The sequence below is a fragment of the Mya arenaria genome, chromosome 10 (genome assembly GCF_026914265.1).
Source record: "Mya arenaria isolate MELC-2E11 chromosome 10, ASM2691426v1".
NCBI lineage: Eukaryota > Metazoa > Mollusca > Bivalvia > Myida > Myidae > Mya > Mya arenaria.
Genome location: NC_069131.1, coordinates 4,918,685 through 5,035,000, shown reverse-complemented (window position 1 = coordinate 5,035,000; position 116,316 = coordinate 4,918,685). Strand labels below are relative to the sequence as shown.

Here is a 116,316-nt window from a genome sequence, read left to right as displayed (position 1 = left end):
GCATTCACCAATCATTTAATATTTTTGCGCTTTATGTTATCAAACTCGCGGTTAAAATCTTGTAATCAGTAATTAATAGTTTCCATCAATGCATAATTGAGTAAGAAGTTAAAGTTTTATAAGACAAGATTGATCTTGTTTATGTATTGATTTTGAATAAGCGCGTCACTTTAACTATATAGTTCATTTATCAGTGCTATAATGATTTAATAATGTTTACAATTAACGTAAATAATAGTTCGATTAACATCATGCTAAACGTTTTAATACAATACGTATTGAAAAAGAAAAGGTATAGGGGTTAGAGTATTTGATACTGCACAAAAAAGAAGTCGGTAAGGTACCCTTTTCTTGATATCAGGCGTTTTGTAATAAAACATTGAATACATGTATTTAAAAAAAATCAAAAATTAAACGAGCAGTTTTTTCAAGAATTAAAGAAAGGTGCACTTTTTTCATCGAAACACGACGCCGTTTTTCCCGCGAAAAATGACTTTTTAGACGAATTTAGACGAAATAAAAATATATGTGCGTGAACGCTTTCACAAGACGCACTTGAGGTTGATATTTCATAGCGGTAAACGAAGAATTGATGAAAATATCGGTTATTGTAGCTGGAACGCAAAAATATGACAGACGTCTCAAAATTGACATCAGTGGTATATTTTGAAGAGTCGTAGTTTCAAAACTCTTCCGAGTATATGCTCTTCTATTCGTATACCAATTTTCAGACAGTAACTAGAAAATTCGTTCATAGTTGCGTTCCACCTTAAGTTTTTCTATGACATTAATGAAAGTATACGTTTAAATATGATTGTAGCATTGGTTTTCGTTGCAGAATGAAGGTGGCAAGAGTACATTGCGACACTTTGAGTTTACAGACTGGAACCAGAATGGAAATGTTCCATGCAGCCCTGTTAAATATGTTGCATTTCTGAAAGATGTCAAAATGGCATCGTCCAACGGGCCTGTTCTTGTCCACTGCAGGTAGTACAAAAACGAGCTACGAAATACATGCGTTATCGTTGGATTTTATTCCCGAACTCATTTTACATCTCTGGATTGCGAAAATAATGAATTTTATAAATACTCTTATTTTTAAAATTTAATCATTTGTCTTGTTTTAGTTTATCTGGTATAAGGGGATTTGGGACCAAGTATGTTTTTGTTAACTTACATTCATTTTAACCAATCTCATATACTATATCTTATAGGGATGGGGGTAGTAAGAGCGGGATGTTCTGTGTTATGGCATTCCTCGTGGAAAAGATGGTAGTAGAGCACGAGGTCAGTGTGGTAAATGCCGTCAGGAAGGTCAAGGCCAGGAGACCCAACGCCGTTCCCAATCAGGTACGCTAACCATTCTAATTGGTTTCGATTCTGAAATCCCAAATATATGTGCTTAATTCAATTGGGCATTTAGCCTATAAACGAAATATTCAAAATAAATAAATCCAATATATGTTTAATTTATAACGGTAATGGCTTATACGCAAAATATGTATGCGTAATACGGGATAAAATAATGTTTGGTTTTTCTTTGAAACCTTTTTTTCTCTTTTGTAAATAATAAGCGTAATTTAAGCTAAGTATTTGCAGGGAATAAGGATGACAACCCCAATATTTCCAAGTAGTGTGCGAAATAATATCTTCAACTTAATATCCTCTAGAAATAATGGAAATAACTGTGAATCATAACTTGAAGTAATGCGTGTAACCTAAGTGTCTTGATATTCTCTATTTGTAGGCACAGTTCGACTTCTGCCATGATTGTGTTCTGGAGTTTGTCCGTTCGTTCAAAACATACTCCAATATCGGCGGAAATATATAATGTGCATTTGAAATAACTACCTTGACTCCTATGATTTAAAATAGTTTACATAGGTAATCAATAAGACTATTAGCGAATATATGTCGCTTTTAATTTTAACAATGTTTTCTTCATTTTTTCCCAGTTTTAGAACAATGATGCTTTTTATTATAAAACTCTATGATCACACAGTTTTAAACCTTTTAATTTCTAAAGCAGACTGTGTGTGATGCTCATAGTTTCAAACAATGTCTGCATCGTAGTTTGAAAAACAATGCATTAGGTACTCTGAATTGTATTCCTCGGTTTCAGAAAGAGTTGGGATCTCTAAACATTGAAGTACTTGGGGTTTACCGATTAGTTAATTATTATTTGTTTAATTATTAAATTTCCTCAAGTAAAGGCATATTTTGATAAGATTTACCTTTTCCGTTCTTTTTCTTTATTCAGAATTGGTGGGATATGAGTGAGGTATGTGCACGTAAACTGGATTAAGCCCCCAGTAAATTTATATTTTACTGACCTTACCAATGCGGTGCATAACAATCCTTGATATACACCCCTAGTGTTTTTAAATATATATATATATATATATATATATATATATATATATATATATATATATATATATATATATATATATATATATATATATATGCACTGTGATGTTTGTGGAGTTTTGTGCTGTTGATCCATGATTCTTATTTGTGCTTTTTTTGTTTTTGTGTTCTATGTCTTTGGCGTTTATCATGTGCCATTAAACGGGGGTTATGTTTAATCTTTTGTCTACTGAGCTTGTTTCTGTGGTTAGTCCTATTCATTTCGTCACTTTGATATATATATTTGTTTATCTGATATTGCATACCATTATGTTAAGTAGTTGGCACTTCAAGTTAAGCGGTTCCCACGACAACATATTACCTAAAGTTCAATCAGTCAACACACTTATTAGGGCGTTCTTTAGAATATACAATTACAACAGTTATTTGGGGCTACCAATCTCAGCTGCCACTTATTCCCGAACTCAAATAATTTTAATCAACTCTGTACAAACGGGGACAGCTGAAATAGTATCTACACCAAATACTTATGTGAACAGACGTTTTGCATATCTAGTTATATCTACACGTATATAACTATGATGTATTTATGTAAAATCAAACAAATTGCTTCGTTTGTATATTATATTACTGTTTCGTATTTGGATTTTGTTAAGTTGTAGTTATGCTTCTACCAGTACAATTTATATGTTACTTCTTCCACAGATGAGATATATTCATAAAAACTTTCCTGCATTCATCAGCCTTATGCTAATTCTATAAAACTGATCGTGTTTTCTTTATGTGTAAACTTAATAGAATGTTTAAGGACTACTGCAACGTGTTTATAGGTTTATTCGTATATTGGAATAACATATTCATATCTACCCATGACGTACACAGTTTCGACTACGTCAAAGACTGGTTCCGCACATGGGAATAATAATAAGTAATGTAAAATCTGAATGTCCATAAACTGCTGTTTTTTTTTTCTCTTTTTCCTAAAAATAACATGTGCGTTTGTGGTAAAAATTCTTTGAATGAGTGTTGTATTAAATGGAAAGCTGAATATGTGTCGTTATATTTTTAAATACATCATCATGCGGACACTTGTGATGGAGTGTATGAAACCTAAAAGGAGTTATAAAATGAGTCGGTCAAACCGACCAACATAATATTTCCTTTATATTGGAAGTTTATAACAGGCGAAATATATAGGTAATAACTCGGCACCAAACGTCAACAATTTAAACACTTTCATCAGATGAATAATAAGATGATATAAGCAACTATGATTTATAACAAATACATTTTATTGCTTGTTAAAACAGTGTTTGCGGTAAGGAATGTTATAAGTAATACCCTTTGTAATGCTAAAGGAATAACATTTCGATCGTATTAGTGCGCCATTCTAACATGCAAATGAGTCGTGTCCCTTTCACGATATAGGGCTTTAAGACATACACTTGTTTTTCTTGTTTTAACAATTATTTCAATTTCGTAATATTTTGGAAAGACCTCTAAAATTATGATGATACCAAACAAGAATTCACAAGATATTTAAACAACCAAAGAACATTACTTTGACATTGTAATTATGATTAACTGAATAAACGTATTCAGTTTTGTTTACCTATGTCCAAAAATAATACTCTAAAGGAATAGTTTAAGTAATAATTGTTTATGCAATGATATCAATTATGAAGACCGCTTTAAATTATCTGATTATCACCATATACCAGTAGCAATACCATTAAAAGCACCGCAGTATTTTAAAATTTGCATGTGTTTAATATAGTGGTCAATAAACATATCTATGTACACATGTAATAGAACAATGGCTCTTATGTCAATTATTTAAATAAGAATATTTGAATTATTAAACAGTTTTAAATGTATATAAACGTTTTTACCTTACCTTTACACTGTAAACACTAATGCTACTTTTGAAAAGAAACCATTGACCAATTAATGCAATTACAAATGTATATCCAAAAAAGTACAATTCGTTGCTAATTGAGCATTGCAATAATCGTTATATGATAAATTGATCATTGCAATAATCGTTATATGATAAATTGAGCATTGCAATAATCGTTATATGATAAATTGATCATTGCAATAATCCTTATATGATAAATTAATCATTGCAATAATCGTTATATGATAATTTGAGCATTGCAATAAGCCTTATATGATAAATTGATCATGGCAATAATCGTTATATGATAATTTGAGCATTGCAATAAGCCTTATATGATAAATTGATCATGGCAATAATCGTTATATGATAATTTGAGCATTGCAATAAGCCTTATATGATAAATTGATCATGGCAATAATCGTTATATGATACATTGACCATTGCAATAACCGTTATATGATACATTGAGCATTGCAATACTCGTTATAATGATAAATTGAGCATTGCAATAATCGTTATATGATACATTGAGCAGTGCAATACTCGTTATATGATATATTGAGCATTGCAATACTCGTTATATAATACATTAAGCATTGCAATAATCTTTATATGATAAATTGAGCATTGCAATACTCGTTATAATGATAAATTTTGCATTGCAATAATCTATATATGATAAATTGAGCATTGCAATAATCGTTATATGATACATTGAGCATTGCAATAATCTTTATATGATAAATTGAGCATTGCAATACTCGTTATAATGATAAATTTTGCATTGCAATAATCGTTATATGATAAATTGAGCATTGCAATAATCGTTTTATGATATATTGAGCATATGCAATAATCGTTATGTGATTCATTGACCATTTATTTCTTCAAGCGCAAAACATACTCGATTACGGAGTCGATAGCGCCACCACTACTCGACAGCGCCACCACTTTTATAAATATGTGCATTTTTCCTTTTTAAGAAGTGCTTATCAGCTTTGTTGTGTTCCGGCATAGGTATTCTACATAACAGTTATGTTTGCATGCGTTAGAATGTCCTTACGGGGTGTGAAAGCACCGAAATGCACTTGCTATGCAGTCAGATCTCATCATATGCACAAGTCCGATTCGGGAGAAAAGTCTATTCAATACTTTAAATAATGAGACAGTAAAAACCCATAACAGCCCTTTCGGTCAAATAAAAAGCTGCAAATATTTGAACAACCATTATGTTCTTATGAATTAAATCAATTAAGCTTACTGTTATGCATAAATTTGTCAACTTTGTCCTTTTCTAGACTTTCATATATACATATATAACATTTGCTGTTAATGTCACAAGTTTGAATAATTTACACACAATCAAACATCGCAGAGGTGACTAACATCTTTATTTTCTTGAAATATGGAATTCAGGGCTGCATCTCCCGACTTCAGATTGCTCGATCTATGGCAGCTTTTTGGCACACCAGAATCTGCAAATAACATCAAAGCAATGTTTAACACATACTTAAAATACACACCCCTACTTTGAAAGTATGCAAAATGCCTGTAAACAATCATTTGAGGCATACACAACTCTATAGCTATGTAGTAATACATTTGATGAATAGTGCAGAATAAAAAGTTTTGAAGATTCAAGTTAATGAAATAAATTATTTGTTGGATATTTTACGATGAGTTTTTAACAACAAAAATTAAACTGCACTAATTGTCTACAAAGAAGAAGTTTGGTGCGTCCAAACCACATATGCTTATAATCTCCTCTAACGTACGGATCATGTTCCTTTCTCCTGAGGTATGATATTCCGGACAGGACTATTCTTTGACCAGCACAGCTTTTTGTCCTTAAAAGGTTCTCTTGAACCCAGTCAACCAGACTGGCTATAGAAAAATAAACAATACATTTGTATTTTTTACAGGAATTTGAGTGAACTTAGGTGTATGGAGGGAAAAAGCAATACGGTTGATGTTACCGAAATACTATCCCCATTTTCCTCGAGAAACCCTTAGTAATTCGATGGAATACACTGAATGTATGAAGTATTGAAATGAAAGGTATTTTCTCTTCCAAAAAGGACTATTAATGGGGGTGTTTTGCTAAAATTTACTTAAAGATCCAAACTCACATTTAAAAAGTACAGTTTTGATAAAATTTCAAAATGTGAATATGATATAATGCAATATTACCACATGATTGGGTTGGCTGGTCCGTCATCATTACCCCCGGCCTGTTCAAAACAAAAACAAAGTATATTTAGAAATTGGATAATAAATATCATCAATAATAATTAGCACAAAATACAATCATTAGAATCCTGATATACAATACGTAAGTCGCTTACACGAGTTAGTAAGTTGGTTTAACATGAAACGTAAGTCGTTTATTATTATTTGTTTTATTGATAAGTTTCCTCAAGTTAATGCATACTTCGATAAGATTTACCTTTTGCGTTTTATCTTTATTAACGATTGTTTGGATAAGAGCGAGGTTTGTGCACATAAACTGGTTTAAACCCCCAGTAAATTTACATTTTTCTGACCGTTCCAAGGTGGTACCTAACAATTCCTGATAAAGATACCTATTTTTTATATATAGTATGTATGCACTGTGCTGTTTGTGGAGTTTTGTGCTGTTCTTCTATGTTTCTTGTTTGTGATTTTATGTTCTATGTCTTTGGTGTTTACCCAGTGCCACTAAATTGGGTCTATGTTTATTTTTTTCCTACTGAGCTTGTTTCTGTAGCTTTTTGCATAAATATTGACAAGAAACGTTAGTCGTTTTCAAAGCGATGCAAAATATAAGACATACCAGCGTCAAAAAACGTCATGAAACAAATCATGAATAAATAAAACTAACATGATGAATTTACTTAAAGAACCAAAATTTCACACATTAATACAGTTTTGAAACATTTCCAAAATGTGAATGTTAAATACTTAAATATGACCACATGATGTTGTACACCAACTTCTGTTGGACAGGCTGGTTCATTATCATTTACCCCGGGCAGATAAAACAAAAACAAAGTATTTAGGAATTGGAAATAAATAAATGAACAATAATTACCACACAATACAGTCATTACAATACAAACTACATTTTCAGACAAGGAAAAGCCAGAAATGCAATAATTTAGTTCTAGGCGTAATCATTAAGAATTTTACGGGTGCTTATCATGTCCACCTAATGCCACTCAACCGATACACTATTCCAGTGTTACAGTTTACATTGACAATGTGTAAGCCAATGAGGGAGTATTCCAAGACTGTTGTATCATATGTAAAATAGAGCAAAACGTGATGGTGATATTTAAGCGGAAATTGCCTATAGAATAATAAATTTATTGGTCATGCGTTATTGTTTTTTGTAAGAAACTTGTAACTGCAAATGATAAGTTAATATTTAGTTTTCTAGACTGGTGGTTATAACAATAATGTTGATACAATAAATGTGTATCATTTTCAGAAGCAATCAATGAATTCGTGCCATGAAACGTAACTGAAACGTCTCACAAGTAAAGTCAATAATTAATTGATCGTGCGGTTTTAGAAGCTCATAACCAACTGACTGAATGGGCAAAAGAAGAAACGGGAACTGGTTCTGGGATCATTGAAGTGGTTGGTGGTGTGCTTAGTGTCTGTGGTGATATATAAATGTACCGAAAGATGATGTAAATGCAATAAGAATCGATAAATATTGTATTTTAGCAACACAGTGTACTTTTGGAGCTTATTAAAGCTTGGTCGTATTATCTTTCTGTTTAAAGCCTATACTAAACATTTTATTTACTAAAAATGATAAGGTAAGACTTTTAAGAATTAAACTACTTATATGATGAAAAAGGCAGATAGGATATAAGACAAATCGTCGATATTTTTCCCTTGGGTCTGAAATCAATACCTGTATCGACTACGCTACTGGCGACATTTTCCTCGAGAAAATTACAAGTATTAGATTATGTACTATTTTGGTAAATCATTTGATACAGTGAAGATAGCGTCATTGTAAACTTATAGCGTGTTTTATTTTTCTTCAACATTTTCAGATCGGACATTGGGAATAAATATAAAATATAACTTTTTGATTTAAATAAGCCACTGCGGAAACTGAAACAGAAGGCAGAGTCTTGCGGAAGGAGTCACATACCGGAAGAAGGAGCTGGCATGCCACGTGGCCATAGAGAGCAAGGTAGGCCCTCGGCGCACAAAGAAGATGCACAATGACACTCTTTAAAAAACATTGTAGTAATAAATGTACGTAGGATAAACTGACCATTCCTTGTTTTTAGAACACTTGAACACATGAAACATTCAATTCTGGAAAAGAAAGAAATATCTTCTCTTTGCCAAGCTGTTATTGATGGCGAGAACTTGGACACGGCCAAAGCAAAAGCTAAAGAATCAATACAGAAAATAAATTATAGAAACAAACTTGTGCGTCTAGCAGCTTCTTCTACCAGGGGCTTGGCCACTGTCAATGAGTACGAATCTCCAGACATAGGCTCAACAGCGATGATGACAAGAACATTCTCAAGACCGTGTCCTAGGCAATCAAAAACTAAAATATTATAATTCAAACACCGCCTACGGTCACCGTTACGTCAGAGACTTCTGGCCAAGGGCTACTTATCCAGTCCCACGTTCTCCAATCGAGTGACATTCATGGTCATGGGTGGGGAAAGACAACAGCTTGTTCGCCCCTACCACACTTACCAAGCCAGGTCCAACGCCATCGCAACGCCATCCGCTTCGGTTGCGGACGCAAATTGCACTTCCAGGGTGATTGCGAGTTGGTCGGCATTGATATGCATTGTTTAGACACGTACTATTCAGTTTCAGGCATACGTGTTAATGAGAATTTAATGTCACATGTCTCATTTTGTAAAACTATTGGCGCAAATCTTGTGTTTCAGACACTATAGAAATGGGTATAATTTTCCCTTTTTTGAAAAGTCCTGATGAATCATTTTCAAACAATAATCAACCGGCATTGTCTAATAAAGATTTTGTTGAGGAAACTATATGTGACATGCTCAAAAATGGCTTTATTACTAAAAGTATATCAATTCCACACGTGGTGAGTCCAAAGTGTCAATTAATTAAGTTGGAAAGAGAAGATTAACTTTAGATCTTAGAATTGTAAACAATGTACTTGGAAACAAATGACATTTGAAGATTGGAAAACAGGAATAGAATATTTTGATAAAGATTGCTTTTGTTTTAAGTTTGATTTGTCTAAACGATACTGACAATTTTCCAGAGCAACATACCTTTTTAGGCTTAAGTTTAAAGGAAATATACTATTGTTATTCAGTCGTGTCTTTTGAATTGAGCTGTGCCCTTTTTTGTTTTGCTTAAACATTACGTGAAATTGTCAAATATTGGAGATACAACGCAATTAAGGTGGCCATGTTTCTCGACTATGGATGGGGTACTAACAAGAATTTTGAATGTTTTGTGCTGTTCTATTTTTCTTATTGGTTATTTTGTATTCTATGTCTTTGGCGTTTGCCCATTGCCACTAAACCGGGTTTATGTTTAAACATTTTGCTACTGAGCATGTTTCTGTAGTTTTTTGCATAAATATTGTGGTAAATGAAGATGAGTCAGTTTGGTATCGATAACAAAGACTTGAATGGATAGGTTTACTCTGGGTCAGGGCACTTTTTTATATTTGTATTTCTGATAGGAGAATTGCAGATTTAAATGCTTGTTCCAACATGTATACATATACGAAAGTCAAATAATATGATTGTACTACCTTTGATAATTGCAATAACACTTCTTTTTCAGTTCATCCTTTATATGTCAATTATATGAATAGCTCACTGCATAGTTTAGTTGTAATGTTGATATATTTATATGTAAATCTAACACAAAAACTATAGGGTTAACGTGACTGAACTAAAATATGTTCTGTTCTGGTAAAATATTCAGTTCATTTTTGTACATTCAATAATATACTTATTACATATTTTTTTAACGTTTGGTTACGGAAATATCCGTAGTTTTTCTTTCATTTTTAGGAAGTGTCAACACCCGTTATCGTACAATTCAAATTATGTCAAAATATAGTATTTATCAGATAAGATCATTTCTGACGAATAGAACATGTTTTACTTCCATCGAGCCTGTACTCGCTTAAATTATTCACGATGCGATGTTTATTGTAACATAGACACTACCTTACCAATACCGTACTTAATGTTACATTCTAACTTCCTGGTTAACCTCGTTTGAAGTTTAAAAGACATTCGAGTTACCTTAAGCAAGGAACATATTCTGCTTTTTTCAAGATGAATCGATTCGCGATGGTTTTTATTTTTATATAATTCCTGACTTCGGATATATGCAAATCTACTGGTAAGAGTTAACGTTTTTTTACATAAAAATGCTAAATTAATTCGCTATTAAAATAATTTATTATCGTTTAATAAAATTGTCAATAATTGACTCAATAAAATTGACAGTAATTTGTTTGCCTCCCAATTCGCTACCATTCAACTACATGTGTGTATTGATTTATACTCAGTTAACCAATCTAATGTAAGAACAGTTTAATATCATTGGCAAGTTTTCAATGAATATTTGCGCTCTCCGATTTTGTCAATATATAGAGTCTTCAATATTGCAAGCTTACGTTTGATGTTATTAACAAGTATAAATTAGATTATTATTTATATAGATCTAATCGTTTAAGTGAAAAAAACGATGAAATAGTCCTCTCAAATTGATTTTTTCCAAAATCATTTGTTTATATTATATAAAAGAAGGCGGATATTACAATAATCTTTTATAAAAGAAAAATAGGGCCCCGCAAAAAATAGGTGCCGTAAAGTTGTAAACCTGTTCGTTTGTCTTGCTGTACATATGTCGGTCTGTCCACATCAGTATGTGTTTTTAAGAACTTGAAAACCGTTTAACATCGCACCCAAAACTTCACACATTTGATAACAATAACAATACAACCTTTTATAAGAAGTACCAATTGTTTTTCATAGCAACTAGAAAATGTTTGTAAGGAATTGAATAATACTTTGAGCATCAATCGATTGCTGAATTGTGTGTTATATAAGAGCCATAACTTTTGGATTAATTGTTACAAAAACGCTTCCCTTGTTATAAAAAAACAAAATGTTCATGCTCTATACGTATAGTGAAAGAAGCGAATGGAAATTTGATCAGCAATAATATTAATAAGTTAAAATTATGCACATTTTTCAACAATTACAGGGCGCAATTCCCCCAAATTGCCTCCCTTGGGATCGAAAGTTTTAGCAAATAAATTTACATCAAACTGATGAATGACATGATACACATTTTGAGAACAATAAGACTAGTTTTAACTGTGATCTATTGTTCCCTAAACTTCTCCCTTCGCGAACAAAAATGTTTGAGGTATTTTAGGCAAGTATGCAAATTTGAAATTGCTTCATGACAATATATATGTTTGAAGTCAATAGTCGAGCTAATAGTTAAAACTGTAATAGTTTTACAACGCTTGCCTCTGTTAAACATGCTTTTACCTAATATATCGTGCCATCGATAGGGATTAATATAATGATGTCATTACTTGTTTCACAATCGTTGTAAAATAAATCTGTTTAGTCCGAACATACTTTCATTCGGGTACCTTATAATTATGTGATGGCTCTTGATGGTTTCTCTTAAATGTTTAGTTTGGTAATTTATTCTTAATATTATATCATTACGTTGATCATGGTAGCAATGTTAGGAAATGCCAATGGTGGCAGGTCTGAAGAGTGTTAAACGTTATTGAAAACTGTCTGTTACACATTAATCTTTAAGAAAACTGAGAACTCATTTAAAAAGGCACAAATGGTTGCTGTATTTTCCATTCCTAATCGTGTATTAATCCGGAACGGACGTTTGGTATAATCGTAGATAAAAGTATTGTCCAGCGATTGTAAAAATATTTGAAAATATTAAGCACGCACTAATTCTGTACACATGAAATTTCGAGTAATAGAACTAAATAAAAAAAAAGACACACCAGCATTTCCCCTCTTTCGACAAGTTTTTAAACATACTTAATTGTTTTCGAGAAATCAATGGGGGTTTTTTCTTCTATTTTGATCGTTTTATTTAATGAATAGCAGGTCATTAGCTCCAGCCATGATGACAACCTCATTTTTGTCTAAAACGAAACAGATAATATTATATGTTATTAATCAAATTTTAAATATGCATTGATGCTGGTTGTTACAACTGCAAAAAAATGGAATAATTATTGGGCCAGGGTTAAGCCCGAATAGTTTAACAGTGGTTTTCTTCTGTGTATCCCCTATTTTTTGGCTACTAGGAAATGGCGGAATGTGAAGCTTGTGTAAATTGTGTAGGATATCGATCATAATGGTTTATTAGGTTAATACAGATCGGTGGCAAGCTGCTTGGTGTTATTTCCAGCAGAGGAACATTATGATAAAAACGTCTCCACATTATATTCTTTATGTAATTTTCTTTTATCTCCGTTTTACTATATTTGATTGAGCCTTCGAAAATGCAATCTTTATCGTCGAAATGTGCCATGCTATGTTATACACTTCCATTTCAAACATAAAGTTATATGTTATTTATCTCAAACTAAAGAGCAAGACGGATTATATGTGTTCTTTATTCCTGTGCTATCGTTTCCATATACCAAAAAAATCATGAAACAACTTCATCAATCAAAACGCACACAGTGAGTTCAATAGCTAATATATTGATGAATGATTATACATACCCACGAAACACGAAGGCAAACGCGCAAAGTCATACATAAAGGGTATTGGATAAATTTTGGTGTATGATCCAATTTTATTTCACCAAGAGTTCACAGAAATCTGTTTATTGAAATAGTGGCTGCATCACTCGGAAAATAAATTGTGATTTTATATAGAAATTCATTTATTTTTTTCAGAAAAATAATTAATGATAAACACAATATCATAACGTTTTTTTGTGACGTCATTAAAACATTTCACCAAGGCACGGTGAACGCCAAATTACTTTTGTTAAGCAATGCAAGAATCAAAACTTATTACATCGGTAAAGGTAACAAAACTGATCACTGCAATTGCAATAAAAGCAAGTAAAACATGATAGCTCACATAAATGTATGAATGAAAATGTATTATATTCACCATAACTTAAACAATACTCGTATTAAGTTCGCTTATTAAGAAAATTGCAGGTATTGGCTTTGGAAACAAACTAGATTATGCTTATTATTATCAATTAATATTTCACAAAAAGTTGCCCAGTGTCCTAACTATTGCCAATCGTGTACTGAGGTCGATAAAAAACCCTTATGCAACTGTGGGTCGGGAAAGTATTACTTCAAAGAAAACTGTTTGGCATGTAATACTGTGTGGGTTAACTGTATACGATGTAGCAGTGAGTCTCAGTGTGACGAATGCATACCTGGAAAATGGGATTCACGGTGTAACAAAGACTGTGAATTCAGTTATAAAGATGGAAAATGTCATATCAAGGACGGGTCGTGTACATGCATTCATGGATTTTATGGATTTGACTGCAAAAGTCAATGTTCACTCAATTTCCTGGGTAACACTTGCTTGGACAATGGTCACTGCAATTGTACACCAGGATCTTACTTACCAACGTGTACAGAAAATTGTTTCTCCGCTTGTGCAGAATGCACTAACGGCAGTTCCTGCTCCTTATGCCCGTCTGGAAAAATACGGACAGTTTGATGACCAGGAATGCCAATGCAACGGAAATGGCTGCGATATACTTAATGGTGATTGTACAGTGAAGATTTGTCCTAAAACTTGCACATCGTGTGATGACAATGAATGCTGCAATGAGTGCACTGGTGGTTGATTCGGATTAAAATGTGACTACGCGTGTCCCGATAACTGTTACGGCGGGTGTGTCCAGGCGTCTGGCGTTTGTTATGTATGTGCAGAAGGATTTACGGATTAAATTGTGACATTGGATGTATTTATTGTGATGAAAGTGGTTGTACACAAAATGGAGAATGTAACAAGTGCTACCAAGGATACTTTGGTACATATTGTAATTTAACATGTCCTTCTACATGTTCTACAAAATGTAATCAAGCAGACGGATCCTGTACAGTTGATTGTCCTGAAAACTGCTTAACCTGTTCAGATAGTAATTCATGCACTAAATGCAAAGACCATTACTACGGATATCTATGTGGTTCATTGTATAGCCCTACATGTAAAAAAGGACCCTGCGACATGCAGACAGGGCATTGTGTGGAATGCAATTCGTCATCCTACTACGGTGACTTTTGCAACACCATCTGTAGCTCCGCATGTTCAATAAATGGATGCGAAATGCAAACGGGTAGTTGTATTGGGTGCATAAATGAGAAAACGTATGGAACTCTTTGTAATGTGTCATGCAAGGCCAATTGCATGGATCAAATGTGTTCACAAATAAATGGTCACTGCACAAATGGATGTATACCTAACTATTTTGTGTCAACGTGTGAAAATGTCTGCTCTGAGTATTGTGTCAGTTCTACAATTAAATTGAAATGCGACTCAAAAGTAAAGTGCATCAGCGGATGTATTCACGGATTCATTTGCGATACGTGTACAACGGGTATGTACCTAAATTGCATTTGTGTATTAACTTGTGTGAGTCATCTATGTCTGTCAGATTTCCATTATATTCTCTATAAATACCCCATAGTAAATTAGCAGGACCCATATTCACATGATATATATAAGGAACTCCATTTTCTACCAACGAAATCAATTTTATTGATAAACTTGAAATGTTTAGTTTAAACATATTTATTATGCAAAAAAAACAACAATACAGCATTTGCTACAAACATATAAAATAAAGGATTGGAACGGTAGAATTAACTAATAAAGTTCCTTTCCTTGAATGGTTATTTGCAATAGTATTAAATACAGGTTTTACTAAATAAAGGATTAATATGATAGCTCTCAGAGTAGTAAGATGATTTTAGATAGAACGGTGGTAAAATTTCAAATTTAAAGGAATTTAATATCAGATAATGAAAAAAAAGCAAAAGAAGATAATGATAAGCTATGTTGAGATAGGAGAAGGAAAGAAGAAAGGCAGAGTAATAGTCATAGGATGGATTTAAACTGGAGACGATTAATCAAATCTTTTTGTTAAGTGAATATATTGGTGGACTGCATCAAACAGTTTGAAATTCTGTTCTTCAGTCAGAGTGTCAGCACCATACAATAGTGAACGAAGAGTTACTTCAGTCAGTGCTTCCACTGAGTCGATCAGAGAAAGTCTATGATCGGAGTAGAGAGGACATAAAAGAAGAAAATGATATGTTGTTTCTTGGCGTCCGCAAATACAGAGTGGAGAAGATACGATGTTTTTCGAATAAAGGTGATGGTTTAATGAGCTACATTCCGTTCGTAAACGAGTATGTAGGACTTGAAGCTTACGCTTCCCATAATAGAATAACTTGCTAGATTTAGAACTAACTTACTTGAGATACTCTTTGAAACCAGACACGGTATCTAAAGAAGATGCCTCAGCTGGAAGACTATTCCAGGAAGAGATAGCAGAAGGAAGGAAAGAGTTCATATACAATGATGTGCGAGTTCTAAGAATGGAAATTTTAGATGAATTTCTGAGAGATCTTGTTGATACTTGCCCTACTATTGGGGGGACCAAGTTTGAAAGATAATCAGGAGTGAACCCATTTTTCATTTTAAAGAAAAGGAGAAGTTTGTGCTTTTCACGCCTAGTTTGTAAACTTTCCCAGCCAGTTTCAACTTCGAGAAGACGTAAGGAAACCAAACGTGTACAACCAGTTACAATTCTGGCACACTCGGTCTGGATTTTATCTAATTCATTCTTTTCATGTTGGGTGCAATTACTCCAAATAACGTCTGCATATTCAAGGATTGGTCTGACAAAAGATAAATAAATAACTTCTAAAGATCGCCTGTCTAATTGAAATCTTAGCCGTTTCATCACGTTGATCCGGGCCCAAGCTTTATCTTTAATATAATCAATATGAACATGCCAACTACAATCTTCAGATATATGTATTCCGAGATGTTTATGGGATTCAACAGAGGGTATCACTGTATCAAACATTTGCAAAGGAGGATGAAGGGGCTTTAATCTTTTTTTGGTTAGTCATAGATTCGGATTTAGATGGATTAAATTTCACAAGCCACTTGTCAGCCCAATAAGACAACTTGTTGATATCGGACTGTAGTTGCTCAGCTGCAACTTGGGGTGTTTCGACTATGACAAATAGGCAAGTATCATCAGCAAATAAATTGATGTTAGAATTGACATCATTTACAATATCATTAATGTATATAAGAAACAAAAGGGGGCCTAAAATAGAGCCTTGGGGTACACCAGCCTTAATCTCAGAAAATGATGAAGAGGCTCCTGGAATAACCACTCTTTGTCGACGGTATTCCAAGTAATTTGAAAACCAAGAAAGAAGTGAACCACATATGCTTGCATGTTCGAGTTTGTACAAAAGGCCACGGTGCCAACCCTTGTCAAAAGCTTTACTTATATCAAAGAAAACAACTCTTATTTCAAGACCTTCGTCAAGGGCATGGCAGAACTTATTATAGATATATGTTAGTTGATTAACGGTAGAGTCACCGGGCATGAAACCGGATTGAAAACATGTAAAGAAGTGAGTATCACGGAGAAAGTTAAAGACATGTTTAAATATAATCCGATCAAAGACCTTTTTCATAGTATTTAAGAGTGATATTGGACGATAATTTGATGGGTCTGAAGGATCACCCTTTTTGAAAATTGCACAAACATTTGAACACTTCCAACTTGACGGCATAATAGAAGTATTTAATGAATCATTAAACAGATCACACAAAGGCTGACTGAGTTGAGCAGAGGCTTCGAGAAGAATGCGATTGCTTACTCCGTCAGGACCAGATGCTTTACCCACAACCAGGCAACTTATCGCATCTTTTACTTCAGATGGCGTAATGTGGATGTTATTAAGAATATCATGAGTAGGATTTGAATCAAGCAGAGGCAAAGTTTGACTGGAGTCGTCAATGTATGTTTGACGAACAAAAAATCGTTCAGAATATCGGCCTTATCTTGTTCGTCTGTCTCTAGTTCTCCATCAGCTGGGTTAAGGAGTGGAGGAATAGCTTTGCATGTATCCGGACTAATGAAGGATTTAAGAGTTTTCCACCAATCTTTCGAACTAATTTCGCTGGATTTGAGTTTGGAAGCAAGATTATCAAAATACAAGGATTTGGACCGACGAATCAGAGCAACAACTTCATTTCTAAGACCACGGAACTTTAACCAGTGTACTGGATTATTACTGGACCTAGCCTTTCTGAACGCCCTTTTGCGTTTTCGAATTTTTAATTTAATATCAGCATTCATCCATGGGGGATCTTTATGATTAACATTAACAACCTTGCTTGGAATACAACAGCTAGCAATATCAGTGATGGTTTTAGTAAGATTTGAAGTAAAGTCATTAACATTATTACACTTCACAGTTGACCAATCAACATCCGATAGTTTCTGTCGTAATGATTCATAATCACCATTGTCGTATTTCCATATAAGACGTCGAATTATTTTTTTAACTGGTTTATGATATCTGAATATTCCAAATATAGGACAATGAAAACGAATGTTATGGTCGATTAATGGATCACTGACACCACTATGAACTAGAGAGTTTTGATTGGATACAAATAAAAGGTCGATAATCGACGATGAATGTTCGGTAAAATGCGTTGGCTCCGAAATGACTTGCTGAAGTCCAAATTGTTGAGACAATGATTGTATTTTACGACGAGAAACATCATGAAGTGTGTTGAGATTGAAGTCGCCAGTTATAATAATATCATCGATCCCGCTTTCTCTCGCAAGCCCGATTGAATCCTCAATGAGTTTATACTAGTTGTTATTAGAATTGGGAGGGCGATAGAAAACGCCAACAAGTAAACTTTTTGTTCTACTGATCTTGACTTCTAACCAGAGACATTCAACATCAAATAACTCAAGATCATTTCTTCGGACATAACTAATACCATCTTTAATATAAGCGACAATACCACCGTACGAACCTCCATGCCGATCTCTACGAACTGGTCTAGAAAAACCATTTATGATGATGTCATCATCAGAGATGACGTCAGAAAGCCAAGTTTCAGAAAATGTAAGTATATCGAAAGAGCAAAGTTCACTGGACAGTAAGTCCAATTTCGGTACTAGACTTTGAACATTGTAATGCAAGACAGAAAAATAGCTAGGACTACTTAAAAACTTCGATAGGTTACAAGAGTTGTCCCCGACCGAACTGTCAGAAGAAGTGGTGTTTATTGAGCTTGGGCCAGGATTCGGGTGAATGTCACCGGATAATAGTAGAAGATATCCTAACCAACTAAGTGCAACAAACAGAAGTATGCTACAGGTACACTGATATGAAAATCTTGCGTTTCTACAATATGTTTCGCCTACAATATACGTCGAAGTTCCAAAAGAGATGAGGAGATGGGCATTATAGGAACTATGCAAGTTTGATTTCAATGAAAGTATACTACAGTTGTTATTAAGTATTGGTAATGCGAAGAACAGCATTAATAACAAAGGGAATCGAGTAGAAATACAGAAATGAGGCATGACAACCTCTTTTTGGCCAACACTTAATTTCGTGAAATCGTGAGTTAAAAAATACGAAACAGTATTCAGTTGACCTTTTAACTTAGAAACTTTGCGAATCGATAAATTGACAAAAAAGAAATGGATTGACTCAGTCCACCCTATGAAACTAAAATGCGAGGATGAAATAGAAGTGAGGAGAAAAGAGCATAATAATCGAAGTGAGACAAAGGAACACATGAAAATGAAATGGAGAATTAATGCTCTAAAATAGAAAGCTATCAAGTTATGAAGTATAGCATGATGCGAAAAGGTTGATATTGGTGGACACATTCTACAAAAGGGTAGGTGAGATATTTAATTTAAGGGGTGTTTTTAATTATCGAAAGCTCTGGTATATCATATAATAGAAATTGTATACATTACCATAAAGAGAGCTTAATATAGGAGCATAGACCTACGATCATTACTAGTTGATAAATACTCGCTTTAAGTAAGACTGAATGTGAGTATAAGTCTAATATATAAAAACACCAGGAACGTTAAATTTTTGGTGGTGTATGGTAAATCTAAACAAACGTAGAACAATATACAAAGATACAAACATTATGTTAGTGATTTTACAAAGCTCAAACATATGTTAATAGAGTAAAACTACATGTATAAATTGGATTTACAAAATACAATGCCATATCAACTGCATGATAATAGTTAGGTAACATAACGTATTTGTGTCATTATCCTATTTCTAAGGTCAGAGTAATGAAACTGAATATAATGCATATTCGCCCATACGAAAGAGCGCACCGCGCTTGAAAGGCATGTCAATTGGCCACATTGCCGATCTGAAAACCTTATGACATTATTAGATAGTTTCATAATAATGCAGGCTTTACCTTAAGCTAATGTAAATTTAGAATTAAACGACAAATTGAAGTATCGTAGTTATCAATATATGAAAATATTCAAGTAAGCATTGTACGTCATACATACTAAACAACTTTGGAAATACATTTGTGAAAATTGCGAATAAATTAAAACGAAAATAGGGTTTATACAACGTAGCTAGAATAATCAATACGGCGTAACAATGTCATAAGAACAGGTAAAGGTGACCGATTCGATAGACCAGTATAAACATGACTGGATTACCAGTGCACACTACACTGCCGAACAAAAGTTAGCCACGGATTCCCTCTTCTTGTTTGAAAGATGTGAAGTCTTTAGTGTTAGTTCTTGCTTGTTTCATGAATACCTTTAATGGGGAGTACTCTTATAACTATTTATCTTGGACGGATAAACAATTAGCAATAATAAGATATGAGTAATACGTTAGTCCCATATTCAAGATTAATTAGTGCAAATGAACATGCAATAAATATAGTTTGGTCATTCAACACGCATTTAGGCAATGTATAGAATATTAAAATGTTCAGAAAGAGATGAAGTCGAAATATGAATAAGGAACAATTTTTTATTTTTTATTTTAAAAAGTCGCAAAATTTAAATCTAAGACTAACAAACATTTATCATGTATAACAGCTATTCATTTTTTTGTCAAGTAGAGTCAAAGACAATAAAAAATAAGGTGTTAGGAACTTGTTCATTCTGTTAACACATGCATTTATTATGTTAATTAATATATGTATATCGATCAGAGGAAATAAAGAGCATATGACTGTAAGGTTGAAACAATAATTATGGCTCCTTTGCAGCAGCCGTCGATCACATTGTTCCCGGAAACGTTAATACCTCGTCTCATAATTCTAGATAAATAATTATTTCATCATGGATTTTAGAAGGCCGTTACCAACAAACTGAAGAAACTAACTCAGGTTCTGTGATCGGTGGAGCGGTTGGTGGTGTGCTTGGCGTGTGTATTGTCGTAGCGCTGGTGGTTGTTGTGCTGGTATTGAAGAAAAAAGGGATTGTTCGGTACAGTTGTCTTTTGAAACGTACTAAAGCTTAGTTAAGGTAAATGCGATATAGAATGACCATTAGTTTGTTTCTCGTAATACTGAACTTCACCGCTGTGTTTTTTTATCAATTTCATTTAACAATTGTTATTATAACATTCTTTTTTTAATTTTTAACTGTTAAGGTAAGACAGTTAAGAATCAATCAATTTTATGACAAAGACAAATAGAAAAGAAAATAATTCATTGAAATCGGGATGTCTGGTTTTGGAGTCTATAAATTGATCGACTACACTACTTGGGTCTACGAAGTGGATATTAGATTATAAACACATTCCTTATTGGCGGTGGAATTTGTCAACAATATTTTGTTTTTAGCCAAATTGAATTTCCAGTTCTTTAGGAAAAGGTTATAATGTTGCCGACGTCTTCGTTATAAGCTGTTTGGTTATAAAATGTGTTGAACAGGTCTAATTCACCCTTCTCGTTTTTAAATATAATCAAATGAGAGCGAATAAGCTCGAATGCCCCTTCAAATGATAGTTCAACGTCTTCCTGTTCATTTTCCATACAGGAAGGAGAACAAGAAGACCTATGAGGATATATCTCCAGGAAGAAGCCAAGATGAACCCTACACAACATTGGCAGTTGCAACAATGAGTATACACATTTTGTTCCTTGTAGTTTTGTTATATTGTCAGTGTACAGTTAATACATCATAGTAAGAATTTTAGCGACAACATGTTATTTCTTATTATTTGAACTTTTATCAAAAGCAATGCTAACTGTGACTACAGTTTCCTGGTACATATCAAAGCCTTGCCTTCAAATATCACAGGTAACATACTTTTTATATACATTTTTCAGATACATTAATGATTTGAAGGTGCTCATTTTGGCGCCTGCATTTTTCAGTTTGAAATCGTACAGAGAGTATTTAAAAATGTTTTGGACAACAATGTAATGATTATATGCAAAGTTATAGTTCCTTATAAACATAGTTATATAAACATGTTATCAAAAAACATGGTAGTACAAACTGATAAAAATAAATATTAAACAAATTCAGAGAACTATTTGTGCTGACAAAACATGTATGAGATCGCAAGTATTGTTGAACTTGCATCCTTCCACACTAAATTGTATTAGATTTTTAGTTAATAAACATAGTCATTTCCATTACAGCCGAGTATGAAATATCCGATTCGGAGCCAAGGTCCGAGACGACCATCGAAGGTGAAGACAACCGGGTGTATTACAATGATGAGAGGGCCTACTACAAAAATATCGGGGGAAATATTCATAAAACATGAGAAAGTACACAGACGGATTGAGCATATTAAGTGTTTGTAGGATGTTTCCAGGAGTGTATATTTATACAAACGCTTACCTTTTATATCAGCGCTATATTTGTTTAAGTTTTAACTACATTATGAGGGTTTACATTTTTATTGGATGCAAAAATAGTCTCAATCCTATGTATGGAGCAGAGTTATGGGAACTGAAGTTTATACAAAGAATTGAAGCTGTAAATATTCATGTTTGAAAAAGATATTTGGTGGTTTCTCATAGTGGTTGAAATGATGCAGTGTTAGCTGACTTAGAGCGATACCCTATTAATGTATTGTCTGCTAAGCGTTAAATGAAATATTGGATCAGAATATTGATTACAAAATTAGATATTTTAAAAACGTTAAGTTATTTTTCTATGATATTATTGCTTTTCAATCGTGGTGGCCAAACATGAAAAATAATTTGTATATTAATGGGTTTTGATATTTATGGGAACGGCAAAAAGTTGGTAATCAAAAACTGTTTGCATATCAATATGTTAAACGGCTTCAAGAGGAGTTTAAACAGACCTGGTTTAAAATGTTTCATAAATAGCAAATTGTTTCATTATAAAAATTATAGATATTACCAAATTTAGAACTTGTTTTGCCAAATGTAGAAGTTCCTGTCATGACCTAGTTATTTAAAGGGGAAGGCATTATATACTCGAGCGAGAATATGGTTATTGTCAACATTGTGAATTTATTGTTGAAGACGAATTCAATGTTTTACCTGTGTGTCAATTTAATACCAGCGTAATGGTTAAATACATATATTCCAAGCTTGTAATATGAATATCCAACTTTTCGAACAACAATTTGTTGTCATGTCAGAACTAATTGGTTTGAAAACACAGCTTTATTTGTATGTTATACATTTAACTTTATCGAAATGATTATATATCTGACTAATACTCTCTTATATAAGAATTCCATATGAACATGTACTAGAAAAATTAATCAAGGTAACAATATTATACAATTGCATTATGTGTATGTATTGTATGCTGTCATACATAATTTTGAAATTGTCGAACCTGTTATACCTGTTATACCTGTTACAATTATATAAATGATTCAGCTGGAGGAAATATATATTTTAATAATAAATACTTGTTTACATGAATAAAAGACAATGTATATACCATACCAACAATGAGCAATACATAAACAGACGAAATAGACCAAACACATATAGACACGAAACAAACGAAACGGACACTGAACGAACGGAACAGACACTGATCAAACAAAACAGACACTGAACAAACGAAGCAGACACTAAACAAACGAAACAGGTAGTGAATAAACGAAACAGACACGGAACAAAACAAATGGACACTGAACAAACAAATTAGGCACTGATCAAACAAAACAGACACTGAATAAACGAAACAGACACGAAACAAAACAAACGGACATTGAACAAATGAAATAGACACTAAACAAACGAAACAGGTAGTGAATAAACGAAATAGACACGGAACAAAACAAACGGACACTGAACAAATTAACATACACTGATCAAACAAAACAGACACTGAGTAAACGAAGCAGACACGGAACAAAACAAACGAAAACTGAAAAAAACTTAACAGACACTGATCAAACAAAACGGACACTGATCAAACGAAACAGACGCGGAACAAAACCATAGGACACTGAACAAACGAAGCAGGCAGTGAAAAAAAACACCGACCAAACGAAATAGACACTGAACAAACCAAACGTACACTGAAAATAACAAACAGACACTAAAAACACAAAACAGACACTGAAAAAAACAAACGGAGCAAAATAAAGAGACACTGAACAAAAGAACCAGACACGGACCAAACGAACAGACACTGACCAAACCAAACATAAACTGAACAAATGAAACAGACACTAAACAAACGAAACAAACACTGGTCAAATGAGACAGACATTGAACAAAGCAAATGAACATTAAACAAACGAAACATATATTGAACAAAGCAAACATACACTAAATCAACCAATCAGACACAAAACAAATACAACAGACAACGAATTAACCAATTAAACAATGAACAAACAAAGCTGGAACTGAACAATCACTACAGTAACTGATCAAATCATTAAAAAATGTAAAAACAAAAACAAGCAAACACTCAACAAACCAAACAAACACTGAACCAGCCAATCAAACTGAGTCGCTGATCAAACGGAGCATAAACTGAATAAACCAAATATACAGTATACAATAATATGAACTAAGGCGCTGCCTCTACGGGCTTGATGTGTTATTGCCGGAATCGTAGTTCTTTTTATGAAACACATGTTGTACAATACATCGCGGCCGGCATTTTTGGCCTCTCGGGCCATCAAAAACAACTAGCTGTTTTATATAAACAAGTCGCAAACTTTTCAGTACATGTTCTTTCAAGTTAAGCACAGAGCCTTAATTTATGAATATTCATATGGCAAGGACGAAGAGGCTTTTTTGAATGTGCTTTTCAGCTGTATAATTATTTTTATATCGGGTCTACAGTCCAGTACAGTCCATACTTTCAGTGTGTGTATACCACGTGATAAAATGCGTCATAAATGCTACGTCGGAAGGCAATATTTTGATTTGAAAAAAATCTTTAAACAAAGATAACTTTGCTATTTCTTCATTATTGTAAATGAAACATAGCGCAGCCCACGCCGATTACGGAGCCCTTCCTTCGTTCTTTAACCAAATTTTGATTGCGAGTTTTGTTTCTTAAAACACTTTGACAAACCTTTCAGCTGTCTGACGAAGCACTGTCAAAACATTATTTTTTACCTCATCAAATTTGGAAATAAAACAAATGCGGGGCGCTTTAAGCGGCATAGACTGCCCTTTGTTTCATTTTAAATGGTGTTGTAAATGAAAAGTTATCTTTGATTTAAGTCTTCATTTTAAGCAATTTTGCCTTCCGACGAAGCATAAAATATAACGTAATTTATAACGTGGTATATACTAGTGATAGGCCAATGATCGCCGATAATCAATTATATCGGCAGACATTCGTAATTTGGCGATCGGCGACTTCATCGTTTCATAATCGAATAATCGAAAAAAAAGTTTGCTTGAATCCAGTAAATTTCCAACTTTATATAGCGCAGTAACTTACAGCTAAAGGAAGTAACCGACACTTTGAGTTTTAACAGTACTTTCATTTGGTTTTTCTTTGCGTTTAAATAGCTTTATGATGGCGGACGGCCAGGGGGACATCGATCTAAAAACATTTGATTACCCTGGATATCGGTCGTCCAGGTGCTGGACAAGTGCAAATTATTCCAGCGAAATCGTTAGGGTCATTCAAGCCCAGATTCTTATGAAACTAGGCTTGATCGACCCCAGCTGTGCTCACATATTGAAATGAACGTCAAGATCAATGTAAAAACTGTTTGAAGAATGGAAATGTTTGCCGTCCAACTCCGAGAATACGTGAGAAAAGTTTTGCTTATTTAATTTCAAATTACTTGTTATTTTTAATAGCATACCATCCAAAACCAATGTGTAATGTCTCATCATTTTTTCAATTTAATTTTCAAAACTGGTTTAATTAATGCACCAGTCAATTGTTACCAAGCCCCCCCCCCCCCCCATTATTTAATATGCCAGAAATAATACCTGTTTTCTGACTGAAGCATAAGAAATGAAATACACATGAAAACTAAGGTCCTTATTGATATAAACATCAGAAAATGATGCTTTTGTGATACTGTCCGATTACAGCCGTTCAATCGGATAATCGATCAATCAGGGTCTCCGATTATTCGATTATGAAAATCCAAGCCGATTGCCCATCACTAGTATTACACACTGTTTTTTGCATGGTCTCTTAGTATTTTGATTAGTAATGCACCAGTCAATTGTAACCACGGCTCCCCCAGGTCCGGGGAATAGCGGGGACGTTGAATTTTGGTCCAGTCAACCCCGGCTAAAACCCCCTTCCTGCGGCCTGCGGGTACGAACAGATGGTAAAATCCCCGCCAAATGCCCCCGTAACCCAGGGACCCTAGGTAAGGCCCATTCCCCGCTATATTTAAATGAAGACAAAACCACCGCATTCAACCGGCAATCCGAGGCCACCCGAAAGGTAAAAACACGGCCCATTTCCCTGGCTATCTCCGGTATACACCCGGACCTGGGGGGCGTGGTTACAATTGACTGGTGCATAATTAAGACTAAAGTATCCATTTCATAAAATATGTCGATTTAACTGCAATATTAGTAAAACATTCCTTTGAACAAATACACCCGAAAGGTAAAAACATGGCCAATTTCCCCGGTTATCCCCGGTATACCCCCGGACCTGGGGGGGGGCGTGGTTACAATTGACTTGTGCATAATTAAGACCATAGTGAAAGATATCGGCTAAGTAGTGTGAAGGAAATGGTTCCTATTATCAGATGTAAATCCTTATAAGTATTGGTCTTTCACACCTTTTCATAAAGCAAGCACTAAATATTTCACAGTTTATTTATGAATCCTTAATTTACATAGATACACTATCTACATACATTTATATACTAAAGCTATAAAATATAAGATAAATATGCACATGGCCATTGTAAATGAGTAATGTGAAATGCATACAGTTATTTTGCAGTAGACAAATTATCAATTATTATAAACAAAAACTAGGTAGCATATAATTATAATGAGGATAAAACATGAGCATTCAGCTGATACTGAAGACATTTTAAAAAAAGAGTAAAAGATGGGTTTATATTCTTGTAACAAAAACATTCAATACTCATATTTGAAGATTTAACTTCAACACTATCCATTTCATAAAATATGTTGATTTAACTGCAGCATCAGTAAAACATTCCTTTGACCAAATGCATGAGTATAATCCCTGATTAACAGTAAATAAAACAATTATTTTTAATATCACATGTCAAAAGCATTATCACATTTGAAAAAAACACTATATTGTTTACACAGAAAAAAATACAAATAAAATAAAAGTTAAGGAAGTTTTTTATAAAAAATATGAATGCAATAAATTGCCCATTGAGGGAAGGGTCAAACATAAGCACATTTCTCAACTTCATTTTTTCAAACCAAACGATTTAAGGGGTTTACTTCCATTTTCAAAAACTAGTAACTAGTATATTTTTTAAAGCACATTATAATATCTGCAATATATTTCCATCACATAAGTGTTTCGTTTATACTATAATTGTAGAATAAGTCTGTAATAATTGTAGAATAAGTCTGTAATAAGAAAATAAATATATAAAAAAGTAACAGAAAAAATGCATGAATTTTTTTTAATTGAAAATGAAAACAAAAGTGAGCCTTACAAGTTTCAAATGTTTTATCATTTGAGTGTGGAGGGCAACATAAGTGAATGAATAAGTTAATGTTAAAATATATTTAAGGCTTATACTAAGAATAACTGATAATCTATTGAAAAAGAATGGATTGAAAGTTGCTACTACATGGTCTTAATTAAGCAGTGTAATATACATGATTGTCAAGTTTAGAAGTTGTTAATAACTTTCCTGCTTGTGCATGAACTAAAGCAAGTATTTTTTGCTTTTGATTGTTTTCCTTTAAAGCATTGATATAAAATAAAGAAAAATCCACTTATTCGAGGTTGTCATTTCTGCACACATTTGATTATGGAGGAAAATATCAAAATGCAGTAAAAGTTTTGCTGTTACCTAAAGCTGCGCTCTCACAGATTTACTGTTTTGACAACTTTTTTTTAAATTTTTGTTTGGAATTAGATTTTTTGTGTATAAATATCTGCTTACCAGTGATGAAAGACTGCTGAGAAAAGATCATATTGCAGATTTTCATATTTCCATTCCAAATTTAATGTTTTATGGCTTAAAACGTTACTAACGGTTGAATAAAAATGCATAAAATATCGTTTTTGGGAAGGAAAAATCAAAAGCTGTGATCTGATCTTTTGTCAGAAGTCTTTTATCATTGGTTTGCAGATATTTACGCAAAAACTTGTTCGTTCGAAGACAAAAAATAAAAAAAGTTGTCAAAACGTTCAATCTGTGAGAGTGCAGCTTTAACATCAGAAATCACAATAAATGAAAAAAAATAGGTATCACACATGTCAGAAAACAAATTACATAAAAAGCTGTTTAATTTCTGATAAAAATAGGATAGAAACTCTATCCCTAAACTATGACAAAATATGTGTATACTTTGATATAAAGTCTTCTTAAGCATATATGTACAATGTTTTTGTCCTGAGTAATATCCCAAAATATGTCATTATATAAATATTTACCTGAATGTTGACAATATGTACTGTCACACTGGAAGCCATGCAATATTTATTTTATTATACCTAACACAGTTTCATTTATATGCATATATATAAGATTTTTACCATAATACAACTTTTAAGTTTAATCAATTTATTCTGTAATTATTGTTTGTTCACATTTAATAGCTGTCATTTTGTTGCAAATGTCGTTTAGAAATAAGGCAAACACCGGTTGTAACCAGATTCACAATACATTTTAATAAGCGATTACCAGACTTGGGAAAACCAAAAAAAAGCCCATTTTTAGAAGCGCATGCTATGTGGTGTGAGACCACAGTTATTTTTAATATATTTTTCATTTAGACACTAACCTGGCTTCTTACTTTAAAACAGTCCCAATTGACAAACAAGTAACTGGCTGCTGTAGAACAATCCAAGACACAAATTTAATAACAAGAAAACATAGGGTGGACTATTGCGTTTTCTCACAAAATTGAGTAGTAAGACATGACCCTGAGGTCAAGACGGAATAAGGCTACAACAACCAATTTACAAAGTTCCACAGGCAATGATTTTTCCAATTTTTACACTGAAAGTTTTTGCCATACAGTGTCAAATTATGTTAAGCTCTATGCAAAAAGGCCACCTGTTTCTTCTCTTTCATTCAACTTTAATAAAATATTGATACTTGAACACAAGCACTCTTTTTTCTATATTCACATCCGAATCTTGGTCAACAGGGGGCAGATAACTGTGGTCTTGAGCCTATTTAAGCAACATTTTTTCAGAAACAGACTTCAAAACTCCTATAGTTCAACTTAAGGCTATATGCAACACATACTGAAAGTTTAACAATGATATATTAAACACTAAATGAATGAGACAAGTATTAGCACCTGTGGTATTTTCATAAAAAAGCAGAAACAGCCATTTCCCTCAAATGGTAAGCTGCAAACCTTTGAAGAGCCATTATTTCCTTATGCATTGGAATAATTCGACAAAGTAAAGTGTTCCTTGTAGATTAAAATAGTGTCTATAGAACAGACCACAAAATGGCCTGCTTACTATTTTAAGATTTTTTACTAAGCAAAATAAGGTTTTTCCACTTCATCGGCTTAGTGTTTTATATAAAAAATGACATAGAGCCAAACTGAAATGCTTCAACTTGTCAAAAAAAATCTTTTCTGGTCCACTTATATAAAAGGTAACAGAACTGTTCAGTTTAACAAAAGAAATTTAGTGATCATGTGTTTATAGACAGTCTAAACACCACTATATGCAAAATTGTTTGCTTTTGGGACAAATGGCGCAACAAAGAAAATGGCAAAAAAAAAAAAAAACTGAAAGATTCATAACAACTGCTAGTGTTTTCATGTATGAAGTTGCTACATGATGTAGAAAATGCAGAGATAGCATTATTATGCCCATTTAAAAAAAAAATACTTTAAGTATCTGTTTTGAAGGCTAGATTTGGCATGATTAATTCAGAGTACAGCACTTCACCATTGTCTGTAAGTTGCTTATTTACATCTGATTTGCTATAAATCTCACTCTTTGGAATCATTTACACACAAACAAGTACTACAGAAATGACTAACATCTTCATTCTTCTGAAATATTAGATTCAGAGCTGCATCTCCTGGATTCAGATTGCAGGACTACAGCCGGGGGGGGGGGGAGCCACAGCTAACTGGAGCTTATTGGCACATCATGATCTGCAAGCAAGACACAAAAGAAATGTTTTAAACTAATAAAACTATCTGCAACTACTGCTAAAGTTTGAAAAAGGCCTGTAAATACTCATTTGAGGCATACACAATGTTTTATGAATCATAAATGTGATAAATATGCAGAAAAGTTCATGAATTCAAGGATTTTCAGAACAATTTAATGAAATATATAGTCTTTTGGACATTTTGCAATCAGTTTTTAACAACTCAAAGTTTAATCTCATCTTATTGAGTACCCAGATGCATTTTGAAAGCATTAAAACCAGACATGCTTAGAATTTCTTCTTACTTGGAGACGGTATTCCTTTCTCGTAAATCCTTGCCGAGAGCCTGTATGGAAAACCAAACGAGACAACATTTTGACCAGCACTGGTTCTTGTCCTTGAAAATTCCTCTGTGGCTACAGCAACCAGGCTGGCTATTGAAATAAGCAATACATTAGGGGTTTTAAGACATTTATAATGTATTAAGGTTGTTTTTTAATGCATGAAGGGAAAAGGCTCTAATCTTTATGAAAGCGGCTCACTTTTTTATTTCTTTTGCCTTGAGAAATGTCAAGTTTTTCAATGTATCAACTGAATAAATGAATGAATTAATGAATATATATGAATGATTGATAGAATTGATTAATGAATTAATGAAAGGTGGCATTATTTCTTTAAAATAGGGATCTCATTTTGTTGCTGTGATTGTTGAAGTAGATGTTTTCTTGTCCATAAGCTGAAAATCATATGCACACTAATGCTTCAATCAATTGTACTCACGCCCCCCCCCCCGGTCCCGGGGTTTTCCGCGGAAAAGGTCCGTGTTTTAACTTTCCAGGTGGCCCCGCAGGGCCAGGTGACATCGGTGGTTTTGCTTTAGCGCCAAATTTAGCGGAGGTGCGGGGGCATTTGGCCGGGGTTAAACCATCAGTTCGTCCCCGCAGGGCGGGGATTTTACCCCGCGTTGGCAGGACTGAAAGTCAAAGTCCCGGCTATTCCCCGGACCTGGGGGGGGGGGGGGGCGTAGTTACAATTGACTGGTGTAAAAATAAAACATCATTCTGCATCAAATGTGTAGTAAGTTTTGATTAATTGCTTATAGAATTTGCAATTATGTAATGTTTGCTTAAAAGAGCAAACAAAATGTGCGAATAGATGCACAATACAGACCAAAGATTACTACAAGTCAGCAGCTTCATTAGAAAATAATATTATTTTCAAAGCCGCACAAGAAATGATTGACAAACAACATGAAAGAAATTCATTTAGAAATGGAACAAACAGTATAAATGGGCTTATATGACCAAACTTACTCACTTTATACTTCAGTTTGGATACAATTTTCCATTATATGATCTTGAAGTGCTAAAAATTTTTAGCATGTCGGCATGTTGGCATACACCAAGTACAGCTCGGCGGGGTGGCAGGCGGGCTGTCTGGCTGGTTCATCATCATTTCCTCCCGGGTCTGTTTAAAATAAGAATGAAAATAACACAACACCTACCCAAACATACAATCATTGACACCCTTCTAGTATATACAACATACTCAATTAACACATCTCTGGCAAACCAGTTTAAATTGATGGGAATCAATATTTATTTGAGAGCTGGCTGAAATTTCAAACAGTAAAAAATATCTCAATATGTTTGAAACAGTGAAAGATTGTTTTTTATTGTTTATAAATGTCTATAAATCACCACAAAGCATATATAATAAAAATGTTTTGAATTTTTCTATGCCTGTGCTTTACTATATTAGAGCTGGCATTGTATCCTTTTTTAAGTAATTCATATAGACTGTATTTTAAGAACAAATTGAGAAGAAAATATTTCTCGGCCATATTCTATCTCAAGTCGAAACAGCTGTTAGGAAGAGTAAATTGCACACTGCATGAAGAAAAATCACTGATCTACAAGCAATTGTTAAAAACTTCTGAAAAATATTGCAAAAAATGCCACTGTTTTTGAGCTGAACTGATGATCCCGCATTTTCTTATTATATGCAGGAGAAAAAAGGTATTATTAACATTGCTTGTCGGGAGGGGTTTTGTCGGGAGGGGAAAGCCCTCCCGAACCCACCCCATTTAAAATATTAATTACTTAAATGTCATTGTTTACTTTGTAGGAAAGTGTTTGTCCAAAAACTGTCTTGCATGCTTAAACATGCCTTCAGCTGATTAATTTTGAAAAGAGGTTAACTTGAAGAAATTCTGTGCGGAAATATGTGCCAGTTTAAGCGAGACATGTCAATACATTTCATCCAGCCTAAAGGTATCCTTCTGAAAACCTTGTTAAAAAAATCACCGGTAAGACGCCGTAAGCTCTAGCGTTATCATGTTATTCTGCCAAAAAGAAACACTGCCTTTTATGCTTAAACCTCCCCAGGGTTCATAATCTATAATACTCACATTATAATGCTTGTTGAAACCAGGTCAAACATGCCAAATTTGATGGTTGTCGGGAGGGGTATCCCTCCTGAACCCTCCCCTGTCAATCACATTATGAATTACTAAACACTTGATTTCATTGTTTGTGTTGAAGTGGGTTTTCTGTAATTTCATTCATACATCCTTATCGCTTAAAGAATTCGCGAGTTATCTGCCCCACTCCGCCATGAAAAAAATATTAATTCAATACTGTAAACATTTTTTAATTTTTAAACTGGGCATAATCACACTCAGGTTACCCACAATCGTGGCAGCAGTATAAGAGCAGGAGTGCCAACATGTCAGCCTAAATGGTTAATGGGACTGCGTCACAGATCGATGCCAAATTTATGATATTTTTCGACAATTTTCTTTTCTTTTCGCTATTTTATCATCTGTGAGACAGCCCCTTTAATGGACTGACGAGTCTAGTCTGTGTGAATTGAAACCAGCTGCCCATTTAACTCAGTTGTCAAGAGCGCTGTGCTAGTGTTCCTGCGGTCGTGAGTCTGAGCCCCACACCAGGCTCACTTTTCTTCTCATGTTTACCATAAGCATGCACAATGATTTTTAATGGAAAAGGAATTGGGTTTTTTTAAGATTTAGTTTTCACTACTTAAGTTTTAACATTTTTATTCAATACTTTAATTTTACAATACAATACAACGAAGTACAATAACAAGTATAATTCTTAGTACAACACACCGTGAAAGGAACGTTAAATCCGTGTTATTGCATCATGATGAAAGTTTCAATATAATAGACACATTGAAGGAATACCTGCGCACCTGCAATGTGCCTATATGCAAATCATTGTTTACATCAGCTGTCGTAAAATACGCATAAATACATTTAACTTAATTATTTAGATATACAGTTCAAACGGTATTTTTAAGATGTGGGGTAAAAAAACCCACAATTGTTATGACAAACCCTGTTCGTTTTGTATTATTATTGCAGGGTTATGAAATATAATTTCCGGTCCAAAAAAGTACTCTTTAGACGTGTATTCATTATATGTGTTCTCCACTCCTTTTATGCAAGTGCCGAAGGTGGATTGTACATGCACCTCGGGTATTTCCGTATTGATTTTCATTGGTTAACGGAGGTCAAACCCCGCCCTAAACATGTACAATGTTCTTGCCGGCATGCACGCGCTTTATATGAACAATGTATGACGAGCTTTTCTTGTTCTCATTTTCACGGTTCAGTGGTGCCCACATTTTTTAATGCCTATCACTCCGGCAAAAAAGAAGTAGTCCCTTGCATACACGTACAAACCGTATGAGGGCTTGTACAGACAAACGCTTCGCGTTTGTCTTCAGGCCCGTATAAACGTAAAACAGTGACAGTGTATAAAACAATCAAACTCTGCACAAACAAAACTGGTATTGAACGAAAACTCTATAGTAACTGAACAAACCATACATACATTGAACAAAACAAAGAGACACTCAAGCAGAAAAAAACACACAGACACTCAATAGACGAAAATTGATACTGTACAAACAACATTCAGACACTAAACAAATGGACAATTTAGACAACAATTTGGACAACAGTGTATTTATTATTATTATAATTAAATAACTAATACGTATTTGACGCGATACGGGGACAATCCAATCGTAGTACTAATACTAGACAATTGACGACAATATATGCCAAAACTCGCAAAATATCGACAAAAGTCGGCCAATATGAGCTTCCGCCGCTTTGATTGGCTACAAAACTCTCCACATACAGCATAAGAGAAATGGACAATTTTTATGAGCTGTCGATTCTCGCCCTAATATGAGAAATACCGACTGTTTTGAAAAAATGAGTGCCTCGTTTAAAACATATTGAGAATTACTATCCTTTTAAAATCTTCAACTACTTTATTGTATTTAACCTGTTGGTTGATATTATGATAATTATATTTTTGAAAACCGACAAGATGGCGGTGTAAATGTGAAATATTTGAACTTTTGGTAAACGATTCACGAAAGAAAGACAAAAAACAGGCTTCCTTAGACAGTACAGTGCTTTATTCATAAGTATGTGCAATGTCACTAAAAGTATGCATGTCAAAATCAGCAAAGTCACATCTAGAAAAGTAGACACAATGGATGAATAAGAGAAATCACCTAATTAATAACATTATATTCTTTATTGTTAACCTATAATCTTACGGTGTAAAATTATAAACATATATTTTTATATTAACTCCATATTAAATTAAACAGTTTTACAATTTAGAATAAAAAGAGGAAACGTCTACCAGACATTACCAACTTTGGAGGTTATCAGGGTAACGACGGTCTCTATCGAGTTCTCCTCTCAGTGCAATAGTTGCGTTAAGATATGCTAGTTTAGCACTTATTTATCAACTGGACGCAGTGTAAGATTTAGGCAGATAATAAATACAGAATTTATGAGGGTCATAAAGTTGAACCGTTTTTTTATTATAAGTTGCGATAGAAAATTACAGTTTTGGAGGATTTTAGATTTAGCCATTTTCAGGTGGGGTTGTTCTAAAGGGGAAACGTTAGTTGATTTAGTACTGAAGTATCAAATAATCTTACTTCTTTTACATATTTTATTCCGTGTCTTTTTGTTAAAGTCTATAATTGATCGTTTATCAAGACATTTAATTGGAGCCATTTCCACACCTTTATTTTTACAGTTTGTTAATTTTTCTAACAGTGTAACACAAAATTGGGTGTGAAATATCGGAAAGGAACAGCTAAAATGAAATTTTAACTGCAGTTGCTATCATTTAGGACCAGTCTTTACTGATACAAGTTAAAATGTCATTAATGTTGTATTGACAATAAGACAGGCATACCCTTTTATACCATAATAACACGTTGATTTATTGGCATTTTGACACATTATGAAAACCTAGTGAACTCGTTACTAAAAATATGCTGACAAAAATCCATGTTACACATTTTTTTCCTAATCAAAAATAATTATATTTATCCTTAATTTATAAACATGTTTGGTTGAGTGCAAATGGTAGACCAAAATGTTTACGATTAAGAATTAGAACTTAAGCAATTATTATGAACATGTTGACTCGATGTAGATATATAAATTATTATCTTTGAATACCCTTAATTATTATGTTTCATGGCCCGTATGCATTTTCAAAAGTGCCAATGAAACTTGAAACATTTATATTTTATAAGAAAAAAGTTACGTTTTAACTGTCTGTAATAGTGATTACAGTTAAAAACGGGAATTTTTTTTTGCTATATATATTACTTTTTATTTTTACACAAAAATATGACATTTCTTTACTATAGATTAATAATCGAGTGTCATATATTATTTAAATAACATGATAATAATAAAAGAAAAAAATCCCAAATAGTTATGGAATAATTTTAGTGCTATAAATGACAAACTTCGTTGCACATGTCATACCCAGTGTCATAACCTTGCCGATGGATTATTTCTATCCTGCTTTGAATACGCCGCGGGGTGGGCCATAAACCCATTACCGTACAGTTGAATACACAATTTTCAGGCATCGATTTTCTACAAATTTTACATAAATGTTCAAAAAGGACCAAAAGATATTTAAAAATCCATTATTTCGAAAAGTGCATTTAAAAGAGAAAAACATTCTGCATCCTAATCCGTTGGAAGCTAAGCGATCGGATGTCTATAATAACTGTAAATAGCAAAACAATTTTAGCTCCTTCTTATTTCAATGTAACTTTTAATGACCAACAAAACCCTTAAAAAGGACCAAACTGAAAAATCATACAATTAATACAAAATCATCATCTTCAAGGGCAAGAATTATCCTAACATATATGTAGGAAGTAAATTGATATGTTGTAAGAATAAGTGGTGAAAACTGTTTAACCATATTTTCCCTATATAACTCTATAGGCACTTTCGCTTCAGCGGATATCTCCAAAGTTGGCAATGATATTTACTCACATCAGTAGTCAAGTACAATGTAAACGAAACAACCGCCATTATATGAATAAAATGCATCTATTAAAATACAGCTTGAACACTATTGATGATCAATAAGAAGCCCAGGAAGTTAGGCAGTTACAGGTGAAAAAGAGTATATGCTACAGTCAACTGCACATCTCTTAGCTTAAAAAGAACACTTCGGATACTTGTATTGCATTCATGTGTTAATTGTTTAACAGATATAGTTTTTCATCTGATAAATAATATATCTTAAGGTATGTTGAGCTATAAAACATGGGGTTGCCATTTGTAACCATTTCCTTAGTATAAACGCAAATTTAAATTGTCCAAACCTTTGTTTAAGCGAGACATTCATGTCGAAGAGTCTTAAAGCCTTCACTCCGAAACTCTGCTTTTGAAAAACTAGCTTTCTGTTAAATGCCTTTAATCAAGCAATGTTTATTTTATATTACAGCTTCGTAATGTGCGAATGCATATATTGGTTATATATTTCACACTAAATCAATACTATTATATTTTGATATCTTTTGAAAGACTCGATCCCGGTAAACGATTTATAACTATCGGAGCATTGGTAACCTCCGTGTGAAATACAAAATCTTGAGTTAATATAATACATTTCCCTTTATGATCAAATGTCGTATTTTATATCTTCAATATTTTACAAACTAATTATTTAAAGACATATTCTGAGTTTATCAAGGCCGTATTTTCATTATTTACCAGCGCAACCTCGAAAACATTTACTTTCTATTTCACATGCTAATACTTAAATAGTTCGGCATCCTTGAGAACATTCCCGACCACATATTGTTCAAAAGTAACCATCTCTGCACCATGTTTAAGAAAACGCCACTCTTTCGTTTACATTCGTTACCAAATCAGTACGGATGACATGTTCGATTACAAAACATTGCAAACACTGAGTTATTTTCACAGCTACTGCAGGCAAATAACAATCATGATTGCATGTTTAATTGCCCTTATCGTCCGTAATACCCACGATTACATAAATAACATGCCTGTGAAATATCATCACATGTACAATTGCAGTTTATTGGACAAATTGCATTCAAACATTTGCCATGAGGTTGATCGCATTCGAATTTACAATTACAATTGACATTAACATTGGTGACCATTATACCCTGACATACACGACTGACAATGGCCTTGAATGTCACAAACATACAGACATACAGATTGTTCCACAAGCGCGACACACTCCTGTTACTTTATTACATTCTACATTGCCACTCCATTGACAATCAAATCCACACGCACTACCGAATTCTCCTGTTTCATGCAATGAGTATGATGTGTTATTAGTACAACCGGAACAATGATTGCCATATTTGAAACCCCAAAAGAGCCTTGTTTGCGTACACATTGACTGATAACACGAAGTCGGAGATTCACAAGCGCCTTTTCCATCAACACACCCATCTGCTTATCTTGCACTACAGATATCACCGTAAAACCCATCTGCTCAGGCATGTGTCACAATGTGACGGATTAGACCATGTTTGGCACATTCTATATATTGTATACAATGAAATTCGCTTGAATAGAAGCCGCCATCGCACTGACGGCATGATCATAACGCCGCGCTGATGTCATGGTCAAGGCACTTGGATCCACATTGGGTACATTATGATAGTTCAACATATCAGTATAACATGCACTATTCACAAACTATCACAACGATACCACCCTTTAACAAACGCCTTCACTTAAGTAAAAATAAAAAATAAAACATACAGTTCAATTGGAAAATTGAAATCGTTGTACATTTGTGCCACGCCACACCGTTCTGACGGGGTGGTGGTAGGCTACATTGGGGCGTTGCTGATATGTTGATAATATTCGTATACATCTTATAATATACCGCGGTGGAAACATGGGCTGTGCGAATAGTGGTGGGATATCAACTGACAGCGGCAGGACGGGTAGTCAGTATTAGTTGACAAGAGCGGTAATAGCGACGATTACAAGGGTAACAACACTGGAGTACAAACAACAGCGACGGGGACATAAATCAAAACTGGCGAAGTGAGCAAATGACGCCGACTGGGGATGTTGGCGTCGACGGCAGTTGATAAGAAATAACTTAGGGAGCAGAAATTTCGGCCACCAAAACGTACACAGAGATTTGCATATATCTGGTAATTATACATATAATGAAAACAGTGTATGTAGAAATAACATTTTGCTTTAATAACAACACTTAAAAATAAAGTACATACATCCAACTTTCGCTCTTATATGAAAACCTTGTATCGTTTTGACCAAAACAATGTTATCGATATTAAAAATTCATGGTCAGATATATTATTCAGCAGTTCGATACGGTTGAAATAAGTGGATGCAAGTGGATTATGCCATCAAGTTGAAGCCTAGTGATGACAAAGACAAAAATGTTTGTTTTGCTTTTTGACAACCATCGTTTATAGTGCATATATTTAATCTTGTATCTTACATTAGATTTTTCCCTGATGTTAAGTGGCTACTAAAGAAATGTGTCCCAATATTAACTACCAACTGGCGGTACTTTTTGTTTTTTCTTATATCATAACAGTCAATTTCTTTAACCATAACTGTCAATTTCCCACTCAGTGCAGAAGTGATACACTATTTAAACCATGTATTACAAGGTGCAAGGGAGAAAATGATACAAGTAAAATATCATCTACAAATGAGGTAACTCCCATGGTTAAAAAGACCGAGTAGCATAGGTTGCTATGGTCCAGTTAACAGACGGCAATATACAGTTGACAAAATTCCTCCTTGTATGACGGATTTAAAGATTGCGATTGTTTCTAATAAATCAATGATGCATAGTCTCATGCATGTTCAATGCAGCAGTGGCACACCTTGATTTAATCTGAAAGCCCTGTTATTGGCTTAAACCAAGCAATGCTGATTAAAGGTTATATAGACCATTTCAATTATTTAACTAAAATAGCACCAAAGAGACAGGTATATCGATACGCGGTTGGGTTTTAAATTTCGTCTTGACTGTAAAGCGGGATTATTAAATTGGCTTACCAATTAGCAGGATAATTCTCCTGTGCCAGAATGAAATTAAGTAGAGCAGATAACATACCCTCGCCGCCATGCATTACATCTTTATTTAAAATGTGTTCTATTCCTGAGCTTTTTACCCACTTTAAATTAATTATTGATCGCGCACTGTACCTGCTCAATGTAGTAGTCCAGTCATAGCTATTCATTTTTTTATCACAATTATTTAAATATCTGTCTAGCTTTTCCAGTGCAGTTAAATCATAATTCGGCACAAACGCTATCATAAAATAGCGTTGACAAACTTTGATGAGGTTTTCATTCGATTTTAATATCTTTTTAACTAACATCTCATTGCAAATGTCGTCATTTTACTTCTTTTGTTTCCCTGCAGCTTCCCGAATAAGTTGTAATCAAGCTCAGCCACAGAATGTAACGCGTTACCAACTTTTGTTTTATAATAATATAATAATTATTTGGTATCCAATTTACATAATATTTTTGCTTATATTTTATTTTATTATATTATGTTTGTAAGTTTAGATACGTGACATGTTTATATGTATAACTATATGTATTAGGACGATGTACACATGTATAAGTCGAATAAACTGTCTGTTCTGTTCTGTTCTGTTTATAATATCTTCGCTTTTTTACCTGTGTCTGTCAACAGTCACGCTTGGAGGCTTTGAATGATCTATGCTGCTTAATTCATGGGCGCGCTTCATCAATCCACTGTTTTTGCCTGAATCGAGCCTTGCTGTTGTTGTCGATTACATCACGGGGGCAGTTGGGTTGAGCCTAAATATTGAATTTGATATGCGGTTAGTGACATGATGAATTTTGAGAGTTTTAGTTAATACGTTGCTGAGAACGTCAGGGGATCCAATATTGGTATATGTGCTGCTAAGGCCCCGTTTACTGCTTCCGTATAACATATGTTCTAACACGCTACATTGCTGTTTTTGGATGGAACTGGCCGATATATTACTTTCCCGCAATATAAAACCGGGAGTATTTAGATGTTTAACCCTCAAATGACAGTACAAATCAATTTGCAACGCATCATGTCGAACATAAGGACTTGTCGGTGTAATTTTGCAAGACAAGACCAAATAGTTGCTGCAAAAACTTTAAATCGTTTTTTTATTGTAAATATCACTAAAGCGTATCGTTTACCAAACCAGTAATTATGATCAATCAATTTCCACTCGCATCATAAATGATATACTACGCTACTACTACGCTGTAGCGAACTTCCTGGTTTGAATTTAACAGTGTGGATTTATGAATTACACAAAATTTGTTGAGTTTAAAGGTTGAAACAAAAAGAATGCAGATAAAGGCTCGACACGTTCTTTTGAAAACAATATTATTCGTTTTATTTGGACTTTATATGTGCGGTGGTAAGCTGAATATTATATTGTACTTTCAAAATTACTACGAGTTTAACACCAGTTCTGTACTTAAGAGATACGTAAATACTATAATAGTATGTTGAAATTCAAGTAATCTTTATAACAAGATATATATAGTACAGAAAGTCGTCTCTCCGATTTAATTTGAAGAAGTGTAAACGAGTACCAGTAAAACAATAACGTATTTTTATTAATCGCGCTGCAGAAAATATATAGTTGCCCATTATGTACTTCAAAGTGTTATGACATGTTTTTGCATTAACTTAAGCGGCAGGTACTTCTTTTTTGTTTACATATATTCCCTAACAAGAGATATTCGACGATAAGTTTGCATATTTCTATGACTCTTTATGGATTAATATTTGAACTAATAGTACATGATAGCTCTTCAAAAATACGAATTCGCATGCAGAAAACGGTGATTATATCTCGTGTTTTTATAATATATCGACGTTAAAAGTGAAACACATGAGTTACCAATATTTTTATCCTTTCGCGATACATCACATCCATAAACACCCCGATCTTCTTGGTTGGGGTAAAATATTATACTCCGTCATTATCTCTTATCTGTTTGACTGTATATAATTAGTTTCAGTAAGGTATTGTATATAATAATCTTAATGTAAAGCATAAGCTTCTAATTATGGTATGTGTTTCGTGATGAAATTATGGATAACTAAACACAACGTTAAGGTTATGTCATGAGTAATCAGCGTAACGTACGGCGTAAGTGATGTGTTTCAAATCACTTTTATTTACATGTCGATATATTCAATTATTCGTCCACGTAAACATGTACAATTTTGAAATCTCGTTAACCTTGTTTCAAGTAAACCAATTTTGTTACGTTCGGATTTATTGTAGGACTAAGACTCTCCCTTAAACATTCTATCTGACCAGTACACATTCATAGACCAAACAGCACATTCATACTGTCGTAAAGACATAAGAAAGCATGAACCGTACTTTTTATAATGGGTCTCCTCGAAAAGTACGGTTTACTTGTATATCATTGGAAAAGCACTTTGACTCAAACTCAAGCTGTATCTTCCGCGTATGTATTACGTTTCTTTCTGCTCCGTTATTAAGCACATTTAACAACTTTGTATCATTCCCCTTGTATTGATTAGCTACAAATCGGTAAATGAAAATTAAGAAGCAATTTGTAAAACGATAACTCATTTTACCTTATTTGACCTTTACGTTTATTTACTTAAGTATATGATTTTGATATCGTTGAGTCAACTGAGCAGCCGTAATGAAGTGATGATTTGTTTCGACTTTTGAAGGTCATACCAATATATTATATGATTCAAAGGTTCCCGATGTGATTCCAACTGCACTGACTGTGACAACAGTGCGTTTTCTGGATCGTGCCTTGCGTGCAAGGACGGCTATTATCCAAACCAGTTAAATTGTCAACAGTGTACTTATCCAAATTGCAAAACATGTTTTAAAGCGTCAAACTGTGACTCCTGCAAAGACGGTTTTTGGGGTGAAAAATGTGATGCAAAATGTGCAGAAGGGTGTGTTGATAGAAAATGCAATACTACTAACGGTTTTTGTTCTTGTCTTACGAACTTTTACGGAAATAAATGCGATGGACAATGTTCCGACAATTGCGTTCCTTCCACTTGCTTTGGTGATAGTGGTAATTGTGTATGTAAACAAGGTTATTTTGGGGTAGCGTGTCGCTCACAATGTGGTATGAATTGCACTGATTGTACAAATAACACGTCATGCTCATTGTGTGAAACAGGAAAGTTCGGTGATAAGTGTCAATCCTATTGTCAATGCCATGGCAATGCAGAATGTGATATTATAACAGGAGAGTGTCTCCCTTGTGGAAAGGATCTAGACTGTTTGTCTTGCAATAATAACGTGTGCACTACATGTGTTACAGGAAAATATGGAATTCGATGCGAGAACACCTGCTCGTCTACTTGCTATGATGTGTGTGACAATCAAGGGAATTGTCAGTCGTGTATGTCAGGGTATCATGGTCATCAATGTGAATTTGAATGCAATTGCGAGTTCGGGTGTGATCAACTTCAAGGCCACTGTTTGAATGAAGCTTGCCCAATAAACTGTAATGGTACCTGTGATGTTTCTTCACAGACATGCTATTCATGTAATCGTGGTTATCACGGACCAAATTGCAACTTTAATTGCCCTGATAAATGTGCTGATTCACGTTGTTATTCAAATGGTAGCTGTTTGTCCTGTGAAACGGGATATTACGGTAACAGTTGCAACACGGAATGCAAACAGAGCTGTAAGAGTAATAAATGTCGTCAAAATGATGGATTATGCGAGGTCTGCCCTGCGAACTGTGTATCATGTGAGTCCAACACCGCTTGTACCCGTTGCAAAGAATCTAAGTATGGAGAAATCTGCCATTTATCTTGCAATGACGAGTGTACAGATAAATTGTGCAATATCAAAGGAGTATGTTATAATTGTTCTTCGGTATCTGCTTTTGGTAGTTACTGCAATTTAACATGCAATCATGAGTGTTATTTGTCTTCATGTGATAGATACACAGGTGCCTGTAAAAGCTGTAAAAATAACTCAGTGTTTGGAATGTTTTGTAATGAAACATGTAGTCCGTATTGTCTTGGTAACGAATGTAAACGAGCGAGTGGCGTCTGCTTAAACGGATGCAGTGACGGTTACTTTGGAACTAAATGTGATCAGGAGTGTTCTCAAGGATGTCGAAATAGTTCAGGAACAATATGTGATCTAGAAGGTACATGTCTTGGAGGATGCACTGAAGGATACCTTGGCCAAAGATGCTTTTCAGGTACAAAGTTCAAAGAGTTTTATTATATAATTAGCTTGCAAAGTATCGAAAATAAAGATATCAACAGTAAATTTTCTACTGAACTGAAAATAACACATTGATATATCATAGTATTTGTTGTAAAAGCATAAAGAAAAATGTATATACCGAATATTACATAGGTTGTGTTCGTATTCAAAGTGTACGTATTCGGAATGTTGCATGAGATCTTAAAAACACACCTTATTATGTTAATGATCAATGTTTTATTTTTCACACGGATGTACCCAGTGTCCTGATTGTTTTAAGACCGTTTACGGGATCTGTTCAAATCCCATGTACGACTACAGTGAGATATTAGTAGGACTATATAACGAAATATAAAACTAGAATAATATGGATATACTGTATTGGTGAACATATTAACACAGACACTATCTTTGGTAACATTATCACATATATTCATTTCATGGAAGCTAACCGTCAATATAATTTTAGGCATAAGGTAATAACAAAATCCCGCAAACTACAAATTTTATTCACATGGTTATATGTTACGAGTATAAATACAGATTGCACTTAAATGGCGGTATTGGTGGTTTAATTTGTAATTATAACCATAAAATGGTTGCATATAACACCCCCGTAATTTTTTATACCCCAACAAAAGTTTAAGGCTTAAATGCTATACAATTATCGACATTTTACTGGTCGAGAGTCAGCGTTGTGCAGTTGACGGTGACGAATGAAGTGTTTCACTGTTACAGCCTGACTTCCTCGTTTACGTCTTTTTAAAGCTGCACTCACACAGATTGAACATTTTGCCAACTTTTTATTTTTTGTCTTGGAATGAGCCCATTTTTGCGAAAATTCATGGAAACTAGTAAAATAAGACTGCTGACAACAAATTAGATTGCAGATTTTATATTAAAGTTCAAAAATTGATGTTTTATGCATTTTTCTTAAACCGTTAGTAACGGTTTAAGCCATAAAACATTAATTTACAAACAGAAATATAAAAATCTACGATCTGATTTATTTTCAGCAATCTTATATCTTTGGTTTGCAGATATATGCAAAAATGTGGGTAATCCAAGACAAAAAATAAAGAAGTTGTAAAAATGGTATATATATGAGAGTGCAGCTTTAAAGATTTTTAAATTGCATTGAACAAGTTAATTTTTTGGACTTCATGTTTCTGTTATAATGTTCTAGTTTCTTTTTTTAAAAAAAGGTGAATTTCATTTATTAAAAGCGTTTGTTTCGTTTACGTGGTACTTGACTAATGATTTGCAGGTCTTCAAGTAGACGTTTCTTTTCAAAATTGTAGTACTGTATATTCAATATACTGTAATTCGTTTTTGGGTGATTATATCAATAGTATGTACAAATATAGATCAAACCGGTTAACAATTAAGGATGATGAAAACATTGTTGAATATAAGTATATACCAACGTCTATAATGTAACTGGATATGCCCTTATATGTTATTCTTAAATGTGATCAGAATTAAACCCATTCAAAACTGCATTGGAAATTCCTTAATAATTTAGTGCATAGCATATATTATTACACAATTTCACAAATAACACAATCACTATTTTTCGGTTATTACATATATTTATAAGCGTCAGTCTTTTCTGTTTGTTACTTAACAATGACAACATAAGATATTCATCATATGCGAATCAAACAACATGTTACCATGTATATTTTACTTGAACCTACTAGGGGATAAAAGGACTAGTCTTCTTGTTTTAAACGTTTCTTGTTTATTTTTCAACGCACGCTATTTCATGATTCGATCGATTCACTTTTTCTTAACAATAAACCGGTTTGAAATGGTAATGGTTACATACAACTATATATGTTACTATATCTCTTCAGCACACAACAATTCCCTTCAAGTACATCTTATTCACTTCCAAATACAAGAACAAGGCTTCCCTTGTTCAAATTTTACTCTGTAACCCTAGAAATGGCGGGATGTTTACTTTCATATGTATAGTAAAGATTTCTTGGTCACGATGAGAATAAATTGTAATATTTTATAACACTTTAAAAGAAAATTATTCAGAAGAATTTATCAAACACATGACATATTGTATCAGTGTTCAAAGCTGAAACGATTGACAATGTTCACGGTAATAAAAGCAATTGTAACTATTTTCGGGGGCCGGAGCAATCAGAATCCATAGTCAACCATATATTGTTCCGTTCAGTAGATTTGCGTCTTACATATTTCGTTTTTTAACTGTTTGTATAAGATAAGAGCAAGAACAGAAAAAGAAAAACACACCTTTTCGTAGAAATACATTAAAGAGCAATTTGTTTAAGTTATTTTTAATCTAAGACTAAATCATGTTCCTAGTGTTTTATTTTGTCTTTTGATAACACTAAATTTAATTAACAATTCCAAACGTATATATAGTTGATGTCAAGAATAGAAACAATTTAACCAGATCCTTTACTTGAATTACCCTAGTCATCACCAGTACAAACACATATTTAAGTAACATTCTTTTACGATAATCACTTCGTTTGTTTACTTTTATCGACAACGCATGGAAACTTCCGTATTAATAGATAGGCGTTAATGATGAACCTGGTAGCCTTGCTGGTCCTTAAATTATGATCGGACACCCCGAAACAGCATGCGAGATTGATTATTCGATTCTACTTTCTATATCCATTAATTTGTTAGGGAGCTGCTCCATGGTACTCTTTTAAACACACTGCACGAGCACTTCTTCGAATGCAAATAATCTAATGAAAGGGCGCATTTTAAAGGTTTCTCTCTACGTTTTGTTTTCTTTTTGCTATAAGTAGTAACATATGTATTATTAAGACATTAAAAATGAATAAGGAATAATTGAAAATAAACGTAAAATGTATTTTATCTTTAAACACACAGATAGGCCATTTATCCAAAAGAATGAAAATAGCAAAAGCCCAAAAAGGAATATGGAACGACAACCTTATTCTTTATTCAAACAAGAATAATGGACATAAACGATGAACATTGATGTTTTCAATGTTCTATTTTTTACGAGAAAACTACGAATTGTGATTATAAATGGTGAACTTTCCTTTTTTTCTTTTTTGACAATAATTATGCAGCATTAATCTTTACAGAACTGTTGTAATAATGAATTATGTATTTAAGCAATGCTTAGTGTTTAGAGTCTTTTAAACATGTTTCGATATTTGACGAAATGACAATGCAACATTAATCTACACCGACTGTCTGCACAAATATTAGTCCTTTTAAGAGTTACTTGGGTCTTACCGTGCTATAAAACACATGAAACTTCAAACAATGAATACGGAACGTAATTCGATTTTCTTATTTAAATGCTAATAAAGAAAACATGCGATGATTTATGTCCGTGTTGACGAACTAATTATGTGACAATGGTCTTTACATGTATTATCTATTTAAGCGATTCTCATTTTTAAGCAGCATACTGCAGTTGTCGTACAATGTGGTATTCCAAAGTCGCCTATACGCGTGTTAAAATCCGAAAACCAATACTAAAATATGGTTTCATGTTCATTTGTTATAGAAACTTTTTATTCGTAATATGGAAATTATTAAAGTAGGAAACCTCTAATCACTTATTAGTCTTTAAGACTGGTGGGTGTAGAATACTTGTTAAGAACAAATATTATTCTTCCATTGCAGCAGCCGTCGATCACATTGTCGATTACATTGTACCAGGAAACGTTATAACAACGTCTCATTATTCTAGATTATTAATGATTACATCATGGGTTTTAGACGGCCGTAACCAGCAAACTGAAGAAACTCACTCTGGTTCTGTGATCGGTGGAGCGGTTGGTGGTGTGCTTGGCGTTTGTGCTGTCGTAGCGCTAGTGGTGGTTGTCCTGGTATTGAAGAAAAAAGGGATTATTTGGTAAAAGTTTCTTCATGAAATCATAACGTTAAGGCGATAAAGAATTACACTATGTTATATTTCTCGTAATACTGAACTTCAGCGCTGTGTTTGTATCATTTTTATTTTTCGATTGTTATTGGTTCTTGGTTCTATTGATTTTAAAAAATGTTAATGTACGACGGTTAAGAATCAATATTTGTTAATGATATAAAGATAGGGATATGCAAAAGTCAAATAGAAAGAAGGCAAATCGTTGAACTCGTTAGCTCTGGTTCTGGAGTAGTCAAAAACTGTATCGACTGCACTACTTGGGACTCATACGAAGAGGATATTCGATTATAAACGCATGCCTTAATGGCGGTGAAATTTGTCAAGTTGCATTGTGTTGTATAGACAAATTGAATATTCAGTACTTTGGAACAAACTTATAATGTCGCATACGGTTCGCGTAAAAGCTGTTTGGTATTTAGAAGTGTTAAACGGTCCAGTTGACCCTTTTCTGTTTTACATCGTTGTCAAATATTAAATTAGAGCGAATACGCCGGAATGCCCATCCAATTGATAGTTTAACGTCTTCCTGCTGATTTTCCATACAGGAAGGAGAGCAAGAAGACGTATGAGGATATATCACCAGGAAGAAGCCAAGATGAACCCTACACAACATTGGCATCTGCGAGCACGAGTATACACATTTTGTTCCTTGAAGTTTTGTTGTACTGTCAGTGTATAGTTAATACATCATAGTAAGAATTTCAGTGACAACATGTTATTCCTTATTATTTGAACTTTTATCAAAAGCAATGCTAACTGTGACTACAGTTGAGTTTCCTGGTACATTTCAAAGCATTGCCTTCGAATATCACAGATATCAGGATATCATTTTATATACCCTTTTCAGATACATTGATGATTTGAAGGTGCTCATTTTGGCGCCTGAATTTATCAAGTTAAAATGGTATAGAGAGTATTCAAAAATGTTTTGGACAACAAAATAATGATCATAAGCAAATATAATAGTTCCTATATAAAACAATCTTAAATCAAATTACGCGGTAGTACAAACTTATAAAAACAAATATTAAACCAATTCAAACTATTTTTGTTGGCCAAAATGTATGAGATCGGGAGCTTTGTTAATACTTGCATCCTTCCATACTAAATGTTTTAGATGCTTAGTTAATAATCAGCATCATTTCCGTTACAGCCGAGTACGAAATACCCGATTCGGAGCCAAGGTCCGAGCTGACCATCGAAGGTGAAGACAACAGGGTGTATTACAATGATGAGAGGGCCTACTACAAGAATGTCGGGGGAAATGTTCATAAAACATGAACACAAACAGATAGAGCACATGTGTTTATAGTATTTTTCCACCGGTGTATATGTTCACAACCGCTTACTTATTGTATCAGCGCTATGTTTGGTTTAGATTTAACTGCATTACGAGGTAATCCATGTACACTGCACAAATTATAAAAATGTTTCGAGTCATTAAAAACAAATTGTAGGTCTACACGAACGTACCTCATGCTATGTGTTTTTTTCATGCAAAAAAGTCTCATAGTCTCATGCTTCTGTAATGGGCAGAGTTATGGGGACTAAATGAAAATGCAAAGTATTGAAGCTGTACATGTTAATGCTTGAACAAGATATCTGATGGTCCTCCTAGTGGTTGTATTAATGCAGTTTTAGCTGACTTAGTCAGAAACCCTATTAAAATGATATGTTGTTTACTATGATAACATTGGTTTTTGATGTAGGTGGTCAAACAAACAATAATTTGTATACCAATGGGTTTGAATATATATGGGAACGACAAAATGTTGGTATTCAACAACTGTTTGCATATCAATATGTTCAACGAAACAAACCAAATAGCACTGCACCAAACGAATGGTCGCTGATCAAACACTAAACACTAAATTCACCCAATAGACAGTTATTGAACAAAACATACACTGCAAAAAACCAAAGAGGACTGCACCAAACGAATGGTCGCTGATCAAACACTCAACACTAAATTCACCCAATAGACAGTTATTGAACAAAACATACAGTGCAACAAACTAAACAGACACTGAAGAAATCAAACGGACACTGAATAGACAAAAATAGATACTGAACAAACGAACAGCATGCAAACACTAAACAAACTGAACACATGCTGATACAATATACATAAAACTAAACAAAAAAAACAGGAGCTGAAATGGCCGAACCAACACTGAACATATCAAATATACATTGTTTAAACCACACACATACAAAACAATTCATGTAGACATTTAACAAACGAACATACACTGCAAATTCAAACTGATATTGAACAAACAAAATATACACTCAAACAAATCTAGCACACTATGAAACAAACCAAACGGCCACGGAATACACCACATAAAAACAGACAATAAATAAAGCAAACAGACGCTTAACATCAAAAGGACAATAAACCATACATACAGTTAGTGTACAAACCGACACTGAACACGACAAACACTGAACATGTTAAACTATACGCAATACACTAAACACTGAACAAATCAAACATGCACCTAACACACCAATCGGACACTTAACCCGATATTAACTCAACAAACATACACTGAACAAACAAATACTTACTTAACATACAAAGCTGATATTGAACAAATAAACAGGCAATACACAAACCATACAGACACTCATGAAACAAAGTATTTGCTCAACACACCGGACAGATACTTAAAATATCATACAACTATTGAACAAGATGAATTAATGTTAACATACAAAACAGACACTTAACAAACCACATGGCCACTCTACTCAACAATCAAAAACTGAACGAAACAAACTAACTCTTAACAAAATGAGTCAAACTGTACTAACCAAGCAGACAATGAATACGTATGAATTCCAAGGGGATTTAAGCAGTGTTTAAGAGCAGCTAAGCTTTACGGGCTTACAAAATGCCCTAATTTCTTAGGTTCTTTACAATATTTACAAGCAAAGCCAACCATCTGTTTTCTTTTGGAACATTTTTTTAAAGAGTTATGTTATCGTCAAATTCAATGACTTAGTTTACATTTGGACCTTATACAAACATAGTAATAAAAATACACCTGTAAGTATGTCTGTATGTATTTATCTACTGTTAGTACCAGGTACTATTAATTAACTACTACGTACCTGACGGCATTGTTTTAACAGTTGACGAAAATACATGGCAAACCTCACCCAATATCGACCTATGTCGGCCAATACAAGTTTCTGCCGTTTTAATTGGCTACTTAACTCGCCAAATACGGGATTAGAGGAATGGATCATTTTCAACTCACCCTAATATTTTGAGACGAATGAGATAAATGTTGAAGCAAAATGTTGTATTACCCAGTTTTTAGGTCATATGATGTAACTTATTACCGTTGTTGTATTCTTATATTCAACAGTGTATTTATTACTTTAATTGTTAAAATGTAATCTTAAACCAATACGGTGTAACGTATAAATATACATTTTTATCTTCACCCCATAACGAATCCTACAGTATAAAAATTTAGAATAACAACAGGAAACGTCGTCCATAAGACTTGCAAACATCAGTAGTCAAGTACAATGTTAACGAAACAACCGCCGTATAAGTGTGAAATTTTTGAAAGATTTTCATCTGATAAATAATATATTAAAAAGGTATGTTGAGATATAAATCATAATGGAGTTGCCATTTGTAACCATTTCTTTACAAATTTAATACAAATACAAATTTAAATTGCCGAAACCTTTGTTTAAGCGAGACATTCATATCGAAGAATTTTAAAACCTACAATTCAACAAACTATCACAACAATACGACCCTTTAACAAACTCATATACTTAAGTAAAAATACATAACAATCAGTCCAATTGGATTAATGTTAAAGGGACTAGACACCATATGAAACCATTGCAAGGAAAAAATAGCATTGTCAAACACTTACATAAAATTGAAATCGTTGTACATTTGAGCCACGCAACACCGTTCTGTCGGGATCTAGATGGTGGTAGGCTACATTGGGGCGTTGCTGAAATGTTCATAATATTCTTCTGCATCTTATACAATACCGCGGTGGAAGCATGGGCAGGGCGAAGATCAACTGTTATTTAATTGTTTTATTGGCGGTATTTCAACAGACAGCGAGGGTAGTCAGTACTAGTTGACAAGAGCGGTAATAGCGACAATTACAAGGGTAAAAATACTGTAAAAACAACGGCGATGGGGCATACATCAAAACAGACGAAGAGAACAAATGACGCCGACTGGTGATGTTGACGTCGACGGCCGAAATGACGTAGGAAGCAGAAATATCGGCCACCAAAACGTACACAGAGGTTTGCATATATCTGGTAAAACTACATGTAATGGCAACAGTGAATGTAGAAATATCATTTTGCTTTAATAACCACATTCAAAAATAAAGTACATAAGTTCAACTTTCGCTCTTATATGAAAACCATATATCCTTTTGACAAATGATATGTTAAGGCTCATCGATATTAAAAATTCATGGTCAGATATATTTTCAACAGTTCGATGCCACATGAGGCTATTGTCTTAATTGTTTCCTCATGCAAATAAGTGGATACAACTGGATTATGCCATCAAGATGATGCATTGTGAGGACAATGACAAAAACGCTTGTTTTGCTTTTTTACAACCTTCGTTAATACTGCATAATATTAATATTGTATCTTATATTCGAGTCTTGCTCTGACAGTTTGCGTTAAGTGAGAAATGTGTCCCAAAATAAACTAACAACTGGCGGTACTTTTCACATTTTTCTTATATTATAACGGTCGATTTCTATAACCATAATTGTCAATTTTCCACTCAATGCAGTTGTGTTGCAATAATTCAACCATGCATTGCAAGTTACAAGGGAGATAATGATACAAGTAAAATATTATCTGCAAATATAGAATTAACTTCCATGGTTAAAAGAACAGAGCATCCTTGGTTGCTATGGTCCAGTTGATAGACAGATATATACAGTTGTCAACATTCCTCCTTGTTTGACGGATTTAAAGATTGCGATTGCTTCTAATAAATCAATGATGCATATAGTCTCATGCAGGTTAAATGCAGCAGTGCCACAAATTAATTTTATCTGAAAGTCCTGTTATTGGCTTAACTCAAACAATGCTGATAAAATGTTATATAAACCCTTGCAATTATTTAACTAAAATATGGCACCAAAGAGACAGGTCTATTGATACGCGGTTGGGTTATAAATTTCGTCTTTATTTTAAAGCGGGATTATTAAACTGGCTTTCCAATTAGCATGATACTTCTCCTATGCCAGAATGAAATTAAGTAGAGCCGCCATGCATTACATCTTTAATTAAAATATGTTCTATTCCTGGGCTTTTACCCACTTTAATGACTTGATCGCGCACTGTACCTGCTCAATGTATTAGTCCGGTCATAGCTATTCATTTTTATCACAGTTTTTTAAATATCAGTCTAGCTTTTTCACTGTAATTGTATCATTATTCGGCATTAACGCTTTCATAAAATAGCGTTTGCAAACTTTGATAAGATTTTCATCCGATTTTGATATCATTTTCACTGTCATCTCATTGCTAATGAATTTCCTCCTGCTGCTTATCAGCAGCTTCCAGTACAAATTTTAATCAAGCTATGCCGCATGTAAACCATCACAAACTTTTGTTTTATAATATCTTCTCATTTTCCCAGTCACATTTGGCGGCTTTGTATGATGTATGCTGCTTAGTTCATGGGCGCCCTTCATCAATCCACAGTTTTTGCCTGATTGAGCCTTGCTGTGGGTGTCGCTTACGTCACGGGGGCAGTAGGGTTGCGCCTCATAATTGAATAACTTGTTCCAATTATAATATCTAACAATATATATGTTCAAGATAGCGGTATAATAAAATCTCCAGAGGACACTGGTGACCATTTTAGCACTTACGTATAAATTGAATTTAAATCTCTAAGAAATAATTGTTACAAGAGAAAGTTATATAAAAATGGAAATTACGATCAGCTTAATAATGACATTAATGAGTATAACTGGTCATTTATTGATCAAAATTTGGTAGATGATGCATGTTGTGCTTTCACAAAAGCTATTATTGAGTAAGCTGAAAAACATATTCCACGAAAAGAAGTAACTATTAGGCCAAATGATAAACCGTGGTACGACTCTGTAATACGGAACTTTTCTCGAGATAGAAACCGACAAAAACGTAAAGCTATAAGAACAAAGTTACCTAGCGACTGGAATAAATATAAAACACTTAAAAACAAGGTTAATAACTTGATAAAACATGGAAAAGAATCTTTTTACGGAAATTTAGAGAATTCTTTAAATGATATGTCTCAAAATTATTCGAAAAAATACTGGAAAACAATAAAAACACTTGGAAAAGAAAATAAGGACTGTGAAACAATTCCACCCTTATCATTAGATGAAAACAATTATATATTTACTGATAGAGATAGGGCAGACGCACTTATTTAATATTTTACATCTATTTCTACAATTGACAAAAATGGAATGGAATTACCTCCAATTGGAATTAAGGTCTGCTGAAATTATTAGTAATTTTGAAATAACAGAATTACAGCATGTTCTTATAAGGAACCATTGTGGTAATCTTAATTTTGACCTCTATAATAGCCATTTGCTTTATAGCACTAGATGCCAGTGTGGTTACCCAGTTGAAGATGCAGAGCATTATTTCTTTAGGTGTAATCTTTAAACTCAGCAACGTATGTCCATGTTTCGTGGAACACGTGCGTTTCACCCACTTAGCATTACGTCGTTATTATTATTTGGAAAGCCCTAACTCTCCGACGATGAAAATATTCTATTATTCCATTATGAACACTTATTTATAAAACACTCTTAACGGTTTACGGATTAGCCCCTTCTTTAATTATAACTGAACCAGGCTGTTTTATTGATCAGTTTACAACATTTATATTTATATTTATCGCCAAATACTTATCAAGTTTACGTGCTCATGGGGAAGATGTTATTAATGTTGTTAGAACTTGTCAACCCATTTGCTTTTTGTATATGCTATATCATTGCTGTAAATACCGATCATGTTGAAAGAAAAAAGGCAATGAAATATGTTTAAATCAAATTGAATTTGATATGCGGTTAGTGAGAGTTTTAGTTATCACGTTGCTTAGAACGTCAGGGGATCCATTGTTGGTCTAGGCGTTGCTCAGACCCCCGTTTATTTCTTCCGTAACAATGACTATTTTTGACAGGCTACATTGCTGTAATTGGATGGAGCTGGCCGACATATTACTTTTCCGCAATATAAAACCGGGAGTATTTAGATGGTTAACCCTCAAATGCGGTACATGAAAGTACACCTCTGCTCTATATCACTAAAGCGTATCGTTTACCAAACCAGTATTTAGGATCAATGAATTTCCACTCGCATCATAAATGATATACTACGCTGTAGCGAACTTCCTGGTTTGAATTTAACATTGTGGATATATGAATTATACAAAATTTGTTGAGTTTAAAGATAGAAACAAATAGAATGCAGATAAAGGCTCAACACGTTCTTTTGAAAACAGTATTATTCGGGGTTCTTTTCGGATTTTATCTGTGCGGTGGTAAGCTGAATATTATATTGTACTCAATTTTAAAATCAATTTGATTTGTACAACAGTTTTGTATTTAAAAGATACGTAAATACTATAATAGTATGTTGAAATTAAAGATAAGTATAGTACAGAAAGTCATCTCTTCGATTTTATTTGAAGACGTGTAAACGTGTACCAGTAAAACAATAAAGTATTTTTTTAATCGCGCTGCAGACAATATATAGTTGCCCATTATGTATTTCTAAGTGTTATGACATGTTTTTGCATTAACTTAAGCGGCAGGGACTTCTTTTTTGTTTACATATATTCCCTTACAAGAGATATTCGACGATAATTTCGCATATTCCTATGACTCTTTTGGGCGTAAATATTTGAACTAATAGTACATGATAGCTCTTCAAATGTACGAATTCCCGTGCAAAAAAACGGTGTTTTTATCGCGTGTTGATCACTGTGGCTTTATAATATATCAACGTTAAAAGTAAAACACATGAGTGACTAATATTTTAATCCTTTCGCGATACATCACATCATTGAAACCCCCGGTCCCATTTCTTCCTCGTCAGTCTCCACATCTTCTGAAACATCTTCTTTTCATTTGCTTATAACTCGGAAATGATAAGCACTTCTTGGTTTGGGTAAAATAATATAATCCGTCATTACCGTCATGTATAACTAAACACGACGTTTAGGTTACGTCATGATTAACCAGCCGTTAATTACGGCGTTAGTGATGTGTACCAAATCACTCTAATTTACATGTCGATAAATAATGGTTTTAGATGCATTTTTGTTATTCTAAACAAGTAATCGTTCACGTTAGCATGTACGTTTTTGAATTCTCGTAGATGTTGTTTCAAGTAAACTTATTTTGTTACGTGCAGATTAATTGTAGGGCTGACACTCTCCCGTAAATATTCTATATTGACCAGTACATATTCATGTGCCCAACAGCACATTTGAAGTGTTGTAACCACACAATAAAGCATGAACCGAACTTTTCATAATAGGTTCCCTCGAAAAGTACGGATTACTTTTATATCATTGGGAAAAACAACAATTATGGTCGCTAGACTAATGATTTGATATCAAGCAAATTGTGTTTACCAGAATAAAAAGCACTTTGACTCAAACTCGAGCTGTATCTCCCGCGTATGTACTACGTTTCTTTTTGCGCCTTTATTTCGCATATTGTAAAACCTTTAACACATATCACTGGTATTACTTGGCTACAAAGCCATAAACGATCGTAAAGAAGCAATTCATAAAATAATAACTCATTTTACCTTATTTGACGTTTACGTATATTCATTTACGGATATGATTTTGATATCGTTGAATCAATTAAAGAGCCGTAATGGCAGCTGTTTGTCCTGTGTATCGGGATATTACGGTTACAGTTGCAACATGGAATGTCAACAGAACTGCGCAAGTAATAGATGTCATCAGAATGATGGATTGTGTATGTTCTGCCCTGCAAACTGTGTATCATGTGAGTCCAACACCACTTGTACGCTTTGCAAAGACTCTAAATATGGAGAAATGTGCCATTTTTCTTGCAACGAGGAGTGTACAGATAAAATTTGCAATATCAAAGAAGTATGTTATAATTGTTCTTCGTTATCTGCTTTTGGTAGTTACTGCAATTTAACGTGTAATCATAATTGTGTTTTGTCTACTTGTGATAGAAATACAGGTGCTTGTAGTAACTGTAAAAATAACTCAGTGTTTGGAATGTTTTGCAATGAAATATGTAGTCCGTATTGTCTTACAAACGAATGTAACCGAGAGAGTGGCGTTTGCTTAAACCGATGCAGTGATGGCTACTTTGGAACTAAATGTGATCAGGAATGTTCTCAAGGATGCCGAAATAATTCAGGAACAATATGTGATCCAGAAGGTGCATGTCTTGGAGGATGCACTGAAGGATACCTTGGCAAAAATGCAAATCAGGTACAAATCTCAAAGTGTTTTAATAAATAATTAGCTTGCAAAGTATCGAAAACAAAGATATCAAAAGTAAAATTTCCACTGAACTACTGAAAATAACACAGTGATAAAACATGGTATTTGATGTAAAAGCATAAAGGAAAATGTATTATATTGACTATTACATAAATTATGTTCGTATTCAAAGTGTACGTATTCGGAATGTTGCAGATCTTAAAAACACACCTAATTATGTTAATAACCAATGCGTTCATGAGGTATAATTAGAAATATAACGATATAAAACTAGAATAATATGGATATACTGTTTTGGTGAACATATTAATATAAACACTATCTTTGGTAACAGTATTACATATATTCGTTGCATGGGAGATATTAATAACAAAATCCCGCAAAATACATTTTTTATTCACATGGTAATATATTACGAATATAATTACGAATTGCACTTAAACGACGGTATCGGCGGTTTAAATTTGTAATCATAACCATAAAATGTTTGCAAATAATAATTCCGTAATTGTTTATACCTCAACTAAAGTTTAAAACTTAAATGCTATACATATATCGACATTTCACTTGTCGAAAGTCAGCGTTGTGCAGTTGACTGTGACGAAGGAAGTGTTTACTGTTATAGCCTGACTTCCTAGCTAATGTATTTTTAAAGATTTTCAAGCTGCATTGAACAAGTTAATTTTTCGAACTTCATGTTTCTGTAATAATGTTTCTTTTTTTTTAAAGTTGAAATTCATTTATTAAAAGCGTTTGTTTCGTTTACATTGTACTTGACTACTGATTTACAGATCTTTTAGTAAACGTTTCTTTCCGAAATTGTTGTACTGTATAATTCGTTATTGAGTGAATATATCAAAAGTATGCAGAAATATAGATCAAATCGGTTTAAAAAAGCCGGTTAACAATAAATAATGATGAAAACATTGTTGAATATAAGTATATGTAAGTAAATACCAACGGCTATAATGTAACTGGATATGCCCTAATCTGTTATTCTTAAATGTGATGAGAATTATACCCATTCTATCAAAACTGCATTGGCAAATCCCTAATAATTTAGTGCATAGCATATATTATTACACAAAGTCACAAATAACACAGTCACTATTTTTCTGTTAAAACAGATATTATATTTATAAAGTTTGTTACTTTGCAATGACAACATAAGATATTCATCATAAAAGTATGCAAATCAAACGAGAATTCCCTTCAAGTACATTTATTCACTTCCAAATACAAGAACAAGGCTTAACTTTTTAAAACTTTACAACACTAGAAATGGCGCGATGTTCACCTTAATATGTATAGTAAAGACTTCTGGCTCTCGATGAGAATACATTGCAATATTTAATAACACTTTAAAAGCAAAATATTCAGGAGAATTTATCAAACAGATGACATATTATATCAGTGTTCAAAGCTTAACCGATTGACAATGTTCACGGTAATAAAAGCAATTGTAACTATTTTCTACACGGTGAAATCGGAGCCCCTAGTCAACCATATATTGTTCCGTTCAGTAGATATGTGTCTTACATATTACGTTTTCAAACTGTTTTTTATTAGATAAGAGCAAAAACAGAAAAAGAAAAAACACACCTTTTCAGAGAAATATGTATTAAAGAGCAATTCGTTTAAGTTATTTTGACCCTAAGACTAAATCATGTTCCTAATGTTTTATTTTTGTCTTTTGATAACACTAAATTTTATTAACACTTCCAAACGTATATATAGTTGATGTCAAGACTAGGAACAATTTAACCAGATTCTATACTTGAATTACCTTAGTCATCACCAATAAAAAAGATATTTAAGTTACATTCTTTTACGTTAATCACTTCGTTTGTTTACCTTTATCGACACCGCACGTAAACTTCCGGTATTTATAAGTTGGCGTTGATGATGATCCTGGTAGCCTTGCTGGTCCTTATTTATGATCGGACAACCCAAAACAGCGTGCGAGATTGTTTATTCGACTCTACTATTTATATCCATTAATTTGTTAGAGAGCTGCTCCATGGTACTTTATTAAACACCTTTTGTGGCGTAACGCTGCACGCGCACTTCTTCAAATGCAATTATTCTAATGAATGGGCGCATTTGAAAAGTTTCTCTCTACGTTTTGTTTTCTTTTTGATTTAAGTAGTAACATATGTATTATTTAGACATTAAAAATGAATAAGGAATAATTGAAAATAAACGTAAAACCTCTTTCATCTTTGAACACACAGATAGGCCATTTATCCAAAAGAATGAATATAGCAAAAGCTCAAAAAAGAATATGAAACGACTACCTTATTCTTTATTCAAACGCGAATAATGGACTTAAACGATGAACATTGATGTTTTCAATGTCCTATTTCTTTACGAGAAAATTACGCAAACTTGGTGTACACAAAAGCATTGTCTATTCAAGCGTTGCTTAGTGCTTAAAGTGGTAAAAAGACGCAGCAAACTCCGAATACGGAATAAGGAATATGGTTATTTATTCCATATTCAATTCGCGAATTATGAATATAAACGGTGAACTTTCCTTTTTTTCTTTTTTGACAATAATTATGCAGAATTAATCTTTACAGAACTGTTGAAAGAATGCATTATCTATTTAAGCAATGCTTAGTGTTTAGAGTGCTTTAAACATGCTTCGATATTTGACGAAATGACAATGCAACATTAATCTACACCGACTGTCTGCACAAATATTAGTCCTTTTAAGCGTTACTTGGGTCTAACCGTGCTATAAAACATATGAAACTTCAAACAAGGAATACGGAACTCAATTCGATTATCATATTCAAATGCTAATAAAGAAAACATGCGATGATTTATTCCAGTGTTGACGAACTAATTATGTGACAATGGTCTTTACATGTATTATCTATTTAAGCGGTTCTCATTTTCACGCAACAGACTGCAGTTGTCGTACAATGTGGTATTCCAAAGTCGCCTATACGCGTGTTAAAATCCGAAAACCAATACTTAAATATGGTTTCATGTTCATTTCTAAAAGAAACTTTCTATTGGTAATATAGAAATTATTCAAAAAAGGAAACCTCTTATCACTTATTAATCTTTAAGACTGGTGGACGTAGAATACTTGTTAAGAACAAATATTATTCTTCCATTGCAGCAGCCGTCGATCACATTGTCGATTACATTGTGCCAGGAAACGTTATAACAACGTCTAATTATTCTAGATTATTAATGATTTCATCATGGGTTTTAGACGACCATAACCAGCAAACTGAAGAAACTAACTCTGGTTCTGTGATCGGTGGAGCGGTTGGTGGTGTGCTTGGCGTGTGTGCTGTCGTAGCGCTAGTGGTGGTTGTCCTGGTATTGAAGAAAAAAGGGATTCTTTGGTAAATGTTTCCTTATGAAATCATAACATTAAAGCGATAAAAAATTACACTATGTTATGTTTCTCGTAATACTGAACTTCAATGCTGTGTTTTTTTTCATTATTATTGTTCGATTGTTATTATAAAGTTCTTGGTTTTAATGATTTTGAAGTACGATTGTTAATGTACGACGGTTAAGAATCAATATTTGTTAATGATATAAAGATAGGGATATGCTAAAGTCAAATAGAAAGAAAGCAAATCGTTGAACTCGTTACCTCTGGTTCTGGATTCAATAACTGTATCGACTTCACTACTTGGGACTCATACGAAGTGGATATTCGATTATAAACACATGCCTTAATGGCGGTGAAATTTGTCAGTTTGCAATGTATTGTATAGGCAAATTGAATATTCAGTACTTTGGAACAAACTAATAATGTCGCATACGGTTTGCGTAAAAGCTGTTTGGTATTTAGAAGTGTTAAACGGTCCAGTTAACCCTTTTCTGTATTACATCGTTGTCAAATGTTAAATTAGAGCGAATACGCCGGAATGCCCATCCAATTTATAGTTTAACGTCTTTCTGCTGATTTTCCATATAGGAAGAAGAGCAAGAAGACGTATGAGGATATTTCACCAGGAAGAAGCCAAGATGAACCCTACACAACACTGGCAGCCGCGAGCACGAGTATACACGTTTTGTTCCTTGTAGTTTAGTTATACTGTCAGTGTATAGTTAATACATCATATTAAGAATTTCAGTGACAACATGTTATTCCTAATTATTTGAACTTTTATCAAAAGCAATGCTAACTGTGACTTCAGTTGAGTTTCCTGGTACATTTCAAAGCATTGCCTTCGAATACCACAGGAATCAGGATATCATTTTATATACCCTTTTCAGATACATTGATGATTTGAAGGTACTCATTTTGGCACCTGAATTTTTCAAGTTAACATGGTATAGAGAGTATTCAGAAATGTTTTGGACAACAAAATAATGATCATAATCAAATATAATAGTTCCTATATAAAACAATCTTAAATCAAATTACGCTGTAGTACAAACTTATAAAAACAACTATTAAACCAATGTAAACTATTTTTGTTGGCCAAAATGTATGAGATCGAGAGCTTTGTTAATACTTGCATCCTTCCACACTCAATGTTTTAGATGCTTAGTTAATAATCAGCATCATTTCCGTTACAGCCGAGTATGAAATACCCGATTCGGAGCCAAGGTCCGAGCTGACCATCGAAGGTGAAGACAACAGGGTGTATTACAATGATGAGAGGGCCTACTACAAGAATGTCGGGGGAAATGTTCATAAAACATGAAAATGTACACAAACAGATAGAGCACAGCTGTTTATAGTATGTTTCCACCGGTGTATATGTTTACAACCGCTTACTTATTGTATCAGCGCCATGTTTGGTTTAGATTTAACTGCACTACGAGGGTATCCATGTACACTGCACAAATTATAAAAATGTTTCGAGTCATTAAAATAATTTTGTAGGTCTACACGAACGACTCGTTCCAACATTTGTATTATATACCTCATACTATGTGTTTTAAAGTTGTTCATGCAAAAATAGTCTCATAGTCTCATGCTTCTGTAATGGGCAGAGTTATGGGGACTGAAGTATATGCAAAGTATTGAAGCTGTACATGTTTATGCTTGAACAACATATCTGATGGTTCCTCCTAGTGATTGTAATGATGCAGTTTTAGATGACTTAGTCAGACACCCTATTAATTCCATGTCTGCTAGTTTTATAAATACGAAGAATGATAGATATGTTAAAAACGTTAAGATATGTTTTTAAATATGATTACATTGGTTTTTGATGTAGGTGGTCAAATAATAATAAATAATAACAATTGGTATACCAATGGGTTTGAATATATATGGAAACGACAAAATGTTGGTATTCAAACACTGTTTGCATATCAATATGTTCAACGGAACAAACCAAATAGCACTGCACCAAACGAATGGTCGCTGATCAAACTCTAAACACCAAAGTCTCCCAATAGACAGTTATTGAACAAAACATACACTGCAACAAACCAAACAGACACTGAAGAATTCAAACAGACACTGAATAGACAAATATAGATACTGAACAAACGAACAGCATGCAAACACTAAACAAACTGAACACACGCTGATAAAATATACATAAAACTAAACAAAGAAACATGAGCTGAAATGGCCGAACCAACACTGAACACATCAAATATACATTGTTTAAACCACACACATACAAAACAATTAATGTAGACATTTAACAAACGAACATACACTGCAAATTCAAACTGATATTGAACAAACAAAATATACACTAAAACAAATCTAGCACACACTGAACAAACCAAACGGACACGGAATACACCACATAAAAAACAGACAATTAGTATCATTAAATAAATCAAACAGACGCTAAATATCAAAAGGACAATGAACCATACAAACAGTTAGTGTTCAAACAGACACTGAACACGAAAAACAATGAACAAATTAAACATATACGCAACAAACTAAACACTGAACAAATGAAACATGCACCTAACACACCAATCGGACACTTAACCATATAACAACTCAACAAACATACACTGAACAAACACATATTTAATTAACATGCAAAGCTGATACTGAACAAATAAACAGGCAATACACAAACCATACAGACACTTACGAAACAAAGTATTTGCTCAATACACCAGACAGATACTTATAATATCATACAACTATTGAACAAGATAAATTAATGTTAACATACAAAATAGACACTTAACTAACCACATGGCCACTGAACACAACAATCAAAAACTGAACGGAACAAACTAACTCTTAACAAAATGAGTCAAACTGCACTAACCAAACAGACAGTGAATACGTAGGAGTTCCACGGGGATTAAAGCAGTGTTTAAGAGCAGCTAAGCTTCACAGGCTTGCAAAATGCCCTAATTCCTTAGATTCTTACAATATTTACAAGTAAAGCCAACTATCTGTTTTCTTTTGGAACAATTTTTAAAGAATTATGTGATCGTCAAATTCAATGACTTTTTTAGTTTACATTTGGAGCTTATACAAACATAGTAATAAAAACGGCAGTGTTTTAACAGTTGACGACAATACATGCCAAACCTCACCCAATATCGACCAATGTCGGCCAATACAAGTTTCTGCCGTTTAAATTGGCTACTTAACTCGCCATATACGGGATTAGAGGAATGGACCATTTGCAACTCGCCCTAATATTTTGAGGTGAATGAGATAAATGTTGAAGCAAAATGTTTTTATTATTCTTATATTTAACAGTGTTTTTATTATTCTTAATTTTTAACCTGTTATCTTAAACCAATACGGTGTAACGTATGAATATACATTTTTATCTTCACCTCATAACGAATCCTACAGTATAACAATTTAGAATAACAACAGGAAACGTCGTCCATAAGACTTGCAAACATCAGTAGTCAAGTACAATGTAAACGAAACAACCGCCGTATAAGTGTTAAATTTTTGAAATATATAGTTTTTCATCTGATAAATAATATATTAAAAAGGTATGTTGAGATATAAATCATAATGGAGTTGCCATCTGTAACCATTTCTTTACAAATTTAATACAACTACAAATTTAAATTGCCGAAACCTTTGTTTAAGCGAGACGTTCATATCGAAGAATTTTAAAACCTACAATTGAACAAACTATCACAACAATACGACCCTTTAACAAACTCATATACTTAGGTAAAAATACATACCAATCAGTCCAATTGGATTAATGTTAAAGGGACTAGACACCATATGAAACCATTGCAAGGAAAAAATAGAATTGTCAAACACTTACATAAAATTGAAATCGTTGTACATTTGAGCCACGCAACAGCGTTCTGTCGGGATCTAGATGGTGGTAGGCTACATTGGGGCGTTGCTGAAATGTTCATAATATTTGTCCGCATCTTATACAATACCGCGGTGGAAGCATGGGCAGGGCGAAGATCAACTGTTATTGGACTGTTTTATTGGCGGTATTTCGACTGACAGCGACGAGACGGGTAGTCAGTACTTGTTGACAAGAGCGGTAATAGCGACGATTACAAGGGTAACAATACTGTAAAACAACGGCGATGGGGCATACATCAAAACTGACGAATTGAACAAATGACGCCGACTGGTAATGTTGACGTCGACGGCAGAAATGACGTAGGGAGCAGAAATTTCGGCCACCAAACTGTACACAGAAGTTTGCATATATCAGGTAAAATTACATGTAATGACAACAGTGAATGTAGAAATAAAATCTGCTTTAATAACCACATTCGAAAATAAAGTACATACATTTAACTTTTGTTCTTATATGAAAACCTTATATCCTTTTGACAAATGAAATGTTTAGGCTTATATGATGCCATATGAGGCTATTGTCTTAATTGTTTCCTTATGCAAATAAGTTGATATAATTGTCAATTTTCCACCCAATGCAGTTGTGATGCAATAATTCAACCATGCATTGCAAGTTGCAAGGGAGATAATAATACAAGTAAAATATCATCTACAAATGAGTTAACTCCCATGGTTAAAAAGACCGAGCATCATAGGTTGCTATGGTCCAGTTGATAGACGGATATATACAGTTGACAAAATTCCACCTTGTATGACGGATTTAAAGATTGCGATCGCTTCCAATAAATCAATGATGTATAGTCTCATGCATGTTCAATGCAGCAGTGGCACACCTTGATTTTATCTGAAAGCACTGTTTTGGTGTAAATTAAATAATGCTAATGAAAGATTATATAAACCCTTTCTATTATTGAACTAAAATATGGCACCAAAGAGACAGGTATATCGATACGCGGTTGGGTTTTAAATTTTGTCTTGACTGTAAAGCGGGATTATTAAATTGGCTTACCAATTAGCAGGATACTTCTCCTGTGCCAGAATGAAATTAAGTAGAGCAGATAACATACTCTCGCCGCCATGCATTACATCTTTATTTAAAATATGTTCTATTCCTGGGCTTTTTACCCACTTTAATTTTATTATTGATCGCGCACTGTACCTGCTCAATGTAGTAGTCCAGTCATAGATATTCTTTATTTTGATCACAGTTATTTAAATATCTGTCTTGCTCTTCCACTTTAATTGAGACAATTTACGGCATACACGCTTTCATAAAATAGCGTTGATAAAGTTGATGAGATTTTCATCCGAATGTGATATCTTTTTGCAAATGTCTGGCTTTTCCTTCTTTTGCTTCTCAGCAGCTTCCAGAACAAATTTTAATCAAGCTCAGCCGCAGGATGTTAGCATCACAGACTTTTGTTTTATAATATCTTCGTATTTTCCCTGTGTTCGTCAACAGTCACGCTTGGCGGCTTTGTTTGATGCATCTGCTTAGTTCATGGGTGCCCTTCATCAATCCACGGTCATTGCCTGAAATGAGCCTTGCTGTGGGTGTCGCTTATGTCACGTGGTTAGTAGGGTTCCGCCTCATAATTGAATTTGATATGCGGTAAGTGACATGCTGAATTTTGAGGATTTTAGTTATTGCTGAAAACGTCAGGGGATCCATTGTTGCTCTAGGCATTGCTGAGGCTCCCGTTTATAGCTTCCGTATAACAGTGGCTATGTTCTGATACATTAAATTTCTGTATTTGGATGGAGTTGGCCGACAAATTACTTTTCCGCAATGTAAGACCGGGAGTAATTAGATGTTTAACCATTAAATGCGGTACATGAAAGTAAACCTCTGTAGTAGTTGTCCCAAATCAGACGTTGATCAGATGATGATTCGAACGTTGCACAAAATACATAGAACAAGTCATATCTCTTATTAATTTTTAACGCATCATGTCGAACATAAAAACTTGTCGGTGTAAATTTGTAATACAAGACCAAATAGTAGCTGCAAAAACTTCCAATCATTGTGTCATTGTAAATAATCACTAAAGCGTATCGTTTACCATACCAGTATGTAGGATCAATGAATTGCCACTCGCATCATAAATGATATACTACGCTGTAACGATCTTCCTGGTTTGAATATAACATTGTGGACATATGAATTATACAAAGTTTGTTAAGTTTAAAGCTGAATAATGGAGATAAAGGCTCAAAACGTTCTTTTGAAAATAGTATTGTTCGTGTTCTTCGGATTTTATATGTGCGGTGGTAAGCTGAATATTATAATATTGTATATCATTTCAAAATTAATGCAATTTCTCCATCGGTTTTGTATTTAAGGTAGCACACCCCTAATGGGCACCATTTCAAACTATAATCAGATTGATAATTTCTTAATGTGTATCATTTCCTGGATTCAAAAGCAAAATTTAAAAGAAATTTAACGTCAAATAACAATTTTATTGAAATTTGAATTACAATACCCCCTTTCAGAATTGTCGATATAAACGACATCACCCGAGAGACAAAGAACAATCCTTTATTTCATTTATTTTTCAACATTTTGGTAATAATTTGATATCAGAATAACAAGAAATATATTTGCTTTCAGAAATAATACATTATTGATTACATCATCAACAAATATAATCAAACTGTACTGAAATAGCCATATCGTTTTTCAATTTTAAAATACTGTTTTGACCGTGTAAAATTGGAACATCGATGTTTAAAAGCAAAAATAACAATCTCTAGAAATACTCATGACCTGTTCTTTAATATTTATCTTTAATCTTTTGGGAACATTATGCCCAAAAATCAAAATGTTTCACCGTCTCATTTTAAAAAATATGAAATTTGTAATTCCCAACCACCTATTTCAGCCGCGTCTGCAAGTTATAAAATATTCACAGGAGCTTATATTTATGTGAAAAAATGTATTTAATTACTTTTTATTGGAAAAACAATATTAACTTTGGTAAAAAACAAAAAATTAGCTACTGAAAACAAAGAAGAAAAAAATAAAACAATATCTGTGTTTCTGGCTGGATTCGAACCACTACATTGAAATCCTCAAAATATTTGTAGTCCTGCGCATAACAACATAGGCTAAAGCATTAGAATTGAAGAGTTTCAAGTGGAGGTTTTCATTAGGGGTGTGCTACCTTAAGAGATATGTATACACTTTAATAGTATTTTGAAATTTCACTTTAAGTACTTATATATCACAGACAGTCATCTCTTCGACTTAGTTCGATATAGTGTAAACAGTAATTTACTTATCAATCGGTCTGCAGCCAATATAAAGATGCCCATGATATACTTTTTATAAGTGTAATGATATGTTGTCGCATTAGTTTATGTGGCAGTGACTCCTTATTTGTTATGTTTATTCCATAATAAGAAGTATTTCGACGATATATTCGCATGTTCCTATGATTCCTTTGCAAGTGGTTCGTTTAAGTCATAGTTCATGATAGCTCTTTTACGAATTCCCGTGTGGAAAGCGGTGTACATTTATTGTGTTCATTGCGATTAAATGAGTAACTATTATTTTAATCCTATCTCGAAAACTCACTCCCATAAAAACACCAGGTCCTATTTCTTCCTCGTCTCTTTCTACATCTGCTGATATCAGGCATCTTCTCTTTTTGTGCTAATAGCTTGGAAATAATGTAGAGCTTCACAGGAGGGATAAATATTTCACTCCGTCATTACTGCTATACTGTAAGTATTAACTTTCAGGAAGGTGTATTTTATAAAGAATCTTAATGTAAAACATACCGTGTTTGATTAAAACAACATAGTTATCAAATTCCGATCTTTGTTTTATTTAACTCTATTCTTCTAACTAAACATAAAGCTCATCTAATAAAATATCCATTCATTCATAGAGCTCATCTTAGTACATATCCATTCATTGTTGTGTTTTATTCTTATATGGATCAATATCAATAACACAATATATTTAGTCTGCTTCGTAAATTATTACAGACTGTGTTTTATTAGGTTGTTTTATATCATACCGAGATACACTGAGCACGATTTGATATACCATCACAATAATAAACCATTAAAAATTCATTTATCAAAATGAAAATGCTGGTTTTATATAGTGAATTTTGTCATTCTAGACAAGTATTTGTTCAGGTTATCATCTATGAATTTTCGAAGACGCCGTCTATAGTTAAACTACTTTTGTTTCCTGCAGACGTACTTTTATAATGGTTTTTCTCCAAAAGTATGGGAAACTGGTGAATAAGTGAATTTTATTGGAAACCATTTTTGGTCGCGCCAGATCGACTAATATTTTTTTGAAATCATGCAAAATGTGTTTACCAGAATCGAAAGCACTTTAGCTTGAGCTCGAGCTGTATTTTATCTTTGGTTACAGCATAATTATAACTCTCTCCTTTCCAGGCATACTGTTACATACATGCTGAAGTTAATCTCTCTCCGGGAACTAATTGGCCAATTAAAGATCATTAAGAAGCATTTATTTTTTCTATAGGACAGACCGCAATAAGTATGTTATGATTCTTTCAAAATGCAAAGTGGCATTATATTGACATTATTTTTATACAAGGCAACTGTTTTCTTTCCGACCAACTAAAAATTATTTTCTTGGAATATAAAAAAAATCCCTCTGTGTATCAGTTGTACTGGAGTAGAAGATTACGAACATTTTTTCATACCTGGTCCCTTCCTGTCTGTTTTTTAGATCTCTATAAATGACGTGTTCAAAAAGAGTATAATGCTCTAAATGTTGTCCTTAGCCAAATAGCGTACTGTATCTATAAGACATAATTTGTAAGCGAACAAAGATCAGTTTATGTTAATGTCCTAAATTATTTGTACTACGATCTAATTGTTCTCCAAAGTCGTTATTCAAACAAAGAGGTGTCATCTCGTTTTTTGAATGATTTTGTGAAATGTACTAAAGGTACTTTTCATATTTAATTTAGAGATACGACATGTGAACTATGTATATTCATACTTCTTTTGTGATTATTTGTAATTAATAAACGGATTATCATGCTTGGCAATTACAAACAGAAGAAAAAACAAGAAAAAAAAGCAATTAATGAAATAAAATAATAAGTTAACCTTATTGTTATATATTTTCCCCTAAGTATATCAGGTTGATATCGTTGAAACAATTAAATTGTTTAGATTTTTCGTTTCGACTTTTGTAAGTTAAACTTATATTTTATATAATCTTAAGGTACCCAGTGCGATTCCAACTGCAATGACTGTGACACCAGTGAGTCCTCTGGATCATGTCGTAACTGCCGAGACGGTTTCTATCCAATCAATTTTAATTGTCAAACTTGTACTTATCAAAATTGCAAAACATGTTCTAATGCGTCAAACTGTGACTCCTGCAAAGACGGTTTTTGGGGTGAACACTGTGATGGACAATGTGCAGAAGGGTGTGTTGATAGAAAATGCAATATTAATAACGGTTTTTGTTCTTGTCTTACGAACTTTTACGGAAATAAATGCGATGGAATATGTTCGGACCGTTGCGTTCCTTCCACTTGCTTTGGTAATAGTGGTAATTGTGTGTGTAAACAAGGATATTTTGGGGGAGCGTGTCGCTCACAATGTGGCAATTATTGCACCGATTGTACAAATATCACGTCATGTTCATTGTGTGAAATAGGGAAGTTTGGTGATAAGTGTCAATTATTGTGTCAATGCGATGGCAATACATGTGATATTGTAACAGGGGACTGTCTCCATTGTGGAACAGACTGTTTGTCTTGCAATAATAACGTGTGCGCTTTATGTGTAAGCGGAAAATATGGAGATCGATGTGAGCACACGTGCTCGTCGACTTGCTATGATGTGTGTGACAATCAAGGTCATTGTCAGTCGTGTAAGTCAGGGTATTATGGTCATCAATGTGAATTTGGATGCAATTGTGAGTTTGGGTGCGATAAAGTTCACGGCAAATGTGAAATTAAAGCTTGTCCAATCAACTGCAATGGTACCTGTGATGATTCTACACAGATATGCAATGCATGTAATGATGGTTATCACGGACCATATTGCAATATAACGTGTCCTGGTTTGTTTTGTCTTGGTAACGAATGTAAACGAGAGAGTGGGGTGTGCTTAAACGGATGCAGAGATGGTTACTTCGGAACTATATGTGATCAGGAATGTTCTCAAGGATGCCGAAATAATTCAGGAACAATATGTGATCTAGAAGGTGCATGTCTTGGAGGATGCACTGAAGGATACGTTGGCAAAAGATGCAAATCAGGTACAAAGATCCTTATATTTTTTTCAATTAATGGCTTATAAAATACCAAAATTGTTTAACATTTGCAATTAAGTTAAAGAAGTTGTATTGCCTTTCGAGACATTTACTGTTTGTAATTAAAGAAACAATACACATAAAGACTGAACTGTTAAATACAGACACACGAACGGATGAGTTATTGAATACTTCAAGTACTTCAAATACTTCAACTATTGCTGCAATTGTTGGAGGCATAGGGGGTGTTGTTGTAACTGCTGCCCTTGTAGTGACGATCCTTTTCTTGCTCAGAAAAAGGTAGTTACCGTATTCGATCAAGCTCTTTCTTATTTTAGATATATTTGCAATAATTGTGCTTTTAGATTTACTATTTCTCTGTTTAACATGAATTGATTTTATATTTGATGTCGTATTGTATTTGCATGCTTCTATAACACTTATTTAGCTTTGGCTTAATGGAATATTTCTTGATTTTTAGGAAAACCCGAAAACCGTACGAGGAATACACAGACGGTGTTGGTAACGAATATAACACAATCGGACCTGTTTCTGATGGTATCAAAATTGATTTAACAACTTACATTGACAGAATGCTTTCACAATAGCGTGGCAAGATTATTTTCCCTACAGTTGATATGTTTTCCTGTATTGTTTCCAAAACAATGTTGTATTTGACAAGTTTAAATTGTGCTTTAAAAAAAGGCTGTTAAAATTATAAAGTCGATCGATCTAAACGTTTTCGTTTGTTGAATGTTTACAGGATGTTTTATATTTGTTTGCTTAACCGGTATATTTTACAGAAGGTTTAATGTCAAATTTTGTGAACACACCATATTATACTAAGCCAAAATAAAGAGTTTTCGTGCCACTGTTAAAATGTTTCTGTGTATTCCTTAGGAACTCCTAAGACGAAAACATTCCCAAAGACATCAGAATATAGTCCTACTAGGTATGACACAGCTGCAAATATTGTAATGATCGGTGAAAATTTGGAAGCACCAGAAGAGGAGGAACTTGAAATAGGTACAGAGATAAATTTATTTTGCTAAGCTTAATTTTTCGATGTTTTCAGATTGATGATGGCTCGGATTAAGCTTATAATTTTCATTTCTAAAACTAAAAATAAATGTTCTGACAAGTCACGTTAGTATGCGGTTGAGTACCAAATGACATTTTGTTTCGCTTACCGATCCAAGGCGGTTTCCTCAACATGTATTGATAAATATATGTTATTGCATTTGAAAACAGTTTTTGCGTTTGCTCGATGCGTGTCACTCGTTTAGTGTGGATAATGCCTGAGCCTGATACCCGTAATCATGGTCGCTGTTATTGTTTTGGGTACAGGTTTTGTCCCTGTAGTTTGTAATGCGACAGTGATAATAGTAAAAAAACATTGTTAAACTTAGTTTGGGCAGTACATTTATATGTTTAGCCAGTTACAGCCTTCGAAAAAGATAGGGAAATATTGCATAATAGCGCAGATTCAGTCAAGTTTCTATAAACCAATTTATTTTTTCTTTAACAGATTTGGACGAAGAGAGGCGAACACAGAAAAGGAAACTGGCCAAGAAGGTTGAGGAGAACGTTTACTACATCGGTATACAGGATATCGAGAAACGGAAAGTGAAGGTGGAGGAACTGGCAGCTTTTGTGGCTGGAAAGACTCTTGATTACTATGAGGAGGAATTTGATGTAATTTATTATTAACAAACTTAAAGGCATCACAAATACAATGTAGTTTTGTATAAGTAATTCTCCAAAAAATCAAATAAATATAGCTGTTTTACTATGAAAGTTATTTATATCAATACAAATTACGTTTAACACATGTTTTGCTTCTTTTCTCCCCCAGAAATTCTCTGACGGCCTCACAAGAAGCTGTGACGTTGCCAAATTACCTCGAAACAGAGAAAAAAACAGATACAAAGGATTATATGCCTGTAGTACTACCTTTGTAGTTTGATAATAATTACACTGTTCAATTTGCATGAAATACCAATTAATATTAATTACACAGTAGTTCATTTATATGTGCGTTTTGAAGCTAGTGTTTGTAACGGAAAAAACAAGTCTAAAGTGTCTTATATTACTTTATCTGGAAATTATAATTATTATTATTATTATTATCATTATTATTATTATTATTATTATTATTATTATTATTATTATTATTATAATTATTATTATTATTATTATTATTATTATTATTATTATTATTATTATTATTATAATTTATATTATTATATTTTTTATTTGTATTATTTTATTATTATTATTATTATTATTATTATTATTTTTATTATTATTATTATTATTATTATTATTATTATTATTATTATTATTATTATTATTATTATTCCAGATGATGATACAAGGGTGAAAGTGATTGGTTTTGACACTGATTACATCAATGCTAACTACATCGATGTATGTAAAACATAAATTCAAATAAGGATCAAATATTCGTTGGCTATAATATTTGGATTTTGAAGTGGAAGTGAAATAAATTACAGACGTTTCAAGTACACAAATAACAATGCTTATATTGATACTCTATTTGCAGGGCTTCAAGGAGAGAAATGCGTATATTGCTTCGCTTGGTAAGGATATAGGTTATTCATAATTTTACATATTTATTGTGTCTTTCTATCTTTGATCCTCGAGTTATTTGGTTTAACAGATCAATTGCATATCAGATACCTGTGTAATATTTCTAAGAGTAAGACAAACTACATAAATACACGTATTCTTCAAATAGACAGAACCACGAAAAACAATAATTAGATACATGTATGAATAAAGGGACACAACATGTAAGATGATTGCTACGTTCTATGTTATCTAATCCTAGGTCCAATGTCGAAACAGATGGGAGACTTTGGCATGTTCTGGAATATGATTTCGCAACAGAAGGTGGAGAAGATCGTCATGGTTACCAACCTGATGGAGGAAGGGGTCTGAATACATCTTTATTGCTATAATGAATATGTATTGATTGACAAACTTAACCCCGAGTTTATATGTGCACGTACTTGAAACAAGTACTAGTATTCTTATTTAAAACATTCAAGTACACCAATATTTGAAAAAGTATCAATCTAGTTAAATGGTTTCATTCACTGGAGGCTTGCATATTTATTTATTTATTGGTCATTGCAATTGTATACGATATGTTAACATCGGAAATTGACATACAAGAATGTTATATCAGTCAAGTTTAATTACTGCATTGTCTATGGCGTTTGTAAACAATAGGCCACGGCAACACAACAATATTGAGTAGATAAGTAGATTCTATCATAGGTAATTAAATCCATTTTTGCCCTTTTCCTATCATTCAGAAAGAGAAATGTGAGCAGTACTGGCCCAATGTTGGGATCACTAAAGACTACAGCGGGGTGAAGGTCACCTGTCAGAGCGAGGATGCGTATGCAGAGTTTACGAGAAGGTTGCTGCTCCTAAATGATGTAAGCGTATAAGATTTCTTTTACGTATTGTGAACACGAAATCTTAGTCCATTTTAATCATTATTTGCATCTGAACTTGAATGTAATTTGAACACGTGAATGAAACAAGTTTTAATAAATTAGTTCAATTATGTTGCATAATTCGTTTACAATGTGTAAATTGCTTATTTTCTAAAGGAATCTTAACAACTTTTATCATGAACATAAATCAGTAAGTCGGATATTCTCACTCAATTTAAACACTTAAAGGTCATAAACGTTTAACATTACTTGCGAAAAATATGCAAAATACACGGAAGATTAAATAGTACCTTAAACTACATGAAGGGCGTTCATAAATGCTGTCTTCACTTCACGCTTAACGAACACGACTAAAACCAATGTATGGAAGAACATTCATCACCTTCTCTGTGCAAATACAATAGCTTTAAATATGTTCGTTTCCTTAATTACATGAGACACTTGATATTGATATCAATATAAACAATGCAGTGAAAAATAACACAATTTTACTTGTTTCCAGCTTTCTTTTGAGTTTTGAGATCAAATGACAACAAATAATGCAAACTGACATGTTCTTGCTCTTTTTTATTTTGGTTCTTTAATAACTTAGGATTTCATAAGCTTTATATAAATTTATTTTCGACAAGCATCACAGTACAACTGAATACATTTAGACAATGCAAACCATAAGTAATACCAAGCTATAGTCTATTTCACATTATTACATCCTTCCCCCCTAAAATAAGAGTTCATTCATGAATCCATCGAAAATATTTCCCTAAATTCCCATGAATGGACCTGCATAGTCGACATGCAGTCTCACCCAAGGTCGACAGTTATTTGGTCCATTATTTGTACCTTTGCACCTATACACGGCTTACCACCTGCTTTTCCAGGTTGCCTGTTTCTGTAGCTTTTTGCATATATATTGACTGGTGAAATTAAATTGCACATCAGTTTGTATGTTTTTGCACCAACCACTGATAATAAAATCGCTTTCTTCTTGTCCGCATCAGTAATTTCATTTGCAATAAAATTATATTACAATCTTTCAATGTACTCGTTCCAATCCTCTTCCCCATAGCAAAACTCTTTTATTCTTCCGTACACAGCCAGTATCCACTATCCTCGTCGCCAAATGTAATAACTTAAGATTTCATAAACTTTACGCACATTTATTCTCGACAGGCATCACAGTACAACTGAATACATTAAGACTTATGCAAATCATAAGTAATATCAAGCTATAGTCTATTTCACATTACTACAGGTTCTGTTTTCTTCCACGACAAAACTTACATTTTAGTGACTGTCCATAATAATACACTTAAGCACATGCCATACAATTCTTAATGGTGAGTGTTAATAAGCAAAAACCTCAATATATTTTGAACGTTTCTTAAAACAACGTTATTAATGAAACAAAAAACACATCAAAGGTTAAAACATTACTACAGCAGGGCTCAATGTCACCTGTCAGAGCGAGAATGTATGACTTAAAAGTGCCGTTGACGCGGCTGCATCCAAATGCAGTACTCGAATTAGAATGTTATATTAGTACATGCACGTATTTGTGAACCAATGAAAATGGACATTCGGGCTGCGCCTTCTGCGAGATTCCTTTCTCTGTAGCGCGTTAAAGATGTAAGCCATTGTGTACTTTATGTATTTTCTGAATTAACTAGTGTGCTTTTAAATTTTCACAAACATAATCGTAGTCATCAAATCAATCAATGATTCGGATATGTCTACTCCGTTCAACCTTAAACGTCTTCACTATTCATTATGTAGTTTGACAAGGCTTAAAGAAAATATAGGCAAAATACACGGAAGTTTAAATAGTAAGCAAAACTAAACTTAAAGCACCCGTATATGCTAATGATTATTTCGACTTCACGCTACCGGAATAAACACAAAAGATTTACGGAGCGATAGACACTGTATTGAAGAATGCTTTTAACTTCCAGCGTTCAGTTGAGAGTGAAGCGATAAAATGTTTATTTCCTTTCTATTTACGTATTATATTACATTTTTAAATCGATGCATCCAATGATTCTGCTTATTGATAATAATATCAGTAAAAACATTACATGGGAAGATAACCAGGTTTTACTCGTTATGTGCTTCCTTATGAGTTGCTGTTTAAATACTTACACAATTGATACGAACTTATTCAATAATAATAATTTTGTTGAAAGGTAGAAAGAAGTGTACAAGCTGAGGCATTAAATAAATAATACATATTACACAAAACCATCCCAAATAAACGTCTTCTTTGTAGAAGGATCAAGTCCGTTAAGAACGAAGTTGATTTACATGTTTCTACATGAAGTACACGTAAATGAAAAGATGGTTAAAATCCACTTTTCATTAAAAAGGTCAGGTAATTTGGTCGGTCACGGTGTATGTGATGTATAAGATTGTAAACACATTTAAGAACTAAATCAATTGAAACTTGGTTGCAATATGCCTTCCCCTTGACTACGGCATCATGGTTGTATGGCATCAACAAAAGAACAACATTAACAACGATCAATTGTTTGCAGTATATACAATTTATAACTACGTACCAAACAATCTCATTAAAACCGAAGAGAGAGAGAGTAAGTGAGTGAGTGTGTGTGTTTGTGTGAGTATGTGTGGGTGCGTGTGTGTGTGTGTGCGTGCGTGCGTGCGTGCGTGAGAGAGAGAGAGAGAGAGAGAGAGAGAGAGAGAAGGGGGTGGGGGCTCCGTAAAGTATTATTAGAATATGGAGTCCACAAAGTGCAGGTTATTTTACAAATAGAAATATATGACCTTATTCAAAGTTCACCACGCAAGTATGCTTTATTTATAACCGGGGCAAAGACTAGCAGCCAGAAAGCATAATAAAAATGATTTCAGGGTAAATCTGAGAGGCAGTTGCACCACCTGCACTTCACGGCCTGGCCTGATAGGGGAATCCCAGAGGACGTCACAGCGCTGATTGAGTTCCGACATAGAGTGCTTAATTCTCCTGCTCACCTCGACGGTCCAACGCTGGTCCATTGCAGGTGTAGATTATTTATCGTCATTTTTAAAACGTTTGCACCTGTTATAAAGTACTATTTGAGAGCAATATAGAGCATTCCAAGCATAGAGATTTGTTTTTATTTTGTACCAGTTCGTGCCAGCAAGGAATTCGAGCCAAGCCAGTTTGAGCTAACGGGGTTCGACTGTTATTGCAAGTGCGAGATGTATTTTATTGCATATTCAAGAGCCCTTGCCATGTTATTAACGTCAAAGATCAGAGCGTAACGGTGCTGATTAAGTTTTGAAAGATGGTTCTCATTACTAATTGTCCCTGTACATGTTTATTTCCCAACGCTGCATATAAGCAAATAATGAATATGTCCTCATGGTTTTACAACACTGGTAAGGCTTTATTGGACCTTTTCAAAGAAATAAACAGAACGAACTAGGGAAACTGAAATTGCTCTCAAGTGCAAGAGTATTAGGTCAGACAAATATATCAAAACTTGTGGTACTGTTTTTTGTCTTCGTGTTGAAACAGAATCAGCAATTAGCACATCTTAAGCTATGTTGTTTCTCCTTTAAAAAGCTCATGTAAAGTCTAGTAGTGAAAGTGTCCTCCTCTTATTCAAGAAGTCCTGTTTTCGATCACCACCTTTTCTTGGCCTATAAACTATGACACAGTATTGGTTTCCAAACGGACTCGAGAGTGATTTATATCAGCTTTCAGCACTCTTTATAATAGAGGTGAACATACATTTGTTTAAATTAATCAATAGCGCATAGCCTTTTACCATTTGTTACGATCGATAAATGTCATATGTAGTTGTTCCTTTTAGTGCGGGAATCGGTCGAACAGGGACATATATTGCGTTAGATATTCTAACAAAGGAAGGCAATTCGAACAAGGCCGTTGAGATTCCAGGATGCATCATGAATATGAGACAGAACAGGCCAAACATGGTCCAGACAACGGTAGGTTTTTTTATATTTGAATTTGTTTACTTTATATCGTGCCTAAGAAAGTGTGTGCTTTATTTTTGTAACTTATTTATGCACGTCGTTAAGATATACTGATTATATAAAGGCTGGAAATATACTATCTCAGCTGAAAATATACTGTCTCCCTTTGCAGCCCCAGTGGTTTATCAGTTGTATAGTTTATCTTGCAATTTTGTTTGTCTACGTTTGCATGTCATATATGAACTATACACTGTTTATGCTTGATTTCTGATATGCGTTTCCATAGAACCAATGAACACGGAAATGAATCATGAGTATATCAGTGTGTCTGTCCTGATTTCAGGAACAGTACGAGTTTCTACACCTTGCACTGGTTCACACCCTGTCTTTTAACTGTGAGCAGATACCAGAAAAACAGTTTCAGGACTACATGATCGAGACAAGCAAAGGCGATCTTATCAGGCAATTTAAGGTAACGGAATGTGACATTTGCTCAAACGGTGTATGGTTATCAATCTTCAGCTCTGTCAATAAGTACTTTTGTACCAAAAATTACAAAGCGATGTTCACTTCGTATTTAAAGTGTATTTATTATTTATCCAGATATAAACAGTAAAACGAAGGTAATTTTCCCACCGATTAGGCTCAAATTCATAGTTATATTCAAAATGTATTAGTAGTATGTTTCTTTGAAACAGATGTAAATGCATATTTGCCCAGAACGCATATGTATATGCTCAAAACGCAAACGAAATGGCAGTGTAAAATATTTCTCCTTTGAAGAAAATTATGGACACCCCCCACGTTCACACTGACGATGAAATCGTTGCTAAAAAACGAAACAAGTCTGAGAAAGGAAAGAACAGAAGTGTGGCAGATATCCCAGGTACACGTTTGTAATGAATATCGCCAGTATAACTGCTCTATGTTGAAATGACGTTCGGTAATGTTTGTAAACAATATCATGTACCCATAACCAACTTTATGAAAAACCCATCATTTATCTACAAGCCATACGTATCGCAAAGTAAGCTTCAGCTCTGCTGAACTAAAATCATAGCCAGTATATCTGCGCGATGTTGTAATGACGTTCGGTAATGAAATAGTGCGCTATTAAAATGTAAAATGTAAAATTATGTTAACCCAAAAGTTATAAAATAAATGGGTAATTACTTTCAGGCGATGAATACCGCCCTCGACTATATCTGGGAATAAGACATGGTGATTCAGATTATGTCAACGCTGTCTTTGCTCATGTAAGGGTATATAAATAGTATTATTCAACATTTTTAAAGACCATAATTAAGTTTGAAAATTCTCTAATTTAACATTTGCTCTAATAAACTGTAGTTTTTTCCAAACATATACAGCCATTTAAAGTTGCTAAATATTTACGTTATGAGAACATTCGTTTGAAAATCCTATTCTGAATTCTTAAATCAATACATTCATACTGTTACCTTTAACTGCAGTAATTTGTTCGTATATCGTGTTCGCCCTCGCCGTACATTCAATTTTTTTTGCAGGCGTTTCAGGCGAAACGGAAGTACATTGTCGCCCAGTCTCCGTTGCCAAATACTGTACAGGATTTCCTTACATTGGCTTACCAAGAAAATTGTTCATGCATTGTCAGCTTTGAGCAAAGTGACGGCAAAAAGGTACGATTTATATATAGAAAATACATATATTCCTGTCATTTTGTCAAAAGATTGTAGTGAGTCAACTCAATGATATAACATGATATGCACATTTCTCTCTTGATGCTGTTTTATTCCAAACATGATCAATTTCATTTATCTCCTACTGTAGAAGATGTTCTTTGTATACGTCTTGATCAAATCATTATTAGCGGAATTTCATTAAAAACGAACTTAACATTATTTCCACCAGGATATAGGTGAATATTATCCAGCGGACAATCAAGTGCTCAAGAAAGGTCAACTGTCTATTTCATGTGAGAGGGATAAAGTCAAGAACGAGTACAGTATTCAGAAATGGCTAACTATTGAGTTCAAGGGAAGCACACAGGTTAGTTTAATATCAATCTAATACATGTAACTGAATTTACATCATTTGAAAGAAGATTTTTGTTTTAAAACAAGAAAGTAATTTCGATGTAAAAATGTAAGGGATGCCATCAAAAACAAACAGTTATTTTGAAACTTGCTAAAACAGTTTTCAATGAACAGTATAATGTCTTTTATTCATTTCGTTTTAATTTCTTTGTAATTAATGAAAGTTTACCTTCATATATTATTGTAGCTTTGGTTTTGTTACAGGGTGAAGGTGGGAAGAGTACACTGCGACACTTTGAGTTTACCGACTGGAACCTGACTGGAAATGTTCCATGCAGCCCTGCTAACTATGTTGCATTTTTGAGAGATGTCAAAATGGCATCGTCCAATGCGCCTGTTCTTGTCCACTGCAGGTAGTACAAATACAAGCCTTGTAATCCATGCATGGTCTTTGGATTGTATTCTCGAACTTATTTTAGATATCTGGGTTGCAAAAATAAAGGATTTTATTAACGAAAACACTGCACCAATTATACTCTTGTTTTTAAATTTAAATTATTTGTCATGTTTTGATTTATCTGTTATGAAGGGATTTGTGCCCAAATATGTTTTTGTTAACTTACATTCATTTTAATCAATCTCATATACTATATATTTTAGGGACGGAGGTAGTAAGAGCGGGCTGTTCTGTGTTATGGCATTCCTCATGGAGAAGATGGAAGTAGAGCTCGAGGTCAGTGTGGTTAACGCAGTCAGGAAGGTCAAGGCCAGGAGACCCAACGCCGTGGCCAATCAGGTTAGCTAACCATTTAATTGATTTTAATTTCGAATTAACATATATCTGCGCTTAATACAAGTGCGCATAATGCCCATTAACGAAAAAGTCAAAATAAATAAATCAAATGTATATGTTCAATAATGTTTGGTCTTCTTTTAAACCCTCTTTCTTTGGCAAATAGTGAGCGTACTATAAGCTACGTATTCGCAGGGAATAACCATGACAACCCCGATAACATTAAGTAGTGTAATATATTCAACTTAATATCCTTTACAAACAATGCAAAGAACGGTGAGTCATAGCTTACTCTACTGCAAGTAACCAATGTGTTTTGATATTTTCTATTTGTAGGCACAGTTCGACTTCTGCCATGATTGTGTTCTGGAGTTCGTCCGTTCGTTCAAACCATACTACAATTTCACAGGAGATATAAAATGTGGATTGGAAAACAATACTTAATTATCTTGATTTGTTATATTGTCGTCAAATTCTGATATGTTTTGTTTGTTTTAGATTGTATACCATTGTGTAAAGTTTGGGGCACTTCAAGTTTAGCGGTTCCCACAATATAAGTATTCCAAGTTCAAACAGCTAACACAATTATCTGGGCTATATTTAGAATACATAATTCCAACAGTTATTTGAGTTCACCGCTCCCAGCCAGCCCTGATTTACTCGTGAAGTAAAATAATTTTATTTGCGCGGTACCAACAGGGACATCTAAATGGTATCTACTCAAAATACTTATGTGAACATACTTTTAGCATATTGTTATATCTACTCGTATATTAGCTACCACTACGTACTTAAGTAAATAAAGCCAACTGCTTCGTTTGTACATCATATGAACGTTTCGTTTTTGGATTTTGTTGAACTGTAGTTATGACCCTAACAGTACGGCTTTATCTATTCACAGATGTGTTTTATTTATACACACGTTTCTGCATTCATCTGCTTAATGCTAATTCTATAAATCTGAGCGTGTTTCCTTTTTAGTTTAAACTTAAATGTGTAAGAACTTCTGCAACATGTGAATAGGTTCCTTTGTTAAGTGGAATATGGACACATGTATCTATATTGCAGAGATGAGATTCTTTTCTGTATTGCTCATAACTACCCAGCGCGTTCACAGTTTCAAATACGCCAAGGAGTGGTTCCGCTCAAGGGACAGGCTGCGGTATTGTTATAAGTAATGTTAAACCGTATATTAACTGCCGCTTTGTATCGCTATTTTCGTTTAATTACATAATGGCTTTGTAATGATTATGCTTTGATGAGTGGTGTACTAATTAAAAATCTAAACATTTGTTGTGTGGGGTACTTTTTATTACATCAACATGCGGACTCTTGTGATATCTAAGTGACTTAGTCCAACCGACCAACGTAATATTCCCCTTATATTGTAAGTATACAACAGACGGAATTGATAGGTTATAACTCGGCCATAGGTTCCAATCAACATAGAAAATTAATAGTAAAATGATGAAATCAACTATGATTTTTAATTAATATGGTCAAAAAGAGAACGCCAACGAGCATAATACATTGTATTGCTTGTATAACAAGAGCTCTCACAGAGACAGCGCGCTCGACTATTCCGCCGCTTTTCAGTGTAAGGATTGAAAAGTTTGGCAAAACATGCATGGATCACTGTTAGATTAGATTTCAATGCATACCATGATGCGTTGAGATATTAACATAAATGTATTTACATGGAACATTTTAACCAGATTTTTTTAGTCTAATAATAAAGGGCCATCATTTGCAAAATACAGTTATCTAACTTGGTTATTCAATTACGTTGGGTGGTTCAATACCATTGTATAAAGTCTCAATGCAATACATCAAGTAATTGCTGAGATATTATCCTATGTGTGCTAACATGCAAAACCTTAACCAGAATTTAGTCGCATAACAAAGGGGCAAAAATTATATTGTATGAAAGATAGAGTTATCTTACTTGATTAAAGAAGAAGGTTAAATGGTTGGGAACATGTGTGTAAAATTTCAATGCAATACATGATGTATTCGCTGAGGTATTGACTTAAAAGTGGTAACAAGCAAATTCTTAACCAGAATTTCTATGTCTAAAAAGAGGGCCATTTTGTAATAAAATGCAAACTTGAGTTATTTTACTTGGTTAATTAAGTAGGTTGGATGGTTGAGTACCATTGTTTAAAGTCTTAATGCAATACCTCAAGTAGTTGATGAGATATTAACCTTTGTGTGCTTGCACGCAAAACCTCAACCAAAATATCTTAGTTGAATAATAAAGGGCAAGTATTAACATAAAATACAAACTAGAGTTATCTTACTTGGTTAATTAAGTAGGTTGGATGGTTGAGAACCATTGTATCAAGTCTCAAGGCAAACCTCAATTAGTTGCAGAGATATTAACCTATGTGTGCTTGCACGCAAGCCTTAACCAGAATTTCTAAGTCGAATAAAAAAGAGCAATTATTTGCATTAAATGCAAACAAGAGTTATCTGACTTGGTTGATTAAGTAGGTTGGATGGTTGAGTATCATTGTATCAAGTCTCAATGCAAAACCTCAAGTAGTTGCTGAGATATTAACTTGTGTGTGCTTGCACGCAAAACCTTAACCAGAATTTCTAAGTCGAATAATAAAGTCCTATTATTTGCATTAAATGCAAATTAAAGTGTTCTTACTGGATTAATTAAGTAGGTTGGAAGGTTGAGAACCACTGTATAAAGTCTCAATGTAATACCTCAAGTAGTTGCTGAGATATTAACCTATGTTTGCTTGCAAGCAAAACCTTAACCAATGTGTGTCGCCAACGCCGACGCCGACGCCGACGCTTGGGTGAGTAGTATAGCTCTCCATATTCTTCGAATAGTCGAGCTAAAAACAATGTTCTTTCAATTTACACCCCATGTAATGTTGAATAAATAACATTTTCATCGTATTTTTGAGTCATATAAACTTACAAATGAGTTGCATCCCATGCACTATATGGGGCTTGAAGACATACATTTGCTTTTCTTGTTTAATATACCTTGACATTTTATGTTCATACCTAAAAAGATTCAAGAGATATTTAAACATCCAAAGAAAAGTAAATTGATACGCATATTTAATACCTAACCAAAACAACAAGTAGTTTTGTCATTATCCGAATAAGGTGTCCTTATCAAACATAATATAAATGAAATTTGATGAATCATTCACTGATTAGATTAGACCGTGTAAACTGTATATGTATTACCTTTCATGACTGTCTGATAAACGTACACCGATTAGATACACCCTTGAATAAATATAGGCATTTTCAGCATGCATGTGCATTCATGTTCAACACGTATTAAGCGTACTAGGGTATAATTTAGTAGTTATATGAAAACCAAAACCAACGTTACAAGATAGGTTAGGCAAACGATTGTTTTAGGATCACCGGAGCATTAACGTGGATCAACAAAACGATGCCAGTGTCGAGGAAAATGAATCCGAGAACGTATGATAAGCCAGTGAAACACAACTTGGTTGATAAAAAGACGCGGAACAACACATCACTTGTTCAACATTGAAATATGTCTATCCAACCCCTTGAATTCTCCAAACTTACTATTTCAAATTACGTCCTTCAGGGACAAGCAAAATGTCCATCAATCTGATTATAATTTTGTTAAGTGCCACACTTTTGTCATTTAACCGAGCCCTCCCAGCTCAAAGCTACAGCAGTGGGACGCGCCCTTCTGCACAGAATTCCGGGGCACCCAGTTAGATGACCTTCTTGTGAAGCCCTAGTAACATTAAGGTATACTCGGTACTCAAGCAGTTGGTACTACTACTAACACTTACTAAGAGACCCTCACAGACGCGGAACAAATTCTCTGCTCCAATACAAAATTCAATTGAATAAACAATTTAATAATCTATTGTTGAACATTGGAAATCATTTACTGCTTGAATAGTCTATCAGTTTTATATTGAATAATAACGCTCCTAAAGTGACAAGCTTTATTCTTTTATGATCTGTTAAACCTTATGACTTCAGTGTATCGATCAATGGCAATTTTATAAAATCAATACTAGACAGTCCAGACCAAACAGTCTAAATAAGCGTTAAGCTTGATCATATAATACATGTATTTAAACTATGTTCAGATTCGTATTTTGTACACTGGTGTGGGCTAGAAGTCAGTAGAAATTTTCAATTACGCATAAAACATTGTTAAACCTTTTCAAAATTAAATCCAAAATAAAACTCAATCGATATCTATACTTCGTTTAATGGCATCTGTTCGTTGTATCAATCAAACATTTATCAAAAGATGAGCAGTGTGAAACGAGAAAATGGGCAGAAATCATCTTGTACTTTTAGGTTTCGATCTAAATTTTTAATTTAAAAATATTATGGCCCCAAATTTCTTGAAATGTCTTACCCATTACACTCTTAAGTCTTATTTCCTTATTTCATCTAATTTTCCTACTTTATCTCGATATTACTTATTATCAATAAGTTTAATGTCTCCAAACAATTTTTTTACACAAAGTTTAGAAAAACACTAATAGCTTAATCCTGTTATAAAAGACTTGAGATGTTTCGAGAAATTGGGGCCTGATTTATCATTGTGTTGCCCGAAATGACATTTATACAAACAAGTACACAACATTGTATGTTATACAAAACAAAACGTTAATTTGAAACATATGAATCAGTTCATTAAACAACAGTTAATTGATCCAAACAGGTTAATATTTCGGGCTTATTTGAAACAAACAAATAATAAAGACATGGGAGAGATGATGTGTCAACAGATAGAGGAAAAGAGTTATTAAAAGGAAGGTAAAATATTCCTAGCTTAAAGAAGGTTCATATTATAAATGACAGTAGTATTTGAATATTTCATAAGGATATACCAGCCTGAATGCATACTAGTATGTAAGAGGGAACTGCTATTAAAAACTATATATTTTCTAACTGTTGCCTTTTCCTATTTAAGGTATAATATTTTCTAAAAAAATCACTTGTTCATGTAACCAGTGATTTATTTTACCGTGCAGCCGAGACATATAGTAGAACAAAATTTGAAGACCCCTTAAGTCTTATACATGTAAACCAGAAGTATGCACACTTTTAAATTATTGTATACAAAAAACTATGACTTGGACTCTCTTTTTCTCAGGACTCATGGCTATAAGAGAACAAGAAACTCAAGCGGATTTGAAAAGCAATCATTGCAAATGTACGTTCCAAGTAGAGTTCGCAAATAAAATAATCTATGCTTACATAATAATGCTTTCCATGATGAATTCTGTACAACATGAATGTGTGAAATATAATAGTACAGTAAATAAAATCTTCACTTATTTGATATCTTTACACAACTGTTAATTTAATTGTATTAATACAATTAATCAAACACATGAAGGGCTGTATCAGGCTGGTTATCCTCCGAATACCGGAACATCACTTCATCATGTCAGTTAAACGTCGATTGCGTAGATAAAGCGTGCGCCGATTGACGGTAAATAGGCAAACGATTGGCGTCGGCGATTTATTTTCAGCGTGATTCACTTATATTGCAAGAAGTTTTTTCGTAGGGCTTCTTGATAAGCCCGAACCTGCGTATCTTATATAGATAGAGATTGTCCAAAGTAATAACCATGCATTTTAGCAAAGTTGTCTTCATAAATACTGTAACGTGTGTTTTATGTCGATGTTAAAGCGGTAAGTCTTTATTTGTTTCACTATCGAAACTTGACTCACCGTTGAATTCTGACAAATTATGATGTCGAACTATTGTTAACATAACTTGAATTCGCTTTCATGAAATTGATTGATTTGTTGAAGGGCTGCATGGAGTTGAAATGATAGGTATACTATTTTACCTCCCGTTGTTGAATCAACTCTAGGGACTTGATTCTCGGCTTGACATTCAGTTGATGGTCGCTGGAATGTTTACCTTTTTTTTGAGCGTTACAGTTTGTTTGTTTGTTTGTTTGTGTTCGTTTGTTCTCCTATCAGCATAGAAACTGCCACAACTTTGTTTTGAACTGAATCTATATCATCTTAACAGATGATGGCGCCGCTATCGCCTTTTGTTGCAAATGTTGTATTGCCACTCGCAACATTTCCCTCCTCGTCAGATGTATCTTCGTCCTCAACTCCCACAAGATTCCTTGTATGTCTTTCAAAATATTCTGGCATTGCTATTTTCCCTTTTCCAGGCGACGACGTCCCGCCCCAGATATACACAAGTTCACCTGTAAGTTGACATATATGTTCAGTTGCAAAGTCGAATATTTGACTTTCACTTTCATTTCCGTCCGAATTTTTCTGTTTTGTCTCACAAAATTTCAATAGTTTAGCTTTTACTTTTGTTGCACATATGTCAATGGGATTTGAAAGTTGCAGGCTATCCTGGGATATTAAAATTTCTCCTAGTAAGTTTAAATTTCCTAGCGGTCTGACCATTTTCAAAACGTTGCTCTCTGCATTTGAAACGACATGGTTGGCGGTTAAAACGCACACATCTGTAGTGCCCTCTCTTGTCTTTTTCAGCAAACCAACCAAGCGTACTAAAGCTGCCTTCTATTGCAAACACCTGAAAAGCTGTCATAATGATCCCAATCCTTAAAACGTAATTGTCGACATCAATGTTTAACCTTGCTAAGCTTGCATTGATATCAAGAACGAGTTTTTGCTTTTCTTCGTCGTTCAAAATGTTACTTTTTGCATAGAAATTTAGGGTCCCAAATCGGTAGCCTAAACCTTGAATGCCTGCAACTTCCTGTAGGATAACATCAGCGATCTAAAATTAACATTTGATAGCATGTACATTAAAAAAAACACATTAGAATTATTAAGAATGTGAAAAGATCGTATTGTTATAATTGATATAGTTCTGCATGTTGACAAAAAGCACCTTGTTGAACATATTAAAGCCACTGATACATACTTCCGAACGCTTATATATAGACGAAGTACTGAATCAAACGATATAAAAGGCATATTTATATATAATTGCTTACGCATTTGTCGACTTTATGGTCGATATCTCGTGGTTTGGGCTTTTCGTTATCTGGTCGGTTACTTCGCCCATACATTGCAATGATTTCACCATGTAAATCTCTTATTGACTGCTTGTTTTCGTCAACAAGTCGGATATGTGCCTCCTTGGAAACAGTCAGATATTCCTCCACAGTGGAATCGCGGCTGTCTGAAATGATAACCGAAAGGATATAAGTGAAAAACTTTGATTTGCTAAAACAATTGAAGCTCACATAGTTTGAATCTTATTTCAAATCATAAGTTAAAAGATACCTCTAAAATTTGTAGGGATGATACCGAATCAAATGCATACTACTGATTGTTTTCTCCATAAGTTCATTGAACAAAAGGCAAACTACGTACATTGTCTGTGGGTTTGGAAAGAATGGTGATCACCTCTAATAGTCGAAGGATTGATAACAGGACTATTCATTGCATTTGTTTGCGCGCCTTAACAACTTTGTAAGGCATGGTAGTACGCCTGGTCATTACATCCTCTGGTCATTGTTAAAAGAATGTCTGTTCTCTCTCGGATATGTCTAAGTGCGTACATTTCAAGCATGTTACAGATGTTTTGGGAAAGCTTTTCCTTGGTCGAAATCCAAATATGAACGTCATTTCGATCGATGCTCATCCTCTACAGGGTGTTCGGCTACTAGTTTGATTAAGCGCTCAAAGAAGCTTGGAAAGTCATTAGCCTTGAATGTTTCATACTCAGCCACAAAAATGGTAGGTATCTTCAGACCCTCTCTAAAGCTGGAACAATTTAGTTTATTGAACTCTTTAACATTTAACGCTTTTCTTTGAATCCTACTTGAATCGACAGGTTTATATAGTAATGTTTTGACATCGACGAGGTCACCTTGACCTTTACATGTAACGTTTATGACGACATCTCCAAATCCCAGAACATTCGTGTCATCTCGAATCCCACATTTTGTAATGAGTCTATGGCTTTTCGGTTGAGACGGTGTACGTTTTGACAGGTGTGCTTGTACCTCGGGTATGCCTCAGCGGTAAAGTGTGTTTCATAATTATATCCATGCCGTCTGCAGTTATAAATAATAAATTATATTTTAGTTTACCATTGCTAAAACCAAGATCTTAGGGAAATACTTGTTATTCTTCTTAAATGACAATTCCATGCCCAAACAAATAACGTGGTAGTGTTCTTTCTGGACGAAAACAAATAAAAGTGTGCTAAAACGTTATTTATTGTCACTATATTTAGATTGTAAAGACATTTTCGTATTTCAAATTCTCAAAACGTGCTTACAAGGAGGCAATGTTAAACCAAAAACAAAATACAAAAATGCTTCTGCGTACATGAAGCTAATATTGTTTGGTTTTAACAAAGCATGTATGTGTGAATTATTACCGTTTGTAAGATACCATGTAGCATATCCTTTTGAAGGGCCTTCGTTTGCATTAAAATGTAGTTAAACGTGTGAATGCATTGTACTGATTATTTTTAAATTGCTTCTGTTCAAACTAAGGTTTATACAGACAAGTCAAGACAAAGGTATATCTTATGAAGTCATTAATAACATATAACTAAAGACAATTAGATACCGATAACAATCACAGTGATTGTTTAATCTTCATTTGACCTTACTTATATATTCATATTGATGGCGCGTTTGTTAAAATACGGAGTAAATCGTTTAAAGTTCTTGTTGATCTTTTTTGGTCAATTAAAATTCAACAATAATGTTTTTAACATTTCCCCTTAGACACAACATTGAAGCAAATCCAACATAGACAGTTAAAAATTTAAAATATGAATTTCTCGGTAGTTTAAAAATGTATCCGTGAGATATTCATTATGTTATAATCCACTTTGTAACTGTTACCAACTTTCTTATGCATAACAAATTCAGTGCGCTCACATCTGTGTAAAATATGTGTGACGTCATTTCCGATATGACGCACATAAGGCACCTATCAGTTGACATGTAAACTTATGTGTTGAAATATTTTTCGACATAAAATAAAAATAAAAACTGCTTAAGTAAGGTACGAATATTAGCTATTTTATCTCGTGAACAAAGTAAGTTTACAATTTGACTTAACCTCTCATGCTAATTTGGCTTATCGTCTGCCTTTAAACATGAAGTTGGATCCAATTCGGTCTGCTCGGCTTGTCACTGTAGTTTCCTTTAAAAAAATCGGCGGTTTTATTCTAGTATAAACACTAATACATTAAAACGATATATCTTCTACACAAACATATTTTATCATTACACACCTCCTTATTTGTTCCTTGTTAAAATTTAGTATAGGTGACAAATAAAGATGATACTACTATGTAAATGTGCCTTTTCTGTTCTTAATAAAGCCGTACTTAAATGATCCAATTGTGCCTTTCTTTATTCTGGAAAGGATTCTTAAATCCAAATTTTAAAACATGCATCGGTATGTTTTAAAGTATTGACATCTTACTTTAATGCGCCAAGAGACATGAAGTTATCGTTTTACATTCATGCAATTATACATTGCATAGTATCTTAATAAAAATGAGCTGTAAAAAGCTTCATTGAGTTTCTTTCAGAGCGTATAAACATTTAATTGTCACCATATCGCGTTTCTTAAGCTTTTCGGGATATAAAAGAACACCGAATAATATGATGAACGTCATTTCTTCTCGGTATTTCAGTGACTATTTGCCTATGACCTTGTTCATAACACTGAAGGAAGATTTTAAGAAGCAATGGTTATTACAACAACATCTATAATGTGTACAGATTAACTTAATATATATTAGTCAAAATTCACACGCTAAAGAAATATAAACACACAATGAAACACTAATGAGATTTATTTAATTAAAATCGGTTTATGAAAGCAGATTTAATGTTTCACAAGAAATGAATGTAAAACTTTCTATCTTACCTTTATAGTGCCAACAATGATACTATTTTTTTAAAATACACCATTGACCAAATGTTTACAATAACATCTAGACATGAAATAATACGCTAAGTATAGAAATTATATGATATAAGCTAAAGTGCGTTCAGTTGCATCATTAAATCAAATTTTTATAAAGTATTTTATTAAGGTTGTTTTAATATTTGTTATCGTTTATTGTAGGTAAAAACATGGGTATGTTAAGTATATTGTGGCCATTTTTCACACTACAAATCGATAAAATGTATGCTTTAGTTTAACTTAGAGAGTTGGATTTCTGGAAAATATGAATATAGTATAGTTTCTTAGTACAGTAGCTGTTATGTTTACATTATTACTTTCTACTCTTATCCCTCCCAAGTCTGTAGAGAATGTATTATTCAAGAAGTGTGAAAGCCCTCATTGACCAAAGGAACTCAGGAACCGAAAAACCATTGTATATGTTACCGCTTGAGGGACCCAGTTATTATGTATGCTACCTCGAGAACACTTTAGACACCAAAGATAGTATTGACAACACTATATATGTTTTATATGATAACCGCAATATATAATAATAATAAAGTAATCTTATCTGGTTAATGTTAAGTTTGATTTTCTTTACTTTTGATTTCATGTGTTTCTTGTTTTAACTTTGTGATTCGCTTCCATTTTAATTCCTTGTCTTGTCACTGTGGTTGCTACTTGAACAGGCTCGGAACATAATCAGTTACCTTTGATTCAAAGATATGATAAATGGATTTACATATCATTGATAAAGATTACAAATAATATATAAGCAAACTTATAAAATATTGAAACTTAAAGTGAAATTTGTGATCATACTCGTCGACTTGGATGGTCTACTCTTAACAATTGCCGAATTAAAACAATGAAAAACGGGACAAGTAGGCAAAGGAAATTCAGAGAAAGCTATGACTTTAGCATCTTTAGGTTTAACCTGACCCTGTCCCACAACATGACCAAGAAATGTCAAAGTAGCATGACAAAACTCACTTTTTGCTAGATTAATTGTCAGGTTGGCACTTGTAAGTCGATTGAAGAATTCTCGGATTTTCTGTAGATGATCATTCCACTCGTCGGTGTGGATAATGGCATCGTCAATGTAGGCATCACAACCATGATGATCTGCGAGTATCATGTTTATAAGCCGTTGAAATGTCGCTGGTGAGTGTGTGTTTTTTTCATTTCGAATGGCATCACCTCCTTGTACTGATAAAGACCATCAGGTGTAACAAATGCAGAGATCTCCTTAGCTCTCTCAGTCAGTGGAATCTGCCAAAATCCTTTTAGAAGATCAAATTTTGTAACATATTTTGCTTTTCCAACATTGTCAATGCAGTCGTATATTCTTGGAATTTGAATAGAATCTGATTTGGTTACAGAGTTCACTTTGCGATAGTTTGTACACATTCTGTATGTTCCATCTGGTTTTAGCACCAATATACAAGAAGAGCTGTAATTACTTTGGCTAGGTTCAATGACATTATTGTCCAAAAGATAGTTTACTTTCTTTCGGAGATACTCCTGTTTTGATGGATTCATTCTGTTAGGATGTTGTTTGATTGGTTTGGAGTCTTTAAGAATGACATCATGTTAAATTATATGAGTTCTTGTTGGGATGTCAGGGAATAAGTGTTCATACTCCTAAATTAGATTTTTCATCTCAGATTGTTGTTTTGGATCCAGGTGTGCAAGTTTCTGGTCTAAATTGTTCAAAATGTCCGAGTTTTGAAGTTTTGACTGAACCAGGATCCGAATTTTCAAATTGTTTTCAACCTTTATAGTCCTATTCTTGAATACATTGTTCATGTGGGACAGAGCTTGCTACTGACACAGGTTTTGAAATTGAGCTATCTCTATCAATATATTCTTTCAACATATTTACATGACACATTTGTTTTTGTTTACGCCTCCCAGGAGTGTTTATAACATAGTTTAAGTCACTTACGTTTTTGTCAATTGTATATGGACCCTAGCTTGTAAAGGTTTTACTGAAATAGGCGATAGAGCAATGACCTTGTCACCAGGCTTAAAACTTCTTTCTACTGCATTCTTGTCATATCTTAATTTCATTTTGCCCTGTGTGGCTTTGAGATTTGAACGAGCCAGATCACATGCCTTTTATAATTTATTTCTGAAGTCAGAAGCATACTGAAGCAAATTCAGTGAAACTTCATCATCAGAAAGAATTTTATCTTTTAATAATTTCAGAGGTCCACAGATTATTTTACTGCAAATAACAGTAAATGAATGCCCTCATCCCATTCCTTTTCAGTGTCAAAACAGTATGATTTATATTTTTCAATGTTTGGTGAAACCGTTCCAGTGCACCTTGACTTTCTGGATGATAAGCCGAAGATGTATACTGTTTAATCCCTAATTCAAGCATAACCTGTTGGAAAATGCCAGACATGAAGTTGGATCCTTTATCAGATTGAACTGACTTTGTTAGACCAACAAAAGTGAAAGCACCTGACTTAGTTCTGGGTAAAGGACCGACACATTCTATTAAGATCCTACTGAAAGGTTTATCAAAAGCAGGAATGGGTTCTAAGTGAGCTTTTGGTGTCATTTTATACGGTTTCCCTACCATCTGACAAATATGGCAACTTTTGCACTACCTCTACTTTAATGCCAGGCCAGAAAAAAATATTAAGAATCTTGAGATAGGTCTTGTTAATACCTAAATGACCACACATGGGTGTTGCATGGGCTAAACTAAGTATTTCATTCCGATATGTCTTAGGTACCACAATTTGGTGGTGTACAGCCCATTCATCATTAGCTGACGCGTCAGGCGGTCGCCATTTTCTCATAAAAAATCCCATTCTTGTCATAATAACAGACTGAGTCTTGTGAAGTTTCATCTTCAATCAAAGCTCTATGAAACAATTTCGAATTTCAGGATCATTATGTTATTCCTGGATAAAATTTGACCTTGACAGTTAGTCATGACCTATGTCTTTTGACTCTGGTGACTGATCAGACATTGACAAGTCTGACTGAGATTCCGCCAGGCTAGGGGTAGAAAGTTCATTAGCCTTATAAAAAATCTGACCTATGAAAGAATCAGATCTGAATGATTGTCATTTTGAACGACTTTCTGTGCCATAGCTCGAGTATCAACACAAGAAGGATAAAGGTCAGGTATTTCCTCCTCAATGGGGTCAGTTGTCTGATCAATATTTGGTGTGTCAGTTACAAGTGGAATAACCACAACCTTACCTCTAGCTAAATCATTGCCTAGCAGTAAATGGACACCCTTGAAAGGTAAAAAATGTCGAATACCAACAGTTACAGGTCCAGTAACCAAATCTGACACTAAATAAATATTATGGAGCGGTACATTAAGATTTTCACACTCTACTCCCTGAATAAGAACATTTGTTCCAGGAGAAGTCTTCTCAGAAAAAGGCAGGGTATCTGCTAAAATAAGAGATTGAGAAGATCCGGTATCTCTTAATAACGTAATAGGGGTAGGTGTGAAAGTATCACTTGAAAGTGACACAAAACCATATGAAAGAAATGGTTCATAAATCTCGATAATAGAATCAGACTTAGGTTCTGTAACCTTGATAACGGTTTAGTTCTCAATACAAAAATGAGGTTTTGACCTTAGAGTGGTGACACCTGTAGGTTTAGACTCATCACGTTGTTGTAGCTTCCTTTTTAAGGTTAAGCACTCTGAAATTAGGTGACCAGATTTTTTGCAATCATTACATGTAGGTCAAGATAAGGGATTTTGACCTTTGGTGTCATTGAATGACCTTTGTTTATGTGTACTAGACTGACTGTTCAGACTAGAATAATTACTGGAAGTTAGTTAAGAACTATTGGTTGAGAAAGTTGGTTTTGTTTTGTTCACAAACGTAACTTTGTGTGTAAGTGAATAATTATCGGCCATGCAGGGGCTGCCTCATTCAATGCTTCTACTTGCTTTTCCTCTACTGACTTCACGTCAGAATGAATTAAACTTTTGAACTCTTCAGTCAGCGTAAGTTGTCTTAAGTTTTCATAGTTTTGTCAATTTTCTTAGAAGAACACCATCTATCAAATAAGTGTTCTTTTGTTCTAGCGAATTCTACATGGGTTTGACCATTTCTCTACACTTCAGATTAACTTAATATATATTAGTCAAAATTCACACGCTAAAGAAATATAAACACACAATGAAACACTAATGAGATTTATTTAAATTAAAATCGGTTTATGAAAGCAGCTATAATGTTTCCCAAGAAATGAATGTAAAACTTTTTATCTTACCTTTATAGTGCCAACAATGATACTATTTTTTTTAAATACACCATTGACCAAATGTTTACAATAACATCTAGACATGAAATAATACGCTAAGTATAGAAATTATATGATATAAGCTAAAGTGCGTTCAGTTGCATCATTAAATCAAATTTTTATAAAGTATTTTATTAAGGTTGTTTTAATATTTGTTATCGTTTATTGTAGGTAAAAACATGGGTATGTTAAGTATATTGTGGCCATTTTTCACACTACAAATCGATAAAATGTATGCTTTAGTTTAACTTAGATAGTTGGATTTTTGGAAAATATGAACATAGTATAGTTTCTTAGTACAGTAGCTGTTATGTTTACATTATTACTTTCTACTCTTATCCCTCCCAAGTCTGTAGAGAATGTATTATTCAAAAAGTGTGAAAGCCCTCATTGACCAAAGGAACTCAGGAACCGAAAAACCATTGTATATGTTACCGCTTGAGGGACCCAGTTATTATGTATGCTACCTCGAGAACACTTTAGACACCAAAGATAGTATTGACAACACTATATATGTTTTATATGATAACCGCAATATATAATAATAATAAAGTAATCTTATCTGGTTAATGTTAAGTTTGATTTTCTTTACTTTTGATTTCATGTGTTTCTTGTTTTAACTTTGTGATTCGCTTCCATTTTAATTCCTTGTCTTGTCACTGTGGTTGCTACTTGAACAGGCTCGGAACATAATCAGTTACCTTTGATTCAAAGATATGATAAATGGATTTACATATCATTGATAAAGATTACAAATAATATATAAGCAAACTTATAAAATATTGAAACTTAAAGTGAAATTTGTGATCATACTCGTCGACTTGGATGGTCTACTCTTAACAATTGCCGAATTAAAACAATGAAAAACGGGACAAGTAGGCAAAGGAAATTCAGAGAAAGCTATGACTTTAGCATCTTTAGGTTTAACCTGACCCTGTCCCACAACATGACCAAGAAATGTCAAAGTAGCATGACAAAACTCACTTTTTGCTAGATTAATTGTCAGGTTGGCACTTGTAAGTCGATTGAAGAATTCTCGGATTTTCTGTAGATGATCATTCCACTCGTCGGTGTGGATAATGGCATCGTCAATGTAGGCATCACAACCATGATGATCTGCGAGTATCATGTTTATAAGCCGTTGAAATGTCGCTGGTGAGTGTGTGTTTTTTTCATTTCGAATGGCATCACCTCCTTGTACTGATAAAGACCATCAGGTGTAACAAATGCAGAGATCTCCTTAGCTCTCTCAGTCAGTGGAATCTGCCAAAATCCTTTTAGAAGATCAAATTTTGTAACATATTTTGCTTTTCCAACATTTTCAATGCAGTCGTATATTCTTGGAATTTGAATAGAATCTGATTTGGTTACAGAGTTCACTTTGCGATAGTATGTACACATTCTGTATGTTCCATCTGGTTTTAGCACCAATATACAAGAAGAGCTGTAATTACTTTGGCTAGGTTCAATGACATTATTGTCCAAAAGATAGTTTACTTCCTTTCGGAGATACTCCTGTTTTGATGGATTCATTCTGTTAGGATGTTGTTTGATTGGTTTGGAGTCTTTAAGAATGACATCATGTTAAATTATATGAGTTCTTGTTGGGATGTCAGGGAATAAGTGCTCATACTCCTAAATTAGATTTTTCATCTCAGATTGTTGTTTTGGATCCAGGTGTGCAAGTTTCTGGTCTAAATTGTTCAAAATGTCCGAGTTTCGAAGTTTTGACCGAACCAGGATCCGAATTTTCAAATTGTTTTCAACCTTTATAGTCCTATTCTTGAATACATTGTTCATGTGGGACAGAGCTTGCTACTGACACAGGTTTTGAAATTGAGCTATCTCTATCAATATATTCTTTCAACATATTTACATGACACATTTGTTTTTGTTTACGCCTCCCAGGAGTGTTTATAACATAGTTTAAGTCACTTACGTTTTTGTCAATTGTATATGGACCCTAGCTTGTAAAGGTTTTACTGAAATAGGCGATAGAGCAATGACCTTGTCACCAGGCTTAAAACTTCTTTCTTCTGCATTCTTGTCATATCTTAATTTCATTTTGCCCTGTGTGGCTTTGAGATTTGAACGAGCCAGATCACATGCCTTTTATAATTTATTTCTGAAGTCAGAAGCATACTGAAGCAAATTCAGTGAAACTTCATCATCAGAAAGAATTTTATCTTTTAATAATTTCAGAGGTCCACAGATTATTTTACTGCAAATAACAGTAAATAAATGCCCTCATCCCATTCCTTTTCAGTGTCAAAACAGTATGATTGATATTTTTCATTGTTTGGTGAAACCGTTCCAGTGCACCTTGACTTTCTGGATGATAAGCCGAAGATGTATACTGTTTAATCCCTAATTCAAGCATAACCTGTTGGAAAATGCCAGACATGAAGTTGGATCCTTTATCAGATTGAACTGACTTTGTTAGACCAACAAAAGTGAAAGCACCTGACTTAGTTCTGGGTAAAGGACCGACACATTCTATTAAGATCCTACTGAAAGGTTTATCAAAAGCAGGAATGGGTTCTAAGTGAGCTTTTGGTATCATTTTATACGATTTCCCTACCATCTGACAAATATGGCAACTTTTGCACTACCTCTACTTTAATGCCAGGCCAGAAAAAAATATTAAGAATCTTGAGATAGGTCTTGTTAATACCTAAATGACCACACATGGGTGTTGCATGGGCTAAACTAAGTATTTCATTCCGATATGTCTTAGGTACCACAATTTGGTGGTGTACAGCCCATTCATCATTAGCTGACGTGTCAGGCGGTCGCCATTTTCTCATAAAAAATCCCATTCTTGTCATAATAACAGACTGAGTCTTGTGAAGTTTCATCTTCATTCAAAGCTCTATGAAACAATTTCGAATTTCAGGATCATTATGTTATTCCTGGATACAATTTGACCTTGACAGTTAGTCATGACCTATGTCTTTTGACTCTGGTGACTGATCAGACATTGACAAGTCTGACTGAGATTCCGCCAGGCTAGGGGTAGAAAGTTCATTAGCCTTATAAAAAATCTGACCTATGAAAGAATCAGATCTGAATGATTGTCATTTTGAACGACTTTCTGTGCCATAGCTCGAGTATCAACACAAGAAGGATAAAGGTCAGGTATTTCCTCCTCAATGGGGTCAGTTGTCTGATCAATATTTGGTGTGTCAGTTACAAGTGGAATAACCACAACCTTACCTCTAGCTAAATCATTGCCTAGCAGTAAATGGACACCCTTGAAAGGTAAAAAAGGTCGAATACCAACAGTTACAGGTCCAGTAACCAAATCTAACACTAAATAAATATTATGGAGCGGTACATTAAGATTTTCACACTCTACTCCCTGAATAAGAACATTTGTTCCAGAAGAAGTCTTCTCAGAAAAAGGCAGGGTATCTGCTAAAATAAGAGATTGAGAAGATCCGGTATCTCTTAATAACGTAATAGGGGTAGGTGTGAAAGTATCACTTGAAAGTGACACAAAACCATATGAAAGAAATGGTTCATAAATCTCGATAATAGAATCAGACTTAGGTTCTGTAACCTTGACAACGGTTTGGTTCTCAATACAACAATGAGGTTTTGACCTTAGAGTGGTGACACCTGTAGGTTTAGACTCATCACGTTGTTGTTGCTTCCTTTTTAAGGTTAAGCACTCTGAAATTAGGTGACCAGATTTTTTGCAATCATTACATGTAGGTCAAGATAAGGGATTTTGACCTTTGGTGTCATTGAATGACCTTTGTTTATGTGTACTAGACTGACTGTTCAGACTAGAATAATTACTGGAAGTTAGTTAAGAACTATTGGTTGAGAAAGTTGGTTTTGTTTTGTTCACAAACGTAACTTTGTGTGTAAGTGAATAATTATCGGCCATGCAGGGGCTGCCTCATTCAATGTTTCTACTTGCTTTTCCTCTACTGACTTCACGTCAGAATGAATTAAACTTTTGAACTCTTCAATCAGCGTAAGTTGTCTTATGTTTTCATGGTTTTGTCAATTTTCTTAGAAGAACACCATCTATCAAATAAGTGTTCTTTTGTTCTAGCGAATTCTACATGGGTTTGACCATTTCTCTACACTTCACAATTTCTGTCTATAAGCCTCTGGAACTAACTCGTAACCCTTAAGAATAAGATCTTTTACAGTGTCGTAATTAGAGCTTTGTTCGACACTGAGCTGAGTGTAAATTTCTCGAGCTTTGTCGATTAAGACACTGTGTAAGAGTAAGGTCCAATGCTCTCTAGGCCATTTCAAATTTTCAGCTCTTCCTCAAAATGAAGAAAATACTTCAATTTCTTTTTCTTGAAAGGAAGGAACAAGCCTAATATTCTTTGTAACATTAAATTGAGAAATTGACAGAGATTTAATCTGATTTGCTCTCTCTTGAATTTCTTGCTCGTTTATTCTTAATTGAAAATTCCTTTCTTCTTTTTCCTTTTCAAATTCTAACTCTCTTAAAATTTTACTCTCTTGTATTTCTTCTAATCCAAGTTTGATTTCATGCTCCCTAAGGTTAGTATCAGACTGAGCTTCAACTATGAGCGCATGAGCACTTTCATCAAATAACCCCTCATCATTCAAATACTGAGTCAAAATATTTTAACCTCTTGATTGCGTATTGTAGTTTTGTCTTCAGACAAATGGTAATGTTTTGCAAGGTTAAGCAAATCAGATTTCTTGGCCAAATTAAACATCTCCTGCGAAAGTTCAGCTAAGAAGGATTCTTGGTTGAACAACGCGATAGCTTGCTCCTTGTTTTAAACTGTAAAACTATATAATAATAAGTAAGCTTTAGTTTAATAAATGTATACATAATTTCGCCTTATCTGTTCAAAAAGTTATATCCCGGACGAGCCCTAAATTTCTGTTACGAGCCAGGCGTAACGAGAAAAACAAAGCCAGCAACAAACTTTACAAGATTATTATGTTAAAGTTAAAATGTTGAAATACAATTTAAATATCTGTTTTACACTTTTAAATAGATTAGATAATTCCAATCTGGTTCATTTTCTTTTTCCAATTTAAAAGTCCAAAAAGCTACATGTTTTTGAGCACTTATAATTTAAATAGTCCACACAGTAAACTCCTAAATGAATAATCCAAATGTAAATATGTATTTTAAAATTTATGAATGTCACAAAAGATAACCTAAGATCCCCCTCTAACTCTGCTATACCTTATAGATATATAGTCAAAGATCTTTCTAGAATAATCTTCTTCTAGAATATACTTGATAAGTAACAAACATTCCAGAAGTTTCCATACTATTCTATAACTTTCTTCAAGTATCCACAATGTTCCAAATTTATAATTTGTAATAAACATCATTCTCAATACAAAGCAAGTGCATAATACATAAATAAGCCGTCTACATAACACTTGGCCTTGCAATGTCAATGGCCTAGTTTCAGATAAAATTGGAAGGCATACATGTATAATAAGACAGGAACTGCATTGTGTTTCAGAACACCCAAAATATAGCGTTATGTGTTTGCTTCGCTTAAAGCGTCAAGTTGTGTTGTTGTTGTTTTTTCAACAGTCAGTTTGTCCACTCGTGGACCTTGGATTTAAATAATGCAAAATCTCATTTATACCAGACTGCATATTGTCAAACTTCGACTCAAGTTGGTCAACTTTAGCATCTAATTGTTTAAGCAACTGCTCGCTTTTTATTTTCCTGAAATTCTTTAATTTTGGAACGCCAAGCGTTTTCAAAATTGAGTTTATAGGAGTGATAACAGTTGTGTCATATGATGTACCACCAACTATCATTCCAACGCATACCAAATCGTCCGTCGAACGCCAACAATAAACAAAAGCTCCAGAATCACCGAAATCTGCAAAAGACTTGTCCATCGACAAAGCTTTGATTTCGTACTGTTTATGTAAAACGAGAGGTTTTAACTCGTCAAATTTCATTTCCTTAATGCTTAGAAGGCCATCGTTATCAAAGTCACTACTGATTTCACCAGAAGTAAAGGATGTCGCGCTTCCATATTTACAACAATGATAGTCTGGGTAAAAGTATGCACTTCCTAGTGATTTTCCTGTTTCAAATGAAAATGTAGCTGGTTGACCTAAAATTTAAAAACATTTAATTTATATGTAAATGAGTGAGCTTTAATAATTCATGTCGTTGAAATTTAAGTTAAATCAGTTTTATGACGATTTCGAATATTTTAAAATGTCCATATTTTCTACTTTCACATTTAAACAATTAAAAAGCAATTACCTTGGCGATTATTTCCGTCAAAGGACACAGACACCTGATCGGATGACAAACTACTATCGATGACAAAAACGGCAATTTCTGCACCTGCCTCTTGGTCATTTCCTTCGGAATAAAATGCCATAACAAGACGACCAATATCTGAATGATCGTTGCATGTTTTAATTTGATATGTTTCATCCACTTTGTTTGCAGGAAGTCGTCCATCTTCCATGCACTGTTTTAGTTCCTCTGGCTTAAGTACAGCGTGTGCTGAAGTTATTCCACAAAGCCCAAGCGAAGGATGTTCAAAAAATCCGCCCAAACTTCCTACCAAACCGACGCCATCACGGAAGATGCCATCGCCAATACGAACGGTTTCATTAAAGCCCCAAAATCCTCCTTCTCTAACATCGACAGGTATGTCATGATAACTTTTTTCAAATGCCTCCTCGTCTATTGGAATATATCCTTTTGTGTGAACATACAAAACAATGCAAATCTCTGGTTCAATCGCGTGAGCTTTTCCAAAACCCCTGGATCTAACACCACTTGCAGTTATCATGTTTAGGTATTTATGCTTCTGCATAAGCAGTGGTGACAGTTCGGATATATGTTGTTTCAATTTAGACTGATCACCGGGAGATAGACGGTTTCCTCTTGTGATATCTGAGTACGCTACTATCTTTCCTTCAGCTTCATATCGGTTCATAACCTTCGTTACGATGTTGTGATTAGAATAAGTAATATCATTTTCTTGATCCTTACTGACAGTGGCAATAAATGCTGTTTGTCTTGGTTTGTCTGGACGGTCAAAAATTGCTGCGTAAACATCGAGTATGTTCTGACTTTTCGATTTTATTTCTTGACAAATATGGCTGCATTCTTTTTGAAAAGCGTTACGATTTCCTTCATAAAGAATATCAAGCCATTCTTGCCTTTGATTTTCCCTGTGTTTGTCTGAAAAACATATCATTGATAAAAAAGTTAATAGCTATGTTTGAGCAAGCGAATCGAAATACTGTTGAGGATCTCTATATGCATTCATAGGCTACAACTACAATGTAATACCGTTTCGAATTTCTATGTTTAGTAACGACCGCTGAAACCTAAACTGAACAATAAATTAAAGGAGCACTATACTATTCATGTGTACTTTAGAATATGACATCTGGGTGAAACAAAGTGGTGAATTTGAAAATAAACTTTAGTGTGTTTTTGCTGCCGTGTATGTGCTGTCATTTGTGTGCTGAATTATAGGTACTGTCTTGAATGTGTTGTCTTATGTATTATGTGTGCTTTTGTGTTGGGGGCTCAAGAAGCCAGGACTAAATATACAAAAACAATTTTATAAAATTAGCAAACTTACTGGTAGGAATAGCGACTTGTTGATGCCGTTTCTGACGACGACCTCCATCCGTTATATCTAATTGTTGAACCGCGGGTAACGAAATGCTTGTCCTTGGTAATTCAATGGACGTCGATGCAATAGGCGCATCTTCATCGGAGTTTTGTCGTATATGAATGGGTTTCGGCAGAACACATTCTTTTGAAGTGTATGTTTTTTCATCCAAGTAGCTTTTCAAAATATCACTTGATTTTGTAGAAAGTGACCGACTCAATTGTGGATATCGTTTTGTGAATTGTATCTGAAATGTACAGAAGGCAAACACTTATACAATATACATTATACATCATTTAATTACCAACTTGTTAGCATGTTTCGTAGTTTCATTAATTATATTGGGTAAAGAATGTCGATATTTTCAATTGTATTATAATTAAACAAAATAAGAAGATTCTAATAAATTAAAAGCGTGAAAAGATTTTAATTTAGTTTTCTGAATACCAGCTCAGGCAGACTGTGTTGTTGTTCTAGTGGCGTTATAGCAGACAAGAATTCTTCGAGTGCTTTCTGATACTGCAGACAATTTTTCTCCGAATCGAGAAACATATTTTCTTTCTTTTTTCGAATAAGAATATCTCGCAACTGCAAAACAAGAATGGCACAAAAGTGAATGTATATACATGTGTGTGTGTGTGTGTGTGTGTGTGTGTGTGTGCGTGTGCGCGTGCGTGTGTGTGTTTTTCACACATTTCTTCAAATGTGTGTGTGTTTAAATGTGTTTGCTTTCAGTTTAATCTCTTTAGTTCAGGTAATCGAGCATCTACAATGTAAACATGCTAAATGAGTTTTATAAACCTGAATCGTCGCTCTTTCATTGGCTCTAGACTTTCCTATCGAAATATCGGAAAACTTGCAATTGCAAACACTTTCAACCAGATCCAATAACTCCAGATCATCTGCGCTTGTCGTCTGAGCATTGGTATCGGATTCGGGCAGAAAACACTTCGCTATCTCCCAATAACCATTACACCAATCTTCCGGTCTGGTATTTGACCATGAAGGATTGGTATTTATATGGCTCAACTTGATGAGGTCCCTTATTTTGTCGCATATCAGACGGGGACAAGTAAACGAACTGTCCAAAAGGTCATTCCAAGTGCATTCGTCACATTTTACCGCAGCATTTCTTTCACTCTGCACACTTTTTCTTATTTCATGATGGAAATTCCTAAAATGTCTTTCAACATATAGTTTAGTTCTATAAGTGACCAATGCTTCGATTGGGTTTGCATCAATCCGTGTTGTATGCATCTGGAGGTATTTGGTGTGATGGGTGCTAATATGATATCTGAAATGAATAAAAAGCTGACAGTTAATCGGTCTTTCTATGTCTGCCATCTTAAAAATTGTTTGTATAAAAAATAGATAATCCTATTGTTGTGTCCATGTAGTTATGAAGTTGTTGTTGCTTGTTATGCTTGTTCGAAATAACAAACATCTCTAACTGATAGAGGTTCATATGAATAACAACGAATTACTACGATAGTTGGTTGATTTGTGAAATTTTATCATTGTTCATTCCTTGCTTGAAGGCCGACGGTCCCGTGCGAAATAGATCTCACGCAAGCAACTCGAACCCCACAGATCAACAAACCAACATATTATTCTGTATTCATACGCAAAAGGATTTAGTTTTATGAATTTTTTGTTTGACGAACGTCAGATGTTATTTGTTATGATATAAGACGTGTGAACTGTTGATTTCTGTTTTGTTAAATTTGCAGGAATACTTTCAACGGTCAGCGGAACCCCTTCGACATTATAGATTTACGCGCGAAATGCCGTCGTCTTCATGGTACATTAGAAGTGTCGTCATGTCACTTTCTATCCTATACGCGATCTTCCACGCGAATAATGGAATGATATTTTATCCTTTATCGAACATCTCTGTCTAATGATAGGTTTCAAGTCAACTATAGATATCAGATTTGCAATACAATATAACAAATAAATTCGTTTTTCTATATATTTAGACCTTACAGTTAATGAAAAAGTAAGAAGATATAACCACGACTGTTTTTATAATGTCTGAACTTCACTATTACTTATAGTATTACCTACTTGGAGTTCTTGTTCAAAATAATTAAGACTGGTTCGTAATTTAATTTGATGTTTGCCTTACAAATGATTACACCCTTGCACTCTATCAGGTATACAATAAATTGTTTGTTTCGGGTTATTCGACTGATTAAACATTTAAGGTGGGATCGGTCGGGGTTTTGTTTTCAATTATTATTCTAATTTCTATTCAAATTTAACGGATCTCCAGTTACACCTGTGAATATTTACAATAAGATTTAATCGCTTTTTTAAGACGAAGAAAAATCCGGTAGTCGTATTTAGCCTTAAATTTACAAATATATATATATTTGTTATCATTAAATTAATAACATCGCACTCAGGGAGAAAATTGGAAGGGCCGTTGTCATTCTATGTAAGGTCAGGCTTCTTGAAAAGAATTACTATTTTCACTCGCCAAAACATTCAAATTAAGCTAAACAGCAATGTTTACTAAAATAAACGACAAATAATAATATAAAATGGATAACTTAATCTGTAAATAAGGCTTTCATGATACGTTTTTAATTTTAAAACAGACCCTTTGAACATTGTTAGAAACTCACTTGAAATTTCAATACTTTTAGATTCCCAAGTCAAAATATAGTTATATAATAACCTATTATTTTAATAATGATTTTCTTTCATATCTTTCGACTAATTAAATGAAAGAAAATATAAGGTTTTGAAACACATAGTTTGATGTGTTTGATATAGTATTTCTTTTGCTTAACATACCATGATTGCGTAGTAATGGCAAAAAGCGCGCAGAATGAAGGACAACACATGATTTGGCGCATGGGGAAGCACGGGTGGAAATGACAAATCATTTAATGTTATTGTTTTTCTTGATAATTGTGGCCGATTATATGGTATTAAACCAAATATGTCACACGCTAAATAGGCCAAAAAAAATAAAGGCCCCTGACACTGAACGTAGAATACAAAAAGGCCCGAAATAAGCTTTTGTCACAGAGATGGTTAATAAAAGTTTCAAAACATTAACTCTTGTCATATTTCAGTTATAACTATTGGTGTCTTCAAAAATCAAAAGCATTTGGCGTACACATTTACCATTGCTTAATTAAATATTGACACCACTGAAAATTGTGCATGCGGTGCTGTTTTGGACTTATTTGATTGTCATATAAATAATGTTAATTAATAATTATTAATAAGCTAGCCTCAAACATAATAACAAAACTGTGTGTATGGCTTTGTATTTTTTATAAAAATTAACAAACAGCCTTGATGAGTAAGTGTACCATATTCCACTTTATAGTGCACTTTGACGTTTCAGCATGTTTGCATTTCGATATGAAAGTAGTTATAAATATAGCAATTTAACTATAGCAAAATCGACTGACAGTTAATACGTTCGGTCAAGGTCGAAGAATAGCAAAATAATAATTATAGGACCCAAAATTAAAAAGTCAGAATTAAGCATTCGTGCGTGTATCATGGTCATTCGAGACTGTAAAGAATATGTTGAAAACACATTCTCTGGGGAAACAGAAAATAACTGGTCTCTCGATAGGATATATATCGCATTTAGAAATAAAAAGAGTGTTAAAAGTAATAACTTATGACTAATCGCTTACTCAAATAGGACCATTTTACAGTATATCGTAGTGGAGAATAAACGGAATAAACTGAACTAAACTAGACTAAACATTACCATTCACTTTACGTCTGTAAATCGAAGATTGCCAACGCGCTGCATACCTGGGTCTATCAATATCTAAAATATATTACCTTTAAGATTCATCTAGTACACTAAGAAAATCTGAAAATCCCATTCCGAAACATGAAATTAAAAATAAGCGACAAGGTACGTATCAGGAAAGAGAAAAAATGACATTCCTACACAACGAAATGAGCACATTCAACGAACTGATATTAAAGTCCAATATATTTTGAGGCCTTTGTTTTAACAATTTCACACTATCAGATATATCGTGTGCATTGTTTAGTCATTTGGAACATTTAATGTGCGAATATTATTAGGCCATACAAAATTTGTTCAGTTTCAACCCGACACCTAACATATGAAGTCATTTTGAAAAACAAATTCTACTCATATAATAGAAAATGCATCATTTAGATGTTTTAATGAAGGACACGTCATAAAAGCATACCAGACATACTACTTCTAAATTGTCAAAAACCTGACATTTAATGTTTTTGGAATGGTTCAAAGCCATAGAGATTGCTCAAATCTCGTGCCATGTGACGAATCTTCACTGGCTTGGACAACTTTTTCAAAGATCAATAAGAGCATCTAATCAACTTACAGCGTAAGGACATTTTTATCACACTTATGGCGAAAACTATGCTAGTCTAAAGAATTGCTCCTCACAAAACACGTGACATGTGTAAAATATTACCTTTATTGAGAAAAGGCGCATCTGTCAATTTTCTTTTTCCGGTTCTTGGACAAGAAGTTTTCGGATATTTTCTGTTTATAGTTTTATTTTGGTCCAAACCTTTTATGAAGATTAAAGAATAAACTTTGAATAATGCATCTTTGTTCCAAATCATAGTAGATAATGCACGAAAACACTTTTAGATTAAACAGGGCATGAATACATACCGAATTACTTATAATTTGAATGGAATAGAGTTATTGAATGGAAGCTTGAAAAGTCGATCGTGTAAGCAAACATTTGCGGATACTCATTTGATAACAACAATTTTATTTATTTGAGAGTTCGTTTCATGATTCATGTGTATTTAGTCATCCGTCACTGTCAGAGGCAAGTCTATGCCATTTTAAGACGTGTCGTTGTCCAGGTAAAAATTGAAGTCTACGCTAGCTTGTTGACAAATTTTGGGGCGTTTATTGGGTAAAAATCATCAGTAAATCTGGTAATTGTTGTGTTAATTTTCCCGGAAGTTCGTATTACGTGTTACAATGACAAACAGTTCAAAATGATATGTGAATACTGATATAACTTCGTATTTATGTTCAAGCAGGTGTTTTCGTCTGTTATTTGTTTTGTATGAAAGCAAACGTTCGAATAGTTTGAAAAACAGGATTACTTTTACTATTAAACGTAACTTGTTTATTTCCAAATACATCTTAATTAAACTTATGCATTAACCTTTAGCAACTAAAGTGACGTGTTAGGTTTTGATCAAGGGGAAGTTACTACAGTGGATTTCGAAAGTAGTTCTTATAGTTCATATCTTTATTTTCACTGTTGTTATTGCATTGATAAAACTCCATATTTTATCGAAAAGCATAAAAAGCTTGTTATTTGTCTATACTTTTTTAGGAAATCTTAATTCATTAGAAAAACTTAAAACTACTGGAAATGGCTTTACCATTTATTTTCGATAATCTATGCTGAATCTGGATCGATTTCAAATCCTTATAAGTAATTTTATTGAAGTTTACCAAACGTTTTTGTATGGTTATTTTGCTCGCGCAGCTCAGAACACGGTCACGCCTAACTAAATAATAAGTAGAATGGCCTTATATCGACCAATTAAGAGGTATATATAAATGACTTTTAAGAACTTGAACCTATGCCAATTAATTGATTTAAGTGTCACACCTAATGAGTTGTATTTTAAATTCATTATTTGAGGTATATATCTTTCTACTTATTAATACATTGATTATCAAACACAGTGAGTATGAACAGAACAAAATAAATCTTAACCCCCGGATGGTCATAGAACTGTTGCAGAACATCATACAACGAACGTTCATATACGCAAACATATTGAACAATCAGTTTTTAGCAACTAGATTTACAACAATAATTACAAAATAAATAAATAAATGCTGATTAAATATTGGTTCGGAATCAAACGTTTTTACGATTATTACCATATATGGTGGTCATGGTCAAGGTCGTTCCGACTATTGCCATATATGGTAATGGTCACTGTGCTTACATAAGTAAACGGCTAGTATAAAAGCCGTGTATAAGCGTGCATTCGTCATTCGAGGTTATATCTGGCAGTAGACAGGAGAAACCTGGTAGTTCCGTCAAGCGGTGAAGAGAGTGGAGGTGCACGTGCTCAGGTTTAGTCCTTAACAAATTTAATTAGAATTAAATTAGGAATTTCAGGAAGACTTGGAACGTGTTATGCAAATTAATTTACCTGACGGAGCACAGGTCATTGTTTCGAAACTATTTTTTAAAGTCAAACGCAGAAATAACTTTTCAATTGGCAGATAATACCCCCAGGGGGCTGGGCAACAGTTAAGAAATATGAACAGCCGAAACTTTGTTCAGATAGCGAGGACGAAAAGAGGCTCAGACAAGCCCAATCAATGGCTATTGAAAAGATTAAAACTTCCAAGCCTTTGCGCAAACAATTATCATCCTAATAAGCGTTCTTCTTCTTTATTAGCAAACAAAACCACCGGAAGTGAGCGGCAGTCACGTGGTCCGGCGGCATTGGGATTTCCTGCTCAGCAGTCCTTACGTACACAGCAGCGTATCAGCAGCGACAACGACATCTGCTTCTCATGTGTCCAGCGAGGGCACTTCCAGAGGGAGTGCCGTGCCAACGAGGGCGTCAACCGGAGGGCCAATTACTACTATGGCGACAAGTCAGGAACCACAGCAGCAATGACAGGAGTCAAGCAAGAATATAATTGATAAGTACTCATTTGACTGTTTATTAGATAAAGACTTCTTTGAGGATGAGGAACACAGTTTTACACCAGATTGTTTTAGAGACACTAGAAATGTTAAGGATAGATTAAGATCTCACATTGACGTTTGGTCGCAAATAGGTGCAAATGAAGATATTGTCGATGCTCTTTTTAACGGCTACAAATTACCATTTGTTTATGTTCCAGAACCTTCATTTTCGAAACATAATAAGTTCGCTTTGTAAAATATAGATTGTGTTGATACGGCTGTAAATGAGTTTTTACCAAAACATTGTATCGATGAGACCCCTTTTGTTCCCCATACAGTAAATCCATTGAGCGTCGCTTTTAACGAGCAAGGCAAAAAACGATTGATTTTGGATCTAAGAAAGATAAACAGGTGTTTGTGGACAGAACGTTTCGAAAGATTCATACTGTTTTAAATTTGATCTTAGTCAAGGTTATCATCACATTGATGTTTTTGCTGCGCATTACACTTTTTTAGGATTCTTTGTAAAGGGGAAATCTTATTGTTTTACGGTGTAAGCTTTCGGCTGCAATACAGCCCCCTTCATATTAAGTGAAGTTCTCTCAGAAATGGTTAAATAAATGGAGAATAAATGGAATTAAGATTCTTATGTTCCTAGATGATGGGTGGAGCACAAACAAATCCTTTGCAAGTACGTTGACATGTTCTCTTTTTGATCAAGATAGTTTAATTAAGGCTAGGTTTGTCATTTATAATGAAAAGTCAGTTTGGATTCCAGTGCAACTCATTGAATAGATAGGCATTCTCTGGAATAGTACATTACTTTGTATAAGCATTCCGGATAAAAGACTGTTAGATTGATTAGCAAACATTGAGCATGTCTTGAAAAATTATGGAACAGTAACAGCGAGGTGTTTAGCAAAATGTGTGGATAAAATATTTCTATGAAACCTATTTTTGGGAAACATTGTAAGGTTAATGACTAGATTTTTGTACATTTTGATAGAGAGTTGCAGTGCTTGGGACGTTTGCTTTAAGATTCTTGAAGGGCATCCGTCTATTAAAGAATTGGAATTTTGGCTCTTGAATTTACAAAAATCTAATCGCCTTATTACCCAGTCAAAGTTTTAGTCCATTCCGACGCATCCAATATGAGAGCGGGGGCCTATTTAGTTAATTGCAAAAACAGCGTTTTTCGTGCTATGTGGTCCGAAGGTGAAGCAGTTATAAGTTCCACATTATAGAGAATAAAGGGCGGTGAAACTTCCTTTACAAGTTTATGGAGGTTTGTTAAATGTTAAAACTGTAAAATGGTTTTCTGATTCTCAATCATGTGTACATAATTTTCACAGTGATAGTACCAAAGTAGAGTTGCAGCAAGAATAGTTGATTATATTTGACCTTTGCCAGAGGTATAAGATTGAATTGTGTATTCAGTGGATTCCTAGGGAAATAAATGAAGTTGCAGACGACATAAGCATTTTTCAAATACTGACGAGTGGGAAGTGACAGATGAATTATTTTATAATGTAAATAGTATTTGGGGACAGCATGATGTAGATCGCTTTGTAACGTATAAGAAGTTCTTATTAAGAATAGAAAAAAAACAAAGCTGTATCATTCATTGTTTATGGACTATGAGTCGGAGGCAGTTTTACTCAAAATTCGGAAAATAGTAACAATTGGCTTGTTTCGCCAATACGTCTGGTTTCAAAGACAATTTTGCACGTTCTGCATTGTAATGCATCTGCAACACTTATTGTTCCTCGGTGGCCCAGCTCTGCATTTTGGCCAGTGTTGTTTAATGCCAATTACGCTAAAAAAGATTATGGCATTTTGGAAATTGGAAAAGGGCAGAACATTTTTACCAATAATGGTAACAAGAAGTGTATTTTCAGTTTTAGACGGTTTTCTAGTAAGGTTATGGTGCTGAGATTTGTAGCTAATGATTGAGTTCTGAATTTTTTATAATATTTCTTGTGATATGTTTTTTCCTTTTCGTTGTGAGATGTGTAATTAGAGTTTAAGTTTTGTATCATTACGGTTTGTTTATTAGAGGTTATTTTGAGTTAAGGTTTGTTAAAAGTACATACGTGACTTCTTGAAAGACGGTTTTGCTCAAAATGAGCGGTGTCTCGGATTGAGACGGTTTTGCTCAAAATGAGCGGTGTCTAGGATTAACACGGGTTTGCTCAAAATGCGCGGTGTCTCGGATCGGGACGGTTTTGCTCTGAATGAATGGTGTCTCTGTTTGAAACTGTTTTGCTCAGAACGAGCGGTGTCATGGATTGAGTCGGTTTGGCTTGGAATGAGTGTTGGTGTCTCGGATTCATACGGTATTGATCGATTTGAACTGTGTCAAAAATCGAGATGGTTTAATGTTGGAAGAGTGGTAACTTTAATGTTATAATTATACTTGTGTATGTTATTTAATATTTAAATGCATTGAGATGTAGGAATATTTTGAATATATATTACGAAAATTATTTAGAAATTGTCTGTTTAGGTGGAGTTAAAACGAATAATATATTTTGTGAAATGATTTATTTTAAAAAAGTATTTTTTATGTTTCCTTATTTTATACATTTTTCAGATGTTTTCAAAATTGGCATTTGGAATAACATTGAGTCGTTCACAGTTCATACAGATTTAAAATTTTCACACGAAAATATTAAGAAGTTGGGTCAAAAATCAAAATCTGCAAATATTATCAGAAGTTATGTTTTATAAATGGTGTAAAAATGACTTTAAAGCTGGTCCAAGCACAGATTACACTGTTGCTTTGTATTTGTAAAACAGTATCTGTTCGGAATCGAAATTAAATGCTAGTGTGTGTAACATTTTTTACGCTCATAAAATAAGTTGTTTTGCAGACCCATGTTGTTCTACATTAGTAAAGAATGTAAAAGAAGGGATTTTGAGATCAGTTGGTAAAAAACACATAACAATAGAACCAATTAGAAATAAACGACAGTGTTAGTATTGTTAAGGTTTTTGGAAACGACTTATGCTTGTTAAACAAGCGTTTTGTAACCATGTCCGTTTTGAGGGTTTCTTAGATTTAGCGAGGTAGTTTCTTTAAGATGTTCCTATATATGGTTCAAAGAGGACTGTATAGAAGTTTTGCTAAGACAATCGAAAACCGATCAATATAAAAAGGGAGATGTTGTTGTGATTGCAAAATCAAATAATGATGTTTGTCCAGTAAAACTTTTACGAATGTATATGGATTTGGCTGAACTTTCTGAAAATTCAAACGATTTTTGTTTAGAAATGTATATTATTCTAAGAAAGAGGGGGCACATAGCTTAAGAAAACAAAAGCACATGCTACACCAGAGCAAAATAATGTTTTGTTAAAAATCTTATAAGTTTAGGATTATATAGTTCTAAACATGGTATGCATTCGTTCAGGTCGGGAGGTGCGGCCACAGCATCAGAAATGGATGAACCAGATATATTAATTAAAAAAACATGGTCGGTGGAGATCTGATTTTTCAAAAAACATTTATATCCGTGAAAATGATAAATGCAAGAAGTCGGTATATGTTAATATGTGTAAATAAAATAAATCCACAGGGAATTGCCCGTTCTTTTTCACTTGATAAATATACTCGCCCGGTATAGACTACTCCAATACAGTCGTTGTTTTATGTATTATAAGGTTAACATATCAATAATTTATGTTTGGCTGAATATAATATACATTAACGATCAATGCAAGAAGCGTCTCATGTGAGATATATGCAAATTAAGAATAATGTAATCCTATGGTTTCGAGCTGTGAAGTCATGTGATCATCATAACAGACATGAATGTGCATTTGTATATCAAACCCTTCAATTTTTGACGGATTCATACCGTTTTAATTTCCCATTTTTGGGGGCAATATGCTTTTCATATAAAACCTTAAAATAAAATAGAAAGCATTTAAAACTTTTTCATTTATATCAAGAAATTAATTTCTAGATCAATAACGAGGGTTCAAAGGTAAAGGTGCCAGCTTCAGTATTTGTCAAAAATGACATTTTGAGTTTTACAAGCATACAAAGTACGCTTTATATTTGGTAACATTTTCGAGCCCAAGTTCATTCCTTATATGGACAAAATTAAAAAAAAATGGTATTTTGACAACTTCTTTGAAAGAAAATTTGTTCAGGTAAAAGGTTCCAAGTGCTCTTGGTGCCTTCAATGCAAGCACACTCTAATTCTTTGCAGTGGTAAAAAGCGCTATCTTTACTTGGAACCTTTTACCATAAACCTGTTGCCAAAACAAAATTGACAATAGGCTTTTTGTTGTTTTACATACAATATTCTAATGAGCATGAGTATGACAACGAACTGGAAACATTTGCCAGTGGTGAGGAAATAACATATTCAAAGCAACGAAAAATAGTCTCCATTTAAAAATAAACCTTATAAATATGCGGCTTACAAATGTCCAGACGTAAACTTTAGAGTTGAAAACAAGTTGTCATTAAACAATTGTGAAAATCTAATGTCATGAAAGCAGCCTGATCCAGAATCAATTAAAGCTAGATCCATGAAATACGCAGACTTCTCTTATTGTAGATTTAACATATTTTTTCAAACATAACCGGCAATCAAAGAGTATGTGAGTCAGAGAGAATTCTTTTGAAGTCATATTAAAAACTAAAAGACAGATTTGTAGAAATATATTTTGAAAATAAAAACTGGATATTGGCAAAATGACAGTTGAAAACGCAATAAGAAAAAGAGGTTTATATGATCAAAGAAAGAAGGCACCACCAGCAAATAAAACAGTGAAAAAACATTTTTGTCAGAGAATATATCGAGAGATTTTAAACCGTTGACTCTCAATACACCAGGAAAGACACATACAGAAAATACTTCAAACAATATCGCAGCATTACAATACTATATGCACTCTTTGTTGAAAAGTGTAAGGAAAATTAGCAAATACTGTATTACAAAAGCAGTTTAGAGAAATAAATACAACTTGTTATGCTTCACTTACCCTCACCGCAGCCACACAGAAACACACGCACAAGAGATAAAGAAAATGATGAAAAACCGTCAGTTTTAAACATCCAGATTGAAGTTTGATATGCAAGCTGTCTTAACAACACCGTGTTGTTTGATTGGAGAAAAGCGAAAACATGGTCATAATCTTTATATTTCTCTGATAGAAGGAATGGAAATGGTTCCTGTTTTTTTTATGAAACTAAAGGTAAGGCTCTTGTGAACATGCATGTTTTGTTTATATTTAAATGCATGTGTAGTTAAAATGTCTAGTGTTAGTAAGTGAAGTGATACTTGTGGAAGATAATATCGAAATCGTTATGCGGTCAGCTGCCCCAGAATTTCCAAATCTCGACAGCATTAGCCAAATGTTCTTTGACAGTGGTCATCCGGCAATAGAATGTGATTCAGTTCATGCTTCAATTGAACATGCTTACAAAAATGTCCCATCACAATCGAAAACGGTCTTCACAACAGCAAGACGTAAAAAGCTGTAAGTCGTTGTTCCATTGAAATATGTACATTTCATTGAATTCAAAATGTAAAAGAACCAAAAAAGATATGTGAATATGAAGTTAAATGATGCTCTTATAGTTAATTTTGTAAGCCATGACTTTGACTCAGGAAATTTGTAGTTTCTTAAAGGAGTAGAACTAAAAACAAAAATCAAAATGAAGCGACCTCGACAAGCATATTAAGAAATGTTACTTATCTCTTCCACGGTGACTATAAAGCCTACTATTAATCATTGCCTGGCAGCAAACTTTCAATGACTAGCTCCCTGCTCTATTATTGAGTGACATTACCGCCAATCATGACCAATTGTGAAAAAGATCATGTTAAGCATAACACTTACCCACGAAAGAAATAGAAACAGGAAATAAAGGTGCATAATTAACTAATATATGTATGTTTGCTATTCACTTCTTTACTCCGTCACAAAGCATGAGGACACAGATACTAGTTGAATGTTTTAATTACCAATTCATGTTCAGTTAAGGTTACTTCGATAAAATACTTATTAACATAAAAACTATAATCATTTATGTTAGTTTGTGTCCAATGTAGAACTGAAAAGTAACAAGAAAAAAACCAAGTAAAATATGCTCCATGTCTTTCTTATTTCTTATATGATATCTAAATAAAAGGACCATTGTAATATATTGATTTATGCTGTATCTACACACTCAAGATGCATTAAACACTTTTTGTTTAGGCAAAATAGATAATTGCTTTAAATTCATAGCGGGTAAATGGTTAAACTGCATTTAGCCCATTTTACCTCTAGATGTACTGCAATCTGAAGAAATATTATAGCGGCAAAAGGAGGTATTTACAGTTTTTACCACTTCACATTTTCAACTTTTAGTATTTGTAAATTTGTAAAAAAAATATGTTTGTGCAGATTCCTTCAACAGTAATGGTCATTTTAGCGAGACTAAGCAAAATAAACACAGAGTTCTTTCGGCAAGGGGAACAATTCATTTTTATTTTATTTTTCGTTTCTCTCAACCAACCGCACACCTAATGTCACATCATTCAATATGGCATACGCGCTCTTGGTGATGGGTCGTATTTTCGCTTATGGCCTCCATAACCTCAAATGTTGTTTCTACCTCCATGCGTATGATCCCCACATCATGTTATTTCGGTCTATATGCACATGGGGGATATGGCGTTATAAGGAGGTGCGTACGGCATTATTAGATGCGGTCAGTCAAACTTCGACTAACACTTAATATGCTGTCTGGCCAATCGGTATACTGCAATATGACACAAAGTTATCTACATGGCGCGCCAGTAGCCTTCGGTGTCCATACATAGGCGCGCACATATAGTGGCATATTACTAGCCA

General features: G+C 33.8%; 5 protein-coding genes across 7 annotated transcripts in view; 4 read left to right on the top strand and 1 right to left on the bottom strand.

Moving 5' to 3' along the window:
• LOC128206303 (receptor-type tyrosine-protein phosphatase kappa-like) overlaps positions 1–2,392 on the top strand; it is a 26,717-nt gene extending 24,325 nt beyond the window's left edge. Inside the window, exons 19-21 of one of the 2 annotated variants that reach the window (XM_052908672.1) lie at positions 839–987; positions 1,215–1,350; positions 1,748–2,392. In XM_052908672.1, the coding sequence (XP_052764632.1) occupies positions 839–987; positions 1,215–1,350; positions 1,748–1,831 (369 nt within the window). In that variant the 3' untranslated portion in view covers positions 1,832–2,392. The remainder of the gene's footprint in view (positions 1–838; positions 988–1,214; positions 1,351–1,747) is intronic. The other variant, XM_052908673.1, reaches the window with a different exon arrangement.
• A 38,382-nt stretch (positions 2,393–40,774) lies between these two features.
• LOC128205999 (multiple epidermal growth factor-like domains protein 10) lies at positions 40,775–57,277 on the top strand. Its single transcript, XM_052908118.1, has 6 exons — positions 40,775–40,901; positions 42,820–43,056; positions 47,481–47,616; positions 48,195–48,280; positions 48,803–48,903; positions 56,564–57,277. Exons 1-6 carry the CDS (start codon positions 40,829–40,831, stop codon positions 57,194–57,196), a joined length of 1,266 nt encoding a protein of 421 aa, XP_052764078.1. The 5' UTR covers positions 40,775–40,828; the 3' UTR covers positions 57,197–57,277.
• On the top strand, positions 43,234–49,353 carry LOC128206302 (uncharacterized). Its single transcript, XM_052908671.1, has 4 exons — positions 43,234–43,719; positions 47,481–47,616; positions 48,195–48,280; positions 48,803–49,353. The coding sequence occupies exons 1-4, from the start codon at positions 43,500–43,502 to the stop codon at positions 48,928–48,930; spliced, it is 570 nt and encodes a 189-aa protein (XP_052764631.1). The 5' UTR covers positions 43,234–43,499; the 3' UTR covers positions 48,931–49,353.
• A 9,299-nt stretch (positions 57,278–66,576) lies between the features above and the next one.
• Positions 66,577–82,242, top strand: LOC128206299 (receptor-type tyrosine-protein phosphatase kappa-like). Its single transcript, XM_052908667.1, has 21 exons — positions 66,577–66,719; positions 69,676–70,722; positions 70,881–71,016; positions 71,198–71,274; positions 71,617–71,742; positions 72,245–72,411; positions 72,572–72,659; positions 73,082–73,146; positions 73,283–73,319; positions 73,571–73,674; positions 74,061–74,186; positions 77,073–77,221; positions 78,020–78,155; positions 78,487–78,615; positions 78,927–79,029; positions 79,323–79,399; positions 79,670–79,801; positions 80,034–80,171; positions 80,423–80,571; positions 80,819–80,954; positions 81,288–82,242. Exons 1-21 carry the CDS (start codon positions 66,647–66,649, stop codon positions 81,393–81,395), a joined length of 3,303 nt encoding a protein of 1,100 aa, XP_052764627.1. The 5' UTR covers positions 66,577–66,646; the 3' UTR covers positions 81,396–82,242.
• Positions 82,243–100,472: 18,230 nt separating this feature from the next.
• Positions 100,473–106,753, bottom strand: LOC128206300 (uncharacterized). 2 transcript variants are annotated; one of them, XM_052908668.1, is made up of 6 exons: positions 106,533–106,753; positions 103,592–104,084; positions 103,238–103,378; positions 102,758–103,037; positions 101,413–102,348; positions 100,473–101,257 (listed from the first exon to the last, which is right to left on the bottom strand). In XM_052908668.1, the coding sequence occupies exons 2-6, from the start codon at positions 104,045–104,047 to the stop codon at positions 100,713–100,715; spliced, it is 2,358 nt and encodes a 785-aa protein (XP_052764628.1). In that variant the 5' UTR covers positions 104,048–104,084; positions 106,533–106,753; the 3' UTR covers positions 100,473–100,712. The 2 variants fall into 2 exon arrangements, with proteins under 2 accessions (XP_052764628.1, XP_052764629.1); XM_052908669.1 differs by having other exon boundaries at positions 106,610–106,753.
• Between the last annotated feature and the right edge of the window lie 9,563 nt (positions 106,754–116,316).

Bases quoted from the DNA above. Each gene is read 5' to 3' on its own strand.
- LOC128205999 (XM_052908118.1), top strand. From the start codon at position 40,829: ATGCAGATAAAGGCTCGACACGTTCTTTTGAAAACAATATTATTCGTT. The intron at 48,281-48,802 runs GTATACACATTT...TTTCCGTTACAG, and splicing joins ATTGGCATCTGCGAGCACGA to CCGAGTACGAAATACCCGAT. The intron at 48,904-56,563 runs GTCGGGGGAAAT...AATCAATTAAAG, and splicing joins AGAGGGCCTACTACAAGAAT to AGCCGTAATGGCAGCTGTTT.
- LOC128206302 (XM_052908671.1), top strand. From the start codon at position 43,500: ATGTTTTGTAATGAAACATGTAGTCCGTATTGTCTTGGTAACGAATGT. The intron at 43,720-47,480 runs GTACAAAGTTCA...CATGGGTTTTAG, and splicing joins TGGCCAAAGATGCTTTTCAG to ACGGCCGTAACCAGCAAACT. The intron at 47,617-48,194 runs GTAAAAGTTTCT...TTTTCCATACAG, and splicing joins AAGAAAAAAGGGATTATTTG to GAAGGAGAGCAAGAAGACGT.
- LOC128206299 (XM_052908667.1), top strand. From the start codon at position 66,647: ATGGAGATAAAGGCTCAAAACGTTCTTTTGAAAATAGTATTGTTCGTG. The intron at 73,675-74,060 runs GTCTGAATACAT...CCTATCATTCAG, and splicing joins CCAACCTGATGGAGGAAGGG to AAAGAGAAATGTGAGCAGTA. The intron at 80,172-80,422 runs GTTAGTTTAATA...GTTTTGTTACAG, and splicing joins AGTTCAAGGGAAGCACACAG to GGTGAAGGTGGGAAGAGTAC.
- LOC128206300 (XM_052908668.1), bottom strand. From the start codon at position 104,047: ATGCATACAACACGGATTGATGCAAACCCAATCGAAGCATTGGTCACT. The intron at 103,379-103,591 runs GTTTATAAAACT...CTTGTTTTGCAG, and splicing joins ATGAAAGAGCGACGATTCAG to TTGCGAGATATTCTTATTCG. The intron at 101,258-101,412 runs GTAATTGCTTTT...TTTAAATTTTAG, and splicing joins TGACGGAAATAATCGCCAAG to GTCAACCAGCTACATTTTCA.